Source organism: Cynocephalus volans, chromosome 8, assembly GCF_027409185.1.
Source record: "Cynocephalus volans isolate mCynVol1 chromosome 8, mCynVol1.pri, whole genome shotgun sequence".
Lineage (NCBI taxonomy): Eukaryota > Metazoa > Chordata > Mammalia > Dermoptera > Cynocephalidae > Cynocephalus > Cynocephalus volans.
The window spans coordinates 73,979,767-74,123,945 of record NC_084467.1 but is presented as its reverse complement, the minus strand read 5'-3'; the positions used below and the strand labels follow the sequence as shown (position 1 = coordinate 74,123,945).

General features: G+C 40.4%; 1 protein-coding gene and 1 pseudogene across 5 annotated transcripts; one reads left to right on the top strand and one right to left on the bottom strand.

Moving 5' to 3' along the window:
• The first annotated feature begins 80,728 nt into the window (after positions 1-80,728).
• Positions 80,729-130,156, top strand: SSX2IP (SSX family member 2 interacting protein). Of its 5 annotated transcripts, XM_063104982.1 has the most exons (16): positions 80,729-80,833; positions 89,720-89,798; positions 91,312-91,392; positions 101,336-101,467; positions 102,045-102,214; positions 103,001-103,213; positions 106,884-106,994; positions 108,419-108,554; positions 117,622-117,697; positions 117,778-117,955; positions 120,633-120,783; positions 122,145-122,281; positions 122,631-122,804; positions 125,740-125,854; positions 126,273-126,438; positions 129,597-130,156. In XM_063104982.1, the coding sequence occupies exons 4-16, from the start codon at positions 101,425-101,427 to the stop codon at positions 129,673-129,675; spliced, it is 1,749 nt and encodes a 582-aa protein (XP_062961052.1). In that variant the 5' UTR covers positions 80,729-80,833; positions 89,720-89,798; positions 91,312-91,392; positions 101,336-101,424; the 3' UTR covers positions 129,676-130,156. The 5 variants fall into 5 exon arrangements, 4 of the variants coding, with proteins under 4 accessions (XP_062961052.1, XP_062961054.1, XP_062961051.1 ...); XM_063104984.1 differs by lacking the exon at positions 89,720-89,798 and having other exon boundaries at positions 122,634-122,804; XM_063104981.1 differs by lacking the exon at positions 89,720-89,798.
• Positions 130,157-137,393: 7,237 nt separating this feature from the next.
• LOC134385038 (large ribosomal subunit protein uL6-like) lies at positions 137,394-138,014 on the bottom strand (annotated as a pseudogene).
• Positions 138,015-144,179: the final 6,165 nt, after the last annotated feature.

The window sequence follows — 144,179 nt, the reverse complement described above, 5'->3', positions numbered from 1 at the left end:
TCAGTCATTAAGTCCCCACTCCGAGCCAGGGACAGTGCCCAAAACTTCCTTATCTCATTCATTCCTCTCAGACCCAACATGGCAGGTGTTGTTCAGGTGGACTTCATGACATTGCAGTACCTGAGAGCCGAGTTGTCAGTTACACACTACTGTCGAGAACTTGTTACAAATTGAACACAAATCATTTGCATTAATGAATTTCCTTTCTGTAAAAGGGGTTTATCATTGTTCGTACTTAATAGTGTGGTCATAAGGATTACATGAGTTAACGCATATAAAATACTCGGAATAGTGCCTGACACACGGCACCTGCTCTAGTTTCCTTTCAAAATTGCAATTACCACGAAGATGATGATTGATATTGTTTTGGTTTATTTTTCCTTCCTACCAGCACACTCTTTAGCCTCAAGACTCCTAAGACAAATGCTACATCTTTTATTTCCTTTTCAAAATGAAACTAATTTTTTTCCAGTAATAAAAGCAATACATGAAAAACAGAAAATACAGACTAGCAATAAATGATATTAAACACTGTTAATATCTTGGATAGATTATTTGATTAAATTAATAGACTTTAATTTATTTTATTTTAATAGACTTTATTTTTTAGGGCAGTTTTAAGTTCACAGCAAAACCAAGAGCAAGATACAGAGATTTGCCGTTGTCCCCTGCACCCCCCCACACACAGCCTCCCTCATTATCAACATCCCCACCAGGGTGGTCCATTTGTTACAATTGATGCACGTCGCTATCACCCAAAGTCCATGGTTTACATTATTGTTCACTCTTGGTGTTGCACATTGTATGGATAGATTATTTTAGATCCTTTTTGTATACATATGCATGTGAGCATGCACGCACGCACGTGCGCGCACACACACGTTCTCCCAATACATTTTAAGGTATCAAGAATTTATCTAAGGGCCAGCCCGTGGCTCACTCGGGAGAGTGTGGTGCAGATAACACCAAGGCCATGGGTTTGGTTCCCTATATAGGGATGGCCAGTTAGCTCACTTGGGAGATCATGGTGCTGACAACGGCAAGTCAAGGGTTAAGATCCCTTTACTGGTCATCTTCTTGAAAAAAAAAAAAAAAGAATTTATCTAAACCAATAAGTAATCATTCATTTAACCATTCGTTCACTGATCCAACAGAAATGATGGAGAATTTATGATGTGCCCTGCACTGCCAGGGCTGAACAAGGGGCTGAGCAAGGCTGTGCTGCTTTCTCAGGGCTCTCAGGCATCTTCACAGGTTGAAATGAGTGACTTGGAGAAGCACATAAGGATTTCTGCAAGAGAAACAAACCCAGCTGGCTGCTGACAGAACAGATCCGCAGGCTCCTTCATTTGACACTCTTTTCCCCAGGAGCTGTAAGGACATTCTGACCCTCCTCCTATCCCTTGGCCCACACCCCACCCCAACCCTTCCATCTAACACACACAGTGGCCAAGGTGGTGGGGACATCCATTACTCCAAGAAGCTTTTTGAATTGTGTGAAAACAAAGATCTTAATTTTTATAGGGAAACATGATTGTTTCAGGAAAAAGCTCATTTGCTGATTAAATATGAGAAAAGCAACAGGAGCAATTAGTTGGCAATTAGTCAGACAATCCATCTGGTGGCCAAGACCAGTCCTTGTACCCACCATGTTCAGGGAACAATGGGGCACTCTGAGCCACCACAGGACTGTGCCAGCGAGCTCTGCCCAGAATACTGGGGAAGGAGCAGTGGGTGTGTATTATTTATGTTCCCATTCAAAACAAACCCATCAAAAGAACAAAGCCTCCTTTCTTCTGGCAACGAGGCAGCTCTGACATACGGTGCTCCCTGTTCTTTCTGCTGAGGAGTGGGCGTCCAGGTTGCGTGAAGGTGCTGCCTGCAGCCATCTGCTGAGTGCCAGTTCTCTTCCCTCTGAGCTGAATTCTAGTTGTGAAACAGGGCCGCAGAAGGCGGGAAGGAGAGGGTGGCTGGGACACAAGACACGATTTTGTGACAGAGGAAACGTGCCTGCGAGAAGTGGGAGATGGTGTGTGTGATTTAAAAAAAAAAAAGAGGGTGAAGAGTGGAGGTGTAAAGAGAAGGGGAATGAGGAAACAGGGAGCATGGATATACAGAAGTCAAGTTATTGGTAGGCTCCTGGCCACAATTTACCTCTAAATACTATTTTGATATTTCTAGCCTCCCTCACAGATGCTTATGAAAACAGTCACAGTGAAACGACATGCAATGGGTGAAAACTGTGCCTTCAGGAGTGATTTGGGTCAGAAAATGAATGTTTAGTAAAATGTGACATGACCATAATCCATATTTGCTCGGGGGTTTCGAAATGAAAGACATGCAGAGTCCATGCAGAGCTTGTGGCATTAGCTCGGCCCTTTTTGTGCAATAAAATTTGCTCTTTGCCCCTGTAATCTGACATATAGTGGAGTAGGAGGCAGTGGGGGAAGGTGTGCAGCTCTGAGCTGGTGTGTGTGTGTGTGTGTGTGTGTGTGTGCACGCACGCATGCAAGTCCTTGAAGCAATTTATAAAAACACTACAATCGGTGATTCTTAATGTCACATACTGCATGCTGTTGTCCCCAGAGGCACTTGCCCATGTCTAGGCACACTGGTGCTAGGAAAGTCACAAACATACATAGGTGCACATTTTTAAAACCAACTTGAATACATATTTGCCCTTGGAGATCATAAAATCTTCTGCAGACTGTTCTTCTCTTGGCTCGAACTACAAGCAATGGAATGTATTACCTTAGGCTAAGATTAACTGGGCTATGCCAGGGTTTTCTCCCACTTTGTTTCTCCTTCTCAGGGAGACCAGGAATCACACTGACATTACTGAAACCATCACCTCACACCTGTGATAGTCACGAGACCCACCATTTTCTTCTTGCCCCCATCTTACTAGAGACCAAAGCCTTCCAGGGATTGCTAATTCCTCAACAAAGGCAGGACAGGTGGAGATGGCATTTCTCAAAGCTAAGATTTTTTTCTCCAGACTTGGAGGAAAAAAATAGGGAAAAATTTAGAAAAATTTGAACACTTTTGTCTTCCCAAGGGTATTTCTCTTTTAGGGTAGAAACAGCATGATGGCCCCTGGCCCTTACCTCCACCACCTTCACTGGGGGGAGCCCTAAGAATGGTCAAGAGATGGTTGGGCCTTGTTTGTGGGGTCCCCTGAGAAATGTTGTCCCATGTGGCATTGATGAGAGAGGAGACCTGAATGACTTTGGAATATGCCCTATTCCTGCTGTTTGCCTGGTAAAGCTCATTGTGCTGTCTTCTTCCCAGCCAATGAATAAAATCTGAAAGTAGAAAATTTAATCTGAAAGAATGGGAAGAGAAGGAGGAAATTCAGTATTTGTATATCCCAGCAAGCATTGCCTAACACTAGACCAAGGCTTACTTCTGGAGACCATCAGTGTCTCCTTGAGGGATGCTCTGCTCCAGCCACAGTGTAGCAGTTTTGATATAAAGTCACTTTGATTAAGACCTCATCAGAAATGAGATGTGCTTCAGATCCTGGAAGCTCAGAGTTGGGAAACAACAACTGCTTAGAGCAGGGGTCAGCAAACTTTCTCTGTAAAGGACCAGATAGTTGATGTTTTAGACCTTGTGGGTCAAGGCAAAATTGATTAACTGTTTTCAGTGAACAGCTAATGGACCCTTTTTACATTTTACAATTTGCATTTAAAATGTAAAGATCATTCTAAGCTCTCAGGCTGTACAAACTTGTGGCAGGTTGGATTTGACCTGCAAGTGGTCATTTGAAGTTTCTCTGCAGCCTGCCCATAGGTGGCTGTCCATGCATTGCTTAAATAAATACCTCTAAGCCGTAGGAAAATCCCCACCTCTCAAAGTCACCAAATCCAATTTAAGGGCAGCTAAAATTACTTAGAAAACACTCCTTTGTATTGAGCTAGAATTTTCCTACTGCATCTCGTCACTGAAAAATCACTTTAAGAACTGATTTAAATCATTTTAAAAACTGATTTAAATTTTTGGAATTTTTTTTGATAGACATCATTCTCTATTATCTATTCCCCTGCCCGGTAGCCATGTTGTAAACTTTTCTTAGTGTGAGAGAGTCATTACAAAAATAAATCATTGCATTGTGCTGTAATGCAAAGAAACCCTCAGGAGCTACTGGAGTTCATAAAGCTATTTGCCTTACTAAATATCCCCACACTACAATTTTTTTATTTTTTTAATTTATAAAGAACAGAGGTTTACTTGGCTTATGATTCTAGGACAGCTGTATCCAGTGCGGTTCTCAGGCTGCTTCTACTCATGGCGGAAAGCGGCAGGCAGCCAGCGGGTACGCGTAGATCACATGGCAAGAGGAAGAAAGAAAGAGAGAGAGGGGAGGTGCCAGAGTCTTAAAAGACAACCAGTCTTGCAGGAAATAATAGAGTGAGAACTCACTCAGTACTCCCCCCACCTAGGGAGAGCGTTAATCCATTCATGAGGGATCTGCCCCTGTGACTCAAACAGCTCCCAGCACTGCCACATTGGGGATCAGATTTCCACATGAATTGAGAGGACAATACATCCAAACTCCATCATTCTGCCCCTGGCCTCCCAAAACTCATGTCACTCTCACATACAAAATACAATCATTACATCCCAACAGTCCCAAAGAGAGCTTTTTTCAGTTTTTCTACCTGATCCCTTATTATAGGGATGTCACCGATGTCCCTTCTCACTGTTGCATGTGTGCCTACTGCAGCAGTTCATCTCCTTCTTCTAATTAAATGCTTGTAATCTTCCCTGGTCTTAAAACTAGCTCCCCCCAAGAGCCCTGGGACCTTTGGTATTTGACTTGAGTAGTTTCATCAAGGAAGTATTAAAACCACTTGAAGTCTCTCTCTCTCTCTCTCTCTCTCTCTCTCTCTCTCTCTCTTCTCTGTAGGCTTTTGAGTAAATGTGGAAGTTAGCCAAAAGTCATTATTACCATGTGTGTAGTTTACTGATTATAAATTCCTTGAGGGCAGTGACTTTCTCAACATTGTAGCCTTAGATCCTAGTCCAGTGCTTCAGGTACAGTAAGAGTTCAATAAATATTTCTGAAAGACTGAAAGAATGAGAGGTTTGAAGATAGTGCTATATTGATTTGCTTTAGCATATTTCAATTTTTAGTGGAAGTTTTTTGTTTGTTTTATAAACAATAAGATTAGGGACTATTAAATAATATAGTTTAGAAACCAAAAGACACCAACCCTTAGGGTTATAAATTGATAGAGAGATAGACAACTTCCAGGGAGCATCTTATTTCCACAGACCCAGCATTAACTCTCATCAAACACGGACCTATGGGATTTATGTACATTGAAGAGGTTGCATTGGGCCAGCTGCTAGATTGAGTTTGGTGTTTGTGGATTGCCTGTGTGGAAGCATTCTCTGTTTGTAGTTCCAGAAGCCAGGAGGTAACAGTGAGCTTTAACTAATTACACCTCACATTACCCCCAGGAGGTAGGTAATGATTGTAGACGTACTTGACTGAAGTAACTCAGAATGTCTTAATAATCACTTAATAGAATCTTATCATGAGAAGCAAATTGCATTAAATGGGCAAATGAAGTTGACTGTGAGAAGCACAGTTAGGAAATAAAATGCTATGGGGGGTTTTATATGAGAAAAATCTAATTAACACCCTTTTAAAAGAGTTGGCCCCATGACCTTTTCATATCCCTCACAGGGCCTGTCATGGGGTTATGCCCTGAATAAATACTTTCTCTATTTATGCTAAGGAAATTATAGGTTAAATGAAAGATGTGAAAGGAGACATGGGAGAGAGAGGGGAGGTGGGCCTAGAAGCCATCCAACATTACAATTCCATTTAGAAGCAAATAACAAAATGATTTCATTGTAAAGCTACTGTGACAAGCTTTACAGTGACACACTTCTATATATTATATTCCTAAGCAAAATGGCTGTCGTTATGTAATAAACACAAAATGCCAGCCAGATAGTGTGTGTGCATCATCAACATGTCATCCATTTATCCAAATCTAGGAAACCCTAGTGTTGAAAGAGCCAAGTCTGGATGTCAAGCAGCACAATAACAACAAGCCAGGTGAAGGGAGATTGCAGGTGGGTGTAAGGTCCAGAGACACGTGCTAGGAAAGACAGTTGGAATTTTGTGTCACACCTAAAAACAAGGAAACATCATGGAGGATGCTGGGGCCTCTCCTGATACTACTGATAGTGGGTGCGTGGGTCGGGTAAAGGAAGAAGTGGACTTTGCTCAGATAAAATGATTCTGGGGAGCATGTGATCCGTGTCAGAGGCGTGCTTTTAAAGAAAACCGGAGGGTGGCAGAAAGGCATGGACAGAACCCAGACGGCACATTGGCAATACACAGACGCAGCAGGTAGGAACAGGGCATGGAGTGTAGAGAGGTGAGCATGAGGTGCCAGAGGGACAGGGAGTCGGATTCCGGGACAGGGCAAAGCAGAACAGACCGGGAGGTGTGTGCCCGAGACTCAAGCTGGACTCAAGTCAAAATAAAAATAAAAATTTTACTCCAGAAATAGCACAATGACATAATTGTATGGTAAAGTTGAATTGTACACCTAAATTGTATGTGCGTATATGTACGCATATGTATATGTACATACATATTTATATATGTGTATGTGTACATATTTACATATGCGCACCACCCCCCCATATATATAACACTACACACCAGACTGCCCCAAGAGGACCCTATGGAGAGGTGAGTATGATGAGGGAACTTGGACATTTTTCATATATAGTTCCATGTTATATGCTTCTTTTTCTTTTGTAACAGACGTGCATTCGGATGAAACAACTACCACATATTTATATTTATTACTTTTACAAACGAAATGGGAGAGGGGTGGAGCGGAAACGCGTCCCCCTGACTAAGGGGGCATCAGGGCTTTGGTCTTTGCAGGGAGAAACCGCCTCCATTTTTATCGGAAGAACGAGACGGACCCTGAAGCTGTTTGATGCCGTTGAGGAGGGTTCTGGGATATCTTGGCCGCAGCTGTCGCCGTCAGGATCCCTCTGCACCCCGCGCGCCCGCGCCTCCTTCCGGGACACTCCCGTCTGCTCCCACGTGCTGCGCGGCGCTGTTGTCCTGCGGGCGCAGCAGCGTCACCAAGTCGCCCTTCCCCGCGTCCCGAGGCCGAGGCGGGCGCTGGCCGTTACCAACTACTAATGGCACGTTCTGCCGCCGCTGTTCATTTCAAATCGGCGACGGACAGAACTCGGGGATGCATTTGAGCGTCATTTTAATTGAGCGCGGAACGTTCTGTTTTTCTGTAGCCCTGTTTTCCTGTCTTCTCGGGGTGACTAATGAGCAGAAACAAGCAGGTGCGATGGGCGATCGGGGTCCCTTTTCTCACACGGAGGACCAGGAGCAGCAGAGGGCGACGCGCTGATGGGCGGCGGGAATGACGAGACAGGGCAGGCTTTCCCAGCATTACCCAAAGACTTGCGTTGCTCGATGCAGCTTCCAGGCCAGCGCCGATTCCGCCCACGGAGGCGCAGCAGGAACAAGCTAATGGGTTCTCAGAGCCTTCTAGGGGGGCTCGGATGTGAGTCACCCACTCTTCCAGAATGCTTTCTTTCCGTCTCTCAGCGGCCCAGATGCCTGCTGACTCCCTGGGGAATTTTAATAACATGTCATTTAACAAATTAGCAGGTGAAGTAAATTAAATACAGTAAATCAAAGCAAAGCTCGAAAAACAAAAGTAGAAACAAACAGACCTTTTCAAAGCATGGAGATTTGAAAATGTAAGGTTTCCAAACGGTTAGCAAAAAAGGGAAAAGTTACCATAGCAACTCCTAAGTCGGCCTAGCTAGTCACCAAATGCTTTCAAATGCCCTGCTCTGTGGTGCGAGATGTTTGAGGGCAGTTTTTGGATTTATTAGATTAAGGAAATGAATAAACAAACAAGCCTAGTGGGTTAAGATCCACCCTGCAATGCCAGCAACGGCCCTCTGACGCCTGCGATTTCTGCTTTGGGTGATGGTGACTGACCACTTGGTGTCGCTGTTGTTCCGCCGCTGGGTTCTGCAGCGGCCTTTCGCTCTCTGGTGAAAGATGTCCTCCTTTTCAAGCAGGTGCTCTTTCAGTGAGCCCGCCTAACATTCATCTATTCAGAAAATATTTATAGTGTCTACCGTGTGCCAGAAACCAGGCGAGTCTCTGGGGATAGGCTGGTGAAAAGGCAGTTTGTGGAGCTCATAGTCTAGCAAGAGAGACAAGTAAACAAAGGAGATAACTACATGTTGTGATTAGGTCTATGAAGGAAAAGATTGGGCTCCCTCGTGTGATGGATACTAATGGTGGGTGACTTCCCTGCGGTCAGGGAAGACGTTTCTTTCATTTTTAAAAAAAATTTTTATTTCATTTATTGAATCAAAATTGATTATACATATTTTGGGGGTTCACCATTGTCCAGTCTCTCCCCATCCCCCTCTGCCTCCCCCTCCCCCCTCTAATCACCCTAGATTTCTTCTCTCCTTCTAAAAGAGTAATGGTTACTGTGTTGATTTGTTGCCTAGATGATCTGTCCAGTGCTGAGAGGTGTGATCAGTTCCCCCAATATTATCACAGAGCAGATGCTTCTTCTGTCACTCTGCAATGGGCTTTGTGGCAGGGAAGGCATTTCTCATGAGTTATCACGCTGAGACCTGAAGGACGAGGAGGAGCAGGCTCCCCGAAGGGACGGAGGAAGAGTGTACAAACGGAGGGACAGAAAAGGCCCCGGGGGCTGGGGTGTGGTGAAGCATGAGCAGGTGGGAACAGGTCATGCAGAAGCCTTTAGCCCCGGTCAGACGTCAATTCAGATTTTATTCTTAGGACAAAGGGAAGCCGGTGAAGAGTTTAATCAGTAGAGTGAGGTTATTCAATTTAAACAGTTCGCTTTTCACACTGTATTGTAATTTTCACCCTATCATCTGTAGCTTTAGATATATGTAAACACTGAAAAAGAATATATAGTTTCATAACAATTTTATTTTTTTACACAGGTATGTTTTTCATAATACAAACCATAAGTTATAGAGCTTAACAAAATCTTTGTTGGTGGGGCAGAATTTAAGAAATTTGAGAGAAAGCAGACAAAGTGCACGTAAGAGAGGGCTGGACTATGATGTGGGTCAAGAGACTGGGCAGCTGCCCCTCCTCATAGAACTTTTCATACTGTGTTGTCATTTCTCTCTAACTTGCCTTCTGCCCTATAGACTCTTGGATCCAGAGGCAGGGACTGCTTTACCCATTTTAGTAACCACAGTGATCAGCATAGGAACACAGTAGATTCTCAGTAAGTGTTGGATGGAAGGAAGGATGGAGGGAGGAATGGATGGAAGGATGGATGGATGGGCAGGCAAAAGGTAAGAGGTGTGGAAATGCCAACACTAGATAAGGGAGTCTTCTACAGAATTTTAGTGACACTTTCTCAGAGAGAAATCATTTTCAACTTCCAGGTAGAAGACAAGGCATTTCTCTAGCCTCCTTGTGTATGTAGCAAATATTGACTGAGCACCTACTAGGTGCAAGGCATGGATACAAGAATGAGTAAGACATAATTACAGTCCTTATGCTACTTACAGTCAATAAAATAAGTCCTTCAATTCTGGAGAGGGAGCCTGAGAAACGGCTACCACATCCAAAATAAAAAATAGTAACAAGAAAATAAGCCCAAAGCACAACTAATCCATACTTTAGAAAGTGTTATGTACACAAAGTGAGGTGTGGATTAAGTGCTTGTAGGGGTTGAAAAAGAGGAAGAGGACTTTTAGCTATAAGTGTCAGGGAAAGTCTTGGGCAGGTGACATTTGAGTTTCATCTCAAAGGATGGGAGGTTTCCTCCTGAGATGACAGCTCTGTGAACCTCCACTCAGGGCTAGGAGTGGTGATTTGTTCCTGAGCACACCGTGCTAAAGGAAAAAGAATCCAAAGCCCTCTCCTATCCCTGTTCCCCAGTTAGTGAGCCCAGGTGTTGCTGCCCTGATGTGTCCAGACAGCCCAGCTTCCCAGACCACGGGCTGCAGGTCCCTGTCGATGTCTATGTTGTAGATGTGGATCTGACAACAGCATTCCCAAACTTTCCAAGCAGTCTTTGTGGCTTCTTGTTAGAGTCTTCAGGGTCACTCTTCATTTTTCTACTGCAGTATTTTCCCAGCTGCAGACTACAGTCCATTAGTGGGTCAGGTAATCAATATGGTGGATGTGACCAGCACTTTTGCAAATGGAATAGAATAGAATGGAAACTATTAATGTGCCCTGCATCACAAGGGAAAGCTTTTTAAAGTTAAGTGTAATGTGTGAAGAGTGGTAGCCCTGCTAGGTGATCTGACAGGCTCCAGGGGACAAAATTCCTTGCCAAAATATTGGTCCTTTACTCCATGGCAATTCACCAAACTTTCATTGAATTGAGGAAGGAGCTACCAATTTAAATTTAGATCTTCTCTGAGGCCCATGAATAGGTAAGTTCGTGCCATAATTTAGTGGAATACATTTTTGTGCTAAAAATAAACATTTTTGAAAACTTGTCTCTTTTGAAGTGAGACTAAAATATTCTCAATTCTTCACCTTTTGCACGTCTTCCTGTGGTTGGCCAAAGAAGCTCTATGTCAACATTCTGAGGCAGGAAAATACAAATCAAAGTATCACAAAATGTGTGTGCTGGGGAGTCACCCAGAGCCTCACAAAGTTGGGGAGCCTTTTAAAGCACCTCCAGGTCATTTTGTTAGAATTGTTTGCAAATATGTGACTTCTGCCACTATCAGATTTTAGTCAGATTCAATAAACCACTATTTTCCACTTCATTAATGTCTCATAGAAGCCTCAGCATTATTGGTGGAATTTAGAGCATGACTCAAATTCTCACCTCCAAATGTAGGCTGTGAAACCATGGAAGCACAATTAAATTTGGATAGAACTAAGCAATGTTCAGCTTGCCATTAGTTGATCACTTCTTCTATTCAATTTGTATTTACAAGCGGCCAGTAAGTGCAAAGAACTCTGGTAGGTGCTGGGGATCCAGTAATAGACAAGCCCTCAGTAAGCTCAAGACACACTGAGCATTCAGCAAATCACTGTGATGTTTTCTTTTTTGGGGTGGAATTATGGAGAACAATACATTTGGGAAAAAAAAGTGAGTTTGACCCTTCCTAAACAGAGGAAGACGTTTCCCACCTCCCCCCACCCCGGGCCTGTGTACTTAATCATGATATAGAGTTTACTTATATATGTATTTATTAATATATGTACTGATGGTACATATTTCTGGGGAATAGAATTATATTTCAATACATATATACAATGCGTGATGATCAAATCTGGGTAATTAGCACATTCATCGTCGCAAAAATTATTTTTTTTAAATTAAAAAAAATCATTGCTTTAAGTTGAGATCATTTGAGCTCCTCTCCTAGCTATTTGAGAATATACAATAAATTATTGTTAGTTATAGATGCCTAGCAATACTCTGCACCACTAGAACCTATTTGTCCTATCTAGCTGTGATTTTGTATTCCTTAACCAATCTCTCCCTCTCCTCACACGCCCCTCCCCTTCCCAGCCTCTAGTAACCACAGTTCTACCCTCTACTTCTATAAGCTCAATTATTTTTTTTTTTTAGCCTCCACATATGAGTGGGAATGTGCAGTATTTATCTTTCTGTGCCTGACTTATTTCACTTAACATATGGTCTAGAGGAAGACATTTTAATGACTGTATCACAACACCAGTAGCACAGGTGATATGTGGCTGTTGTAAAGTGGTTGCTCCTCCTTTACGTAAGGTCCACAGCAATCTCAAGAATTAATAAGCAAAAGTACATTATATGCTGTCTGCAACACATTAGAAGAATTTGGAATTGCAGGTGAGACTCGGGCAAGTGCGTGCAGAAATGGCTTCAAGTCCACTTTCTCACTAAAGTTCTTACATTGTTCCCACAAATTGCAGGCAACTTGAAGCCAGTAAGACTCTAACGGGAAAGATGCAGGATTCATCTTTACTCTGTCAGTGTTGGCTGTCAGGCTGCAGCAGCTAACAAGCTGGTGAAGTATATTCAGTCACTTCTTCACACTTTCGGATTTCCTAGAAATTATACTGATTCCAGATATACCATCAGTAATTTTCCGATGCTGTGGCTTCTGTTTAACAGCCTTTCCTGGAGAAGGGAAGGGTGTGACCTCAAGTAGCTGTAGGTAGAGCGACCCACCAGGACCGAGTTGAAACCACTCATGGTGGGTCATATCCAGGACTAGATGGCTGGGAAAGTCCACAGAAGCCAGGCCATGTCAGCACATCTTGAAGACTGTGACTCCACCACCAGCCAAGGCCACTTCTGTTCCAAGGCTTCTCAGTCTTTCCGTAGGAGATTCAAAGAACAGCTTAGTTCAAACCTTTGAGTCTTAGCAAACTCCAGCACCACCGAGCTTGGTCATAGAAGACCCCTGGCCCAACTGCTACCTGCTCACCACACCCAGAGTTCTCAGGAGCAGAGTTGACCTAGAGATGACCCCCACTTCTGTCATTGCCTCGAGTCTCCGTGTGGATTAGTCCACATGCATATCCATAGGGGGTTAGAAGCCTGCTGATCTCAGCAGATAAGGTGACCTGACTCACCCATTCTGTACCTTCTCGCCTCCAACCAAAAGGCTGGGAAAAGTGAGTGTGCAAGGGGAGGAAGACTGAGTTCTCCTGCCTCACATAAGGAAATGTTTGCTTGTCCTTGAATAATAGGATTGCCTGTGTAAATATTCCAAAAATGAAACCATGGATTACTGAGGAGAGCTGACCTGCCTGACAGCAGCCTTGTCCATGACTGTGACCAAATATGTCAGTAAAGTCTAAACATTTTTCTTATAAAACTTAAGCATCCAAATAAAAACTGGATGAACAAAAACTGGGGTGAGTCTAAAACAACTGGGTGTTTGCAGTGTGTGGTGGGAATCATGTGTGGATTTTCATTCTAACTTTGAAATTCAGCCTTTAAAATCTACCATTGAAATGTAAGATGTTAATACGTTATTGCAGAATGCCGTGACTATGAGAAAGGGTGGGGCCACGTTGGCAATGAGATTTCAAGCATTGGTGACCAGAGGAATTCACAAAGGCCTGCTTCACTTTTTCCATGGAGGGAGAGGAGGGGTGTTTCTGTACAAGCGCCATGAACATACGCTCATTCTTTTTCCTCTCCCCTTCACGTTGGCAGCATTATACAGACAAAGAGGTCCTTGCAAAGAACTGCAGCACTTGTTTTAGGGGCCCAAGCCAAGAGCCCCTTCCCAGTGTCCTGGGCTCTTTAGGACAGTGTCCTGGCCTCTCAGCAATGAGTCTGGCCAGGCACCTACAGATGGCAGCTACTGATCATGTCAGTGCTCCCTCAGGCAGGCTGCAGAGGTTCCAGGGGAGGGGGTGTTACCCCCCACTTACCTCAGGCTTGCTAGATGCAAGTGGGTGGTAAACTAGCAGAGTCTTAAACTAGCAGAGTCCTAGGTTCTGCCCAAAGGGACTGCCGCTGCCCCCCATCACCTGGGGTGGGGGAGTCCAAGGTCAGGGTTATTGGGTGCCTGTGCTCAATTCTTATTCCAACTGAGATTTGGAAACCATTGCCTGGTGCAAACCACAGAATCATTCGGAGAGCTTTGAAAAATACCAGTCCTAGGTACTAACAGACCAATTGATAAAAATTCAGTTGGTGACATCAGAATGTAATAGCTCTCCAGGTGATTCTAATTTGCAACCAGGACTGAGAAGCAAGAATCTCATAAAAATAAACAATAACAGTTCTGCAGGGACCTTAGGGAATAAGTCTACATGACACCTTGCAGTCCCTGTTCCGGTTCCTCTCCTGTGTTCTGAGGCAGGCATGGGACAGGGACCTGGGCTCCTTTCAGCATTAAGTGGGACCAAACCAGGGTTGCAAGACAAAACCATAGGGTTCCTTCTGGGAGCATCTGATTTCTTATCTTGGGTCTGAGTGGGCTCTCCCAGCTACGGAGGGCCTTCTCACATGTTATGAAGAAAACATGGCAAGGCTCCCAACTTCTTCACATGGCTGTAGAGTGAAGGACCAGTGAGAATCAAGTTTCTGAAAAGATGTATAAACTCAACTTTAATAATGACATTTGGATACAGAATTTACTTTTAATTGAGGTAATTTCTTTCTTCTGTGTTTCCTGCCTGGGGTAAAATATAGAAATAAATGCTTTTCATAAAAGGAAAATAAAAATAATCTGATTTCAAAAGAAAGTAAGTATAAGTGGTAAACATAAACTGTCAACCTCAAAGAGATTCATCTTCAGAATCGTTACCTTTGACATTTAGAACCCTGAAATTCTAATAACAAGAATGAATAGAATCCAACATTGATTGGGTTACATGAGGTGCTTTTTAAAATTTATTTATTTATTTATTTATTTATTTCAGGATAATTAGTATATTCAACATCACACAATATAGTCATTTTTTGTTGCCCTTTACCAATTTCTCACTTCTATAATACTATTCCTTCATTATCTTCTTAGTTATTACCCAGAAAATACGTTCTGAGCATTGCCTACATGCCAGGCTCTGTGCCAGGATGAGAGCACAGAATGAGCAAGACAAGACCCTGGTCCTGAGCAGAGTAGGGACTGTGGACACGCTCACCAGTAAGTACAAGGCAGGTGATGCTAGCACACATCTTGAGTAAATCTTAGGAGCTACTGGAACTGAAGGAGCATACATGAATGCCTGTCTGAACCAGCTTGTTCGAGCTGGATTTTGAAGGGTGGATAGGACAGGGCACGCCAGGCAGAGAAAGTGGTACATGCAGGAAGTGTGGCTGAGCAGGTCACCATCGGAAAGCTGTGTGCATTCATTTTTTAGGCTGCTGCAGAAAATTGCCATAGAATTAGCACCATAAAACAACAGAAATTTATCTTACAGTTCTGGAGGTCAGAAGTCCAAAGTAAACTAAGATTCTTTTCTGGAAGCTATAGGGGACAATGTTTCTTTAGCTTTTTCAGGTTTTAGAGATTACTGCATTCCTTGGCTCACGGCCCCCTTCCTCCATCTTCAAAACCAGCCATGACAGGTCAAGTCCTCTTACGTTGTGTCTCTCTGATCCTTCTCTTCTTGTGGTATCTCTGACTACAACTGGAAAAAATTCTCTGCTTTTAATAACTGACATGATTAAATTAAGCCCGTCTGAATAATCCAGGATAATCTCCCCTTCTCAAGGTCCATAACCTCAATCACATCTGCAAAGTCTCTTTTGCCATGTAAGGTAACATATCCATAGGTTCTGGGGATTAAGGCATGGACCTCTTGGGGGCCCATTTCTCTGCCTACACACTGCATGGATCTGCTGAGTGACTTCTACATGCCAGCATGATTAGAAAGTGTGAGTTGTAGCTGAATCATGAAAGCCCCTTATGGGTCAGGTTAAGAAGTATTCAGTTTATCCTGTGGGTGACCAGAAGCCACTGAAGGTTTTGAGCCCAGAGATTCCATTTCAGAAATGTCTTTGCCTATTGTGGTTCATCATAAGAATCAATGTGGGGTGCTTGTTACCAAGACTGACACACAGACTTGGTTTAATTTAGCAGGTCCGGGGTGAGTGCACAGGGACTTGTTCAGTCACTCAGTTTGCTGAGAGTACAGCAGGACCGGAAGTAGGGAGACCAGGGAGAAGGCAAAATAAAGGCATAAACTAAGGCAGCAAACAGCCCTAGAGTTGGAGAGAAGCAGGCGGATTTTAGTGACACTTCACAGGAAAATTTGGCAGAATAACTGGAGATCTATGGATGTAGCTCTGTGTGGTAGAAAATGCATATGCTTTAGAATATCCTGGCCCCAAGTGTCACCTACAAGCAGGTGAACCTTGAGGAAATAATGTTTCTGAACCTCGGGCTCTTTGACTGTAAAGCTGGGATAATTTTACAAATTTTGCAAGATTTGTAAGGATTAGCCATAATACATGGAAGATGCCTAGAATATAATAGGCACTCAAAAATGTTCGCCACCATTATGGTGATGGTGATGTTACATGGATGTAAAGAATGATGGGGGAGACAGGATGAACAGGAGCATAGTGAAGATGACTCCTAAAATGTTGGGCTCGTACACCCAGATGGGAAGAAGGGCCATTCACCCAGATACGAGATACAGGAGGAAGAGACCAGGCTGTGCAAAAGGCTGAATTTCAATCGTGAACAAGTTGAGCTGGAGGTGAGGTGGGACTTGTGGATGGAGTGTCCAGAAAGCAGTAAAATGTACAGATTTGAAGTCAGGAAAAAAAAAAAAATCTGGGTAAGAGCTATAGCAGCTTTTCCATGAATCTGAAAACTTTTAAAAGATGTCTTTGAACATGAACCGCAAAACTGTAGGAATCAAAAGAACTACTAATTCATCAAAGTCTTTTTACTGCTTAAATCACATTGTGTATTGTAATAATGCACAAGTAATTACAATGTTTCTGGTTAAGTAATGACACCCTGACAATGGAAAGGCCTGCTTAGAGAACCACAATGTCCTAAACATGCATTTTGTGCCCTCACAGAGCTCGCTGGTTTATGATTCTCTCAGTTTCCCAGGAGCGGGGTCCTGAGGAGGTTAACATCGGCTGTCTTTCCTATGAGATCATGGGCAGAAGCCTGAGTGAGGGCAGGTCTCTCCTTCCTGCTCTGTCCCTTCATTCATTTTCTTGATTTGTTAACCCAAGACTGGACCCCTCCCCACGAAAGCATTCTGTGCATCTTTAGTTTGCCTTTTACGGGGGTCTGCTGATGTGATTCTCCTTGTGCTGGAGCTCTGAAGGGTCAGTTTTTCTGTCTGTGAGCTAGGCTTAAAAGGGGGTCCATGTAGTGATTCTCAGGAGCACCTGCTGACCTTAGGATGCAGCACTGGCACCTCCAGGTCTGCTGGGCTCCCACACATGCTGACTCATAGGACTTGTCTATCACATGCAGGCCCACCCTTTTTTGCTCGAATCTTTCATAGTCCATGGCTTAAAACCTGGATCACCTAACAGATGGCCTGATTTACTCCCCCTCTTAATCCCCCTGGACCTCCACCAGAAGAGTCCAGGATTGGAAGTTGGGATTCTTAGGGAATAAATCCCTGCCCTCCCACCTTCTAGCTGGGGGACCTGGAACAAGATTCTTAACCTCTCTGTACAGTGCATTGTGCTCATTTGGTGTTTTCATTTTATTATTTGAGATACATAATCCCTTGTTCAAAGGAAATCTAAAGTGAAGCACAGAATCTGAAACAGCCAATGAGATGAGGTGCTGTAGGGAAGTGGGGATGGTAGTCCCGGGGCCCCTTCACCTGCCCCAGCTCAGTGAGCCCCTGAGGTGACCCTGGGCATCCTCACGGAGTGTGCTGTGAACAGGCCCTTAGTGCTTTCATGGGCTCCACTTCCAAATTCTGTTTATTACGTCACTCCATGCCTTTCAGCAGCTTTCCATGGCCCAAAGATAGCATCTAAATCCATTAATCTCTCATTTAAGGCTCCCCACAGTCTGACTCAAGCTGACCTTTCTGACTTTCAGTTCTGTTATAGCCCCCACAGCAACCCTCTGGCCTCATGACTGTCCCTAAATCATACTTAGAGTTTCCTGTCTTTGCACTCAACTCTTCTCCCTGATTTATGCCCTGTATTAGTTTTCTACTGCTGCTGTAACAAATTACCAACTTAGTGACTTAAAAACACAAATTTATTATCTTACAGTTCTGGAGCTCTTAAGTCCAACATAGACCTCGCGGGGCTAAAATTTAAGTGTCAGCAGGGCTGCTTTCCCTTCTGGAAGTTCCATGGGAGAATCTGTTTCCCTGCCTTTTCCAGTTTCTAGAGTCACCTTCCTTCCTCCACCTGCAAAGCCAGCAGTGTTACATTTCTCTGTGCAGTCTTCTGCAGTCACATCTCCCTCAGATTCTCCTTCTCTGCCGCCCTCTTCCACCTTTAAGAGTCCTCTTGATTATATTGGGTCCACCCAGGTAATCCCGGATAATCTCCCCACCTCAAGATGCTTAACTTAATCACACCTGTGGGGTCATCTGGCATAATCACAGGTTCCAAGGTTTAAGACAACCTTGGGGGCCATGATTCTGCCTACCACACACTCCAATACCCATTCATACAAGTCGTGTGTACGAGCAGAAGAGTGTGCTGGAGGGTGGGGCAGATTGTGGGAGGAGAGATGCTTCATTGCAGCCATGCCAGCTACTTCGGATCGACTCTGACATCATGTTCTTGCCATCCCACCACCGAGGGTGGTCCCCTGGCCATTTCACCCTACCTCGTGTGCTGGCTGCGTGCTGCCCCTCCTCTCCCTCCTCCTGCCTTTGCCTGTTGATTGCTATAACTAACAGATACAGTGTGAAAATCTACTATTTACAAAAATAGGTATACACATTTTCCCCTCATAATGTAGTCCTCTTTTTCTAACTTAGAAGGAACTCTGCCTTCTCCTTACATTCTGGTGTATTTAAGGGGGGGACTGTGTTTCTTGCTGTCAGGTGAGAATTGGTGTTAAGGGAGCCGAGTAATGCAATAGATAAAAACCCTCCACAGGGGATGTTGGAACGGGACATTGGTATAATGGCAGAAGTGTTTAAAAGCCACAAGTTAGTATTAACACCTATACAAAACAAGCATTCAAACCGTGAACCAACAGGATCTATGGTGGACTGTTATTCTTTCTGCTTCTGAGTTAGAGAGATGCTTATTCTCAATAGTGAGTCTCTCACAGACATGAGCTACGAAAAGCAGCAATCTGCAACCTTCAGAGAAGAACAGAGCAGACCACTGAAAGTTAATTCTCACTCTTCTAATTACATTTTGTTTCATATCATTGGCAAATAGAACCATTAGGAAATGGTTACTTACAGTAACCACTTAGAGTTGTTTTTTTATTGAGACAATTAATTACACATATTTGTAGGATACAGATTTGAATATCAATTAATACTTGTGTACAATATGTGGTGATCAAATCAGGATAATTAGTGTACTCATGTTTACAATACATAATCAATCTTTATGACCCTTAACCAATTTCTCGCTAACCCCTCTTCCCCTGACTTCCCACCTCTAATAACCACATTTTCGCTGTCTTTTGTTTGAAAGTTCAACATATTATCATTTTTTTTTTTTCTGAGTACATTGTAGGATCTCAACGTATTATTTTGATTGCTGTTTCTTTCTTTCTTTTCTTCTCTCTTCCTTCCTTCCTTCCAAGCTCCCACTTATAAGAGAGGATATGTGGTATTTCTCTTTTTGTGCCTGACTTATTTCACTTAACATGATTTTCTCTAAATTCATCCATGTTGGTACAAATGGCAGAATTTCATTCTTTTTTTTTATGGGTCAGTAGTATTCCATTCAGTATATATACCACATTTTCCCTATCCAATTGTCTGTCGATGGATATTTAGGTTGGTTCCAACTCTTGGCTACTATAAATAGAGCTGTGATAAACATGGGAGTGCAGGTATCCCTTTGACACCCCACACTCACTTTTTAAGAAAAAATTGAAGCTTTTCTTTCTATAATAAGACCCACCAGGAGAGGCTGTGGGAATGTGAGAGAGTGATGCACCTCTTCTAGAAAGATGTGTAGTGGTCCAGAGGTCCCTGCTCATAGCGGACAGGAAAGCAGTAACTTTGTGTATGAGAATGACAAAAGCTTTCCCTTCTGAGAGAGTGCAGCTAACTCACTATTTGTGCTGACAGAGAGAGGGTAAAGTGTGGGTAAATCTCCCAATTTTGTAAGGTAAATTGGTCTCATTCTGCATCAGACCGAATATTCATGTCCCCCCAAATTCCTATGTTGAAACCTAACCCCCACTGTGATGATATTAGGAGACAGAGCATTTAGGAGGTGATGCTGGGCACATTATCTCCTTCTGCCAATCCTATTGTCGCAGGGCCATAGGTTCCTGCAGCTCCCCTCTGTCTGGCTCCTTGGGAATCCCAATAATAGGAGAACTTTCTGTCTTCATCTTCTCTCCAGCGCCAAGAGTGCCCAGTGCAAAGGCTCCAGCGGGGGAATCTAGTAGTCTCAGTTCTGGTCTCAGCCTCTGACTTTCATGCCATAAACTATAAGTCAGAATCTGAATTTCCCCTGGCTCCAGACTCGGTCAGTGACTTCAAAATCTACCTCCTCTCCATAATGCCTCAGCTCCAAGGAGGAGCTGACTATCTAGGCGAGAATGTTCCAGCACCAGTAGATTTGTGAATGTATAGACCGATTTATCCACTGAGACTTCCTGCTGCTCCCCTAGGGGAACCTTGATGATTCCCTATGATAACTGTGTGTGTCTGAGAGATTCATCTGTGCTGTTGTGTGAACACGTGGATTGTTCGTTTTCATTCCTGTTTACTGTTTCATAGAGTGAATATACCACAATTCATCCATTCTTCAGATGACGGTACATTTGGGTTGTTTCAACTTAGGGCTTTTACAAATAATGCTCCTGTAAGGATTTTTGTACCTGCCATTTGACTTATCACATCAAATACCGTGGCATGTCTGGGAGTGGAATTGCTGGCTCACAGAGCATATGTATATTAAGCCTTGGGTACATACATACTCTCAGAGATTTTTTAAGAGATTTTACCGATTTTACACTCTCATGAACAGTATGTGAACGTGCCTGTTCCCTCCACCAACATCCAGAATTGGCAGACTTAAATTTTTGTTCATCTGGTGAGTGTATGGTTTTTACTATGGTTTTAAGGTTCACATTCCTAATGAAATGAACTCTTTTCACATGCTCGCTGGCCATTAGAATTTCCTCTTGAATGTTGATAGGGGTCAAATGTGTCCTCCAAAAATTCCATGTACTGGAAACATGATCCCCATTGTAACAGTGTTAACAGGGTGGAAAATTCGATTATGGTATTTGAAAGGTGGGACCTTTGAGAGGTGATTGGATCATGAAGACTATGCCCTCATGAATGGATTGCTGGTTTAGTGGGTTGTCGTGGTCATGATTCTGATGGCTTTATAAGGAGAGTGAGTGAGCAGGTCAGCTCTCTTGTTCTTGCCATTCTTGCCCTACGATGCTCTGCTAGCCACAGGACTCTGTACTGAGACCCCACCAAGAAGAACGCCCTCACCAGATGTGCCCCCTGGACCATGGGCTTTCCAGCCTCCAAAACTGTAAGAAATAATTTCATTTCTTTACAAATTACGCAGTTTCGTGTATTCTGTTATAAGGGACAGAAAATGGACTACTACACAAGTTTTTACCCATTTTTCTAATTCATTTGAATGAATTTGTGTATTTTAGATATTAATCCTTTGTTGGTTTTATGTATTGCAAATATTTTCTCTTATTCTGTGGCTTGTTTTCTCACTCTTTATGGTGCCTTTTAGTGAATAGAATTCCTTCACTTCAGTATAGTCTATTTTAGTTCTCCTCAAACTATCTTCAGTAGACACTTTTTTGTTTCTTGTTTTTTAATTTTAAATTGGTCACAGACTGTGTGAAATACAATAAAACAAATTAATATAAAAAATTAAATATAAAATTCATTTCTTCCTCTTATATGTAAATACTTTGATAAAGACATAAATAATATAGTAATAATAAAACATTAAGATATTTATATATAAGGAATAAATATTTTTTTTTTTTTTTGTCTTTTTCGTGACCGGCACTCAGCCAGTGAGTGCACCAGCCAGTCCTATATAGGATCCGAACCCGCGGTGGGAGCGTCGCTGCGCTCCCAGCGCCATACTCTCCCGAGTGCGCCACAGGCTCAGCCCTAAGGAATAAATATTTAAAGAATTAGAAGAAACAGAAATAAGAGATGTAAATGTTCTAGAACCAAGTGAGTGGCTTCAAGCTCCTTCATAATTCCCTTTGTTATACCCTTTGTACACACTCTTATCCCAAGACCTATGAGCACACTCTTCCCTGGCTTGGCTGCCACAGGGGTGTGGCCAGATCATTGTCAGTCAGGAGTAAAGCCAGTGTATTGAGGCTCTCCAGCCTCTCGTCCTGGGCTGGCTTTTCTGCTGAGCTCGCCACATCAACAGCTCAGTCATCGGTGGGGCTGGACCTCCCGGTGAACCATCACTCAAACCTCCTCACCAAAGACTTTATTTAGGCTAAAAGATGATGTCGAACCTTGAATTCCATGAGAGTTCTCAGCGGATTTTGGCTGGGTGTCAATTCCAGTCTTAAGCAGGATAGTGTGACAAGTGATTGTAAACATACAGCCTCCTGAGAGGAAGGGAGAGAGGAGCAAGAAGGTTTTACTGCCTCAGAGGCTCTCGTCTTTACACATTCCTCCTCTTCCTTGATGGGCTCCTGGTGAGAGAGTGTATTTCTCAGGCAGTGTAAAGAGGAAATGGGAGTGTAGAGGCAATTATTGTCAAAATTAAGACAGTTTTGTCTACTTTCTCCACTCCCTAAACACGAGTTAAGCACTGGCCTGGAGAATAATGTCTGCAGTCATTTCCCATAACCATGACAAATAACTACTATAAGGTCAACATTATTTAGGTTGTAAAGTAAAACTTGAGTGAACATGAGAAGCAATTTCTTCATGGCTCAGGCAAAGAAGCTAAGACCCAAGAGGTTTAAATGATGTCATTCAATCAATAGCAATTTTTAACAACTTTTTATTGTGAAATAAAACAAAAATACAGAAGACCACATAAAACAAATATATAGCTAGTGAGGTATTATCAGCCAAACACCCTTGCAATTACCACCCACATCAAGGAAGAGAACTTTGCCAGTCACTCCAGAAATCCCTCCAATGTGCTCTGACTTAACAATAACTCCTTCCTCTACCATTGTAGTTGCTATCATTACAACAGCTCAAATTACTCCATTTTTCTTTTTTTTTTTTTTTTACTTGTGGGACCCTCCTTAAGTTGGCTCCAAGTTTTTCTGACATGATCCTATAGTCTTAGCAGCTTCCTTACTGTCTGGAGTGATACAATGTTCCAAGCCCATTTTGTACATTTCCTGCCCCAAACCTGAAACCAGCCAGTTCTCTGAAAGCAAGAAGCCCTAGTTTCTTTTTAGTGGGAATTAGTATTTCAAGACCACAATCTGGCCACTAGGCATGTTCATGGGTACCTGGATTGGTGATCGTACGTAGAACACTTCAGTGGATAGATGCACACACACACACACACATTAGTTTCTTAAAGATAAAAAAACTTCATGTAGTTATACTGACATTTAAATGCCAAGACTACAAATTTTGAGAATCCTTTTTTTTATACTAAGAATTCTGGTTCTCAAGGACACAGAAAATGATAGAATTAGAATATCCCATAATTACTCATTTGCTTTATCCCACGTTATATGTCACAGAATAAAAATACTAACACTATCACCAGCAATTATGGTTACTAAAAACAGTGAAACACTTTTTACATACATTCTCCCTGTTCTTCTTCCTTTATGTACAGCTGTTCTACATCTGTACTGTCAGAGCATACAGCCATGACAAAGGATGCTCTCTCCCTCTCAGCTGTCCTATAGTCTAAATTCTACAGGTAACTATGTCTTCAGTGCTCAACACCAGTCCACATGTCCTCTCACATGTTCTTTAGTTAATTCCTCAGGAAGGACTCAGGGGAACAATATTCCCTGGGTTCTTACATGTTCGTAACAGCTTGTGCCTTTTATACTTGAAAGTCATTTTGCTGGATGTGAAATGCTTGGCTTACATTTCCTTTCTTTGAGTATCTTACCCAATTTTCTTACAGCATGAAGCATTGCTATCAAACGGTCTAAAATAATCTAATTTTCATTCCCTTGTAAGGCACGTACTCTTTTCACCTAACTGTCCAAAGGATTTTTTTTTTCTTTTCCCTTAAAATTCAGTAATCTTGCTAGAACATGCCATGGTGGTCATCTTGGGTTGATATTTTGTGTAAATGGTGTGCTGAAAGACTCCCGCAGTGGGTAGTCAGTCAGTTCAGGGAGACCCTCCCAAGGAACAGCGAGACCACGGCTTCGGATGCAAAAACAAGAGGTTTATTGAACACACAGGTACCCGGGCGACTCAGTCTTTCGAAAGACTGGCGCGCCGAGTAGAGCTCCTGGGTCCTTTTTATAGCAAAAAGCGCGGGTACAGAAGCGAGAAGCAAGGTAATTGGTTAGTTTAAATCAAGCCAGGGGTGAACTTCGGTCAAGTGGGAGTCCTTGAAACAGCTGAGGGGCACTCTTGAAACTTTAACTGACTTGTCTATTTCTGGGAACTATCCGCCCTTTGCCTCGGGCCGGGGCCCAGGTGCATAACCACAGATATCCTGTTTGACTCTGTTCCCCTTGTTTCTTAACTTGACTTTTTGGCTGTATTTTCCCTATACCCTTGTAAAAAGCACTTCTTTCATTCCCCCATTTCTCTTGTGGATCGCTCTAATCTTAGAGCGGAATTAAAAGTTATCTTCGCCATTTAAGGTTTGGTATTTTTGCCTAAGGACCAGAATCTTAACTGCACTTACCCTATCATTGATGAATTGGACTAGTCTATTGATGACGTAGGGCCCAAGGGTGAACAACAGAAGGAGGAGTAATAGGGGCCCGGCGATGGTTGACAGTAGGGTGGTCAACCAAGGGGAGTTATTTGATCTGGTTATAAGCATTTTCATAGTTTGAGTCAGGAGGCCTGACTCTTTTAGAGGCCGGTGCATCAATTTCTGGAATATCCCAAGCCTCGAGACCCGCCGCCAGGGCACATATATCAGGGGTAAGGGAGGGCCACCAAGTCCAAAGGGGGTGGACTTCTGTCTTGAACCAGACAACCTTTCCAGTTTGGGACAGTACCTGCCAGGTGAGGGTGTTGGGCTGGTTAGGGTTATTACTTGGTAGGCTTGCTCCGCCGCCGCCGAATGCGCAACTTAAGAGGATTATCAGTCCTCTCCAGCTCCCAGGATTCATCTGGTACGGAGGGTGGCGCAGGCTTGAGGTGAGAAGCATGTACCCAGGCTGCAATGCCATCAACTTTTACTGCGGTCGGGGTGGTCAGCAATACCAGATACGGGCCTTTCCACCGAGGCTCAAGGTTGCTGGGTCGATGGCGTCTGACCAGCACTTGGTCTCCGACCTGGAACGGATGAGGGATGGCCACGGCACCTGGCTCGTATACCTCCTTGATCTGGTCCCAGATCTGGGTTTTTACAACTTCTAAAGCCTTTAAGTGAGTAAATAAGACAGGAAGAAAGTTATCATCGGGACCCAGTGTTCCTCCCAACTCAAGTATGGGGGGGGGTCCCCCGTGGAGGATTTCATAAGGGGTCAGACCAAGCTGGCCAGGGGTATTCCTGGCTCTGAACAGCGCTAAGGGAAGGAGGGCCACCCAGTCTTTTCCACCGGTCTCTAAGGCCAATTTAGTTAAGGTCTCTTTGATGGTTCTATTCATTCTCTCTACTTGACCTGAGCTCTGGGGCCTATACGCACAATGTAATTTCCAATTTATTCCCAGTTGTGTGGCCAGTCCCTGGCTTACCTGAGCAACAAAGGCTGGGCCATTATCTGACCCGATCACCTTAGGGATCCCGAAACGGGGCAGGATTTCTTCTAGTATCTTTTTACATACAGTCAGGGCCTTTTCAGTTTTGGTAGGGAAAGCTTCTACCCATCCAGAGAAAGTATCTACAAATACTAGCAGATACCTGTTCCCATACCGGCCAGGCTTTACCTCTGTAAAGTCTACTTCCCAGTATACGCCGGGTCGATCTCCCCGTTGTCTTTTTCCGGTCTCTCGGTAGGTGGTAGTCGCATTAGTCATGGCACAAGCCGGACACCGATTGGCGACTTCTTGAACGGTGGACCGGAGATTCGGGATGGAGAGGCTGGTGCGGCTCGTTAGTTGAAGGAGCTTTTCTGGTCCTAAGTGTGTTAGCTGATGTAACCGCTAAATGAATTCTTTTCCCTGGTCAGGAGTGAGCTCTCTTGGCTTGGTCCTAGCTTGAGCAGGCTCGATTGGCTCTTGAAGCTTTATAGTTTCTGCTAGCACCCTGACCGACAGGGCGGCTTGTTTTGCAGCCTCGTCGGCCCTCCGGTTCCCGGCCGCCACAGGGTTATTTCCTCTCTGGTGGCCCGGGCAGTGGATAATGGCGACCTGCTGTCCGTGTAGATGTTGATGTTTTTTCCTTCGGCTAGGCGTAATGCCTGCGTCAAGGCGATTAGCTCGGCCTTCTGGGCTGATGTCCCTTCTGGCAGGCTGCTTGCCCATACCGTCCGTTTGCCATCTACGATGGCGGCCCCTGCTCTCCGCTTACCTTCCACAATGAAGCTGCTACCGTCTGTATACCAGGCAGGCACTCCGGGCAATGGCTGGTCCTTCAGGTCCCGTCGAGTCCCAGCTTCTTCAGCAAGGATTTCTGAGCATTGGTGTACTGGGGTGGATTCTGACTCGACTGGTAGTAGGGTAGCTGGGTTCAGGACAGCAGGGGGCGCGAAAGATATCCTTTCGTTTAGCAGCAAACTCTGGTAATGAGTCATTCTGGCATTGGTCATCCACCGATTGGGGGGCTGCCGCACAATACTTTCGAGGCTGTGGGAAGCAATCACAGTCACATTTTGCCCCAAGGTTAACTTATCAGCGTCTTTGAGGAGGAGTGCCACTGCAGCAACCGCTTTTAGGCAGGTTGGCCACCCACTGGCCACTGGATCCAGTTTTTTTGATAGATAAGCTACTGGCCGTCGCCATGGTCCTAGGGTCTGAGTAAGCACTCCTCGGGCTACACCGGCTCTTTCATCTACGTATAGAGTAAATGGTTTGGTGAGGTCTGGGAGAGCCAAGGCGGGGGCAGACAGCAAGGCTTTTTTTATGTGGTCAAAAGCCTTTTGATGCTCCTCAGTCCAGGTAAAAGGAATGTTTTCCCTTGTCAGGGGGTACAAGGGTGCAGCCAGGGAAGCAAACCCAGGAATCCAGAGCCTGCAGAATCCGGCAGTACCCAGAAATTCGCGGACCTGCCTGGGGGTTGTGGGAGTAGGGATCTTCATAACTGTAGCTTTCCGGGCCGGGGTCAGCCATCTTTTTCCCTCCTTGAGCAGGTACCCCAAATAGGTGACCTCTTTCTGGCATAACTGGGCCTTTTTAGCTGATACCCGGTACCCCAACTTACTCAGTTCCTGCAAGAGCTTTTGTGTCCCTCTTTTGCAGCCTTCATATGTGGGAGCTGCCACTAGGAGGTCGTCCACATATTGGAGTAATATGACCTGGGGGTTGAGAGCCCTAAAAGGAGTTAAATCCCGGTGGAGGGCCTCGTCGAAGAGAGTGGGTGAGTTCTTGAACCCCTGTGGCAGCCGTGTCCAGGTCAGCTGACCAGCGTTACCTTTTTCTGGGTCTCTCCACTCGAACGCGAACAGTGGCTGGCTGTTGGGGTGTAGTTTGAGGCAAAAAAAAGGCATCCTTGAGATCCAAGACTGAGTACCAAGTGTGACTAGGCGGAAGGGAACTCAGGAGGCTGTATGGGTTTGGGACTGAGGGATGAATGTCTTGCACCCTTTTGTTAATTTCTCTCAAGTCTTGGACTGGCCGATAGTCATTGGTCCCTGGCTTTTTTACTGGTAGCAGAGGGGTGTTCCAGGGCGACTGGCAGGGCACTAAGACCCCTAGGTCTAAGAACCTTTGGATGTGGGGTCTGATGCCTTCCCGGGCTTCTTTAGTCATTGGATACTGTCGGACGGCCACCGGTGAGGCACCCGATTTCAGCTCTACTACTACTGGTGGGACGTTATTGGCCAGTCCCATACCTGTCTTTTCTGCCCATACGGTGGGAAAAAGTTGGAGCCAGGATGGGTCGATGGAGGGAGAGGCCGGCTTTTCATACAGCCGGTATTCTTCTTCTAGGTTTAGGACCAAGCACATGGTAGAGTGATCTCCCCATGTTACTTGTGGGCCCTCTGTAGAAAACTGGATTTGGGCCTTTAGTTTGGTCAGAATGTCCCGGCCCAACAGAGGAGCAGGGCACTCAGGTATGACCAAAAAGGAATGGGTCACTTGTTTATGTCCAACCTTTAAAAGTCTTTGTGTGGTCCAGGGGTAGACTTTGCTGCCGGTTGCTCCTACTACGACTGTCCGCCTGGACCCTACCTTCCCCATGGGTTGGGTCAACACCGAATGTTCAGCCCCGGTATCGACCAGAAACTCGATGGGGGTCCCCTCCACAGTCAGTGTTACCCTAGGTTCGGGGAGGGGGTCCGAACCCCGACTCCCCTAGTCATCTAGGGATAGAACCTTGGCTTCTCTGATGTTCTTTTTCCGGGGACATTCTCTTGCCCAGTGACCCTTCTCTTTACAGTACGCGCATTGGTCTTTGTCTAGAGGGGGTCTTCCATCCCTAGGTGTTTTCTTTGCCCGGTTGCTCAGGTTCCCTGTCTGCCTATCTCTAGACCCTCTTTCACCTACCACTGCGGCCAAAATCCTAGTCAAGTTTTTTTTTCTTGGCGCCTATCGCGCCGTCTCTCTCTCTCTTCTGTCTCTCTTTTTTCTCTTTCTTGTTTTTCCTCTTCTGTCTCTCTCTTGTGGTACACCTTTTCTGCCTCTCTCACTAAATCTTGTAAGGAATAATCTTGGAGCCCCTCTAGCCTCTGCAACTTTTTCTTGATATCTGGGGCTGCCTGTCCGATGAAGGCCATTGCAACTGCCGCCTGCTGTCCCTCAGAAGAGGGGTCAAACGGAGTGTATCTCCTATATGCCTCCATCAGGCGTTCCAAGAAAACCGAGGGGGGTTCTACCGGTCCCTGCAAGACCTCTCTTACCTTAGCCAAATTGGTGGGGCGCCGGGCTGCCCCTTTGAGACCTGCCACTAGAGTCCGGCGGTAGACCAGAAGACGCTCCCTACCTTCGGCCGTGTTGTAATCCCATTGAGGTCGATTGAGGGGGAAGGCCTCATTAATGAGGTTCTCGAGTTGTGTAGGGGCCCCGTTGTCCCCGAGAACGTTCTTGCGGGCCTCCAGAAGAATCCTTTCTCGCTCTTCAGTGGTGAAGAGGATCTGGAGTAGCTGTTGGCAATCGTCCCAAGTGGGCTGGTGAGAGAACATAAGGGACTCAAGAAGTCCCGTGAGTCCTGCTGGTTTTTCAGAAAAAGACGGGTGGTTAGACTTCCAATTGTAAAGATCTGCTGAGGAAAAAGGCCAATACTGTAGAGGGACCAAGCCATTAGGCTCAGCTGGGGGCCCTATGGCTCGGAGGGGCAAAGCTACGGTGGAGTCAGGACCGGAGCCGTCTCTCGGACTGCGAGGTTGGCGGCTCCTAGTCCCCGCAGCCGGTCCCTCAGGGCTAGGATCACCGGGCGCTCGGCCTGGTGCCGATCTGTTTCCCTGAGGGGCCAGAGGGGGCAGCGGAGCCGCCGGGTAAGGTGGGGTTTCAGAGAGAGAAAATAGGTCATCTGGTGTCGGGAGGACGGGGGGTTGGGGAGGGGCGGAAGGCTTCCTTGTAGGTGGCCTTTGAGTATTTTCTGATCCCGAAACAACAGCGACTTTGCTGGAGGGTGGCACCCAGGGAGGGGGATTCTGGGCGAGGTCTTGCCATACCACGACACAGGCAACCTGGTCCGGGTGTCCTCCGGTCTCCTGAAAAACAATCTTTTTAACTGCAAAAATGACAGTAAGATCAAAGGTTCCCTCTGGCGGCCAACCTACGCCGAATGTGGGCCACTCAGACGAACAGAAAGTCTGCCATTTTCCTTTTTTGATCTCCATGGACAGATTGTGAGCCCTGGCTTTGACATCTTTCCAATGATCTAGAGTAAGGGAGAGGGGCGTAAGGGCACTTTGCCCCATCTCGAAAATTTCCAATAGGGGAACGACGACGCAAAGACCTATCACAACTAAGACAAAAAGAAACCAGAAACGGCGACGAGACCGAGTGCCGTAGAAATAGAAGAAAGAGTCCGATGGCAGAGCGCGCCTCCCGAGACGCGGTGAGACCAAAACACAATAATCCTCTGCCAAGGGGTCCACCAGGCGTCCCTGGTCCTCCCCTGATCCTGGGACGTCTCCCAGGATTGCCGGGTGGCGAGCCCCCGAACACGTCTGTTCGCTACCCGCACTTCGCTCCCAGAGCGACTAACCCGGAACAAACTGAAACCAAAATGCGCGCGCTCAGAAAAGACAGTCGAAATCACTGAGTCAGACACAGAGACGAGACACAGAAACGAGACACAGAACGACTGCTGGCCAGCTTACCTCCCGTTGGTGGGTCGGTGGTCCCTGGGTGGGGGTCTCCGATCCCGGACGAGCCCCCAAATGAAAGACTCCCGCAGTGGGTAGTCAGTCAGTTCAGGGAGACCCTCCCAAGGAACAGCGAGACCACGGCTTCGGATGCAAAAACAAGAGGTTTATTGAACACACAGGTACCCGGGCGACTCAGTCTTTCGAAAGACTGGCGCGCCGAGTAGAGCTCCTGGGTCCTTTTTATAGCAAAAAGCGCGGGTACAGAAGCGAGAAGCAAGGTAATTGGTTAGTTTAAATCAAGCCAGGGGTGAACTTCGGTCAAGTGGGAGTCCTTGAAACAGCTGAGGGGCACTCTTGAAACTTTAACTGACTTGTCTATTTCTGGGAACTATCCGCCCTTTGCCTCGGGCCGGGGCCCAGGTGCATAACCACAGATATCCTGTTTGACTCTGTTCCCCTTGTTTCTTAACTTGACTTTTTGGCTGTATTTTCCCTATACCCTTGTAAAAAGCACTTCTTTCAGTGCTTTTTCATTACATACTTTCAAATCATTTTTTATTTCAGGATTTTTTTTCTTGAATTATAGTTTTTACTATTTGTTCTCTTCTCTTGCATTTGCTTCAGTGGCTCCTGTTATCTGTACAGTTTGTTTTGTTTTGGGCCTATCTTCGCTATTTGTACTTTCTCTCCTTCATATCTTTTTGATTTTTTACCATTTTTCTCTTTTTCATCTACTTCTTTTAAGAAATTATTTACTGTGTTTATTTGCTCTTGTGTTCTTCCTAGTTTAGACTTTGTATCTAAAATATTTTTTCCTTTTTTCCTCATATTGAGTTTTTGATTTCTGTCATCACATTCTGTGTTTTATTAATTCTAATTTATATTGTTCTTTCATGTCTTGTGTTTTCTTAATGTTTTTAGCTGATAGTTTGGGTTTATTTTAAAGAGATTGTCTTTCTTGTCTGCTTTATTGACTGCAGGGTATAATTTTGTTACTGTCTTTGTAGTTTTAATAGCTTTGGGATTTGATCTCGATTCCTTTCTGTTGCTCATTTTTATTTGAAATAAGTTAAAGATAGTTTTGCTAGCATCACAGAGCTCCCTCTTCTGTCTGTGTGTTTGTTTTGTCATATAGAGTTTAGGAAACATGATGGCTTGCTTTCTGAGCTCTGCCTCTGTTCCTCTCTGCCACTGTTATCTGTATCTCTTTCCTTTAACTGTATTGTCCCTATCTTGCTGCACTTTGATTCCACTCCCAAAAGTTTCTACTCGGTATGGAGAAACTTTCACTCTTTTTATTCCTTTTACTCCTAGTAACCTCAGAAACTGTTGAAGAGTTTTGAGCAAAGAAGTGACACCATCTAACTTTTGTTTTAAAAGGCTCATTCTGGCTGCTTTGTTGGACAAAGACTACAGGAGAGAAGATGGAGGGACACAGGGAGACCAGTAAGGTAACAATTGCAATACTAGTAGTGACCAATTTTACAGGAGAAAACTGAGACCCAGGTGCTTAAATAACTTTCTCTAGTCACACAGCTGTAAGCGGTGGAGATGAAATCCAAATCCAGGCATTTGATTTCAGAATCTGTAATGAACATCTGCCATGTGAGGTTATTCAATGTGCTCTAAACACTGTCTCCATATTTTGATAGTTTTCCACATTATGAGTCCCAAAGAAACATTTCCCAGACTCTGTCACAGCTAGAATGCAGAGGTACATACTTGGGTTTCACCAATCAGATGCACCCAGATTTAGCAACTAATACAAGAAGCCCAGTTAAATTTTTTATTGTATATATATTTTTTATTGAGATGTAATTCTCATACTATAAAATTCTCCCTTATAAAGTGTACAGTGTAGTGGTTTTGAGTATATTCACGAAGTTGTGTGATACTGGCCCATCACCAGTATCTAATTCCAGAATGTTTTTATCACCCCAAAAGAAATCCCATCCCCACTAGCAATCACTCCTCATTCTCCTTTTCCTCCAACCGCTGGCAACACTAATCTGTTCTCTGTCTCCATCAGTATTCCTGTTCTGGACATTTCATATAAATGCAATCATATAATATGTGATTTTTCATTTCTGGCTTCTTTCGCTTTGCATAATATTTTCAAGGTTAATTCATGTTATGGTATTCCTTTTTCCTGTGCTTTACTCCTTTTTATGGCTGATAATATTCCATTGTATGATGTGATCATTAATTTTTATGCATCAACTTAATTGATTTTCAGGGATGCGCAGATATTTGGTTAAACATTATTTCTGAGTATGTCTATATGAGGATGTTTCCAGATGAGATTAGCATTTGTATAGAATTCTTATTCATTTATTTATGTATTTATTTATTTGAAGCATTTGTGGGATAAAAAGTTGACTATCAACAGTTGTATACAATATGTGATGGTCAAATCAGGATAGTTAGCTTATTCATCATTACAACACATAATCATTCTTTGTGTCCTTTAACGAATTTCTCACTGTAGAGCTAGGGCTAGGGTCTGGAAGTCACATAGCCCTTGAGCCCATTCACAAACCCTTCACATGCTGGTCTATGAGCTAGGTAACCACCAAAAAGGTCTTTGGAGCCTTGGTTGAAGTAGGAATAGTCTTTATTCAAAACACACAACACTATGAGCTAGGCAGTATAAAGAGATACTCAAAAACTCAACTGCTACTGGCAAAGTCCAAAGAAAAACTGAAAACTGAGCAGCTGCCAGCAGAGTAAACATGTTCTATTTTTAGATGCTGAGCTCTGCTGGCCAGCTGGCTTCAGAAATTGCAGAACACACAAAAGCAATTAACTGGAAAGATACATGGGTGCACATGCACAGTAACTCCACCTACACAACTTGTTTATAAGAAATGTGCTGCTTGACCGGCAGCCAGACCTGAGCCCAGGCAGCCTGACTAAATTATTCTATTTTCCCCACACTCATTAATTTCTCATTAATCCTCCTTCATCTCCCCTCCCCCTTTCCACTTCTAATAACCACAGTTCTGTTCTCTCCTTCTAAAAGTTCAATGTATTATGATTGTTGTTTCTCTCTCTCTTTCCTTATTGTTTATTTGTTTATCTATTAATTCAACTCCCACTTATGAGTGAGGACATGTGTTATTTCTCTTTCTGTGCCTGGGTTGTTTCACTTAAGTAATTTTCTCCAGGCTCATCCATGTTGCTGTAAATGGCAGAATTTTGTTCTTTTTTATGGCTGAGTAGTATTCCTATATTAGTCAGTTTCTGTTGCTTATAACAAAATACCCAAAACTGGGTGATTTATAAAGAAAAATGAAATTTACTGCTTACAGTTTCTGAGGCTGGGAAGTCCAAAGCCCATCTACTGGTGGGAACAGTGACCCAGGGATCTCACACTGCAAAACAGTGGAAGGAGAGATAGCAGAGAAAGCAAGACAGCAACCTCCTCATTCACTCTCTTTTTAACCTCAGCACCATGCCCCTGACCACAAGTATCAATCCATTCACTACTGCATGGTCCTACAATCCAATCACCTCTTCAAGGCTCCACCTTTCAGTTACCATAATAGGACTGCCCACCCTCTTAACAGTCACAGTGGGAGCTAAGTTTCTAATACATTAAATTCGGGGGACACAATTCGAGCTTCAGTGAGTTTGGGGGACATAATTCAATCCACCACAATTCCATTGTGTTTATATACCACATTTTCTTTATCCAGTCATCCATCGATAGACATTTAGGGTGGTTCAGTGGCCTGGCTATTGTAAATAAAGCTGCAATAAACATGGGAGTGCAGGTGTCCCTTTGACATGATGATTTCTGTTCCTTTGGGTATATACTCAATAGTAGGATTGCTGGATCGTATGGTAGTTCTATCTGTAGTTCTTTAAGTCATCGCCTGTTGGGTATGATATTTTAGTTTTAGTTTCGAGTAGACTCTATAGTCTCAGTAGTTTCAGGTGGACTCAGTTGTTCCAGGTAGACTCAGCATTCTGGGGGGGCACTGATGGGTGTGGCTGTGGCTGAGGGCAGCTGGGGCCTTGAAGCAAGGGGCTCGGTGGCTGTGGCTGGGTGGCACTGGGCTCCAGTAGAGGAAGTCACCAGGGGTGGGACTCCAGAGGCCGTTGCCTGGTGGTGCAGGGTTCCTGTCATGTAACCTCGTGGGACCGAAATTAGCATTTGAATCGTTGGACTCAGTAAAGCAGATTGCCCTCCCCAATGTGAGTGGGCATTATCCAATCCATTGAGGGCCTGAATAGAACAAAAAGGCAAAGGAAGGAGGAATTTGCTCTCCTCTTTTGCCTTATTGCTTGAGCTCGGACATCTCATCTTCTCCTGCCCTCAGACTGGAATTTACGTAATTGGCTCCCCTGGCTGTCAGGTGTCTTGCCATGGACTGAATTATGCCGTATACTTTCCTGAGTCTCCAGCTTGCAGATAGCAGACCGTGGGATTTTTTTAGCTTCCGTAATTGTGTGAGCCAATTCCTCATAATAAATTTCCTGTTATATCGTATTGGTTCTGTTTCTGTAGAGAGCCTGGACTAATACATATAAACCACATTTTGTTTATCTATTCATCCATTGATGGACATTTGGGTTGTTTCTACTTTTTGGCTATTATGAATTATATACTACTATGAACAAGTTTTTGTGTGAACACATGTTTTTGATTCTGTTGGGTAAGTTACATTTTAATTTCAGATAAGCAATAAATAATATTTTAATGTAAGTATGTCTAAAATATTGCATGGGATAAACATATTTTAAAACTATTTGTTGTTTATTTAAAACTTAAATTTAACTGGAAATTCTGTACCTTATCTGGCAACCCTACCTAGGTGAGACTTGGATAAGGAAGTAAGAATGTGAGGCAGTGTCAGTGGTGAATTCTATCAAACATTTAAGGAATAAATAATATTAATTCTCCACAATCTCTTACAGATAATAGAAGAGGAGGGAACATATATCAAGTCATTTTATAAGGCCAGCATCATCCAAACAAAGATATGCCAAGCAAAGAAAACTATGAACTCATTTCCCTAGTAAGCACAGATGCAAAAATCCTCAACAAAAACATTAGCAAATTGAATCCAGAAATATATTAAAAGGATAACAGATGATAACAGGAGCCTGGATTCCTCGGACTCAGCCCTGCTTTCAAAACCAGAGCAGCCCTAGAAGTACCCCCTGAAATTCAAGAGAATACAGGATGCATGATTCAAAAACCTCTACTCTAGAATCCCAATTTTTCCCTTTGATTAAGCTAGAGAGAGTGATATACTGAGATTGGATCATTTTGTTTCCTTGCAGAATATTCTTCTGTGGAATTAGTCTACTCTAAGATACCCCATCATTAACAGTGGTGTGAAAATCATAAGTGTGCATATTTGAGAAGGATAGTATGAAAGGTATTATCCATGACATTTCATACCTGTAGGAGATTCAAAATCATGGAAAATTATTCTTTTCTGGAACATTTCTTTTCCCTTTTACTTTATCTTATAGAATATTCTGAATCCTGTAACTGATTGGGTTTCTCACTTTCCTTTGATCACTGGAAATACCAGAGCCAAATTTGTTGCCCATCTATAGCAAATATATACAAATATGTGGGTTACATTTTGTGTGTTAATCTTACCTCTGATTTTATTATCCTTCTACCCTTAAGAGTGCTCCATTTAAAAAAAATTTTTTTTTTTTAAAGACGACTGGTAAGGGGATCTTAACCCTAGACTTGGTGTTGTCAGCATAACGCTCTCCCAAATGAGCTAACCAGCCATCCCTATATAGGGATCCGAACCCGTGGCCTTGGTGTTATCAGCACCACACTCTCCCAAATAAGCCATGGGCTGGCCCTAAAATTTTTTTCATATCAAATAAATTTTTGTAGAATTTCCCAAATCCTTTGTAGAATGAGGTAGGATTTGGTAGATGATTGAAAACATGATTATGTTTCTTTTGGTAGATGAACGACCATATATAATGATGATAACCCCCAAGAGACTTGGGAGCTCAGATGCAGGAAACCTTAGCTATTTTAAATGATTATTCTGAAAGGGGAAAAAAGGATGTGTGAGATTATTGAATTCCACAATTAGAATATCAGGCCTATCGCACAGAATTAAGTCCTGGAGCTTCCCACTATATTTCAAAGTGAATATCCCTATTCTTTGTTAATAACAACTTAAAACTCTGGTCCCTCTAGAATTTAGGGACCATTTGGGCAAGGTGTGAGGGGAATGGAAATTTCAATAAATACAGTTTTTACTGGTACTTTCAGATATCTTTGTTAACTTTCCTTAAAGCTAGCAGTAATACAATTATTAGTAAGAGGTAGCTATGAGTTTTAGATACTGTTTCCATTCTTAAAGAGAAAAAATGAGTAACTCCAGGGATTTGGCAAGGCCACAAACGTACATTCCATTTAGCTCCGAGTCAGTCCGCTCCAAAAAATAAACCCTGTGATAGTTAATTTTATGTGTCAACTTGGAGGGTGTTTTGGAATGAGATTAACCTTTAAATCAGTGAATTTTGAGTAAGCAGATTGTCCTCCATAACGTAGGTGGGCCTCATCCAATCAGTTGAAGACCCGAATGGAACAAAAATACCAACAACCTGGAGGAAGAGGGAATTCTTTAGGCTGCTGGCCTTAGGACTGGAACTACAGCACTGGCTCCTCTAGGTTTCCATGTGCTGGCCCTCAGTGCAGATTGTGGACTTGCCAGCCTTTATAACTGCATGAGCCAATTCCTTATAATAAATCTCCTTCTCTATATATCCACATCCTATTTGTTCTGCTTCTCTGGAAAACCCTGACTAATACAAAATCATAAACAAAAACAAACCAGTATGATCCACTTTAGATATATTAAGCTATCAATTCTACTTTATGTCAACAAAACTTTGAGATAAAAGAAATATGGATAAGTTTTTCATTTTGATAGAGAATAAAAATAACAAATCTGTCCAAAATACTTGCAAGTTTCAAAGGAGAGTAGATTTGACATGCTTTAGATTCATCTCACAGAAATATTGCTTGAAATACCATTGTGAGGGTAACACACATTTTATATACAGGGTTCATTAGTTGAGCTTGTGCTTGATTGTAATTGAAACCTCTAAGTGGTTTAAACAAAATAAATGTTTATTTTTCTCACAGATATAAAGTCTGGAGGTAGGGAGTCTGGGGCCGGTACAAAGGATCCCTGAGGCCACCAGGGACTCAGGCTGAGTGCCCTGGCACCCTCAGCATGTGGCTCCATGCTCATGGCCACCCCCTCATCAATGATGGTGGTTCCACCTCTTCTATAGCATCCACGTACCAGAGAAGGAGTAGGGCAAAAACTACCTAAACCTACTCCCTTTAAAGAGCTTTCCAGAAGCCCTGCCCAGCAATTCTGCTTACAACTCTAGACGAAGGCTAAAACCATGTATCTTCGTCACTCTTAGCTACAAGGAAAATGTAGCTGGGGACATTGTCATCTTGAACAACATAATCTTCATAGTAATAAATGAGAAGCCTTAGACTAAAAGCTGAAATCATTGAAACAATGGAAATGATGTCATGCTAGAGGGAAGAGGCATTTTGAGGGCTAGTTTGAGGGGACAGTGACTAGACCTGAGGCAGGGGTGTAGGAAGTGTCTAGGAGAGGTGTCACTGTATGTTAAAATCCCACTTAAAGTTCTAGGAAAGATCCCCAAATGCTGGCATTCGTCTTGGCTGTGCTCCTTGAATGTGAAGCTGCTATGGTACTGAACCACCTCAACCTCGGGTTTACAAGGCTCACAGAGTAAAGAAATGAAGGAATGAAAGGAAGGAGTGAGGGATGATGTGTCTGGTCCTCTCTCACATCCTAGTGTGAGTCATCCTTGAAATAAGGAGAAAAATGGAGATTGATAGATTTTTTTCCTGACGAGAGAGAATAATCTTCTACCAGGTTACTGAGGCTGGAGAAACTTTGGGAGAGATTTGAGCCAGTTGCTGCAAGCTTGAATTTCCAGTAAAGGGTATGCCTGGGGAAAGAGACGTATCAAACTGTGTAGTCAGACTTTGAAAGGAAAGCTGGAACGATTGAACGGCTGAAGTGAAAAAAGTACAGCAGAACATTTCAAAATATATTTTTTAAAGTTCTGTTTAAAAAATTCCCTGCCAGGAACTTATTAATATCTCCTTCAACCTCCTTTCCCCCATGTATTAGTCAGGGTTCTCCAGAGAAACAGAACCAATAGGAGGTATGTATACACGTGTATATATATATATATGTATGTATGTATACACGTGTATATATATATATATATATATATATATATATGTATGTACAAAGAGAGAGAGAGAGAGATTTTAAGAAATTGGCTCCCACAATTATGGGAATTGCCAAGTCTGAAATCTGTGGGGAAGGCCAGGGAAGAGTTGATGTTAAAATCTTGAGTCTGAAGGCCATCTGGAAGCAGAATTCCTTCTTCCTCAGAGGACCTCTGTCTTTTCTCTTAAAGCCCTCAACTGATTGAATGAGGCCCCCCCACATTATGGAGGTTAATTTGCTTCACTCAAAGTCTACTGATTTATAAGTTAATTACATTTAAAAAATACTTTCACAGCAACATCTAGACTGGTATTTGACCAAACAACTGTCACCATAGACTAGTCAAGCTGACAAATAAAATTAATCATCACATTCTATCCCTCCCAAAGCTCAATCTAGAGACAATGGAAACAATAAATAACAGTCTTTTGGGTGAAGAGTTGGCAACCTCACAAAAGCAGAGAGCCATGTGGACACTAATGGTGGAAAGGCGAGGGAAGAGTGGATAATCGAGTCTGGATTGGGGGAAGTAGTTGTGATCAAATCCTGACTCGTCAGAAGGATCATGGTGTGAAGAAGAGGAACGTATTCAGCTCCTAAAATGAGGAGTTGGGAAATGGTGGTGTGGAAGGGGAGCTTAATACTACTATTGAGCAATCAAGAGGTAGACTGAAGTTAACATTATGTGAGTTTATAATCACCTAGCATCCTTTGACCCACTGTTTGTAGACTTTCCACATTGTGGTTTCCTCTTCCTCAAATTACTCTTCCAGTGTTCCTTGCAGCTAGTACAGGCGTGTGACCCTGACTTGGTCCTATTCATGCAGACCTCTTATTTAGAAGTAAGGAAAATGCAGTATAAGTACAGTGAAGAATAGATCTATTGGTGAGGGTGGGGTTGGAAGCATCCTAATTTTATTTTTTTATTTTTCTTTTTTTACTTTCTCTTGAAACATCCTACTTTTAAAGGGCAGTCATGGCAGAAGTCCTGGCACCAGAAGATTATTATCTAATAGTAATCCCATCACTATTAATATGATCTATGTTGTCTTCCCTGGAGTAGCCCCTGTATTGTGGTTTGAGCCTTGTGGTTGTAGCCTCTGATACTGACCCTCTGAGCTACCTAATATCCTTCACTATTCTTTGTCAAATAATAGTTCTGCTTAAACTAACTAGAATGCATTCTGTTTGTTGCTAAGAATCCTGTCTTATTTAAGATAACTATACACATATCATATATGTATCTACAAATACTCATGTAGTCATCTTTATAGATAGTTAGGCAATAAACCCCCTTGAGGTTACAAGCATGATTTACTTTTCTGAAAATATGTTTCTCTTAGTTTTCAAGTTTTCTTTCTTCTGGAAAGAAAAACAACTTCTTGTTCTTAAGATAGTTGGTTTCTAAAAATATCAAGAAGACTAGAATAATGTTTGGATAAGAAGGTGAAGCACAGGACTTTACAGGTTGAATTGAGAAGTCTTTTCTCCTTAGCTAGGTGAATTCTGTTGCTTTGCCTCACACAGATTTGTCACCTCTGTTCCCGTGGGTGATGGAGCCACAAAAAAGATTACTCAAAGCCCATTTCTTCCAAGCAGTGAGAGACCCTGAAGGAGTTAATTTCCCAGAAATTAAGCACTGGGGTTCTCACCCACATTTATTCTCTAGACCAGGAAGTTACAGGAAAGGAGCATAGGTGGGGTTATGGCCAATTATAGTTTAACAATAGAGGCTGATAACATTCAGTGAAACAAGCAAAGTGACATTCCATAATGCAATTTGCAAAAGGTTAAGTCCATCCACCAACAAAAGCTTGATCTTAGCAAACATTCTCTCTCCCTACAGAGCTTTCCTGGTTTTTTACTTATCAGTCAAGTAACTTGTCTGTCCTTGAGCCAGCAACTTTGCTGTGTTACAAAGACTTTATCCTGAGGAAAGCTTCCTGTCTTTTGCAAGGTTAACATTTTTATATGTAATTACAAAAGGTTAGGCTAAACCTGAGACTACAGGGTTTTGGGGGCCTTGTGAAATACATTTGCTTTATAGTATACTCCACAGAATTCTATGATATTTCATAACATCTCTCAGTAACTTTCTTTAGCACAGCTACTAAAGAATCTTGGAATTCTTCAGCAACTGAATTCCATTGGCTATAAATTTTTCTTCTAATGCAGTAAAGGTCAAAAGTAAGATTTTATAATACAGCAACATCAAGAAGGGACAGGGCTGGGACAGGGGTTTAGGCCTCCTGACCCCTGGCCTGACATCTTGGCAATGACCCATCCATCAGGTTTTGGTCAGGGAGGCAGGGTCTGCTCCAGACATCCTTGGCTAGACCTTTTGAGACAGTGGGATGGGGTGGGAGGATGAAACTGAGATGCTTAAAACTGCCCCCTACAGCCAGAGATTATTCATTGAGAAAATGTCATTTTGGCCTAGGCACTCATGGGCCCCAGTCTTGCATTTGCAGGGCACATTAAGGAAGGTTAAAGGAGGTCATTTGTAGCTTTGCCACCCTCCTTACCCACAGGGCCCAGCCAAACCCATGTTTGCAAGGGCAGCCTGGACAACTTGAACAAGCGTGCCTGCTTCCCTGAACTATTCCAGCATTAAAATTGCGCTTGGGTGAACACTTAGTCCCACTGCTGATATGCCCACAGAGGGGAAAGAATTTCCACTCCACCACCCAGAAGAAAAGAATACGATCAACTTCCTTCTGTCCCTTTACCACCTCCTCCCCAGGGAAAGAGGAGGACTTATCTAATCAGTGAATTTGGTGGCGGAACTGAGCATGCCAGACTCTATCTCTTCTCTTTTCTTCTGAGCTGCCAACCCCCAGGGGTTGTGTCTGTCACTTCTCCTATATGTGATAAGTTACGGGGCTTGTCCTTGTTGCAGAGACCTATGGTTGTATATCTGTGCCAGTGACTTGGTGGATAAATCTTTTAGAAAAGGAGAGATTTGGGCAAACCTGTTTTACCACTAATCTAAAGCCGTTTTTGTGTCTCCTGTATCTTATTTCTTAATTCATTTGAACTTTGGCAGGACCTAATGCAATGACAAGTGTGGGGAAGGGCGTGAAGGTATAATACAGACAGCAATGGGTCAAGTGGGCTGACTTAGTATCCCTTAACCCATGCTGTTCAAACTAATGAAAAAGAGGCCAGGTGACACATTGTGGCATGCCAGAATTGGGGGAAGGTAAGGGTATCTGATTCCTTCCATATGGATAATGAGAAAGGAGACTAGTGTTAACCTTCAGATGGCCAGAATTTCTAAATTCCAGCCACAGCACTTGACTTCCTGTATGTCACCAAGCCTAAAGCAGTATTAGAAACTACCAACAAAGTACATTGAGAAGATCTGGGAACTGCAGGTAATGATGACAAAACCAGGTAGGGGCATACTCATCATCAGGTGTGATATAAATGTGGATTTTGGTGCTCCATCAGTTTACAAAGATTTGGGAAGATGGGGAAAGATGTCCCTAGTGCATACGAGGGAAAACCAGGCTGCTGGACCTTTTCTGAGCCCCTTTTCTTTCAATAGAAAGAAGGCATAAAATCTAATCCCTTTCCAGTTAAGCCTGGAAACAATAAAGGAGGAATTTTTAATTATTAATTTAAACTCTGTAAGATCAGTTTCATTAGAAGTGTATATTTACTCATCAAAAATGAGAAAAGGATGAAGCTGGAAGCAGATTTGCTGCTCTTTCATGGAAAGAATAGCCAACTGACCAAAATGGAAGCAAGCCATCAATCTGGGCATTGGAGTAAGTGGAAAAATGGAAAACAAGGCCGGCCCGTGGCTCACTCGGTAGAGTGCGGTGCTGATAACACCAAGGCCGCGGGTTCGGATCCTATATAGGGATGGCCGGTTTGCTCACTGGCTGAGCGTGGTGCTGACAACACCAAGCCAAGGGTTGATATCCCCTTACCGGTCATCTTTTTAAAAAAAAAAAAAAAAATGGAAAACAAAATAATCAATTGCAATTTAGTCTTTGGATTTAGGCTATGATTAGACTACCTTTCTAATACATTCTGTGCAGAATTACTTACCCCAGTCTGACTTGCAGATGGAACCCCAGGACTGTGGCAGAGTGCCTAATTTGGGGGAATGAGGAAGACCCTGAGTCAGCAGACCCTTTCTCCTCTATCAGAACATTGGACCTTCACTGGCACAGCCTGAGTCGTGGTTCCCAATTACTTACACACACCATAGTGAGGTTTTTCATGGCTCTTAGTTGAAGAAACTGTTTCTTCCTTCACTTATTCTATTTCCTATGTAGGTTTGCAGAGACATAGCTTTTGGCACAAAAATGCGGTTTCAATTCACGAAAAAAAAAAAAAAAAAAAAAAAAGAGCGGTCTGGAAAAGAGGGATAATCCTTATACTGTGACTGCAGTTTAAGTGTTTGAGAAAGGATATTTTTGTTTTTCTTTTATATATTGCATTTTCCAAGTCGCCAGTCACTAGAAGGAAGTTCATCTGAATACCCACTTTATTTGAAATCCATATGAAGTTTAAATAGCTTTGACCCCTTAATATTCAATAAATAATAAAATTATGCCATAGGAAAAGAAGAAAAGAAAAGAAAACCCAGCAACTTGTATGGGGGAACTTTTCTTTTTAGCCAATGACCTGATTTGACTGGCTGCAAGCCCCATAATTATCACTAATTAATAGAAATTTAGCAAAGAAAGTTTCAACTTTTCATTTTGGTGGAAAAAAAATGCATGATGTGTAAGGAAAAAGTATAACATTAATTAGTTTCTCTACTTTCAGTGAACTAAAAATTCTGGGAATGTGTGAGACTGTGAAGTGAGGTGAACACATGGTATTTTGGTCCCTGAGCATTTAGATTACAATTAGTGCTTTTTCCTCTTGGTCTTTCACTTGGATTAAGAACTACAAGTTCAAAAAGATGTTTGTTTTGAGGAGGGAGTTTCCAATGGGTGCAGAGTGTAATCCAGGCTGATTGAGTGCTGGTTTAGGAAGTGCCTTGGTAGAGGCAATGTTTTCAGCTGTGGCAGCAGAATTCCTTTATCTTTGTTGCTCACCAGATTTGCGTGAGAACGATACTTTTAAAATTCATCAGACCAGTAATAACGCGGTGGCATTTAACCTGATACTCACAGTGCACAATGCTCTCATCACCGTGCTCTGTTCGCACAGTTACACATTAATAAAAGCCTTTTCATTCTAGTCTCTGCCTGTTCAGCTGAAAGCCACTATTAATGTTTTTTCTTGGTCATACTTTTCCTAACTACACATTTCTTAGCTCATAATAACTAATGTTTCTGGCTAGGGCATTTAATGGTCTAACGGTATTTCAAAATCGTATTTATAGATGGTCAAGTTGGAATGGGAAACAAAGCGCGGTAGATACTGAAGAAGAGCCAATGTGCTGCACTCTTGATTGTGACTGTGAGAGTTCACTACATATTTACTAAATGCATGAATGGAAAAATGAATGAAACCACTAGCATGGCACGATTTCCAAGTGTACAGCAGGATGAGGTGACCCAGAACTAAGAGCACAAAATTTTCTTGTACTAGCTTCTATTTTGTCTTTCAAAAAAAGGCTTTCCTGGAAACTTGAACATTTCACCTAAAACTTGAAGCACAGCAATTTGTGAATGCTATCAGGCCATTTCTCTTGGTCTGAGCTTGCTAGTTCTATTAGAATAGATTTTATGTTTCTTTTTTTTTTTTTTTTTAATATATTGAAGAGGGAATCTCTTTTGTACCTATAAATGTACAGAACCTATAAAGCGGAGAGTTCATTTGTTCTTTCAGAGGCTGAGTCAAGGGAAGACATTCAATATGATCTTCATTCTGGACGTTCTGAAACACAGCCAAGCTGTCTTAACTGATTATGGGAATTTGAATACAGTCAAGCAATTCAGCTGCGGACATTTTTCCATTCATGCATTGTTAGAATAGAAAGAAAAATAATTGAAATATTTACAGACGTATTTCCCCATCATTTCCTTTCCCCATTTACTCAGCTACTCTTTCTCTAATCATTTTTTCAGAGAAGAGACATGATAGGAGAAAGCAGAGAAAAAGGCACTGTTTTCCTGGTGTTTGAGTTTCAAAAGAGCACAGAAAAATACATGAGGGAAAACAGCTAAGTAAGAACAAGGGATTCCCAGGCTGGAAGAGAAGGCTGTGTTGAGGGGAATCACAGATATCTGACTAATAGTTGTTGGTGGATCTTGAAGAAAGGAGGCCCTGCCCCAGCTCCCTGGACTCAGCTTGCACTGGGGAGCAGAGGAGGGTGATGAAGGGGCAAAATCCCACCTAAGTTTGTGAGATTTAAAAGAGAAGATCAGTGTCTTGTCTCCCAGATGGACCCTCAGCGAGTAAGAAAATCCCAGAGAAGAAATGACCTTGGAGAGTCTCATGGATGTACCACTGTGGTGGGAGCAGGAGTACAATTCCCAAAGCCTGAGGTTGGCCTAGAAGTGGATGAAAGACCCATCCCACTCAAAGATAGGGAAAGGAGAGAACACAGAGGTGAATGGGTCATGTGGCATGATGGATGTCTCAGCAGACGTAAGTATGACAAAAGGCCTTGAGGATCAATAGACTTCCCCCCATACCTCCAACTCCATCACTTGGATCTATAGAAACCTCTGCAATTTAGATACAATTACACGTAAAAGTGTGGAAGAATCCTAGAATTGACTGAGGGTTGGTTGTTTTGTTTTGTTTTTTTTTTTTCTACCACCTTAGGAGAAAGTGGAATTGAAAAAGAGATTATGTTCAGTTGTAGAAAAACAAAGCTGTTTCTTACACACTTGCATTTGTAGGCTGAGATTCAGACCCACTACATTTAAGAAAATAATAACAATGGTTAATATTTCTTGAATGCTCATCATATAGTGTACTCAGCATCTTCTTATGAGTTTTATGTGTATTACTCATTTAGAAAAGAGTTTCTCTGTTTAGAAATTTGATTTGATCTTTACAGTGTTCTTATATTTATTATTTCTAACAAAAACAATTTCTGTTTTATTATTCAAAGCCTGCTCATTTAAAAAAAAAAAAAAACAACTTTCAATTATGTGTAATTTCAACCATATATGAAAGTAGAAATGATAGTATAAAGAATCCTCACGTACCCATCTCTGAACCCTAACAATTATCAAGCATGGGCAATCATGTTTCATATTATGAACCAAATCCCGGATATCATTCACTTTATCTATACATATTCACTATGGATCTCTAAAAAATAAGGGTTAATTTTTTAAAATTAATTAATTAATTATTATTATTTTACATTCTAAGATGTTGCAGAGTAGGGGGAAGTGGAGGGGGATGGGAGAGAGAGGGACTGGCACTGGCCCACAGGTGGCTCCTTGGCTGGCCTGGTTGTGGATGGCCCTCAGCTCCCTGCATCCCACACCCCACTCAGGAGCCCAGGGGCTTAATTTTATCATATATACTGTGTTCAAATTTTCAAATTGCCTCATGGACTTTTCCCCAGCATTATTGAGGTATAGCTGACAAATAAAACTTATGTATATTTAAGGTGTACAGTGTAATGAATTGATATGTGTATATATTGTAAAATGATTACCACAATCCAGTTAGTTAATGCACCCATCAGCTCACATAGTTGACATTTGTTATTAGTAAGAATGCTTAAGATCTTGTCTCTTGGCAAATTTCAAGTGTACAATACAATGTTATTAGCTACAGTTACCCTGCTGCACTATGGTACCCCCCAGACCTTTTTCATCTCATAACTGAAAGTTGGTACCCTTTGACCAACATCTCCCCATTTGCCCCACCTCCAGCCCCTGGCAACCACTATTCTATTCTCTACTCCCATGAGTTTGACTTTTTTAGATTCCACATATTAGAGAGACCATACAGTATTGCCTTTTTGTGTCTGGCTTATTTCACTTAGCATAATATCCTCCAGGTTGATCCATGCTGTCACAAATGGTAGGATTTCCTTCTATTTTATGGCTGAATAATATTCGTGTGTGTGTGTGTGTGTGTGTACCACATTTTCTTTATTAATTTATCTGTAGATAGATACTTAGGTTGATTCCATATCTTGGCCATGGAGAATAATGCAATGAATATGGGAGTGCAGACATTTCTTTGACATACTGATTTCATATTCTTTGGATACATATCCAGTAGTGGGATTGCTGGGTCATATGGTAGTTTTCTTTTTAATTTTTTTAAGGAATTTCATTACTGTTTTTCGTAATTGCTCTACCCTTACATTCACACCAGCGTACAAGGGATCCCTTTTCTCCAAACCCTTCCCAACACTTGTTATCTTTTGTCTTTTGAGTAACAGCCATCCTAACAGGTATGAGCTGATATCTCATTGTGGTGATGATGTGCATTTCCCTGATGATTAGTGATGTTGAGCACCTTTTCGTGTACCAGTTGGCCATTAGTATGTCTTTTTTAGAAAAATGTTTATTCGGGTCCTTTGCCCATTTTTCAATCAGGTTATTTGTTATCTGCTATTGAGTTGTATGAGTTTCTTATATATTTGGATATTAACCCATTATCAGATACAGGGTTTGCAGATACTCATGTTTTCTCCCATTCTGTAGGTGCCTTTTAATTTTGTTGATTATTTTCTTTGCTGTACAGAAGCTTTTTAGCTTGATGTAGTCACACTTGTTTATTTTTGTTTTTGTTGCCTATGCTTTGGGTGTCATATCTGAAAAATCATTGCCAAGACCAACATCAAGGAGTTTTTTTCCCGGTGTTTTCTTCTAGGAGTTTTATAGTTTCAGGTCTCTCATTTTAAAGTCTTTAATCCATTTTGAGTTGTCTCACGATTTTTTTTTTTAAACTTGTTTATTTGGGTCAAAATCCAAACAAGGTTCTCACTTTGCCCTTGATTGATATGTCTCTTATGTCTCTTTTATTCTATAGGTTTCTCTTTCCCCATTTAATTTTTTTTCCTTTGCATTTTATTTAATGAAAAATTCAGGTCATCTGTCCTGCAGACTTTTTTACATTCTGGGTTTTGCTGATTTTCAGCCTATCCTTTAGCACATTACCCTGGCAACTGTTGATTCCTTGTAGTTATTGATTTTTGTGTGTGTGTGTGTGGCTGGCTGATATGAGGATCTGAACCCTTGACCTTGGTGTTATCAACCCCACACTCTAACCCAGTGAGCTAATTGGCCAGTCCTTGCTAATCTTTAGTCTCATTTTTTGTCTGTTTTCTCCATCCTTTTGGCTATACATATACCTACAATATAACAGAGCCCTGCCTAAAAAACTATGGTTTGGTGGTAGGAGGAAGTCATCTTCATTTTCAGTGATTCTAAAGCTCTCACCTACAAAATCTAAATCTCATATGTTCTCTTGAATGAGCATTCATCCTTCCATACCACACACTGTAGTCTAACCAGACATTTCTTCACAGATGACTCACCACTTGTCTCAAAAAATCTTTATTTAAACAAAGATAAACATTAACACACACAAAGCATGAATTTGTCTTGGCTTTTGTGTTCTACTCCTGTGTTTCTAATTTCTTTTTGTTTACCAGACAATGCCTGGGGCCCTGGGATCCACGATATGCTGATCTGTTCCCCATTCACTGTGGAATTGAGGTCACCCCTCTGGGAATAGACTTTCATCTGATTAGACATATTGAACGGCTGATTTATTTCCATTCAAGCCTCTGCAGAGAAGACAGACCAGTGGACCCTCCCCAGGGAGAAGGTGGGTCTAATACTAGACAGCATTTGATATACTCACAGCTGAAAACTCTTGGAAACAAAGAGTGGGAGAGGGAGGGTGTCATTTTGTAGTCAGAGCAGGTAGTTACAGTTTAATAATCAGATAAGCCATCCACAAGCTGGCATTATTGTAGCTCATGTGTGCGAACACTGAAAGGTACTATTATTATTTTAGCTTTGGCCTTTTGGACGGTGGTAGCATTGGCTTATATCCACTTATTTGGCTTCAAAACTTCATCATCTCTAATGCTTTATAAAGCCTCTCCAAATTCTATTATGTAAGGCTAGTTAGCTAAATACATCCTTTAGCTAACCTTGCTATAAATAATTCCCAGTTGCATATAGCATCAAATTTGTTATATCTTTTTGAAGAGGACACTTATTTTTATTGCATCTGAGTTCCAGTTTGTAACAAATGATTTTGCAAGCAGAAAAAATGCTTGGAGAAATGAAAATGCAGAACCGTATTACTGGAGAAAGCATATTTTGTGTTTGAATGTCAACTTTTGAAGGGAAATGCTGATGTACTCAGCAGTAGGAACTGGTGAACATTGCTGGATCCATTCTGTAGGCAGAGACATCAGAAGGCTGTCATCCAGACAAAACCCCTTGAGAAAAGATAAGATTTGCTACACAGCTGCAAATAAGCATGTCTCATGCGTTTGATTTGAAGGGAAAGGAAAAGAGGCTACTTGGGAGAGGGGCATAATACCACCTCACTTTATAGCCTTGGCAGTTTGCAAAATGCTCTGTCTTACATTTTTTCATTTTAACTTCATGACAACCATGTGGAGTGTGACATTATGCCCATTTTTAAGAGAAATAAATGAGGTAGAGCGAGGTTAATGATTTGCTCCAAATCACATATCCAATAAGTGATAGGATTTGAAACTAGGTCTTTGCATGCCATCTGTATATCCACCCCCACCTGTCCCCTGCCACACGTACACACAAGGCCTTTGCCTATGTGCTTCACAGTGTGAGCTTCCCTGTGCCCTTCCCACTGAGATCTGAGCTGCCTTTTCTGGTTACTGCAAGGACAGAAGTGGCTCTTTCTCCTTCTTTTTGATGCACTGCTGGATAGCTGTCTGCTCACTTTTTCTCACTGGGCTCCATTTTCATGATCCTTAATATTTCTTCTACTTCTTAAACCTTTGGATTTTTTTTTTTTTTTAGAACTTTAAAACGTAATGAAAATAATAGCTACCATTTCTTGAACATTACTTGGAATTAAGGACTACACTGAATCTTCTACATGCATTATTGCTAACTCAATACAGCCCTGCAACATTAACTTATTTTGTGATAAGCCTTCTGGGCCACAGAGAAGCCAAGCAGCTCTCCCAAAGCCTAGGCCCCCGTCATCTTTCTCCTGAACCACAGCAATCTCCTTGCTCCCACTCTGGCATCACTACTTCCTTTATCCACACAACATTCAGAATAATCTTGTTAAAAATTTGTATCAGATCATCCACTCCACTGACTAGAGCTCGTACTCCCCACCATTTCCTTCTCTACCCTCTGGGGTAGTAAAAATAGTGCCCCTAAATGCCCCTGGAACCTGCAAAATTGTTACCTTACTTGGCAAGAGGGACTGTACAGACTTGATTAAGTTAAGAATGTTGATTAAGTTAAGGTGGAAAAATTATCCTGGATTATCTGGGTGGGCCCAGTGTAGTCACAAGGGTCCTTATAAGGGAAAGAAAAAGGCAGGGAGTTGGGGCAGAGTGTCACAGAGATCTGAACATGCTACACTGCTGGCTTTGGAGACAGAGGAAGGGGCCAAACCCGAGGAATGCAAGTGGCCTATAGAAGCTAGAAAAGGTAAGGAAACTGATTCTCCCTAGAGCCTTTGGAGGGAGCATAGCCCTAATGACACCTTGAGGTCAGCCCAGTGAAACCCAGTTAGGACTTCTGACCTCTAGAACTGTAAGATAATAAATGTGTATTGTTTCAAGCCACCAAGTTTTTTATAATTTGTTACAGCAGCAATGGTAAACTAATACATACTCCCTCACTCATCTTCTCCATGCCTCAAACACACCAAGTTTGTTTCAGCCCCAGAGCCTTTGCACTTGCTGTCCCCTCTGCCTGGAGTGCTCTGCCTGAGACTTTACAAGGACCACCCTACCCGAGGTCTCTCACCTGCCCATCACTCTGTCACACACCTTATTTTATTTTTTTCAGATTATCATCACCATCTGAAGTTCCCTTGTTAGCTGATTTGTTTGCTTCCCTTTTGTCTTACCCAATGGGAAGTATAAGCTCCAGGAGACAAGGATTTTATCATTTTTGTTGCTGTCTCCCCAATGTCTAGGGCACTACCTGTCACACAGTGACAGAATCCATCTCAGTGAAGGCAGACAGTAAGTGATTTTGGAGGAAGGTAGGAATAGAAGTAGCAAAACACATGTACAAACTCAGGTCAGTCTACTCCTAAACATTTGTAAGATGGGTCTACTGCTAAGCCACTTTCCTGCACTCTGTAGACAGTTTCTTCTGGAAGCTTGCTAGATTTGAAAATGAGGGAAAAGTGAAATACACACAGAGAAGTAATCTTACCCTGCCTTTCTCCTCACTATTGGCATTTTGTCAGTTGCCATGGTAGACTTCCAAGAACGGAAGAAAATGAATTCATTTCAAAGGTCTTTGTTGACTACAACATTCTGTGACCTTTATAATATGTAGGACTTCTTTAGTATATATACAATAAATTCAATATTTATATTCTATTTTTGTAATGGGAAAATTTGAATATTCATTTAGCTCATTTCCAAGAGGCCTGATACAAACAAGAATAAAATTCAAGTGATTCCTTACACATGGGTATCTTTTTTTCCCCTCATGTATTAGCAGTAACACTAATACCATGTGTGTTCTGGGATTTGTCCAGAAAACATGGACAAATGTTAGTGCTTTATAGACTTCAATGAATCATCTTAGAGTATCTCAGAGAGCTAGAAAATGCCAACAGGGAGTGGTGTTGGTTCGTTCTGAGGACCTAGGCACGAGCCTACAAAGGCATTCCCCAATCCCAAAGCTACAGTGACTGGTCTAGTGAGGGAGTTGAACCAGGCAAACCAGGCGTATATCACTCTCACTGCTAGCTTTGCAGGGGAAGGAGCACCGTCTCTTTCTCAGTGCTTTCTTCCCTAACCCCACAACTGCATCTCATCCAGGTATATGTCTGTTTATTAACCAATTTCCAGGCCAGAAGGATGCAGTACTCTGATTGGTCAGGACTGGGTCTCCTGCCCACCTCCAATTTTAGGGTCAGAATCAAGGGTACTTACCTGCTTCAAGGAGAGAGGTGGGGGGGCTCTTTCCTAAGGGCATCAGGATATTGTTACCAGTAGGAGGAATAGATGCTGGGCAGGCAAAAGCAACATATGTTCTCTGCCTTCCCCAATTACTAAAGGTGGAGTTTCTGGCACCAAGATTCTTGGATAAGGGAGATATTTTTGAAGTGTTATTGCTTTTTTTCCTCTCTCTCAATTTTTGGATCCTTAGATAACACTGTGTTACCACCAGCCTACTTCACTGCATTTAAGAGCCATCTGGTCTGGGTTTGACTATTCTATCCGTGTTGCTTGCAGTTCTAGCTTAAATCCCTTGGCTTGTAAAGTCAGGTAGCAGCATTTAAATATGCTGAATTCAGAAAATGTTAGGATTATAAATAGCTCGTTTTATTTTAGAAATGCGAAGAGCAGTTCTGAAAACTATAGCCTCTCAAAACCTCCAGCATGGTTTGTGGGGTCTCTGGTTTTATTTTGTTTGTTTGTTTTGTTTTTGTTTTTGTATAGCTGGGGAAAAAGGAGACTTTTTATTATCAACAATTACTCTTACACTAAATAAATGATATGGCAAAATTTTCTATACAGATAAAAACTTCAAATATTTTTTTTTTCTTAAGGACATGTTAGAGTATTTTTGAATGTGTTTGATTTCCTATACTAGGTTTGCAAGAAAGTGTGAAGGCGAATTTAAAGGTTTGTTTTTTATGAAAATGAAGAATGAAGGATATTCATATTGCTCTGATTTGGGTTTGTGTCTCACGTGTTGCCAATTTGGAACATAAAAATTAGACTCCTTTTATCTTTTCCTAAGTTTCACTTTATAGGGCCTTAATATTATTGCTTAATAATATTGCTTAATATTATTTTATGAACTTCATAGATGATTGGGCAAGGTATTTAAATTTATTTTGCTAGCTCCACTTTGGTTATGGAATAGGTTGTAATCTAAATATAGCACAGTCATGTCTCCTAGGGTTTGTCTGCCACCCACTTTTCCAGGTTCTTATTCCATCTCAGGAACTTTAGTAGGTGCATCTGTTGTTTTCATTTATCCTGCGTCCCTTTTGCTTTGGTCACAGCATCAGTCCCTCAGCTGCCCTCCTTTGCTCCATGTGGTTCGGGTGGGACTGCCAACCGCAGGAACGCTGCCTCTGGCAGAGGAGTTTAGTAGCTGATCCAAACGAGAATAGTTGTTGATCACATTCTTTAGGACACAGTGATTGAAACAAGGAGTGGTCACATCACCCAAGCTGAAAAATCAGAATGTCTTCCCAGAATTTTCTGGAATAGATATTTTCATCTCTCTTTGGTGACAAGCAGTAAAATGTAACCTAAGAGCTAGCTGCATCCATGTTTCCTGCCTCATGGAGAAATCATGTCTGCGGCAGAACGGAATGAGGCCAAATGTACTGAAGGAGGCGCAGGTGAGAGATGGAGAAAGAGAGTGTGGAAAATCATTTCTGCAGGGTCCCTGTCTTTACCAACAGTTTGATCCAAAAATGTATTACAAAATTCCTGGGCCCGAGGAAGGTATAGTCATTTATTGCCAAAGATTTAGAATACTGGGTAGAGATGAGCTACCTTTGTATTTGTTTATTGTCCAATCAGTTTACATGAAGAGTCTTTGCACTGTCCAAAAACCTTCTCTTCTGCTCAGGTCCAGGAATTAGCTCTTCATCTTCTCTGCAGTCACATGCACTGCTCCTCACATCATGTCTCCCGCCATGAGAGAAACGCAGCAGTCCTCCTATTACACTGCCATGGCTCCTTAGAACCTCATTTGTATTGAAAGAATATAGATCTTCTGGGCCCTGCAAGTTCTCTGATACCATTTACTTAATGCTGGTTGCATCATTACTCATGAAGCTGCATCATCCACAGTGCCACTTGTGAATACTGGCTTCCAATGACTCTTTCAAAGTTGGTGACTGTGCTTCATTGATGATGACCACAAAAGCAAGCCTTATCCAGAGGACACAGGAATATATGAGTGGTCATTGTTTTCTGCTCATGTTAAATTTACCATCTCTAATTTTAGAACATAAACATAGAATAGCACATCTTCCAGCTACATCTTCTCTTGAGTTCTTTAGGCCATAATCACTCCATTTGTAGAGTGTGACCTATGTCTATGTTGGCCACATCCCCTACCTTCCTCATACTTCCAACAACAGGTGGACAAGCAGTGCACCTGTCAGGGAGAAGACAAGAGTAGTCCCATTTTCACAAGGAATGTATTTCCCTAGTCTAGCATGGTTTAATACTTAGAAGAAAATAACATCACCTGTCAATTAGGGACAAAAGAGGACATTGATCAGAAGGGCTCAATGGCTTTGGAGAGCATCCATCTCAAAAGCCCTCAGAGGAGAGGCATGGCCACCCCTGGAGAACTGCCTGACCATGGTATAGAGTCTGCATAGAGGGCAGGGTGCTAGTGGTGGGGGCAGAGAAAGTAAAGGATGTCTGCTACCACCACCCCATCCTCAAGTGCTATAGACTGAAAGCAACACTGCAGTTGAAACTTGGATGGGCAACAGGTGACACAGGGGCCCTTATGTGCAGCTCACATCCAAGGGTCAGCACTGGGTTGTAAGTAGCCCAAAGACTTGAACTCACCCTAGTCTGAAGTGACTAAGAATCATCTTAAATGTCAGCCCCATTCTGGCAGCCCAGTCTCACAATCCCACAAAACAGTTAACACGCTAGCCCACGGAAATGATTTGCTCACCAGGATGCCTCAGAACGTGAAGATGACCCTAGAAGTGTGAGTCTTGGAGCTCTTTGGGGTATCTGGTCTACTCCACACATACAGTAGCAGGTTTGAGAGCACCCCAAAGTCAGGAAACAAGAAGGGGGCCCATTTGGGTCCTGATTCAACTTCTGGTAACTCTACTAACCGTCACAGAGAGGACTTAGCACATTTCGATGAAGATGCTTCCAGCAACTGTGATGCATGTGGTATCTGGTCCTGGCCTAAGTACCCGCCCCAGTGCAACTGCCAGCCCAGAGGAAGACTTGAAAATTTCAAGGAAGGTACGCCAAGTGACAGGCTCCCTGTGGCTGAGGGACCAGAACAGGGGCCTCACCTGCCGGAGTGTAGGGGCAGCTCTGCAGAGGGTCCTAATGACATTGAAATCCTAGAGTCAATCATGTCTAAGGTCATATCTGAAAGGAATAAAATTCAGCACCAGTTAAAGGATGAGACACAAACGCAAGGCAGCTCGCCGGAGGTTTTTTTTTTCAGCGGGCACATCTGCTTTTATAGGGTTAGAAGAGAACTGATAGGTTTGCTGAGGACACGGGGCGTTCGGGGATTGGATGGATTGCGTTGCTAAGGGGCCAGGAGCAGGGAGCCTGTGCTGATTGGTGTGCGATTCGCGCCGGCGGGAAGGAGAAGGCGGAAGAGAAGGGTAGCCAGCGCCATGATGGGGCGCAGCCGAAAGGGTTCTCACACGACCTAATATTCCTCCCTTTTTGTTTTGTTAGGAAAAGGGTGACGTTTCTCTTTCTGGTTACTTCCTGCTGGTAGGGGGCGTCGTTTGGGAAGGGGTTGGAGTGTTAGGGAGGAATATGGTCAGGAGACCCCATAATATGGTAGAATATAAAAGAACCTCCTGGGGGGTGAAATGGATGAAAGTTCCCTGCAGCCATAAGTCGATTCTGTTGAGTCCACTCCTGATGTGTAAAAGCCGGGTGTGGTAGCCAGGCGTCGGAAGAAAGGGCATCTAGGAAGGCAATCCATTGCGTCCTGTATGTTTCATCAGCATGTGGTGAGGAGTTTCCGAGAAGAGGCAGAGGGTTCATCAGTTGCTAGGAGTTGGTAGTTTCTAAGTAAAAGCTGGTTAAAAGTCTGGTTAGAAATTTTGCCCACTTGCGTTTGTAAAAACTTGAGTATACAAGGTAAAAAAAGGCATACCAGAAGGATTACAGAGAGGGGGCCAAGGATGGGCCAAACCCAGGTTAGGAGAGGGTTGGACATTAGAGAGGAGAATGGGCTGGAGTCGGGTGCGGCACGCAGGCTGGTAGCTAATTCAGTGAGTTTAATGATGTTATTTTCTACCACACCCGATTCGTTAATATAATAACAACATTCTTCTCTTAGGAAGAGGCAGGTGCCACCTTTTTCCACTGTGAGCAGATCAAGGGCTCTCCTGTTCTGGAGGGTCACTTGGGCCAAAGAAGTTATTTGTTTTTGTAGGGAGGTTAGAGATTCTGCCGTGGATGTGAGGCCCTTTCTAACCTGGATTTAATATCTTCGACAGCCCACAGAGAGTGGCCCAGGGCTCCTCCCGAGAGGCCGGCACTGGCGACGGAGATGGTTAAAGACATACCAACCAAGACAGGGAGGAAAGCCGCTCTTTTCTGTCGGTCTGGGGGATTATGAAGGTGAAACATTTCTGAGCTGGTGTATAGGGTGAGCTGGGGAACAACAGTTACGAGAAGGCAAGGAGAAGTTATGTTGGGGAGGAAAGTGGTGATAAGGGTTCCATTGCACCAAAAAAAAAGGTTCCAGGCGATGCATGAGTGGTATTTGTGAGGTTAAGACTGTACTGGCAAAAGCGGTCATTGAAAGATTTGGAAATAGTGGGGCCACAAAGGCATGTTCTAGGGAGGCGGGTGCGGTTGCTGTCCTCAGGCTCCCACAAAGGAACATTGGGTAGGGGTGAAGAGGGCAGTGGGGCCTGGGAAGGGTTTGGACGAAGGAGTGAGTCGGTGTTGTTGACTGGGATAGCGGCAAGCAGGGGGCGAGCCAAGGAGGCACACAAAAAGCAATTTCCGGGGGAAATGGATGGAACAGTCTGGTTTAAAAAGGACAGGGTATCGGAGATGATCTGTATCCAAGTATATATAGGGGAGCCCGGGGCATGAAGGGAAGGGGCATTTTCTAAAGAGGATATGATGTTCTGTTCATGATGTTGTATGTCTGTAGAGACAAGAGATATAGGGTCGTGAAGAGGAACATACTCATGGGATATTTCAAAATTTCCGCAGGGGTGTGAAGCATAGCCATTACAGTGAACAGAAGCAAGGGCCCTGGTAGCCCATCGGCTCTCCCATGGGTCCTGGATGGTTAAAGAACACTGTCGTTTGTCGTCACACTGAAAAAGTCTCCTACCAGTAGGCTGTCCCATATACCCTAACCCCAGTGGATCTTACATGACCAATACGCCATAGGACAGCCGCCATAGGTGTCAGGCCACCAGCGGCAGTAATCGCAGGTCTGATCAAAGAGGAAGCAAAGGTAAGGGCGGTTGGCTTGTTTAACTAACTTGGAATTGGAAAGAGTGATAGTGACAGCCTCGGAGCAACCTTTGATGGAGCAGTCCGCAGTAGCGGCCGAATGGGTGACTTTGGTGTTTGTTGTGTGTGTGTATGACTCTCTCACCTTAAATCTCCATACGTAAGATGGAGAAGAGGATAACTTTGAGGAAGTATAAAGAGAAAGAGGAGGAGGATGTTAAAAGTGTTAAGAATACTAAAAGGGAGCATCCTTGTGGAGGAGAGGAAGAGCAGGAATGCGGGAAAATCGCAATTTCAGGGGATTAGATGGGTCCGGAGTACAAGAATAAGAGGGAGAAGGAGTAGATGGAGGGGAGCCTCGAGATTCTTCTGAGATATCCTGGACGCTAGTGGGGACGAGGTTCCGGGTGTCTGGTTTTAATCTAGAAATGTGAATCCAGGGAGTAAAATGGTTACCAGGTAAAGAGAGTTTGGCGGCTATAGGGATGCAAAGAATAACTGGGTAGGGGCCCTCCCACTTGGGCGTGAGAGGTCCTTTTTCTTCCGGGGAGTTGTAATATATTAGTTGTCCAGGGTGGAGAGGCAAGAAGTTTTGAGAGGAAGCAGGGTCAGGAAGAAGCCAATCTTGAAATTTCCAAAGTTCAGAGCAGAGATGGAAGAGAGGTAAATTGAGGTCTGGCGGTATTGGACCCTGTGAGGGAGTGAGCCCTGGAGGTAAGAGGGGACGCCCATACATTATTTCAAAAGGAGACATCAGAGAGGGTTTTTTTGGAAGAGCCCTTATCCTGAGTAAGGCCAACGGGAGTAGCTGAACCCAGTCCAGGTGTAGTTCTAAGGATAATTTTGTTAAAATATTTTTAAGAGTTCTGTTGGATCTCTCTACCTTTCCGGAAGCCTGGGGATGATAGGGACAGTGTAAGTGCCACTGAAAAGAGAGAGCTTGGGAAACTTTCTGGGTAATCTGAGAGATAAACTCAGGACCATTGTCTGACTGTAATGAAGTGGGCATCCCAAACCTAGGGATAATCTGAGAGAGAAGGATGGACGCCACTGTAATAGCCCTTTTATTAGATGTGGGGAACGCCTCTACCCATCCAGAGAAGGTATCTACGAACACTAGGAGATATCTGGTGCGTCGTACAGGCGGCATGTTAGTGACATCCACCTGCCAATCAGCTGCAGGTGTGTGACCTCTGGCCTGGAGGGAGGGGAAAGGTTTAGGTTTTAAAGGAGTGTTGGGGTTAGAGCGATGGCAGACTTTACAAGTAAGGGAAATTTCCTGTAGGAGGGCTTTATCTAAAGGGGTGAGCATAAAGAAAGTTTGTAAAAAGATTGTTAAAGTTTGGGGGCTAGTGTGGAAGAGAGCATGTAGAAGCTGGAACAGGGCCGTATTATCCGCGGGGGTATGTCAGTGAGGGTGGCTAAGAGGTGAGCAGGTTTATGTTCGGGATTCATGGCCGCTGTGCGTGCAGCCATGTTGGCCCTGGAATTGCCCTGTGTGTTAGGGGAGTTGTCTTTCTGATGAGACTTGCAGTGAACTACCCCTAGCTGGACGGGCAGACAAGAGGTGTCTATAAGTTTGGTGATAAGGGATGAATTAGTGATTGAGTTTCTTTTGTGGTGAGTAGGCCCCGTTTCCTCCACACAGCAGCATGGGACAACAAGATGTGGAAAACATATTTGGAGTCAGTGTAAAGCGTGAGGGATTTACCTTGGGCTAAAATACAGGCTCTTGTAACTGCTATAAGCTCAGTCTGTTGGTTGGTAGTGCCTGGGGGTAGGGGTTTGGCTTCTATGATTTCAGTGAGAGAGGTTACGGCGCATCCTGCGTAATGGGCAGAGTCCTGTCTGAAAGAACTACCGTCCATAAACGAAATGTAATTGGGATAAGAGAGAGGTCCTTCTGAAATAGAGGAGTGACAGGGCAGGAAGTTTTCTAGGGCCTCCAGGCAATCATGGGAAGGGGTGCCTATACCTGAAGGACAAGGTGTGGGAAGTAAAGTGGCAGGATTTAAGGGGGGGCCCGGAAGAAAGGTGATGTCAGGGTTTTCAAGGAAGGAGGTGAGAAGGGACAAAACCCTGGACGGAGGGAGGGATTGAAGTCCCTTGTATGTCAGGAGATCCTTTAAGTGGTGGGGGGAAAGGATAGTTAATGGTGCCGAGAAAGTTAATTTGTATGCCTCCTTTTGTAAGAGCTGTCCGGTGGCTAGGGCCCTTATGCAGGGTGCCCATCCACGGACGGTGGGATCTAACTGCTTAGAAAGGTATGCTACGGGAGCAAAGGTAGGTCCATAATTTTGTCCCAACCCCCGAGTGCCTGTCTGCCCTTCTCATGGATGTACAAGAAGAAAGGTTTAGAGAGATCAGGGAGATGAAGTGCCGGCGCCTGTCCAAGGGTCTGTCGCAATTTTAAAAAGGGATGGCGGGGGGAGGAGAGTAGGAGTTCATCAGGGGGACCCTTAGTTAGGTTATACAGAGGTCTGGCCAGGAAGGAATAATTTGGGACCCAGGCTCTGAAGTATCCAGCTAATCCCCAAAATGACAATATTTCAGCCTTTGTTTGGGGAATGGGAAGGTCCATGAGAAGTTGTTTTCTGTTAAGCGTAATTGACTTTTTCCCTGGGGAAAGGAGAAAGCCGAGGTAGGTTACCGTTGACTGGGAAATTTGGGCTTTATGTTGGGAGACCCAATATCCTTTATTAGCTAAGTGATTTAACAGGTGAGCGGTATCTGTTTGAGATTGCTCCCACGAGGGGCTGCACAAGAGAAGGTTATCTACATACTGAAGAAGCATGGAATCGGGTGGTTGGCATAAGAATCAGTGAGATCCTGGGCTAAAACCTGGCCAAAGATGTGAGGACTGTCCCAAAATCCCTGTGGGAGAACAGTCCGGGTAAATTGTCGGGAGTGTCGGGTGTGAGGATCAGTCCAAGTGAAAGCAAAAATATCTTGAGAGCGTGGCGCTAGAGGTATAGAGAAGAAAGCATCCTTTAAATCCAAAGCCGAAAAATGGGTTGTGGTTGCTGGGATGTTAGAAAGGAGGGTATAGACATTGGGCACTAAGGAATGGATAAGGATGACTGAGGAGCTAATGGGGCGCAAATCCTGCACCACGCGATAGGTCCCGTTAGGTTTTTTTACAGCTAGTATAGGGGTGTTGAAAGGTGAGTGAGTGAGCCGGAGATGGCCCTTTCTTTGTAAATCCTGAATGATGGGGCAAAGGCCAAAGGTGGTCAGGGGATACTGGGCCTGGCATATAAATTTAGTGGGGTCCTTAAGCCTAATGTGTATTGGAGAACACTTTGCAGTGGAGGGGCTTGACGTGTCCCAGACAACTGTGTTGACAGGCTCAGTTAATGTTGGAAAAGGAGGCCATGAGTCCGAGTCATCGTCCAGGAGTGCTATTAAAAACTGTGTGGTAGGCGAGGCATGGGCGGTGATGCTGATTGTAACCCTGAGAAGGGAGAGAATATCTCTTCCCAGTAGAGGGGTGGGACATTGGGGCATGACAAGGAAGGAGTGTGAGAAGGGTGTGGAAACATCTTGCATGGTGCATGTTAATAAGGGGGGGTTTACGAGGGAAAATCTGTTTACCTCCTACTCCGACAATAGGAGAGGTGGAAGGTGTAGTTGGGCCCCAGAACTCCCTCAGGACTGAAAAAGTGGCTCCAGTGTCTAAGAGGAAGGAAATGGGGCGCCCATCCACCACAAGCCACACCCTGGGTTCCTGTGTCGTGATGGTCATGGTCGGGAACAGAGACCCAGGGCCCCGTCAATCTTCTCCTGCTAGTCCGAACAGGTCAGGCTTAGATTGTGGGGTGATTGGCCCCTCTCCCCTTCGGGTGGCAGGGCAATCAGATCCCCAATGGTCCCTTCTGTGGCATTTGGGACAGGGAGTGGTTGGAGACCGAGGAGAGGGGCAGGCTTTTGCCCAATGTCCCTCTTTTCCACATTTAAAGCAGGTTCCAGGGGGTGGCTTATGGGTTTGTGGGCACCTGGGTTGCGGCTGTCCTTGGATTATTTGTGCAAGCATCTGAAAATTTGCCTGATCAGCTCTCTGCTTGCGGCGTTCCTTTTCCTCCTCTCTATTATGAAAAACCTTAAAAGCCACCATAAGAATTTCAGTCTGAGGAGTAGCGGGCCCCTGCTTTAGCTTTTTTAACTTAGCCCTAATGTCGGGATAGCTCTGGGCTAGGAAATAGGTCATTAAAACATGACAACCATCTGGGGTTTCTGGGTCTAGATTGTTATATTGTTGAAGGGCCTTGGTTAACCTGTCTAAAAATTCAGAAGGGGTTTCTTCCTTTTTTTGTATTACTTCCTGCACCTTTTCGAAATTTACAACTTTTTGAGCAGCCTGTTTGAGGCCAGCTACAAGGCAGGAAGCAAAAACATCACGGGAATTTATGCCAATAGGGGTGTTATAATCCCATTGGGGATCCTGTTCTGGAACTGCATTGGGGCCTGTAGGGTGGTTAGGATTAGTCCTGTGTGTTTCGTCTGCATGGGCTCCGGCCAGTTCCCATACATGCCTTCACTCCTCAGGAAGGAGAGTGTTAGCTATCAACATGTATATGTCATGGTGTGTGAGACTGTAAGCCTGCAGGATCCACTGAAACTCCTTAACATAGGTGGTGGGGTCAGTGGTAAAGGAGCCCAGTTTCTTCTCTAATTGTGTGAGATCAGAGATGGAAAAAGGTACATGAACTCTGATTACCCCTTCTGGGCCAGCCACCTCTCGAAGCGGTGCAATAGTGGGAGGGACCAGAGGGAGCCCCTATGATCTAGTCCATGGAGAACTAAAAGGTTTTGCAGGAGGAGGGGAAACGGGGGGGCAGCTGTGGAATTGGAGTGGAAGGGGAAGCTGAAATGGAAGATGGTGGAGAGGAAACTGAGGCGGAGAGGGAAGTGGGAGCAGAGTGAGGTGTGCAGTATGTGGGTGGTTTGTCCGCAGGATCGAAAGTAAGAGGTTCAAGAAGGGGTGGAGACTTACAGGCCAGGGGGACTTGGGAGGGAAAGCATGAAAAATAAAGATGGGGATTTTGTCTGAGGAGGCGAAAGGCCTCCACATAAGGGATCTCCTTCCACTTTTTGAGGCGCTGGCAGTAGTTAAAAAGGTCACAAAGGAGGTCTGGGTCTAGGGATTCCTCAAAAGGCCAATGGTTTTGGTTGTCCAGGGGGTACTGGGGCCAATCTTGAGTGCAAAATCTGATCAAGAGCTTTGGCTTAATATCTGGTGTAAGGGAGAGTACAGTAAGGTTTCTGAGTAAGCATTTGAGGGGCAAGGTTTCCAGAAGGGATGAGGAGGCTCCCATTGTGAAGTGGACAGAGATAAGGAAATCAAGAGGAAGAGAAAAAGAGAAAACGAGGAAATGAATCCCTGGGCCGGAAATGGGTCAGCAAAATCCAGGAGGCATCCTCCGAGGAGTTTGTGAGCCATGGAGGTTCTATAGGAACTGGATTAGGAGGAGAGTGAGGCTCGTCACCCACACTTCAAGCTCCCAGGAGGCACAGTGCTGGAGGCCACGAGGAACCTAGTACTAGGATTTTTGGAACCCGTTTTAGCGTCCAGAGAGAGAGAGAGAGAAGCAGAAAGGAACCTCCACCCTGAACCCTCACGCTCAAAGCCTCCTGGAGAGAAGGGAGTGGATAGCCGGAGGGTCCGCCATGACCATAAAGGTCTTAATGGGGTGTAACTTTACATCTCTTAAGGGCATCAGAGCCTTGTTGGTTGATAACTGCTCCGCTGTAGCCCAGAAGAGGGTGGCAGGCCTATAAGGGAGACTTACCCAAGGGTGGAAGCAGTGGTGAATGCAAAGAGCCAGCGCCCGAAAAGGTGGATGAGGGTGAGCTGCCTTGGTTGAGACGGAGACGGTCCCACAGTGGACAATCCCACCTCCCGGGTTTTGGCACCAAATGAAAGGAATAAAATTCAGCACCAGTTAAAGGATGAGACACAAACGCAAGGCAGCTCGCCGGAGAAGGTTTTTTGTTTCAGCGGGCACATCTGCTTTTATAGGGTTAGAAGAGAGCTGATAGGTTTGCTGAGGACACGGGGCATTCGGGGATTGGATGGATTGCGTTGCTAAGGGGCCAGGAGCAGGGAGCCTGTGCTGATTGGCATGTGATTCGCGCCAGCGGGAAGGTATTGTGGCACCGGCGGGAAGGAGAAGGTGGAAGAGAAGGGTAGCCAGCGCCATGATGGGGCACAGCCGAAAGGGTTCTCATACGACTTAATAATATCTACTGCTATTATTTTTACAATCCAATAAGATCCAGTTTTTGCTTAAGTTGGTTTAAGTTGAACTCCTGACACAACAGAAAGAGTTCTGACTAATACGAGCGCAGCTGTGGCCCCAGCCTTTGTTCATGCCCCTCTCGCTGCCTCAAGTTCCTTTTCCCTCCACCTCCAACTCCCAAGCCTTGTTGACTTTCAAGCCCCAGCAGGAAGGGTAAGTATACTTATATATAAGTATAAGGGTAAGTAGAAGGATCATAGAGAAAAAATAAACTGTAATATAAGAGTTTATATTATAAAAATAAAATGTAAGGATTTAGTTTGTTATTTGTAAATTTAATGGACCTGGGCTACAACCTTGAAAATTGCTATAGATGAGCAATTTAATAACATGTCTTTAATTAATCCAGCATTTATTACTTGCCTTGCTGTATATTCTTTAAGTAAAAGCCTAAGGAAGTTTATATAGAGGTTACTAGATATCCCATATTCCATGCAGATCGCTGCCATAAGAATTGGCATTCTTGTGAAATTTATTCTTTACAAGAGCTATTCTAAACCCTCATCATCCTCTTCATTCTTTTTTCTTTTTTTTATTTATTTTTTTTTTAAGGGGATCTTAACCCTTGACTTGGTGTTGTCTGCACCATGCTCAGCCAGTGAGCTAACTGGCCATCCCTATATAGGATCTGAACCCATGGCCTTGGTGTTATCAGCACCGCACTCTCTCGAGTGAGCCACAGGCCGGCCCTCTTCTTTTGTTAAATTTATTTATTATTATTATTATTTTTTACATTCTAAAATATTGTTGCAGAGCACTTGTGGGGAGGGAGAGAGGGGAAAAGAGAGGGAGATAGGGTGGAAGGGAAGGCATGGTCGAGGCACATGGCATCCCTCTCATTCTGGCAGGGGAGCGCAGAGGGCTTCCAGCAGCAGCTCAGTGGCTGTTGCTGGGCTTTATGTGGACATCGATGGGGGGCATGACTGACACCCTTGGAGCTCCCCAACTTTGGCACAGGAGCCCAGGATGCTTCCAGCAGTGGCTTGGTGGTCATTGCTGGACTGGATACAGATGTCAGGGGGTGTGACCGAGGCCCTCAACTACTCACCACCCCAGCTTGGGGCCTGGGGCACTTCCTGCAGTGGCTGGATCGTTGTCACTGGGCTAGATGCTGATGTCAGAGGGGCATTCAAAGGCCCTCAGTAGCCCCCACTGCCCTGGCTTGGGAGTCTGGGGGGCTTCCTGTCCTTCTAGGTTTTATAGGTGTTCTTTAGTGGTGTTAGACCTTTACTGGTTAATACTAGAACTTTGTCTCTGATCTGTGGGGTTTTTGTGTTTTCTTTCAGTTCTGTGTTGGATTATCAGCTTCCCCCACTACTTAAACTCTGCACTGGAACTAATTTGTTGTCTTTTGGTTGCTTCTAAAATGGAGGAACTTCCTGTGGGAACCAATACTTGAACTCTGTGGTTGAGCTAAATTGCTGCTTTGCTGCTGATTCTCTGGGGAGGGCTTTTTGTGCCCCTCAGGGTTTAATTATCAACCTTGTAAATACTTCCAGGTCTTGTGAGGCCTGGAACACCTGGGTTGTGTGGAAACCCTGGTCTGGGCCTGAGTCTTTTCAGCAAACTGCATCCCCTACAGCTCTATATTCCTGACCAGTTTCCACTGAGTGGTCCTGTGCCAATTGGAGAGCAGATCAGCTGTCCATGCTGTGCCCCAATGTTCCTCTGGTGGGCCCATCTCCCCCACTGCCTGCACTCCTAACACTTCCCATGGGGCAGGCCATGGGAGCTCATGGCCTTTGCAATAACTCACCAGCCTCTGAATATTTCCTTTTTTCAGTTGTCTGTGGCCCGTTGCTCCTATGTGGGTCCATGGGAACCCCGTTAGTGGTCTTGCTGTTCTGGGGGTCAACAAGGCCCTCTTCTCTGCTGCTGCCTCTAAGCAACTTCACACAAAGGGCATAGCTGCAGCTTTTACCAGCTCTTGCTCCATGTGGTCACCAGGTCCAGCGTTGAAATGGTCAGGGCTTAAAACAGTAGGAGTGATCCTTTCTTGCTCTCATCGTGGCTTCTCCTGCCTTCATGAACTCTGTAGGTCTCTCCTCCTCTTCCCCTGAGCTCTAGTGGCCCCAGCTTGGTAGTCATTGCTTTTTAATGGTTGATTGTGGGAGAGGGTTACACTGGGTACCATCTATTCTGCCATCTTGATTGGAAATCTCAAGACCCTATTTCTTTTTAAGCCCCTGAACTCAGAAATGGAGGCCAGGGCCTCAGGCTGAGTGCGGAGCCCACAGTTTGGGCAATCCACTCCCCCCCACCCCCAGCCTGAGCTGGGCAATGACAGGCCTGGCTGCCCAGCCTGGCCAGACTGGCCAAACAGGTGCTGCCCCCAAGCTGGGCTCCATGTTGGCTGTAGGGTTGGTGGGGGGTGGCCACATGGGCGGATGCCACCAGAGAAGAAAGGCCACGCTGTTGGAGTCCCAGGGACACCCCCCCTGCCCTATCACTATCTTCAGACTCTCTGTCTTTCCTTACCCTCACCCATCCTCCATCCCACCAGAAAAATAACTCCAGAGGTTGTGCCTAAAAAGAGTTTAAGTGATGTATTAATTCCCTAGGGCTGCTATAAGACTGGGTGGCTTAAAACAACAGAAATGCATTCTCTCACTGATCTGGAGGCCAGAAGTCTGAAATCAAGGTGTCAGCAGGGCCCTGCTCCCTCTGAAGGCTTTGGAGAAGAATTCTTCAGTGCCTCTTCCCAGCTTCTGGTGGTTGCCAGCAATCCTTGGTGTTCCTCGGTGTAGTGGGTTGAATTATGTCCTTCCAAAACTCCCTGAAGCTTGAATTGTGTCCCCCAAGTTTCATGTATTAGAAACAGCCCCCACAGTGACTGTTAAGAGGGTGGGAAATCCTATTATTAATTGATACAGTAATTTGAAGGGTGGAGCCTTGAAGAAGTGATTGGATTATAAGACCTTGCCGTAGTAAATGGATTAAAAATGGTGGGCAAGGGCATGGTTCTGAGAGCTTTAAGAAGAGGATTCTGTCTGCTCTCTCTGCTTCCACAATCTCGCAATGTGAGACCCCTGGGACACTGTTGCCACAACCAGATGGACTTTGGACTTCCCAGCCTCAGAAACTGTAAGCGATAAATTTTGTTTTCTTTATAAAATACCCAGTTCCATGTATTTTGTTATAAGCAACAAAAATGAACTAATACACTCGGCTTGTGGCTGCATCACTCCAATCTTTCCCTCCACATTCAGATGGCTTCTTTCCTCTGTGTGTCTCTTCTGTGTCTTCACTTGGCCTTCTTATAAGGACACCAGTCACTGAAATTCGGATTCACCCTACTCCACGATACTGCAGCTGAACTAATTACATTTGCAAAGACTCTATTTCCAAACAAGGTCACATTCTGAGGTTCCAGGTAGACATAAATTTTGGGGGGATACTATTCAACCCAGGACAAGTGGGCTTAATGGAAATCCAGACAGGAGCCCAAAACAAATTTAATATTGTCAAAATGTGGGTTTGGGATACTGAATTTATTCTTTCTGGTCTTTTAGGTGCCACACATTGAAAACCAAACCTAAAGAACAACAGAAAAGAGAAAGGATGGATAAGTAGCCAGAGGGAAACTGTTCAAAGCAAGCACGACCTTTGTAAAGTCCCACAGGAGCCCTGCACTTAGGAAATACCCTGTCTTATGTACCCAAGAGTACTTATACACACACCTAAGAAGCAAAGGGCTGAGAGTATTCGGGAGCAGGGGGCCACCTAACTCAGCCTGGGAGGGAAGGGGTATGGCAAACACTGCAAGTTTCTCATTTTCAACCATCCCCCCTCTTAAATAGAACTCCAATTTTGTTCACATATTAGAAGCTCTTGTGTTACATAGGCCTCTCTTTAGCCACAGGAATGAAGACTAGTTGGTCAGAGCTCAGAGCAGGAAACAAATGATTACAGTTATTTTAAACAGGAAAGAATTTAATTTAGGAAGTTCGGTCCTTAGGAATCATTGGAAGGGCTGGAGGAATGAGCTCTAAGCTGTGTCTCCAAGAGTACCTCCCAGAAGACTGCAGAGCTGGTCAACCAGAAGGGCTACTAACCTCTGATCACAATTAAGAAAGTAGAGAATCAAGAAGCTTCCACTGGAACTGTTGATGTCACTAGGGTATAAGCTCCATGAGGGAAACAATTTGGTGTGTTTGTTTACCTGTGTTGTTAGCATCTAGGACAGTATCTGGCACATTAGTAAAGGTTCAATAATATTTGTTGAATGAATGAAAAATACACTGTCGTAGCTGCAATCCAAGGATCAGGAAACTGGGATCAGGAGTTCCTGCCACCACCACACAACTGGCTGGACAGTGGGATGTGGATTCTGGTCTCTGCAGCCACCATAACTTCTTCTTGGCAACTGAAAACTGGTGCTTTGGACATTGGAAAGCTTCATACAGTCAATGTGACCACTGCGACTACCTCACAAAATCCACCAACCAAGACTCAACACTGTGATCCTCAAACCATGTTTGCTCGTAGAAAATAGTGAAAGCAGCAAGAAGAATGACGTGTGCTTCATTTTTTTCCTTTAAAATCTCACCTTAGAGTATGTAATTGATGGATCTCAATATTCATCCAGGATTTATCTGCAAGAGAGGTTTGAGAGGTGTTTTCTTTAGCTCTCTAGCCTCTGCATTAAAGGCCCTCACCAGAATAAGGTAGGAATAGAAGATGGAAGCCATTTGACAGTATCAAGTTCAAAAGAAGAATGCCTGGGGACTAAGTCCTGAAGTACTCTGTATTTGTTTTCTATTCCTGCAGTAATAAATTACCACAAACTTAGAAGCTTAAAACAACATACTTTATTACCTCGCACCTTGCATGGAACAGGAGTCTAGGCATGTCTTAGCTGGGTCACCAGGCTGCTGTCTGGGTGAATTCTCATCAGAGGCTCACCCAGGGAAAGATCTGCTTCTAAGCTTTCTCAGCTTGTTGGCAGAATTTATTTCTGTGAAACGTATGGTAGCTTGCTTCTTTCAGTTTAGTGGGAAAGTGAGTCTCTGATCTCAGGGAGGGCCTCAGGACCTCTTCTAGGGGTTTTCATCAGATTAAATCAGGCTCCACTCAGGAGAATCTCCCTTTTGTCAACTAAAAGTCCACTGATTTGGAACCTTAGCTGTATTTGCAAAGTGCCTTCACTGTTGCCATATTTTATTGGCTAGAAATAAGACACAAGCTCCACCCATACTCAAGGGGGGTGGATTATACAAGGTTTGACTCATTAAGGATCACCTTAGAGTGTGTCTATCATATACTCCAAGATTTAGAAGTGAAAATAAGAAGATGAGCAAGGGAGACTGAGAGGAATGGCCAGTGAGGAAAGAGGTAAAACAGGAGATTTCTGGAGTATGGAAACTGAGTGAGGAAATTCTTTCAACTGTGTCATACTCTGTCCGGAGGCTGATTAAGGTGAAAAGATGAGGACCAACAAATGACCATTGGATTTGGCAACATGACCTTGACAAAAGAGGATTCCTGTGTTGGAACATAAACCTGATTAGTGAAGAAGTGTAGTCACTGAGCATAGATCATTTTTTAAGGAGTCTTTCTGTAAAGAGAAACAGAAGAATGAGGTGGTAGTTGGAGGAGATATGGAGTCAAAGGAGGATTTTTTTTTTTTTTTAATGTTTGTTTGCTGATGGGAATGATTCAATGGGGAGGAAAAAAATTGAACATGTGATACGGGAAGGCAATGGATAATTGTGGGAGTGGGAGAAAGGGGTGGACGCCAGTGCACAAGTGAAGGAGATAGCAGGAGGTGAGTATCTCATCCATCACGACAGAAGGAAAAGCAGAGTACACAGGAAGAGATGTAGGAAGCAGGTAGTTCTGATGGTGAGAGTCTTTTCTGTTGTTTATAGTTTTCTGAGAGAAATAGGAAGCATGGGTGATGGGGTTTTGAGGAGGAGTGAAATAGTCTGGGAGAGTCAAAGAATAAATTGACTAGTTACATGCAGAAGGATCGCCAAGCAGCACTGATGGCCAACTTAATGTTTGAGGTCAGCATAGCCATGCTTTCTTTGAGACACATTTGGATTCTCAAGGGCAGGAGCAGAGAAGGTAGAGAGAGGACTATTAGCAGAGTCAGGATTCTTTTCAGAATAATATTAGATAGTATTAGAGGGCCAAGCGAGGTAAGAGCATAGTTAAAGGAATAAATATAATGAAGGCCCATGGAATCTGAGCTAGTTAAGAAGAGAGCAGGGGCCCGAGAGATGGAGATAAACAGGGAAAATGCAGTAGAGTCAAATGGACAAAGTGCTCCGTGGAGAAGAATTTTTTGAGCTGGGGTATGAAAGGGTGTAAGCTGAAAATGTAGGAGTAAGATTCTTGAAGCCAAGATAACTGAAAGGATGCGGTGGTGTAAATGACAAGGTGTGATGATAACCACGAAGGATGGTGACCAAAGTGAAGTGGTATTAGACCAGATCACTGGAAACAAAAAGGGTGAGGAATGGAGAGGTCATGGGATTGGAATGGACGGTCCATGTCGATATTGAAATCGCCAGGAACAATGACAAGATAATGGAGGAAGAAAGACAATAAATCTAGTGTTGAAATCTCCAAGAAATGTGTAGCAGTGACCAGGAGGACAGCAGAGGACCACAGCAAGGAGGTCTGGAGGGAGGTGCAGTCTAATGGAATGAGCTTTAAAGCAACCCATAGGGGAGCACAAGGGAGGGACAGTGGTTTGGAAGTGACAGTGAGGAGGAAGAAGGACACCTACGTAACCTTCTGGTCAGTGGGAAGTGATATGTGAGAGGAAACTGGGCACTATTGAGGGCTGTAGGGAGTTCAGTGGTCTCAGGGGAAATCCAGGTTTCAGTCAGAGATAGAAGGTGAAGGGACTGTTCAGAGAGGCGTGTGGTTTGAGGGGATTTTCTGATGACAGAGGTGATAAGGACTTGAATGATGAAATCTGACCTGGGATACTCAGGCATCTTGAGGTCACTGAGATAAACATTTAAGAGAAGACAGGGTGCCCAGGTGGCCTCTTAAAGGGAGGAGATAATTAATTCTGATTTTTCTTGGAACTTGACTCAAGCAATTTTTAGGTAAGGTGAGATAAGTAATAAAATTCACTGGAATCCAATTGATCCAATTATGCTGCCTATCCTTCCTTAACAGTTCACGTCGGCCCTGCTTCTGATCCGCACTGATTCTGTCTTGACTTAGGTCTTCATTAGTGCTTCCATGGCTTTTTATCATTGCTTCCTAACTGGTCTCTCTCACTGATCTTGCCTCTCTCCCATCCATCCTCCACATTTCTGCCAGTATTCCTCATAAATCATTAATTCAACCAGGTGCCTCCTCTGCCCCAAATCCACTTATGGTGTTCCTAATACTTCATGATAAGATCCAAACTCCCTTAGCACGGAAAGGCCCCACTAGGAGGTGAGCCCTGTCCTGCCCTGCAGCCTCAACACAGCCTAGAAGCTCCTTGACAGAAGGAGCTTTTTCTCATTTACTTTTGAATCTCCAGCGCCTTGCCCAGTACTGGTACATAGGAGGTGCTCAGAAAAGTTTGTTGAATTCATGAATCAACAGAACTTCTGTGCAGAAGGGAACAAAACATTTGTAAGTATTCCCATTTATATCACAGATGAAGAAAATAAGGCCCAGGGAATATATTTATCAAGGATTTCACAACTAATTAGCAGCAGCGTAAAATGAAAACCCAAACTTTCAGAGTCCAATTTTGGTTTTTTGGGTTTTTTAAAATTGCTTTATTTTTGGCAGCTGGCTGGTACGGGGATCTGAACCCTTGACCTTGATATTATAACACCATGCTCTAACCAACTGAGCTAGCCCCCACAGCCCAATTTTGGTATGAGAGTAAGTTAGAAGACATTAAGATAGCAGGCACGATTTGGATTATATTTGCTTATTTTGACCTGAGGATTACCAGAAATTTCTGATTCTAGTAAATTGCCAGTTTAATCTCCAAAGAACATTTTAACATATTGAGTCATGGATCCTAAATTTGGGTTTGGAAAACATATATCCTAAGTAGATTACAGGACACAGAACTCACAGGGAAATCTGTGGCACTTTTCTTTATCTTAAAAGCTGTGTTTCTTATCGTTTTCCTGAAACATACACAGTGTGGTAGACATTGCTACACATGTGTCTTTAGGAATGAAAGGAAAGCCTAGAAAAAAGTGCTTGCACCAACTCAAAGCTAAGTTCTCATTTGTGACCCTTTGCTGAATGCCCAGGGCTTTCCAAGCAGTGACCAGTGGCATTTTATTTTACATATGAACTGTGTTTTTCTATGTAAAATATTTGTGTTAATGATTATCTGGACCAGACTTTACGCACCCTGGGAGATCTGTGGTCTTTAAGATCACTGGCCTTCAAACATTTTCGCCTACATATCCTCCTGAAAAAATGGGAAACCTTATATCTGTCCCACATTTTTATTCTGCCACCTATAATTTTTCATCACAAGTTTGCAAAGTGTAATTTTCAGCATATTGCGATTCATGATATTTTAAAATAAAGCTGTTAGCTCACTGTTTTGAATTTATCCCAAAGAACCTAAATCCCACAGTGATTTCTTACCCAACATTATTCATTTTAAATATACATGAACCAGCTCTTCTTTAACAGAAAATCTGCATTGTTCCTTGTTCTTCTTGAGCTCATATTTTCACTCCATCTCCCCCGTGGAATGTTATCATATTGCATATTTTTATGCTTGAAAAATCTTTATTGATCATTATATCAGCCTTTACAACAGACATTGTAACTACATATTGATATAATTTTACTTTTCTGTGACTCTAGGTTCTAGCTGTTAAAAACGTCTCTGGGTGGAGTTATCACAATAATTATTAGCAGTACACAATTGATCGAACAGTAGCTATATTAAAAATTGATAAATATTTTTAAACATAAAAAAGTTATTAAAAATGCATGTTAATTATGTGGAAGGGGCTTTTTCTTTTTCAGTGTATTGGTGGATGATTATTTATATCAGGCTGGTGGGTTAGCTCAGGTGGTTAGGGCATGGTGCTGATAACACCAACGTCAAGGGTTCGGATCTCCATAACAGCCAGCTGCGTGTGTGTGTGTGTGTGTGTGTGTGTGTGTGTGTGTGTGTGTGTGTGTGTGTGTGTGTGTGTGTGTGTGTGTGTGTGTGTGTGTGTATAATATATGTATACATATAATATATGTATATATATAATTGCCTGTATAGATAGTTTATAGCTAGAAGGAGACAGAGTTCCACCCCAGTTCTATTCATGTGTTTGACACTGTTTTTATAGATTTAGACGCTGAGGTACTATGTTCACAGAAATGAGCAGATGGGAATGGGAGAAATTTGTGGTAGCAGTGTTACTCAATTACTTGAACTCCTTTCAATTATATGCCAAATATCATGTAATGAGCTATGATTTAAATTATTACTAATGCTCTATCAGGTGACAGTTTTGTTCCCCAGTTATCATAGTCATTTCCTTTCTTGACACTGACACGGGCTCCTAATTTTCTGTGATTTGTGCCCCTGGGGACAATGCATCACACTAAGATGTGGGATCTGAGAGAAGAATGACTTTTTGTCAAGTGGGAAGATGGCAATTGTGAAAGGGGGTGGAAAAAAGACCACAAGCATACTCTCAGACAGATCCGTTTAGGAAAGTGCAGAAACAAAAGTTGAGGATATGTAGCTGATTCCCTTAAAACCATCCACGCTCTGCATCATTCAAAGAGTCTTCATGTGCCTTGGGGATGGGGGAAGTGGTGGTGGGGGTCTTACCCCAGTTTGAAGATTTCCATTCATTAATCAGCAATAATTTGAATAAAAATGACTAGAGAGCAACAGAGATTAAGGCAGTCCTAAACATATTGGTTAAGGATGTGGTGATTAAGAGTTCCGTAAATCCTAGCTCTGAAATTTACTAAGTGTACAAACTCATATAATCTTGGGCAAATCATTTAACCTCTCCCTGTTTAATTCCTCGTCTGGAGATAAAGGAAATAACGATTATCTACCTCACAGGGCAGTTGTGTGAGGATTAAGTGAGTTAATATGTAAAGCACTTAGAACAGTGTTTGACAAGTAGTCATCACTTAATAAATCATTAACATTAATACAAGGAAATGATTATATATGCCATAAAAATTAGGATATAGTAATCTCTAAATAAGTTAAAGTTCGATATATACTTTGCTATTACCTAAGCTAACTGGTTTATTTGCAAACTAAAAGAAAAAGTGTAAGTTTGCACAGCAAGTATTTGGCAGAGCCAAGATTCTTCCCAGAGTTTTCACTCTTAACTGTGCTATGCTGCCTGACTCTTGGAAAAACAAATGAAACAAAAATAAATGAAATAGGTGTATGAGTTATAACATTATTCTTCTAGATCAAAATGGCATATTTTAGGCAAAATTTATAATATGCTTATTTCCAGGGTGACAAGAAGTGTTCGATGTGTTATTTCCTCACCTTCTGTGATCACAGAGATTTCCAGTATTTCCATTTAGGATACTTTCTCCAAGCCCCCACCCACACACACGCTTATTACTAAATATATCATCCAACTTTTGGTGCTTAGAGATTCAGAGGTTTTGTCTTACTACTGTTACTGGGGCTTCAGGCAGATCATATTTAACAGTTTTATGTTTGTTAAATGAAAATTAGAGTTTTTTTGTATTATTGTATTTCTCCATTATTTCTCATTGTCTCCACCCCCACTTCATTCTCAATTTGGGTTTTATGTTTATAGCATACACAATAAGTTGAAAAACACAACAAAGAGCTTGAAAACGCTTATCTGAATAACATCAACTTCAGGAACAGCTGCTAAGATAAAATAAATCCAAGTGAGCCCAGCAACCAGAGCACGATTGCTTTTCTTCTTAAAGGGACAGGCAGACATACATGATTTAATCTTAAACTGTCACTTTAAATCAGTACTATATTTTAAATGACATCAAAGTTTTTCAAACATGAAATGTTATGTGGGTGTTTATAGATGATTCTATTTCACTATACTTCAATTTGAGCAATTATTTGATGATATCATTGACAGAGATTTAGAAAGCTGGAAATAAAGTTCATAAGGAACCAAGCCTCCAGATTTCTTCTTCACAGGGACTGCAGAAAAAGAAACTTTACCTAGTGAAATATAAATAATAAAATCAAATGGAGATTTATAAATAGCATAAAATTGAATTGCCAATTGCAGAATAAATAGATAACTTTGATTGCAAAATCTTAGCCTTCTGTAGTGTGACTCATAGAAAACTTCATTAAAATTGTTGCACTAAAGTCTGGGTTTTAATGATGATAAGTAAAACTCTTTTAAGGAAATCCAGCACAATAAAAAATAGTCGTATAGAATGAATAAATGATAAAGAGGTTATTTGTTCTACAAAGGCATCATTCATTATACAAAATGATTTATCATAATTTCCTTTTAAACATCTAGCTTCACTAGTACATTTAGAATATGATTTGATTTATAAATACATTATATACACATAACTTTTCCTGGAAAATATCTATTATATAAAGCAAGTACTAGCAAGAGAACAGTGCTGTGGCCTGGAAATTTCAGAACAGCAATAAATCATTTTGTGAAAAGTTGTATTTATCGATGTGCTTTAATTTTTCTGGCCTAATTAAATTAGTAAAGAGAAAACACGATTCAGAAAAATGCTCATACCTTAGATATATATTTATAGTACAAAGCATAAGCAGTCCCACATTTTTTCTGCTTATTTACTTATTCCATTTAATCAGTGCTTTGTAAGTAACTTGTATACTTCACTTCTTGCTGACTTTTTTTGTTCTCTTGACTGTTTTCACTTGTGATATTTGAGCATATTTGCACCAGTAAAATGAAATATCACACCCTCAGGTCATTCCATGGGAGTCCTTTTAGATAGAATGCTTTTGGCTGCAAGTAACAGACAGCCTAACTAATCATGGCTTAGAACACAAAGCATTTATTGTTTACTAAACAGAATGCCCAGAGGAAGGTGGTACCAGGTTGGTTTAAGAGTTCGGTGATGTCAGCATGGAGTCAGGTAGCTGAGCCAAGATTTCAGCCCAGGCAGTCTGACTCAAATGCCTACGGTACACTCTACTGCTTCCCTAAAATACTTATACTGTCATTATTCTATCTTCCTAGGAGATTGAGTTCCCGTTGTGGGTGAGATATCTCATATTCCTCAGCGCTTGGCACACAGTAATCATTCAGTAAATGTTCATTAAACCATTGAGTTCAGTTTCAGATAGGAGGAGGGAAACTAGGACTATGTGAAATAAAAGGGTGCTTAGGTACAGAATTAAATCAGTTTGAACTGTTCAAATTAATGCCAGATCTTTGCACCCTCTAGTTTTTAAACAGATATAAGTATAACTGGAAAACATTTTTGGTCATTTATAGTCCCCCACTTCCTTGGAGGGTCCTTTGTTGGCTGAACAAGGCCCTGGGTTTAAATTTGCAAGTTTCAGTGAGCAGACTGAGCTAAACTGCTCTGTCTGAGAAAGGTTTAGAGGTGATTGGAATCAGCAAGGTTAGGGGTGTGTGTGTATTATGATAGGAAAGAGGGGATTGAGCAAAAACAAAGTGGCTGGAGAAGAGATCTGAGAGGAAATATGTTGGTGATAATTTTTTAAAAGTGAAATTATATGCTGTGTGATGAGACCCCACAAGTTTTTAGTAAAACTGCAAGTCATATACTTGGTATGATTGCATACTGAAGATGAGCTTGTGTCAAGTACTTAACATGGTTGAAGTGTTACATTGGAATTCAGGACAGTCCTGAAGCCTCTTGCCTTGGCCTCTGTCCCATACTGTTTTGCAGTTTATTACAAAAAGCATTAAATTGATATCGCAAATAAAGGCCATGGATATGAAAGTGCCTAGCACAGTATCCAGCAAGACTTCGTTTAGCTACCCTGCCATCCTTTGGAAAGATATCCCTGGCCAGAACACAGAATTAATGAAAGCAGGGCCATTAAGCAGAGGTGACTCAGCCCATATTCTCATCTGTTACAGAATACAGGCCATAACAAGAAATGTTCTCCACTAGAGCCAGAAATGTTGCTGCTATTGAAATAACCCAGATGGTATGCATTATAGCACAAAGTCTTTATAAGTTGGCCCATTATTATCCAGATCTGAATATGCATGTTATTAGAAGTTGTGTGGCCTGAATGCTTGCTGGGGTATTTGAAACACTTGTTTGCTAGAAACACATACAAGTAGAAGAAGGGGTGAGTTATTAACTTAATACATATATTAATGTCAGAGCCTATTTATTTCAGAATTAAAATATTTTTAAATCACAATAATGCATAATAGTAAAAACTTATATACAACAAAAGTTAATAAAATGTAAAGCAAATGTTCCTTCCCTTTTATCTGCCTCCCTCCCAACCTCACTATTAACAGTTTGGTCAGCAATCTTCCACTGCAGGTATGGAGGAGCTGGGGCTCCAGAAACAAACATGACCAACAAGGTCTCTATCTTTGTGGGGCTTATCTTCTAGTGGGAGAAGACAGACCACAAGCAAGGGAACAAAAAAACAAATAGAACCAACTGGGAAGGTTGCTTTATATATGGAGGTGGGAACTGAAAGATGAAAAAGAATGTCTTGAATCTCTGTGGGAAGAGCTTTGCAAGCAGACTGAAAAGCAATCACAAAGGGCTAGTGGACCAAAAAGGGGGCCTCTATGATTGGCACTTTGTTTGCCAAAGTGAAAGTTTGGAGTGTGAATGGGGCCAGACCATGCCAGGTAGGACTGGCTAGGAAGTTAAGTTTTATACTTAAATAGAATGAGAGTCCATTGAAGATTCGTAATTGGCACGGGGTGGGGGTGATTTTCATTTCTGAAAGACTTTGGTGTTGTAGGGGTAAAAATGGAAGTCTGCAGACAGGATGGAAGAAATTCACTCACACATAAAAACAGACATAAAAATCAATAAATGTATATATTTTAAACAAAAATGGTGGCATACAGTACTTATTATCTTGTTACTGGTATACATTTTTAGAACTCCCTTTTGAAATTATGTTGTCAGTTTACTGCCTGTCTTAGAAAATCAAACACATCTCGTTTTTGACCTTTCCCTACCCACCCAAATACAGTAACTTAGTAGAAAACCACAGGCTTGACATTTTAACATTTGGCCTAGAATGACTTTCGAATTGTTTGAAAAATCAGATTTATTCTTGAAGAAAGAATTATTTTCAACAAATTTAGTGCCTACTGATGTGATACCTTTGAACAGCACCATTGGAATACATGTATTCTAGTCTGCTAAGGTGCTTACTTTGAAATGAAAAACATTCATTTGAAATTATAAATTCACTTACCAAATAATCACTGAGCACCAACCACAAAGTTCCAGGCACTGAAGCTATATTAATGAACAAAGCAGATAAATTCTCTTTTCATGCTGGGCTTACGTTCCAGTAGAGGGAATGTTTGTTTGGCCTAAACAAACATTCAAAATAAGTAATTTATGTATTATGGTTGAAGATTATATAAGAACAAGATTAGAGAGATTTGGAAAGTTGGAAGGGGGTTCTAATTTTAAATAATGTTGTTAGGTTGGGCCTCACAAAAATGGTGATATTTGAGCAGACCTGAAAGGGGAGAGGTAAGTAATATAGATGCTAAGGGGAATTCAAACAGTGGGAATAGCCAGTGCAAAGTTCCTGAGGCAGGAATGTGTCTGCCAAGGTTGATTAACAATGAGGTGGCCAGTGGTTAGTCGAGTGGTTAGTTGATAGAATTGTAGATCATGAGGTCATAGAGGTAAGGAGGTAGAGGGAAGGTCATAAGAACCCTGCAGCCCTGGTAAGAATTTTGGCTCTAACGCTGAGTAAGGAAAGCCAAACCAGAGAAATGACATGATCTGATTGATGTCTTAAAAAAATTACTCTGACCACTGTGATGTAAATAGACTACAGAGGAACAAAAGTGGAAGTTTTGACATGTTTTGGAAAATAACAACAACAGCATTTCATAGTCACATCCCCTTAATTTTGATAAAAGAGGGGAAAGTTTTTTTTTTTTTAATTTCCAGATTGTATCTTTCCTCTTCATCTTTCCTTACCATAGCAAAGTTCTATCAAGCCCAATTTCTTTTAAAATTGTTCTTAGACTATTTGAAGGCTGCAGCCAAATTATTTATCTTGTCCTATATATCAGTCAGGATTTTCTTGGTTGCAACTGAATACCTGGCCCAGAATGGCTTAAGCAATAGGCCATTTACTATCTCACATGATGAGCAGTCTGGACATATGGACAGCCAGGGTATGTTAATTTAGCCACTCAGTGATATCTGGGTTCTGGGTTGCCTCTTCTGTATTTTTCTTGCTTTTCTCTCATGGTTGCAGTATGTACCACCACAGCTCCAAACAAGTCTTGTTCACCAGAGGATGGCCAAGGCAAGAAGGAAAAGATTTCACCTAATGGGCTCTCAGGATAAAGTTCCCTACCCCCACTTCCCATTACGAACTGACCAGAATTAGATCACACAGCTCAGCCCCTCAACCAGTCACTGACAAAGAGGGACACAGTACCAAGACGGGTTTAGACCAGTGGTTTGCAAAGTACGGTTTGTGGAACTCTACGGGGGGTCCCCAATACCTTTTCAGGGACTTTGCAAGGTCCAAACTATTTTTATTATAATACTAAGATGTTATTTGTCTTTTTTCACTCTCACTCTGAGTATATTAGGGAATTTTCCAGAGGCCACCTGAAATAGCACAACAGATTGAATACAGAAGCAGATACAAAAAACCAAACACCTTCTACTAACCCAGACATTAAATATATGTACAAAATTTTAAAGTAATACCATTCTTTTTACTATTTTTTGAAATATATTTTTCATTAAAACGTGCTATTTATATTAACCCATTAATTTTTATTCTTATTTACTATTTTTGAAAAATATTTTAAAATTTCTCAGTCTCAATTTCTAGTATGGTAAATATCAGTAGAGATAACCCACTTAAACAAAAGTGCTTTGGAGCCCTGAATAATTTTATGAGTGGAAAGGGGTCCTAAGACCAAAAGATTGAGAACCACTGGTTTATTCCGACACATCTGATTCATCCCTGGGGCAGCTGGAGGCAGGACCAAAATTTCCAGAGCTCACCTCAGCCTGACCCAAACCTTCTTAAAATATCACTGTTGGTGGTAAGGTCACAACAGGCTGTGCCAGACGTTGCTTACTGAATTGATTGATCTCAATTCTTCTAGTTGATCAGAAGGAATGCTCCCATTTTGACTGTGAGGAGGTGAAATGGTCAAACTGAAGCCTTAGGTGCCATCTCAAAGAAAAACATTAAATTGCTTTTTGAGATGGGAAGAGCTGTGATATTTGGGGGGGCAGACAGTAAGAGTTCAAAACCACTTTTGGGAGCAGGGTGTTCCCCCTCCCCCATCAGTAGCCTGAGTGAGGGAGCAAGGTAATCCTTGGCAGTAATGGGTTTCTCCCTAGCCACCAGCCCTGCGCTAAAAGCGCCCTTACAATGATTGGCCCTAACTGGGCCATGTGGCTGTCATTCACCTATGCTCAACAGCATCTAGTTGGCCTTCTGATCACTTAGGGCAAAAGAGGGTTTCGTAGGGTCCTGAAGTTGTCGCCGTCGCGTGCTCTGTTCTTGCCTTGATCTTTCATCCAGGATTGGAAACATGCGTAGGGAGGTATTCTTTCCTCTCTTGTTTTTCAGCGTTAATCTTTCTTGTTCTCCTCTCACACTGTTTTGGTCTCAAAGTGCTCCCAGAAGTCTCCTTAAAATGCCAAACCTGTTTCTCTCCTCTAGAATAAATAAATCCCTTAGCTTCATTTAAAAAAAAAAAAATCAAAGTACATCTTTGTGTTTGTAATCCAACTCATGTGCCTGCGATTTCTCCATCTGATCTCTTTCCTTTCTCGGGCCTCTTTTCTTCCCTGGAGAATTTTAGGCTGACCTGGAACAGGGGAGGAGCCGGCCTGACCCTGGCCACGGCGCGGCAGGCATTCTTTTGCTTTGCACATATTTTGCTGAGTGGGTGTGGGATTTTTGCATAAACTTCTAATTCAGAGTGCCATTTCTGGCAGTCTTCCCTTTGCACGCTGTCTTCTGCCTAGGTCCGTTGCCCTCATTTCACATGTAACTTTCTCCCGATTGGGTTGTTTTGCATCCACGATTCCCGACGCTTGAACCTCCCTTCCCTTGGGCCTGACCTAATTCTGGGTGCCGGGTGTTGTTCGAAGTATTCCTACACTTTGGCAAGCGCACGTGGCCCTTCTGGGAGCTTCACTTTTGCTCCTAGGATGGGGCAGGTGTCCAGAGGGGCTCAGAAAATGTGTCCTAAGGCAGCAAGACCCCCTGCCCCCACAGAGCCCGGGCCCGAGCTCTGCGGTCGTGAGGCGGGGCGGAGAGCAGGGCCCGGCGGGGTGAGCCACAGGGCGTAACAGGTGCCGCAGCCGCAGCTGCGCGCGGGCTCCGGGGATAAGGTTTTTTTCCTGTGGGTTTCTTTGGAGGTGAGGAGGAGACTCGGAGCCCCCACCCGACCAATGCAGGCGGCGGTTGTTCATTGCCTAGCAACTGGCGGAGCCAATGGGAGACGGCTGAGCCCGCGGCGCCGGCGCGCTGGGGCGGGGTGGGAACCTCGCGAACCTGCCCAGGCCGGTAGGGGCGGAGCTGGGCCCGGCCGGGGGCGGGGAAGGCGGGATCCCGCGGCGGAGGAGGGGCCGCCGCGCCTGTGCGGGCCCTCGGGGCTGCGGGAGCCGGGCTAGGGAGCCGGGCTAGGGAGCCGAGTGGTGACTGCCCGCTGCTCCCGGGAGCTGTGACGGTGAGCAGCTTCGCCCCGTGGCGGGGATTGTGACGCGTCGGGCCGGGAGGGGAGAGCTGGATCGGCGGGGCGGGAGGCAGGCGGGCGGGGGGCGGGCTCGGAGGTGAGCGCCGGCACCTGGCTCGGCGCCCCGCTGCTCGGAGCGAGGCTCCGCGCGGCCGTTGTGGCCGTTGGAGGGTGCGAGCGAGCGTTGACTCCGGCCGCGCCTGGAGGGGTAGGTGCCAGCTCGAGGACCGCTGCAGCTGGCGGTCGCAGCGCCGCGTCCACGGGGGGCTCCGGCCCGGGGCGCCTCACACCCTGTTCAGGATGGAGCGAGGGTGGGGCCTGGCGTGGGATGACGAGTGGCGCGGGGACGTGGGGGAGGAGGGGACAGCCAATTTGGGGCTGCAGTGTTTCCTTAGCAGAGGCCGTGGGACATGCGGGTTTCGTGATTTGTTCGTGCCAGCTGCAAGAGGCAGTCGTTAAAATGAGTTATTGGGTGGCCCGTCGCTGCTGCATGAGAAGAGAACCCCGATAGTGGTCTGTCAAGTTAAAAGTCTAGGGGAAGAAATACATCATCCAAAGGGAAGGCATGTGTGAAAATATTTTGATGTCGAATTTTATAGTAAACTGCAGTAAACCGAATTTTGAGCTCCCGTACCCTTTTGAGCCTGTGTTAATCGCCTAGTTATGCAAGTCAGTTGGGCCCAAGAAACGGAATCTGCTAAATAATTTGGTCTCAGCACGTGTAATACGGGAATCTTGACATTATCACCCCATTTCAGGGTCCATTTGTGCATGTCAATCTGTCATTACTAGCAACGCTGATAAAGTTCTTGTTGAATCTGAATTGAGATTTCCCTTTTCTGGACTCTATAATGGGTTGAGGATTAGAAGAGGCATTAGAAGAAGATTAGAGAGTGTGGTTCAGAAGTGTAAAGATGGGGCTTCTTGGACCTTGAATTTGCAGGGCTCCCCTAACAATTCCTATTAGAGTCCAGGTCTAGAGTTGGCTGCCAAGGATGGATGCCGTGCACCCCTTCATGGTGCAGGAGGAATTGGCTTACTGTTTAGAAGAAAACTTGGGCAGCCTTATAATTTGATCCTGAACTGGAAAGCCTGGTATAATTTGACAAGTTGAGGAGACTGAATAAAATGTGAAAAAGAGATCTGGAGAGAAGAAGAAATGCCTTTAGACTTTAGGTCAAGGTATTTCAAAATGTAGAGAAAGTTAGGTAGATGTATGAACTTGGATCTAGTCGACAAAACTTAATCTGTCAAGTCTCCTATTCTAGAGCTATCAGCCTATGGCCTAGGAAGCTTAGACTATTCATTCAAACTGAACAAGTAAGAAAAGCTAATAACTAATTTGACCCTGTCCCGCCTGCTGTCAATGAAAGTTTATCAAACAAAATGGTTCTTTTAGGATTAGGAACCTGTAGTTAAAATGAAGGCTCTTTTAGGGACTGGCTGGGCCTCTTCAGCCAAGTCATGTTATACTCTTCCTTCCCTTCTCTTTCCCCATCTGTACAGTGAAGATAATAAAGCCCTTGGGTTAAGTAACATGGGTGAAGCAGCTTAAACTTATTCTAGGATGAAATGTGAAGATCTCATAACACATTGCGCCCTGTGACAAGACTTGTTAAAGCACATTATGTTCTAAACATGCTGAGGCAGACTAAATCATGAGAAAACTAAAATGTTACTAGGAAAGGCTTCAAGTCCAACACAAAGTCAGATTATATACCTGGGCTCTCCTAAAACCTGACATAGACTGCTCTTTGGCCAACGCTGGCTATGACAGGTTTTATGAAAGTAACATTTGAGTGCCTTCTATGTATTATGCATCTAGAGATAAAAAGATAAAAAGACACTGACAAAGAATTGTGTGATTTTAATTCATTTCACATGTTTAAATTGGAGCAATTACAAAGCTTTTTAAGTGATGTTTTTTCATCTTTTACAATAGCCGTGAACGTGCCTTTTTGGTGTGACCATTTACTTATAACACAAAGAGATACTGTGGGTCTTTGGTAATGGTGATCTTATTAGCTGGTAATGAAGGTACAAGTTATCTTGAATTCATGAATTTATGGGATGAGATAGAGAAGTGTGTCATTCATTATTGGTAATGGGAAACAACCTGGAATCATTTTTGGTGGTGGGCCAGTATTATATAGTACCAGCAGATTTACTGAATTATGCTTTAATAATTTATTCTTTCAATAAACATTTTTTTTTTTTTTTTGTCGTTTTTTTCGTGACCGGCACTCAGCCAGTGAGTGCACTGGTCAGTCCTATATAGGATCCGAACCCGCGGCGGGAGCGTTGCTGTGCTCCCAGCGCAGCACTCTACCAAGTGCGCCACGGGCTCGGCCCTTTCAATAAACATTTAATAAACACTTACTAAACTGCTACTTGCTAAACTTGAGGAGGATAAAAAGATGAGTGTTGCCTTGAGGAATTTGTATTTAGGAAATTTACAGTATAGTAAGGCAGAAAGCAAGGGAAGAGAAGGCAAATATGGAAGTCTTTAGGAAAGAAAGAGATTTTCAGCTGGGTCTTGACAGAGGAGGAGGATCTGTTGACCAGGCAGCTGGTGCATTCTGCAGCAATATACAGTTGAGGAATTACAGGTGGTTTGGTAGAGTTGCACCCAGGTGGGATTGCAGTAGTGATAGGATTGGAGTACAGTGTTATGAACTTTGGCCACTAGGTGATAGGGAGCCTTTAAAAGGTTTTATTTAGGGAAATTATATTTGATTTTTACTTCAGAAGAGTATTTCCACGAAAATCAGTATTTTGAGTGTCCTTAGGACATAATCTAAGTAATATCTGAAAAATAGTCCTACACAGCAATTAGACTTGAAAAATATTTTATTGAAGTCTCTAGAAACTTTAGAAAATCAGAAATAATTCCTACAACTAACCTTTGTTGAATATCTTCTACTTTTAATATCGGGGTAGTAGAGATTCTAAGATAAATAAGATAGCTCCATTTTCAAGCAACCTGCAATTCAGCAGGAGAAATAACACAATTATAATGCACTGTGGAATCTGTCATAATGGGCATAAAAATGTCAGGTTCTAGCAATGAAGGATACTGAGATGAGAGAAATTGTCTTTCAAATTAACAAAATAAGTTCATAAGTAGAAATAATGCTGCAACCAGTTAAAATTGAGAACAATCTTAACTAAAATGTCTACAATTTTCATATATTAACTCTTGCTTCACATGCTTCCTTCCCTCACTCATATTCTCTTAAGTCAAATTTTCGGTCTGACTACCATACTACTAGCTATGTGACCTTGTGCCTTAGTTGTTTCATTTGTAAGTAAGGGATAATAATGATAATATCTACTTCATAGAGTTGTGCTTATTAGGTAAATATGTTAGTATACAGAACAGTGCCTGGGAAAATACTTTATACTTATTGAACACTCAATATTTTTATTTCTTATAAAAATGCTGTAATTGAATAAAAACTGACTTAAGGATAGGATTTTTCTTTGAGTCATTAATGGACCTATCCATAAGCATCTAATAATGCCTTTACATTCCAAGAAGTTAAATATATTCTGCTAAGCAAAGCTTCTTGAACAAGGGATCTTTATTTCCTTATTTGCTGATCACCTTTTAAATCTGATTTCCACTTTTACCCCTCAACTTTGTCATAAAGTCTCTAATTGCCAAGTCTAACGATTTTTTTTATTCAAAACCTGTACACTCTATGGCATTTGCTGCTGTTTATCTACCACCCACTTAAAATTTTCTTCTCTCTTGGCTTTCCTGAAGCCCAGTCTCCCCTTGTGTTTATATCTCTTACATGTAAGTCTCCTTCACTCACTCATGTTGATGTTCTTCAGAGTTCTTTGTGCTGCCCTTTTTTTCTTTATGGATCCAACTAATACATAGATGCCGATGACTCCTGGATCTCCTCTGTCTTTTGATCTGAATGACCTAGAGCTTATCGTCATTTTAATGTCTCGTGAACGCATCTCTAAACCCAGTAAGTTCCGCCCTGAACTCATAATCTCCACATACTTACCCAAATAGTTTTATTAACCTTACTCCTTGTTCTGTTTATCTAAATGACATGATTACCTGTCTAGTAGCAAAACAGGTTTTTTGTTTTTGTTTTTTTTTAAAAAAAGATGACTGGTAAGGGGATCTTAACCCTTGACTTGGTGTTGTCAGCACCACGCTCTCCCAAGTGAGCTAACCGGCCATCCCTATATAGGGATCTGAACCCGTGGGCTTGGTGTTATCAGCACCACACTCTCTCAAGTGAGCCACGGGCCGGCCCTCTATACAGCTTTTTACAGGAGAGAATAAATATCTGCCTTTTTGTGTACTTGTCCGCATGTTCTTTCCAACTTTTGAAGTATTTTTTTTTATCTGTCTTTCACTATTCTCATTGTCACTGGCTTAGTCAGCCAGCCAGTCCCTGACCATTAATTGCCCAGTTTGCTATAATACCTTTCTTGAAGAATTTTTTCATATTATAAAAGTAATGCATGCTTTTTGTCATTTAAAAAGGGGGGATTAAAAACCAAAGAGTATTTTTAAAAAATTATTTGGTGTAGTTTCCTGGAATACAGTGAGCACTGAAAAAACATTTTTGTACCAGGGCTGCTGAGAATGGAACTTATTTTTGAAACATTAAGTTTGGAGGACATTGGGCTAAGAAAAAAAGAATTGTAGGACTAAATATGATTTTAAAAGCATATGCGGAGTCTAATGAGTGGCCAGTAGATACTTATGATCCAAGATGGATACCAACCATTGCATATACTTTTTATATGAGTCTTGATTTTATCAGTCTTTTGCCAGTTAGTTGTAATATGGTTATGTTTTCTTGTCTAAAAGATGGCACCTTCAACATTATTCTTTCTATTCTCTATCCAAATATTAGGAATATCCCTTAACATAGAATCTAGAATATAAAAACAAGACAGCATCTTAGAAAATCATCTGTAAGTACAAACTCTTGTCAGACATGTTATTTTGTAATGAGGAGATAGACTCAGAGGACTTATATCCATTGCTTAGGATACTTGTGGAGTGTCAAGAGGAGACCAGGATCTATGAGGCTTTGGAGTCATAAATAGCTAGTTTTTATTCTTACCTTCCAGGTTAAGTAGCTGAGTTTTTACTCCTACCTTTCAGATTTGTAACCGTGGGTAAGTTACCTAATCTCTCTCTTCCATCAATAAAATAATGTTATATCTACTCATTCTTAGGGTCATTGTAAGGGTTAAATAACATAGCTAATGAGCCACATCTGGCGTGCAATAGATGCACATCATCTTCTCTCCTACCAGTTTCACATAATTAGCTAGTTAGTTCAGGAGTTCTTAACTTCCAGTCCATGGATCCTTTGCAAATGGATGGCTTCATAGATTCTCTGAAACTGTAGTCCAAACTGACTGTTTTTGTACTTTTAAGCGGAGAGGGTCATTGGCTTGGGGGTCTGTGACCTAAAACAGTTTAACCCCTGAGTTGGCAGTAAGACCTAGGACCCAGGGCTCCACCGCCTCCACAGCCAGGCTGACTGGGTAGAATTTAGAATTGTTTGAAATATTTGAGAAACAGTACATATTTTTTTAAAAAAATTTTAAGGACTTCAGGTGCAAAGAATTAGATTAGTTTATACTCCTTGGCTAATGACATATTCTCTTAATTGGTCTATTTATTTGTTTTAACAATAGGCATCACCTTACATAAAGCTAGGACACTGACAACCTCTATAGAATGGTACTTCAAAAAGTTCCCAGAAAAACAGAGTTAAAAGATAATACAAATCTTTCCACAACTGTTTTTTTCCATTTTATTAAATTTATTTTTCTTAATTCACACATAATAATTGTATATATTTATGGGGTACATTGTGATATTTGGGTACATGTGTACAATGTGCAGTGATCAAATTGAGGTAATTAGCATATCCATCACCTCAAAAATTGGTCATTTCTTTGTGTTGAGACCAAAGTCCTCTCTACTAGCAATTTGAAATTGTACTATAAATCGTTAACTGTAGTCTCCCTACAGTGCTGTAGAACACTAGAACTTATTCTTCCTATTTAGCTGCAATTTTGTAGCCATTGACCACCCTCTCCCCATCCCTCACTCCCCCCTGCCCTTATCAGTCTCTGGTAATCACTGTTCTGTTCTCTACTTCTATGACAGCTTCTTAAAGTACCCTTGTATCGCCACGTGGGCACCTCTATCACTTTTTCCTACTTTCCTAACCTGAGGCAACTATTTACTGAATCCTATATTCATTGTTCCCTTGGTGTCTTTTAAAATACAGTTTTATTGCATGTATATGTTTTCCATACACATAAAAACTATATGTTACATGCTCTGTCTTCTGACACGTTTTTCACTTAATGCTAAAGTTCATCTATATTGTGTGTCACTGAAGTTTTCTGATTGCTGCGTAATATTCCATATTGCAAATACATCACAGTTTATTCATTCTCCTCTTGATGGGTATTTTGGATTGTTTCCAGCCATTACGTTCTTGTCTACTCTGCTGTTGTGAAGAATGCTGTTGTTTATGTACACAGCTCCTGGCGTGTATATGCAAGAGTTTCTCTTAGGTTTTACCTAGGAGTGGACTTGCTGGGTTGTAGAGTATGTGAATAGGATATATGAATGGTCAATTGACATATTGTTTGTTTTTCAAAGGTTCCTGCTACCCTCGAAGGTTTGATAAGCTTGTTTAGTCAGGCATTCCCTAGGACTATTATTTTCAACCTTCATTTAGTATTTTGGAAACTTATACATTATTCTTGGAATCCATTTTGTTTTGTAGGATCCTGAGGTAAGAATTCCTTTTTCATATTCTGTAATCTAAACTGCATAAATAGAATAATGATTTATACTGAACCACGTTCTGTAGAATCCAGCGATGATTATGCATCAGAATCGCATGGAGGTCCTCTTACAACACTAATTTTTGAGTCCCACCCCCAGAGTTTCTGAATCTGTACCACTGAAGTGGAACTCTAGAATTTGCATTTTTAACAAGTTCCCAAGTGATGTTGATGCTGCTGGCACCCGGACCACACATTGAAAACTATAAGCAATGATTAAATTTGGGCTAAATCACTGAAAAAAATGTTAGCAGATTCGTGAATTATGTTTGGTTTCTTTGTTATTTCCAATGCCTTTAGTGAATGTTACTTCTGTAATTATTTTTAAAATGAAATACCAATAAATAGTAATTTTTTAATTTGATTTGGACTTCTTAGCTGATTTTTAACCTTAAAAGGTAAGAGAGACTCTAAAATATTGCATCTTTTTTTCTTTCTATTTAATAATCCTCTTGTAAGATTATTATTGCTGCTATCCCTATGTATGCACTGGAAGAATATGAAATTTATGTAATGTCTCTAAATTATCATGTTTTTGATTCATACCCTGAATCACCTTGCTGCTTCCTTGAGCTAGCACCAATCAAGACTAGATTGAAAGTCCTTCTATGTTTCAGCATGGCTAAAGTGTTAAGACTTATCTATCGTAATATTATAGTGGTATACCTTACATTAATATATGATTGAATTTAGTTGGACATTATTGGGTTCCTATCATTGGTCAATAATGGTACCTCACATCAAGGTAGGGTGTAGAGAGTACCATGACACAGGCCTACTGACTAGGAATTTGGTTTAGGTAGTGGGAGAGAAGTTTCCTTACAGTTAGATCTGTACTGTAATAGAGTCAATGCAAAGTGTTCTGGAAACAAGAAGAGAAGGTGATGGTTGGGGAAAGCCTGGTAATTTGGGCTCTATATTCACTAGATTTTTCAAAAAGTTTTTTTTGAAATGCTACTACACTTAAAATATTAAGTATGCTTTTACGCAGTTCACATTCCAGTTATTCAATTGGAATAATTCTATCTGATTATAATTTAGTCTCAAGGTGAGGTGGTAGAGAAGAAAGTACCTATGTGTCTGTTCAGTTTGAAAAAGTAGGTCCCATATTATATACTCCCTCCTCTCCTACAATAAAGACAGTAGAGTATAATGATTAAATGTGCTGTACTAGCAGAGTTTGAATCTTGGCTTTGTCATATTCTAGCTATGTGATCTTGGGCAAGAAAACTCTTTGGACTTCAGTTTCCTCATTTGTAATAGGGGAAAGTAAATATGTATTTGGATTATTGTAAGATTGAGTAAGTTAATACATGTAAAATAATTAAAATTGTTCTAAGTAAATGGTATAGGCTTAATAAATTTTGTTACTTTGTTGTTATTAAATTTAGGTAGAATCTCCTTTGCTAAATATTGGGTTTTAAAGTCAGTGTATGCACAATCTGTTATAAAACTGTGAAGATATAATTTTGATATAAATAGCTGTATTCAATTCCATATTGGGTCCCATGAGAAATGTAAAAATCATAGATATTCAAACGGAAAATTCTTTAAAAATTATCTAGTTTGACCTCCTAACTCTACAGATGTGGAAACTGAAACCCAAAGAAATTATGACCAGTTCAAGCTTGCTCAGTAAATGATAGAAATGTTGCTGAGAACCACATCCCCTGACACTCCATCTGGTGCTCTTTCAATAGCCTGTGTAGCCTCGCTGAAGTGACAATGCCCTGAAAAAACTAAGAGTTTAATTGGAGACTAAAACATATGAAAACATTAGCAATAAAAAGACTAAAACATATGAAAATATTAGCAATAAAAAGTCAATGCATAACGAAATATCAGATGGTGTGCCTAGGCTCTTAAGTACATTCCTTATATAACTGCATGAGCTGCTCTCTTGAAGCAAAAATGTACCTTATTAGTTGCTTGGTGCATAGAAGTTTGAATAGTGTAAGAACATTTTTTTGGAGAGATTCTTAATGGTTATAAATGTTGGTCTCCCTCTTCTTTTTTCCTACCCAGGTTGGATTATTAATTGATCCGGGGGGAAGTCCACCTTTGCGAGGTCTGCCAGTACTCCATGACTTTACTCTTCATAACAGTTGAGGAAAAGTCTGGCTTCTGTGTTTATGTTCCCCACCTCCCTGATGGGCTAGACCCCCACAGACATTGCCATAGACGTTCTCTGACATAGAAGGGCATCAGTGTGAAGACTGTATTATCTTTGCTTATAAGAATGCATGAATATGTGTAATAAGTGCTAGAAGTGTACTTGATTTGTGGAGTATGCCATTTGTCTAGTTGAGATTTCCACTAAAAGGCAGGTGTGCTGCTGTCTGGGATTGAGCTGAGCGTGCTTTCACACACATTATCTCATTTAACTCTGCTTGAGTCCCTGCCTCTAAAAATTTTACAGAATAAAAATAAATAAATAAATAAATAAAATAAAAATTTTACAGAATAATATATGCTCCTAAAACATTCAAGCTACTGTATATTAAGGTGTACTGTGGAAGAAGTGAAAGCCCTGGCCTTCCACCTCTCCCTATATCCAACCATCCCATCCCCAGAAATGTCTTTGGTAACAGTTTGTAATATTTCCAGACCTTTCTCTTAAATGTATATAGATAGTTTGGTTTTAACAAAAAATGGTAATCATACTATTCTCATTAATCCATAACTTCTTTTTTCATGCTATACATGCAGATCTACTTTAGTTTTTAGTAATCCAAGAGTAGCCCTTCTTCTGGGAAGATTAATATCCATCAAGATCTAGTGTCTTGCCATTACGAATAACACTACAGCCAACACTGTCCTTGTATGTTATGCTTGCTCACTTGTATACCTAGTAATATAATTGATTAGGGGAAAGATTTAAGCATTTTCAATTTTTGTAAACTGCTAGATTGCCCTCTAAATCTACAAACTACTGACCTCTGATAAAGTTCTATTTCTCTTATCTGTGTAGTTTTCTAACCAGTTTTTGCCCAACAGGGCTGCTTGCCTTCTTGTTGAGATACTGTAGATTCATTTTTCATTACTTATGCCATTCTACAATTAGTTTTGGTGCTTGAGATGGTGCTGTTCGTCCCCATTGTCTCTGCTTACCATCACTGTAACTGCCTTTTAAAAACATGGGTTTTCTTTGTTATTATATGAAACAATTTGGAAGACACACAAAAAAGTAAAAATTATCCATAATATCTTCTGTGTGTGTATGAAAGCACGTAAAGAAAGGAAAGAAGGTCCTGCCCCTGCCTCTCTCCTTTCTGCTCCCAGGTTGGTCTTTCCTTCCAGTTTTTTCTGTTCTAATACAAACTTTTATCTTTATAGAGCAGAATTTATACCTATGCATATACACTCACATATAGTTTTGGTTTTCTTTTTTAAGATCAAATAAGATCATATTAGATACTGCTCCGCAACTTTTTGTTATTACTTAACAGAATAGCATGGAAACTTTTTCAACTTAGTAAAATAGCTAATAATAGCTGATATTTACTGTGCACTTAGCATGTCCCCAAGACCTTGTTTTAAGCCTTTTACATGCATAAGCCTATTTAATAAATTGTGGTTAAATAGTAAATTTATTTAACTACATAATAATCCTTTAGGGTGAAGACTGTTTTTACTCCCCTTTTGAAGATGAGGAAAATGAGGCCAGGAGAAGATACCTGTTCAAGATAACTTCATTTGTAAGTGGGGGAGTTGGGGTTTGAGACCAGGTCTCACTTTGGATTCTGTGCTTTTAACCATTATGCCTCCTGTTTCTCTTACTACATCAGTAATTGGTTTAAGGGTATGTAAGAATTTAAAGTACAGCCTGTAGCTCCCTGCTCCATAAGCTAATGAGAGTCGCTTTCTAATGACAAATTTTGGCTAGGCACTCCACTGAGATTGTATCCCTTGACCCAAAGGGATACACACGAAATATTTTACCATAATTTGCATCTTCACACTCTTTAATGCAGTCTGCCCAAATGGGAGATATGATTTGAAGACCTTCCTAAGCTTCTCAGTCTCTGAAGCAGCAGTATGTGATGGTTAAGAGAATGGGCTCTGCAGTCTGGGGTGGGGTGTGGGATGGGGATTGGAAAATTGGCCCTGTCACTTCCTGGCTCTGTGATGTTGAGTAAGTTACCTAACCTCTCTGCCTCAATTTCCTTATCTGTAAAGGGGAAAAATAGTATAACACATAGGGTGGTTGTGAAGATTGATTTCATAACATATGTAAAGCACTTGGAATAGCACCTGGCACATGTGTTTGTTAAATCAATATCCTATGTCCTAGTTATACTGTGCTTAGACTTTTGCCTGTCTCATTAAATACCCACAACAAACCTGAGAAGAGTAGGTATTATCACCCCATTTTATAGGTCAGGAAACCAGCTAGGACAGAAAGTCTACAATAAATGACTTAGGATATGACCCTTGTCTGTTGACTCAGGCCTCTGAGGCTTGCATTTGTTTGTGCTATACTCCCCACCTACAAATCCTCCGAATAGCCTCAGACTCAGCAAGAAGGCAGATTATTAGGGTAATGCCAATTCTTGAGGTTCAGGCACTCAGATATATATTAAAATCTAGTTTATGAAGAAAAACTTGTTTCTGTGGGAAAAATATTATTAAATTACGCCACTCAGATAAAATACTTTAGATTTTAAATTTGTAAAAAGTAAATAAAAAATTTGTAAAAAGTAGAATTTCTAAGAGGTTGAATGTAGTGTATTTCCGTATTGATAGGCACATCCAAATGGTTTTAAGGTAGCAGAGGTATTTATAATGGAATTAAAAGCTATAGTCTCTTTTGGAACAAAATTATAGTAGAAAGTAGTATTAATGTTTTAAATAATCATAAGATATTTAGTTTTTCAGGGTAATAACATCTATTTAAAGTACACTGGTAACTAAATTCTTAAGTTTTATGATTGAAATTATAAGATAGGACTAATGTTAAAAGACTTAATTTTTAACAGGGCCATCCCGTGGCTTACTTGGGAGAGGGTGGTGCTGATAACACCAAGGCCACGGGTTCGGATCCCTGTGTAGGGATAGCCCGTTGGCTTAGTTGGGAGAACGTGGTGCTGCCAACACCTAGTCAAGGGTTATGATCCCCTTAACCGGTCATCTTTAAAAAAAAAAAAAAGACTTAGTTTTAACAATTTTATTTTCTTAAACAGTTTGGTTACTCCGACTTTATGAGATTTTAGCAGACTTTAGTTAGCTATTTGTGAAAAATCCTGAGCAATCTTTAGAAGCCCAGATGGTATGATGTTACTATGTTCTTGTATAATGGAATACTATTATTTTCTGACAATTAAAGTTTGTTTTAGAATTCTGATTAGGTAGGCAGTTGGGCCTTCTCAAGTTTGAATTTCAAGTGAGCTTGAAAATTACACTTAAAATAGTGTACTGTATGAACGAAATCATGTAATCAAGATACTGTGTTTCTTCTGAGCTCTCTTTGAGTTTGTAGATGTGTAAGAGATTTGGGAGATAAAGAGAACAAGAGAAATGGAACTCGAGTAAATACTTTTCTCTAAAGAATCGACTCATCTCTTGTACCTCTTCCACTGCTGTTGTTCTTTTTCCACTTTTGCTTGCCAGAATGAACATATTAATTTATCAGCTATTTACTTGAGAATTCTTTGATTATTGTGTCTGTTAATATTAGTGTGGGAGGGAATACAAAGATGTAAAAATGTGTGGTACTTGAGAGTGTAGCTGGGAAAGATGAAACAAACTAGTAAACATATGGAGGGCTTAGTGAATAGAGCTTTGTGGGCTAGAGTGGTTGGAGAAGGCTATGTGGAGGGGATGATGGTGGTTGAGCTGTGCTTTGAAAAAGCATTAATTTGGGGATAGGTGCAAGGAGAAAGCACAGATGGAGGCACAGAGGCTGAAGTGAGTGTGCCATATGGGGGCTTAGTTCATTTTATAAACATTTACTGAGGATCTACTATATTTCAGGAACTGTTGGATACAATGATGAATATATCCCCTACCCTCTAAAAGTTCATAAACTAGTGGGGGATGCATCCAACTATAATATGGAATGATTAATTGTAATACTGGATTAAAACTGATCAGTTGCATTTATAGTGTATGGTATCATTTTTAGTTATTTCAGCAGGAGACACATAAATTTTGGAGTCAGTAAGTTTTAGAAGGGACCCAAATGTATTGTATATACATTTAAACTTTTATTTGTTATGTATTGCTGCTTAACAGATTACCCCAAAATTTAGCAGCTTAGAACAAGCATTTATTATTTCACAATTGCTATGAGTCAGGAATCTGGGCACGGCTTAGCTGGGTGCCTCTGGCTCAGGATCCCTCACTAGCTGCCGTCAAGGTGTTTGGCCAGGGCTGCTGTAATCTCAAGGTTTGACGAGGTCATATCTACTTCCAAATTCACTCATATGGCTCTCAGCACGCCTCAAGTCCTGTTGGCCACACACATCAGTTCCTTGGTACATTGGCCTCTCACAGTAGCTTGTTTCCCCAGAAAGAGGGATCTGAGAGACAGTGAGTGAAAAACGACCCCAAATAGAAGCCATATCCTTTTTATAACCTAATTTTGGAAGTGAAATCCCATCACTTATGCTGTATTCTATTTGTTAGAAGCTAGTCACTAAATCTAGCCCATCCTCAAGGAGCAGAATAATCCAAGGGTGTGTACACCAGGAGACAGGAATAACTGGGGGTCATATTAGAGGCTTCCTACCCCAAAGCTCTACAAGTTATTGATGTGTATTGAGAACCTCTGAATCTTTGGGCTAGAAGGAAGATGAACTAGTAAAGGAAATTTTCTGATAGAAAAAAACAGGTGTGGTTAACCTGAACCACAAATGTTTTTGCTAAAGGCCTGTAAACTTAGTTTCAATGTTGTAATAATATATACTTTAGGATAGAGAAGTGTTTATGAGAACAAAACTATTATTTGTGACAAAGTAGAGATAAATTTTATAGGGGTGCCTCAGTTTAGATAATAGATAAATTCCTATAGTTCCTGTAAGAATTGTGTGCTCTGGCTGGCCAGTTGCTCGGTTGGAGTGTGGTGCTGATAATACCAAGGTCAAGGGTTTGGATCCTGTACTGGCTAGCTGCCAGTATGTGCTCTGAATTATATGCTCTGAATGGAATCATTTAAAATGGATTACAGGAACTCAGTCTTTTAAAGGATCTTGATGGAAATCTTTTTGGTTTTATTCTACTTTCAATTGCTGTATGTATATTTATGTGTACAGTGTTGAAAGGTTGGAAGTGACAGAATGAAGAGAACACAAAGTTTTGAAAACTGAGATTTCTGTCCTGGATTCCTACCCAATTAGAAATGTGACGTTGGGAAGTTGTGTTGATCTCTCTTGAGTCCAGGTTTCCTATCTGTGATACAGGGGGAAAAAATGAAAATACATTGGCATGAAGAATGATAGATTTATGAAACTCAACATCATTTTCTTTCAGAAAGGGTACAATTACATTAAGTTTAAATGTCTCACTGCTTCACAGTTTTCTGTCTGGATTCTAATCTAGAAAATGTTACTAGATAATTCTTAAGCTCTGCATAATCATTTTACCCAGAAAAGTCCACAGGACCGTTGCTTACTTTACACAGGAAGTATATGGCATTGGTACTTTGGAAACTGTAACAATACAAAGGGAAGACAGAATAGTTGAAAAGTACTTACTGTCTCAAGAGTAGTAAAATAACATTTTTACTGAAATTAGTGTAATTAGTAAGATTTTCTATTATGAAGACTTATTGATTGGAATCTACATTGAGAAGTACTTTGAGGAAGTTTATCAGATGGCTGTATACATGTCAACCACCAGTAGTGCACCAAACTATGTTTCTGTGATGTTGAGAATAGGAAAAGAGAATTCTTATTTATGTATGGATTACTGTATAGAGTTTTTTCCTTGCTTTAATGTATTTTAAGATTGTTCCTCAACAGTTTTAGATGTATGAAATGACTTTTACCAGGTATTTAAATTCTTTAATGTTCAAGTTTTGTTTATAAAATTCACTTGTGAATGTGACCCATTTTGGAATTTGGGCAGCTACCCTGACTAATAGTATATAGAGAGAATTTTAGGTTACATATTATTTGAACCAAAACACAATTCACTGTTCACTTTTTTCTTCTAATGAAACTATACTAACAATGCTAATATAACTAAGTTCGTTCTTATATGACGTCTCATGGCTAATCATGTCCACTATATAAGGGTTCATTATGACTGATAAACCTGTAATATGAAACTGTGTTCCAGTCCCAGGTTTGTAATAGAGTTCTTCTTGGCTGTTTTTCAAGCTTTCAAGTTGAAATGGACTTGTTATGTTAATAGATTTATGCAGAGCAAAGATGATTCTGTTACTTTTTTTTTTCTTTTGAAATTAACATTGACTTATTTTGACATCTTAAAAAAGAGTTTACAGCCTTCAACAATGAACTTTTAGCTGTGATTGAGCTAAAATATATATATTTTGTATTATATTTTGCTTAAATTAGCCTCTTGGTTTTGTGGGAGTATATTGATTAAAAGTCTTATGTCTGTTTTCTTGGAAAAACTGGTTGGGTAACTTTTCTTTTATCACAAGTCTCTTACTGTATAATTCGTTACATCACTAAACAGAAGATGATTCATGGAAACTTTTAGATTTTATGGAAACATGTACTGTTAATAAGTTCTTTGTTTCATAGGATTTTGTCCAGCTAGGCTACAGGGGCTAGAATTCTCACAGTGCCAGTTGTCTAGCTACATGACCACGCCAGTTGTCGGGCTCTTTTACCTGCTGGTAATCCTGCACCAACTGGGCCGATTGTCAAGCTAAGGCTGGGTCTGGAGCTCCCTGACCCAAGCCCATTCACAGACTGGGTCACAAACCCTTCATACACCAGGCTGGGTCACCAGACCCCACACATGCCAGGCCAGGTCACCAGATCTCTTCACACAGGTTGATGAGCTAGGTAACTGGCCAAAAGGTCCTTGGAGCCATAGGTTGGAAAACATGGCTGCGCTGGGTGGATGCCTGAGACAGACTCCCGCCTGCCTGGTTCACTAAAACTCTCCCCCCCCACCCCCCCACTCTCTCCCTCTCTCTACAAGAATAGCAACAAAACTAAAAAGATACATTGGCGCACATGCACACTAACTCCACACACACACACACACACACACACACACACACACACACACACACACACACACACACACACACACACACACACACACACACACACACACACACACACACACACACACACACACACACACACACACACACACTTTGCTTACAAAGGATGCTGAACCACACCCAACTGGACCCGAGGTGAGGGCCCTGACCAAACTATTCCATTTTCCCAACAGATTTCAAAATGGAGTTTTGGTTTTCATTGTGCATATTTAACTGGATATTTTGCAGGGTTTGTTTTATTTTTTGGTTTTTTTTAATTAACAGGACAGAGAACAATTCACTGTCCAAAACCTGTAGACACTGGAGAGCTAAATTTACAGAGAAACTGACTTAAATTACAATTTTAAGGAATGGATGTGTAAGACAAATTTTGGTGTTTGATTTTTCTGTATGAGTAGAAAAGACTCTCAGGGCACTATTGTGTCTTATTTGCAAATATCTTAACAATTGAACAAAAAAGCTTGGGAAGGTGCCTATTTCTGTTTTCTTCCGATCTTGTTCCTCTCTCCAACCTATCAGTTACAAAGAATTAGCCTGCTTCCTAATGTATTTTTGTAAGGATGTCTGTCTCTAGATCTTCTAAGGATCTGTGTTCAACTTTTATTAAGAGCAGCAGTGCATTTTGTTACGGGTTTTAGAATCCTGTAACTTATACCAAATAGTCCTGTGTCTATATGATAACAACTAATATTATGCATGTCCTGTATGCCAGGCAATGTGCTAAATACTTTATGTGCATTAATCTTCAGGGGAAACTTATGAAGTAAGTGTTATTATGGTAATTTATCAATAAGGAAACTAAGGCTCAGAGAAGTAGTTTACCCAAAGCAGTACTGCCTTAGAATACAGTTGCCCCAGCCCTCCATATCCGCAGATTAGTTCTAGGACACGCCCACCCACCACCACCACCAAAATCCATGGATGCTTAAGACCATTAGTTGGCCCTCCTTATCCTCACATTCCATCTCCATGGATTCAACTGTCTGTGGCTTGAAAATACTGTATTTTCAATTGGAGTATGTTTTTGACTATAGATGGGTTTACTGTCCCTTGGATTCTGTTTTACTTATAGCTGCTATCTCTGAAAGCCAAAGCAAAATCCATGTCTTTCTTATTTTGGTGCAAACTCAACCATTATCCTGCTCACCTTGTTGCTGAAGGCACATATTTAAGGACAATGGGAAGTGCAAAATAGTTCAAGGTGTCCTTCCTTACCAAAGCACGTGAGTAGAAAAGTGATGAAAGATCAGTGCCAGACTGGAAAATCTTCTGTGTGTGACATGATAACATATAACACAACTTCATCTGTGTTAGTATATAATCATGCATTGCATGACTACAGGGATATGTTCTGAGAAATGCATCGTTAGGTGATTTCATCGCTGTGAACACCATAGGGTGTACTTATACAAACCTAGACGGTAAAGTCTACCAACACCTAGGCTGTATGGTAGAGCCACCATCATTATGTAGTCCCTTGTTAACTGAAACATCATTATGTATATGTCACATGACCACATTGAGTATGCTGCTGTATCACTTAGGAATCATCCTTGATTTTACTTTTGCCCACATTTCAATATTTGTGTGAGTCCTGAAGGTTCTGTCTCCACAACACATCCCTAATTCATTCACCTGTTTCTGCTTCCATTGTTAGAACTGTAATGTAACATTGGTTTTCTTGCCTGTTCTGTTGCAGTGACCTCTTGATTTCTTCCAGCCTTTACTGTTGTCCACATGTAATCTATTCATAGAGTAGCCAGAGTGATCTTTCTTAACATGTAAAGGAGGTCATTTTACTTTGCTGTCTAAAAAGAGCCCTTCAATAGCTTTTCATTCCGGTTTAGGGAAAATCCAACCTTCTACCCTCCAGCCTTGCTTACTGTGCTTCAAACACATTGACATTCTGTTTCTTTGCCCCCATAGATTTGTCACCCCTCTTCCCCTGGGTGACAGAGCTGCAAAGGATTACTCAAAGCCCATCTCTTCTGAGCAGTGAGAAGCCCCGAAGTGGTTAATTTACCCAAACCCACAAGAGAGAGGCATTTCTTTCATTTGGGACATTAACCACGAATTGGGGTTCTCTTCCTGCATTTATTCTCCAGCCCAGGAAGTTATAGTAAGAGACATAGGTGGGGTTATAGTTTAACAACATAGGCTGGTAACTTTCAGTGAAACAAGCTAGATGACATTCCATAAGGCAGGAAGAGACATAGGTGGGCTTAAAGTTTTAAAAAGTTTAACAATAGAAGCTGGTAACATTCAGTAAAAACAAGTCAGATGACATTGTATTAGGCAATTAAGTGGTCCACCAACAAAAGCTTGATCTTAGCAAACATTCCCTTCTTACAGCAATTTCCCAGTATCTTTACATATCAATCAGTAACTTGTCTGTCTTTGAACCAGCAGCCTTGCTGTGTTACAACTCTTTATCTTACAACAGAGACTCAATAGCCTGGGGAAAATTTCCTGTTTTTTGTAAGGTCAATATTTGAAACTGCAAGGCTTTGGAAAACCAGGCCCTGTGAAGTACATATGCTCTATGCATCCTCTACAACCTTCTTTATGTTTTTTATACTTAGTAAGTTCATTTCTATCTTAGGTCTCTGTACCTGCTATTTCCTCTACCTGTGCTGCTCTGGTCATTGATTTTCTTGTGGCTGACTCCCTACCATTTAGGTCTCAGTTCACATATTGCCATCTGGATGTAGCCTTCCCTGGCTTATCTATATATCCTTCCCTGACTTGTCTAATATTTTTAAACACTCATATTATTGTGTTTTATTTTCTTTATAATTTTTATCACTCTGAGTGTTATTTTAATTTACTGCTTGCTTATTTAGTATCTATTTCTACCCCCATCAGAATGTGAACTTCTTGAGAACAAGGCCTCACCTGTGCCTAGAAAAATGTGCCTGGCAAGTAGTAGGAGCTCAGCTATATTTATTGAATAAATGAAAAATTTACTCTAACTTTAACATTATATTGTGAATATTTTCCCATAATATTAAATATTCAGAACAGGAGTTGTGAACTCATGATCCATTGTACAGATCTGCCCTAAAGACACATTTTATTTGGCTTATTACATAGTGGTGTTGTTTGAGGTGTAACTTAGTCAAGTGCACAGATCTTAAGTGTACAACTAGATGAATTGTACTTATGTGTCCACCCCTGTAACCACCTCTCAGATCAAGATGTAGAACATTTCTCCTCCAGCCACTCCCCGTTCCCACAGGATAACTTGCATAGTGTTAACATTTTAAAATTTTTAAATTAGCTTCTAACGTTTAAAAATTGGGAGAGTTCATATAAAAATCCAGAATTCCAACTTCTCTTCAAACATTCGAAGATCGGTCAGCACAGGACCTACTTTCTCTTTGACCGCAATTTACTGTAGCTGAGAAACAGCTGTCCAAAGTTTTGGCATGTGTTCTACAGTTTGCCTGCAGTCTTCACCCCTCCTCCTTCTATTCCTGACCTTGAAACCAATTGCCAGTTGCCATTTATAATTTCATTTGAATTGTTCTTCTTATGATGAGGTCATATTTATCACTTGCATTATCTTTATAAAACGGAAATGTGAATGGTAGATGGAAAAGGTTACATGTCTTATACTTAGTCTACTTCATTCATTTGTATTTCTGGCCTTTTAAGTATTTGTTAGCTGCCCTAATTCTGCACAGTTGTGTTTAAAGTCTGCACAGTATTTTGTTGTATAAATGTATCATTTATTTACCCAGTCTTCTACTATGGAACATATTAGTACTTTCTGGGTTTTTGCTATTGTAAAAAACAACTTATAAGTGAATCTTTGTACACATCATTTTTTTATTAGGATAAAGTTTTAGAAGTGGGGTTTCTGTTTCAAAATATACTTTAATTTTTAAGACTTCAGATGCTATATTGCCAGATTGCTTGGTTGTAGTATAAATTGATGTAATCTTCTGGAGAGCAGAGTATGGGAGTGTTCACTTCCCTACATCTAAGCCAACATGAGGAATTGTAACTTAAAAGAAAAGTTTTGCTAATATAGTTAGTACAAACAAATAATGGGAATTCTGGCTAAGAAGAATTTTTCATCTTATCTGCATAAATAAGAATTGTACTTTATTTTAAAGGATATATAGGAATATTACTTAATACAACACATTTATATCTTGAGCCAAATCATGTATCATGTATCTTGTATATGAAGTAATGCAAATACCTCAGTAGAACTTGGGAAGCCTTTAACCTTGATCCTTACATATACCCATATTATTTATAATTATTATTATTAATCTCTCTACCATATTCTGTGTCTGTGCTTGGGAATAAATATTGCATAATCCTTCTGTTTTGAAGCATGTACAACTAATTTCTTAACACATTCGTTTTATATTTGCTTTCATATTTTAAATTAGATGCTGTTTTTATATAATTTGCTTTTTAAGGAGATGCCTACATAGAAAAGTGCCAGCAGCTGGACTAAATGTTTCACTGCTGAACTAGTTCCTCAGGTATCCTGGCTCTGGAGATTGCTATGGGAGACTGGTTGACTGTTACAGATCCGAATCTGTCTTCAGGTAACCAAACCTAAAATAATTGCAAACTAATGCAGTAATTGTAAAGGTTAATTTTTCAACAAAACTTTAAAATAATTACCACAAATATTGATGTGACTAGAGAGAGACATAAATAGTTGTAAAATAAAGGAGAGCTAAGAATGTGCCATAATTAGTGGGGTTAAATGGTTTGGATGGGTAATAGGTTACTTGGTCATTATTATTTTTGAGGGAAATGAAGTTGAAATATGTTCAGTGGCTACTTCAACCTGTTTCTCTGATTTTTTCCTTTAATCACATAAACTATATGTGGCATAGACAAGTGGGTTTTGTTCTTGTCTTTGTATAAACCTAAAGTGCTGTAAGTTAAGGTAGTATATTGCCACTTAACATGCCTCCTAGGAGCAGTACTTTATAGTTGTATCTTTTGGAGAAAAGTGTATAGTTTTCATATAAAAATGAAATCTTTGTCCCAATTTAAAAATTACTTTATATGTATATATATAAATATAATTTAAAATCTTCAGTAATGGGTTGGTTAGCTTTACATGTATTTTTATAAATTATTTATGTAAACCCTTTTATTGATTTTTTTCAGAAAGCAAAAATATCTCTCAATATACCTCAGAAACAAAGATGTCTCCATCAAGTTTATACTCACAGCAAGTGCTATGTTCTTCAATACCTTTATCAAAAAATGTGCACAGCTTTTTCAGTGCCTTCTGCACAGAAGAGAATATTGAACAAAGTATTTCATACCTTGATCAGGTAACATGTTTTTTGAAAGAAGCAATAGCATAAATCATGTTATATAATGAAACATATCAAAGTTAGGAGAAAAACATTTGTCAAGCATAAGTATATTGTTATGTAGTGGCCTGAGACTTAGATTTGCAGAGACCCTTGGTGATCATCTACTCTCGATAGTTAACTTGTTTGTTTAGAGCAGCTTGGGCCTCCCTATCACCCCAGGGAATCCTACTGAGAGTCCTGCCCTCCTTTTATTGATACAGAAATGTAAGTGCTATGCTCCGGGGCACAGGTGATTGTAGAACAGAGGCTAAAAGAGCCTAGTTCTCTTTAATTCTTTGTCCTTTGGGATATTTACTATTTTCTTATCCTGAGATATCAGCATAGTCTTCAATTTTTCTTAGAAAAGATTTCTTCTTTATTTCTTTACTAAGTTGTTAGGTAACCAACTTTTTAAAAAATTGACTTATTTACTTTTAAAATTTTTAATTGATAAAAATTATAAATGTCATGTACAAGATCTTTTGAAATATGTATACACTGTGCAATGGCTCAATTGAGCTAATTAACACTTGTGTTACCTCATTTTTTGTGTGTGGTAAGAACATTTAAAATTTACTCTTTTAGCAATTTTCAAGAATGTAATACATTGTTATTAGCTGTAGTCCACAATATATTTGTTGCACAATAGATCTCTTGTACAGTAGATCTCTTGAACTTATTTCTCCCATCTGACTGAAACTTTATATCCTTTGACCAACATCTCCCCACATAACCAACTTTTAAAACATTTTCTCCTACCAGGAACTCACTACCTTCGGTTTTCCTTCATTATATGAAGAATCCAAAGGTAAAGAGACAAAGAGAGAATTAAATATAGTTGCTGTTTTAAACTGTATGAATGAGCTACTTGTACTTCAGCGGAAGAACCTTCTAGCTCAGGAAAATGTGGAAACACAGAATCTGAAACTGGGAAGTGATATGGATCATCTACAGAACTGCTATGCAAAACTTAAGGTAGAAATTGTGTATCAATCTGTATTTCAATGCCATTTTATATAATTCAGTGCTATAAATTTTCATTGGCTTTATCAGACATATTTTAGGGTTAATTTTTTATTTTTTATTTTTGGTGGCTGGCCGGTACAGGGATGTTGGTGTTATAAGGCTGCGCTCTAATCAACTGAGCTAAGTGGCCAGCCCTAGGGTTAATTTTTAAAAGCTCTAGGTTTTGGTTTTTTTTTTAAACTGGTAAGGGAAAGTGAACTTAAAGTAATTTGTGCAAGTCAGTCATACTGCTTTCTAATATCTATATTGAAGGCATTAATTTTATGAACTGTTTAGTGACTTGCCAAATCTATAGAAAGTTAGATTAGGAAATATTTATGTCTGAGGAAAATAAAATAAGGATTACCCCACACCATCTAATCTTTCTTAATAAAGTAGATACTTAATTTAAAATAGTCTTATTGCGAGAGGCTCCATCAGTTAATTCCAAGAAAAATATTCTTGAAGCATCTATGCTGAAGGAGCTAAAGCTCAATAATGAAGTCAGGCCAGATAACTTCTAACTCTCAGAAGTCCCTGGGGCTCTAGAAAAGACCATAGAAAAATGTTTTGGAAGTTTGTTTGTTTCTCTGAAAAAAAGGAAATATTTTTCACAGGGCCATTAAAATGTAGAACATTTGTTGTTGATTTCTGGTTTTCTTCCTTTCCTTTACTTTCTTTTGTGTTTTCCTTTTTTAAAATATTTGTGGAGAAGGAACGAGGTGTTCAAAAATCATGGTGTAGTAGGGACTTATATTATGGTTGTATATTATTAAGGATGTCATATAATCAATCTAAGCCAAATTTTTTTCTAAATATACTAGTCTGTATGTATACTCTCAGAAAATGAACTTTTTGTTTTTCATCTGTTGGTCCGTGCTTCTTTACTTTTCCTTATTTTTCTTCCTGTATATCCTCTCCCCACCCATCCCCTCCAAGAATATGTAACAACAATGAAAAACAAACACAATAACCTGCTCAGAATCTTGAATCTCTGAGCTCTGTGAGAGAATAGTAGGATCTCTCTGTATAATATTTGAGTATCTTCTAGTAGGGAGTATGCTATAAATGAGTGGCATAGAGTTGGTCTGTATGTGAACACTGGAAACATTTGGGGCTTGATTTAGAGAAGCATCTTAGCTCCTCAGTAACACCTGCCCCTACCAGCCTGTCACTGTCTAATGCTATCTTATGTTGTCTTCAGCTCATATACAATGATAACAGTATGTTTTCTCTTTAATAATGTTTTTAGGTTTTTGTACATCCTATAATACCTATGGGATAGAGATTAGCCAATTATGTGTCTTGGCTAAGTGGAGAACTGTGGTGGGCTGGAGGAGATAGTTGTTACCTCCCAGGCTTATAAAAAGGCTATGAGTTGTATATACTACTTTAATCCAGATCAGAAAGACCTATGGAAAGCCTTATGAATTAGGCTGATCCACAGTTGTAAAGCTAGAACATGGTGTTTTTATATCTGGGCACTCTTTGCCACAGGTCTAGTGAATAATTATAATGATGTTGGTAACTTGGGGCTACTGAGCCTTTCCTTTAAGGAGTAGTTATTTATTAGGACTACCCAGAGCACATTGTTTTTTCCAGGATGTCTTCTGAAACAGTATTTGACCTGGGGCAGAATCTGTTATTTTGTGCCAACTGTGGAGAGAAATGTGTATTCAGTATGAAAAGTCACCGATCTATCCTCTAAACATTTCTAGATCTACCAAATGATTCATTTAATTTGTTGAACAAAATTTATTGAGTATTTATGTGCCTAGGAACTGGGTCTCAAAGATGAGTGAAACCCCAGTCCTGCTTACAAGGAGATTTCAGTCTAGTGGAAGGAGACACATTGAACTGTAATTCCTTGCATCATTAATTATTCTTAATGTAGGAGGTAAGAGAAGGCTCCACTGAGAGGAAACACTTGGTCTAAGATTTGAAGAATGAGTAGAAGTTTGCAAATGTTTGGAAAAGACATTTTAGACAGAGCGTATAACTTGTATAAAAGCATGAAGACATGAGAGAGTATTGCCCTTTCAGGGAACCACAGATGGCTCTGTAGGGGCTAAAGCATATGGTATATGATGAAGAGTGATAAGAGGTCAGGCCGGAGCCCAGGCTCCAGGTGATAGGAAAGGCATTGTACAGAAACAGGGAGGAGCTGTAAACAGAAGGAAGACATTGTGTAAATATTTGCATTTGGGATAGAGGTAGGGGGCTGAGAAAGCCTGGTGACAAGGATACCTGTTAGCAGGCCTACACCAGGATTTGGACTTGAACTGGGTTGTGCCAGTGGGGATAGTAGGTAAGAGTAAGATTTGAAGAAAACTTAAGAGGTAGAATGGGTAGGATTTTATGAAAAATTGAATTTGGGGAATAAAGTCATGAATTTAAGATACCATCCAGGTCTCTGTCTTGAGTTACTGAGGATGTTGGTGTGATTCACTGAGGTAAAGGAAGGAAGGGTATGTGCAGATATGCAGAAATGATGCTGAGTTCAGGTAAAGTGTTGATAATCACTGAGTGAATCTGATTTGGCAAATATGGGAATATCAACGAGCCCACTACCTTAATACCAAACGGCCTGACGTGAAAGGAAGTTTTATACACTCCAAAGAAGAGGGTGCCAAAATTTCTGACTACTTTAGAGTTATGTGAGTTATCCTCCTAAATTTTCTGTATCTTCTCGATATCCATTGTTATAGTGATTGTGCAAGTTGTTATTTATGGTCAGTTATGACATAACTTGAATGGCTTTTGTATTTTATGAAGATACGAGTATTTAAAAAATGTTCTAGATGAGTGGCCTCATGCAGAGTTTGGCACAGTTCCTCAGGGAGTGTGTGGAATGGATTGAAAATGAGCATCTTATCCCATATCGATTCTGGTGATGCTTCCATCCCTCTCTGGAAAATACTGCCTGCAGGGGAGAAGCGGTGTCGTGCTATATATAGTCCCACCCTTTTTGACCTGAAGTGTTGCCACTTTGCTTGGCTGCCCATCTTCTTCAGACTTAGCTCTGAATCACTTTTGGCTCTTTCTCAAAGCTAAATCAAATGCACTCTCAAAGAGTGGTGATGTTCCTATACCTGAGGAGGTCTTCAAGTGTGTGCTGTAGAAATGTTAAAAAGTATTTAAATTTTTTTTCATATGTTCGGTGGCAACATCACATCACTGGAATAAGTGAAGGGCTTTTCAGAGAACCACTTTGAAACTCTTTTGTATATACGTAAAAAATTTGGTATTTTGGTATTTAAATTAAATAAAAATTGATATTTAAATTTAAATAGGGCTGGCCAGTTAGCTCAGTTGGTTAGAGTGCAGTGTTGTAATACCAAGGTCAAGTGTTTGGATCCCCTTACTGGCCAGCTGCCAAAAAAAAAAAAAATGGCATACCAGCCAGCTGCCCAAAAAGTAAAATAAATAAGTAAATTTCAATAAATTTTGTGATTTTATGGTATAAAGCTTTATAATAATTGCTTTAAATAAACTTTTTATGTGCTACTAAACTTTAATTTTATTAACAAACACCAGTATGTATAACTTCTTGTTACTGACCCTTTAAGAATTGTTCTGAATCTTATGTTATTCTGAATCCTATGTTAATTTTAATCAAAACTGCATATGGATGTTTTAGGAACAGCTAGAAACTTCCAGGAGGGAAATGATTGGGCTTCAGGAAAGAGACAGGCAGTTACAGTGCAAGAACAGAAATTTACATCAGCTACTGAAAAATGAGAAAGATGAGGTAAGTTGTGAGTTATTGCTGATGTGAATTTTTGCTTTTTTGTCATCTGCGGCGACCACAAGAGCCACTTCACTGTAAAACAGAAAGAACAATTTATTCATCCTGCATCAAACTGGTATGGTGGACCTCTGTGTACAGTATTGTATCATATTTAACTGAGAGACAGGAATGCTCCCCCTCACAGCCTTCCAGCCCCTGCCCCCAGTGGATCCATTTACCAGTTCATAGCTGGTAACAACCAGTGTCCTGTACTGTTCTTCCTGAGCTCATGTTCACTGTCACTTTTTCTCAGAGGTGAGGGTGCTTTAAACGCAGATCTTTTATTCTCTACTATACCTGTATTTAATGCTTAACATCCTCCTCCTCGCACTGTCTTAAATATTGACGTTGTTCAGTCACACGCTTACTTGATTAAATGGGCACAGGAGCGATTCACATTAAAAATCTCATTTCTAGTAAACACTTAACCAAAAAAACTCATATCTGGGGCAAAAGATTTCATAATTTTAATTTTTGCTTTAGTGGTTATTTAGTATTTTGACCTATAGAGTTAATGCATTTGAAAATATTTTTTAATTTATGTAAGAAGAAACCATTATGTTTTTATTGCTCCGCAGTATAGTCTCTGATTAGTAAGTGGGTAATTAAGTATCAACTGCAGGGTTGCTTATACATATTTCCTTTTATTTCACAGAAAATTTTGACTTGATCTGTTGATTACACTTAAATGGTTTGAATATAGGTCATCTTTGATAGTGATTAAGTTAATCATGTTAATCACTAACAGGGATTGAGAATGGCTATGTAGAGTAGAACATACTTCCTATCAAGAGCTGCCTGAGATTCCATAGTAGATATAAACTTTGAATAGCAGTGCCTGGCACAATAGGTGCTCAGCAAGTGTTTGAACTGGATTCTATCTGCTGCTTGGACTTATTCTTACTTGAGAACTGTTTTTGATCAGAGAAAAATAAGCCTGTTTACCTACTGTCATGTGCCACTTGATAATTCACCTTGTCATCACAGATTGATAAAATAATTGCAAGTCAGTAGTATAAGGAAGCCTAAAAACAATCACGTAAATTCTGTTTCAGACGAAGATTTAATCATTTTAATACTTCCGTAAGAGTTTCTGGTTTCTAAATTATCAGAGTTCGTATGTAAAGTAAAAGGTATACAAGATAATTTAGAAAGTTAGCACCTTTGGAAATTTTAGAATTAAAAAAAAACTTTATGTGATTCATTTAATGGTATTTTTAAAAGTTATTTCCACTGGTTATGGAGAAAGAAGAAGCATTCTAGAATTATAAAACTATTCTTCAGGGAAATGAATACTAGGACTTCTTTTTGTTTTTGAACTAGTAAATTTTAACTAGGTTTAGCAATCCTAAGGGGACTCATTTGATAGAAAATGCTCTTTTCAGGTACAAAAATTACAAAATATCATTGCAAGTCGAGCTACTCAATATAATCATGATATGAAGAGAAAAGAACGTGAATACAATAAACTAAAGGAACGTCTGCATCAACTTGTTATGAACAAGAAGGATAAAAAAATAGGTAAGCAGTTGGTTAAGATACAGTAAAGGGCATAAGTAAGCTATTATGCTAAGAAATAAATGTAAAGGGACTGATTACAATAACTCATGTTCTTTTCATGCTTTATACAATTGATTTCTAGATGATGTATATCATATAAGCTTGAAATTGAGACAACTGGATAGTGAAAAGTCATTTTGCTTTGCTTCATTAGTTGCATAATTTTTTAACATGGCAGGTGTAAGATTAATCCATAGAGAAAAACTAAGCCAGAGGACACTCTAATCTTCCATAGCAAAGAACTGATGATCCTAAAATCAGAACTACCTGAGTATCAAAAGAAGTATGATTTTAGAGTTAACTTCATAAAATTATTCATCAGACCAAATCACTCATATCAATTTGAGTTCTTTTAAATAAGTTTAGCTGTGTGTTTTTGAAACAGGTAGTCAAAAGAATGGACTGTGAAAGTTATGCCCATGTATGTGTCTAAGGTATACTTTTTTCTAGTATTAGTCTTTTGAAAACTTTAATTTACAACTGCTTCATCAAGTATGTTTATAATTTCAAGTAAATAGTATAGATTAAAAAGTAAAACTACACATATACAAAAGTAGAGCTGCATACAATTTTGGCTGGCCTGGTATAATTAAGGAAACAGGAAGTCTGTGCCTAATTTATTGAAGAGTGGTTTCCAAGTGGATTATAGGCTGTCCTCTAACCTATATTATACAGTGATACCCCTAAACTGTGTTTCCTAAACTGAACTTGGGCTTGGCATACAACAGCTGATGAGCAGATGTTTCAGGCTGTCACATGGGTCTACCTGCTCTTAGCAAGTGGTTCAGTGTTGACTGCACCACTGTCATCCTGTACAGCAGAGCCGTTGCAGGTATTCGAATATTTTATTTTAAAGATTATTGAAAAATAGAAAATGGAGGTGCAATAATAAGCAATTAAGACAAGGTTGGAAATCAAGTATTCTGAGTTAATAAATCTTATTCATTTGGACACTCATTAGTTTTTAAGGTTGGTTAGCCTCATGTTCATTCATGAAGGAAAGAACAAAATTAAAGAGCAGGATGAAATGCTGAAAGTATAAAATGTAACATTTAGCTAGAGAAATTTATTAAATATTTAACTTGGAGACAAAGCCCTTCTATTATAGTTGGTCCCAATTTATGATGGTTCAACTTACAATTTTTTGATTTGACGATGGTGCAAAACTATTGTGTTTTTCACTTTCGGTACAGTATTCAGTAAATTACATGAGGTATTCAACACTTTATTATAAAATAGGCATGTGTTAGGTGATTCTGCCCAAGTGTAGGCTAATGTAAGTGTTCTGAGCGTGTTTATGGTAGATGAGTCTAAGCTATGATGTTTGGTAGGTTATGTGTATTAAATACATTCTTGGCTTACAATATTTTCTTTTCTTTTTATTTATTTATTTATTTATTTATTTATTTATTTATTTATTTATTTATTTATTTATTTTAATTTTATTTTGTCGATATACATTGTATCTGATTAATGCTCCCCATCACCAAAACCTCCCTCCCTTCTCCCTCCCCCTCTCCCCCCCAACCATGTCCTTTCTGTTTGTTTGTTGTATCAACTTCAAATAATTGTGGTTGTTATATCTTCTTCCCCCCCCCCCCCCCCCCCCCCGGTTTGTGTGTGTATGTGTGTATGTGTGTGTGAATTTATATATTAATTTTTAGCTCCCTCCAATAAGTGAGAACATGTGGTATTTCTCTTTCTGTGCCTGACTTGTTTCACTTAATATAATTCTCTCAAGGTCCATCCATGTTGTTGCAAATGGCAGTATTTCATTCGTTTTTATAGCTGAGTAGTATTCCATTGTGTAGATGTACCACATTTTCCGTATCCACTCATCTGATGATGGGCATTTGGGCTGGTTCCAACTCTTGGCTATTGTAAAGAGTGCTGCGATGAACATTGGGGAACAGGTATACCTTCGACTTGATGATTTCCATTCCTCTGGGTATATTCCCAACAGTGGGATGGCTGGGTCGTATGGTAGATCTATGTGCAATTGTTTAAGGAACCTCCATACCATTTTCCATAGAGGCTGCACCATTTTGCAATCCCACCAACAATGTATGAGAGTTCCTTTTTCTCCGCAGCCTCGCCAGCATTTATCGTTCATAGTCTTTTGGATTTTAGCCATCCTAACTGGGGTTAGATGGTATCTCAATGTGGTTTTGATTTGCATTTCCCGGATGCTGAGTGATGTTGAGCATTTTTTCATATGTCTGTTGGCCATTTGTATATCTTCCTTAGAGAAATGCCTACTTAGCTCTTTTGCCCATTTTTTAATTGGGTTGCTTGTTTTCTTCTTGTAAAGTTGTTTGAGTTCCTTATATATTCTGGATATTAATCCTTTGTCAGATGTATATTTTGCAAATATTTTCTCCCACTCTGTTGGTTGTCTTTTAACTCTTTTAATTGTTTCTTTTGCTGTGCAGAAGCTTTTTAGTTTGATATAATCCCATTTGTTTATTTTTCCTTTGGTTGCCCGTGCTTTTGGGATCGTATTCATGAAGTCTGTGCCCAGTCCTATTTCCTGAAGTGTTTCCCCTATATTTTCTTTAAGAAGTTTTATTGTCTCAGGGTGTATATTTAAATCCTTAATCCATTTTGAGTTGATTTTAGTATACGGTGAGAGGTATGGATCTAGTTTCATTCTCCTGCATATCGATATCCAGTTATCCCAGCACCACTTGCTGAAGAGGCAGTCCCTTCCCCAGTGAATAGGCTTGGTGCCTTTGTCAAAGATCAGATGGCAGTAAGTGTGTGGGTTGATTTCTGGATTCTCTATTCTATTCCATTGGTCAGTGTGTCTGTTTTTATGCCAGTACCATACTGTTTTGGTTATTATAGCTTTGTAGTATAGCTTAAAGTCAGGTAGTGTTATGCCTCCAGCTTTATTTTTTTTGCTGAGCATTGCTTTGGCTATTCGTGGTCTTTTATTGTTCCATATAAATGTCTGAATAGTTTTTTCCATTTCTGAGAAAAATGTCTTTGGAATTTTGATGGGGATTGCATTGAATTTGTATATCACTTTGGGTAGTATGGACATTTTCACTATGTTGATTCTTCCAATCCAAGAGCATGGAATATCTTTCCATCTTCTTGTATCCTCTCTAATTTCTCTCAGCAGTGGTTTGTAGTTCTCATTATAGAGATTTTTCACCTCCTTGGTTAACTCAATTCCTAAGTATTTTATTTTTTTGGTGGCTATTGTAAATGGGCAGGCTTTCTTGATTTCTCCTTCTGCATGTTCACTATTGGAGAAAAGAAATGCTACTGATTTTTGTGTGTGTTTTTTTTGTATCCTGCTACTGTGCTGAATTCATTTATCAATTCCAAGAGTTTTTTTGTAGAGGTTTTAGGCTGTTCGATATATAGGATCATGTCATCTGCAAACAGGGACAGTTTGACTTCATCTTTTCCAATCTGGATGCCCTTTATTTCCTTCTCTTCTCTGATTGCTCTGGCTAGTACTTCCAACACTATGTTGAATAAGAGTGGTGAGAGTGGGCATCCTTGTCTAGTGCCTGTTCTTAAAGGAAAAGCTTTCAGCTTTTCCCCATTCAGGATGATATTGGCAGTGGGTTTGTCATATATGGCTTTAATTATGTTGAGATACTTTCCCTCTATACCTAACTTATAGAGGGTCTTTGTCATGAATGAGTGCTGAACTTTATCAAATGCTTTTTCAGCATCTATAGAGATGATCATATGGTCCTTGTGTTTGAGTTTATTAATATGGTGTATCACATTTATTGATTTGCGTATGTTGAACCAACCTTGCATCCCTGGGATGAATCCCACTTGATCGTGATGAATAATTTTACGTATGTGTTGCTGTATTCTGTTTGCTAGTATTTTAGTGAGGATTTTTGCATCTGTATTCATCAAGGATATCGGCCTGTAGTTTTCTTTTTTGGTTATATCTTTACCTGGTTTTGGTATCAGGATGATGTTTGCTTCATAGAATGAGTTTGGGAGATTTGCGTCCGTTTCAATCTTTTGGAATAGTTTGTAAAGAATCGGTGTCAATTCCTCTTTGAATGTTTGGTAAAATTCTGCTGTGAATCCATCTGGTCCTGGGCTTTTCTTTGTTGGGAGCCTTCTGATAACAGCTTCAATCTCCTTTATTGTTATTGGTCTGTTCAAATTTTCTACGTCTTCACGGTTCAGTTTTGGGAGCTTGTGTGTGTCCAGAAATTTATCCATTTCCTCCAGATTTTCAAATTTGTTGGCGTATAGTTGTTTATAGTAGTCTCGAATGATTCCTTGTATTTCAGATGAATCAGTTGTAATATCGCCTTTTTCATTTCTAATTTTTGTTATTTGAGTCTTCTCTCTTCTTTTTTTTGTTAGCCATGCTAATGGTTTGTCAATTTTATTTATCTTTTCAAAAAACCAACTTTTTGATTCGTTGATCTTTTGAATTGTTTTTTGGTTTTCAATTTCATTCAGTTCTGCTCTGATCTTAATGATTTCTTTCCGTCTGCTAACTTTAGGATTGGATTGTTCTTGTTTTTCTAGTTCTTTAAGGTGAAGTGTTAGGTTGTTCACTTGCCATCTTTCCATTCTTCTGAAGTGAGCATTTAATGCAATAAATTTTCCCCTCAATACTGCTTTTGCAGTATCCCACAGGTTTTGGTATGATGTATCATTGTTTTCATTAGTTTCAATAAACTTTTTGATTTCCTGCTTGATTTCTTCTTGGACCCATATGTCATTAAGTAGAATGCTGTTTAATTTCCATGTGTTTGTATAGTTTCCAGAGTTTCGTTTGTTATTAATTTCTAGTTTTAATCCATTGTGGTCTGAGAAGATACATGGGATAATTCCAATTTTTTTGAATTTATTGAGACTTGATTTGTGACCTAATATGTGATCTATCCTGGAGAATGATCCATGTGCTGATGAGAAGAATGAATATTCTGAGGTTGTTGGGTGGAATGTTCTGTAGATATCTGCCAATTCCAATTGGTCTAGAGTCTTGTTTAGATCTTGTGTTTCTCTACTGATTCTTTGCCTAGATGATCTGTCTAATATTGACAGTGGAGTGTTCAGGTCCCCTGCTATTATGGTATTAGTGTCTATTTCCTTCTTTAGGTCTAATAGAGTTTGTTTTATAAATCTGGCTGCTCCAACATTGGGTGCGTACATATTTATGATTGTTATGTCTTCTTGATGGATCAGTCCTTTTATCATTAAGTAGTGTCCCTCATTGTCTCTTTTTATGGTTTTTAGTTTAAAGTCTATTTTGTCAGATATAAGAATAGCCACTCCAGCTCGTTTTTCTTTTCTGTTTGCATGGTAAATCTTTTTCCATCCTTTCACTCTTAGTCTGTGTGAATCTTTATGGGTGAGGTGGGTCTCTTGTAGGCAGCATATAGTTGGGTCCTGCTTTTTGATCCAGTCAGCCAGTCTGTGTCTTTTAATTGGGGAATTTAAGCCTTTAACATTAAGAGTTGTTATTGAAAGGTGTTGATTTATTCCTAGCATTTTATTGGTTGTTTGGTTGTCTTAGGTGTCTTTTGTTCCTTGCTTTCTGATTTACTGTTTGGTTTCTTTGTTTGTTGGTTCCTTAGGTTGTAGATAGTGTTTTTGTTAGCTTGTTTTCTCTTCACGAATGCCATTTTTATTGTACTAGCGGGTTTAGATTTTTCTTGGGTTTTTATGGCAGTGGTAGTTATTTTTCAGGAACCAAACCCAGTACTCCCTTGAGGATTTCTTGTAAGGGTGGTCGTGTGGTAGTGAACTCCCGCAGTTTTTGTTTGTCTGAGAAATATACTATTTGCCCCTCATTTCGGAAGGATAGCCTTGCAGGGTAGAGTATTCTTGGCTGGCAATCTTTGTCTTTTAGTATTTTGAAAATATCATCCCATTCCTTTCTAGCTTTTAGGGTTTGTGATGAAAAGTCTGATGTTAACCTGATTGGGGCTCCCTTATAGGTGATTTGACGCTTCTCTCTTGCAGCTTTTAAGATTCTCTCTTTGTCTCTGAGTTTTGCCAATTTGACTATGACATGTCTTGGAGAAGGCCTTTTTGGGTTGAATACGTTTGGAGATCGTTGAGCTTCCTGGATCTGAAGATCTGTGATTTTTCCTATACCTGGGAAGTTTTCTGCCACTATTTTGTTGAGTATGTTTTCAATGGAATCTCCATTTTCCTCCCCTTCTGGAATACCCATGACTCGGATATTTGAGCGCTTGAGGTTGTCTGATATCTCTCTCAGATTTTCTTCCATGTCCTTGATTCTTTTTTCTTTCTTTTTGTCTGCTTGTGTTATTTCAAACAGCCCATCTTCAAGTTCAGAGGTTCTCTCTTCAACTTCGACAAGCCTGCTGGTTAAACTCTCCGTTGTGTTTTTTATTTCGCTGAATAACTTCTTCAGTTCAGCAAGTTCTGCTACATTTTTTTTCAGGACATTGATTTCCTTGTATATTTCCTCTTTCAGATCCTGTATACTTTTCCTCATTTCATCATGATGTCTAGCTGAGTTTTCTTGTATCTCATTCAGTTTCCTTAGAATTATCACTCGAAATTCCTTGTCAGTTATTTCAAGGTCTTCTTGTTCTATAGGATCTAGAGTATGAGATTTATTAACTTTTGGTGGTGTACTTTCTTGATTTTTTGTATTTCTGGTGTCTTTTTTTTGGTGTTTATTCATTGTGGCAGGGGGTTTCACAGTCCACTGGTTTAAGACTAATGACTAACTAGGATGTTGCTGTGGTTGCCAATTTGGTATGGCTCCCGCCGTGACTGCTCAGTTGGCCTCTAGTGTCTTGTGTGTGTGGTTGCCTCGGGTCTTGGGCTTCTCCGGGGATCCACCTTTCTGGTCAGCTTGTACTTTGCTGGGCTGGTGGATCACGTATCACAGGGTGTGTGATCTCTGTTGAGCTTTCACTTTCTGTACAGTACTTCTCCCCGTTCCGTGTGCTCTGGCCCAGGCTGTTAGATCGTGCAGTGGCGACCCCACAGGGTGTGTGGTTTCTGTCGAGTCTCCGCCTCCCTGGCCGCACGTCTCCCCCCTCTGTGCACACTGTGCTGGGCTGGGGCGTGTCTTCTGCACCCCTCCTCTATCAGCTGGGCCTTCAAGACCCTGCTCAGCACCGCCTCGCCCAGGAAGTCTACCAGGTTTCTGCTAGGCACAGACGACCGGTCTCTCTGGGTGCCTTTGTAGCACTGTGTAGATCTTTCTCGGGTCTTGTTCACCTTTGTATCCCCCCGGTATAAACCGAGTCTAGTGCCCGCCTGCAGCCTGCTCTCCGGCAGGTTCAAGCGGACCTGGGAACTCTCCTACCACACTATTCCCAACCAGAAATTCGTTAGGCTTTTTTCCAAACTGGTGGTCGCAGAGATGGTATCTGCCTCCCAGTAACAGGAAGTTTACCGGGGCCGGAGTCCAGGGTGTGGTGGAGTGACAGTCGGCCCGCCTGTACTTCCTAGCCCTCCCAACACTGGTCGGGACGCCCCACACCCCCAGCCCTGCCAGAGAACCGCGGAGGGAGTGGGAGAGGAGGTCGGCCCGCAGGGTCCGGAAAGCCCCGCGCCAGGCCAAGCAAATGGGCTCAGTGATGGCCGAGCAGGGCAGAGCTGCCCGCACCTGGGAAAATGGAGGCAGCACCGTGGCAATGAGTGGCCTGGTGGTGCAGGCGGGAGCCGCGTGGGCATCCACCCCCCGAACAGAGCTCTGCCAGGGATCACTCACAGTGCTGTGCCAGGTCGGGCGCTCGCTCTGTCTCTGGTTTGTTGCCTTCCGTGTTCTCGGCGCTGCCGCCTCGGGCTGTTCAGTCGCGGCGCCGCTCGGGCGCTCCCAGGAATCTTCTTTAATGCCAGCCTGAAACCTCGAATCCTGAATAGGGCAGCTGGCCGCCTTCAGCGCGGCCCCAGCCTCCGGGATCCTGGCTGCATCCACAGCAGCCCTGGCGCCGTGTTCCCTGTTTCAAGACTCACTTTTGCAGCTAAGAATCAGTTCTTTTCCTGCTCCACACTTCAAAGCTGTTGCCTGTAAATGAGGCAGCCTCTCCTGCCGGGGGCAAAGTGGCGTTGAGCCCCTACGACCGGCCAGCAGCAGCAGTCCTCCCTTAAGAGATGGCCAGAGGAAGGTCCACAAGTTTCCCGGCTGCCTGAGGCCCAGTGGCCACCTTTTCCACCTCAGCTACTCCGCGCCAGCCGCCGCAGCCGCCGCCATCTTGAAACTCCCGGCTTACAATATTTTCAAACTTGCGATGGAGTTATTGGGACTTAACCCCATTTTAAGTTGAGGAGAATCTGTATAGGGGTTTTGCTGTTTCCTGTTCCAAACCCAATTGAAAGTGACATTATTATAGTGATTTCATTAGCTCTAAAGTTACAATTACTTACTCTCATCTTATTTCATTCTTAAACCAGATGCTTCCATTCCCACCTGTGGCAGAAGGGACGTTACTAGTGTCAGCAGCCTTGACTCCTTTGATAATGATAATGATGATGATAGGGCTTGGAAACTTCTTCTGTAAGGGTGCAGATAGTAAATATTTTTGGCTGTGTGAAGTCTATAGTCTTTTGTTGCACCTACTTATCTCTGCCATTTTAGGAAAAACCTTGCCATACACAATATGTAAACAAATGGATTTGGCTGTCTTCCAGTAAACCTTTGTTTACAATATCAGGCAACTGGCCTGAAGGCAGTAGTTTGCCAACCCAAGATAACAAAATTAATAGCGATAATAAAATAACATTTATTAAGGACTTACTGTGTGCCAGATACTGTGTTCATCTCTCTGTGTTAAGTGCATTCAACCTTCACAACAACTCTTTGGTAGATATTCCCATTGTATTGCTGATGAAACAGATTTAGCAGTTAAAGTAACTTGCTGGGATCTCTGTGTTTACAAGTGGTGGAACTAGAACTTTAAATTAGGGCTGTTTGAGACCAAATCCTAACCTATATAACAGGTTGACTTATGTCCCTAATGTGTATAGAGTACATTAGAATTTTAAACACTTAATACATATGGTAAGAATTGGTTTTGTTTTTGTGTGTTCATGTTTGTAGCTATGGATGTTTTAAATTATGTGGGGAGAGCTGATGGAAAAAGAGGCTCCTGGAGGACTGGTAAAACTGAAGCCAGGTAAAGTCCAATTTAAATTGATAAATTTAATCAGACTTTTCTTTTTATACTGCATTTCATACTGACAGTTTCTTTCTTAGGAATGAAGATGAAATGTATAAAATTCTCTTGAATGATTATGAATATCGCCAGAAACAAATCCTGATAGAAAATGCTGAACTTAAGAAGGTTCTTCAGCAGATGAAAAAGGAGATGATTTCTCTTCTTTCTCCCCAAAAGAAGAAACCTAGAGAAAGAGTGGATGATAGTACAGGAACTGTAAGTGGCTCTTTCCTGTCTAATACAGTCTTTGATTGCTAATTAGAACAATTAAAATACTAGATAGGTGTTCTCAAGGGGGAAACTATTAGTATTTTGAACCTAGATGCTCACTGCTGTGCTACCCCAGCCACTGTGATGACCAAAGAAGTGTCCCGATGTGTTTCCAGACACACCCTGAGAAATGATGGAGATGATTTTTCTGGGGACTTAATTCATGGCAGCCACTATGATAAACACTTTATAAGCATCGTCTTATTTTATTCTTATAATTTAGATACTGTAATTACCCCATTGTATAGGTGAGGAAACAGGCACAATGAATCCAGAGCTCATGCTCATAACTAGTGTGCTGAACGTCCTTTCAGTGGTTTTTGGTATAGTGTACTCTACTTTTCAGAGAGTGAAACTTGCAACTTTGGGAATAATCATTCAGTTCATAAATTAATTGAATGTTTATTAATTCCATTACCTGGAAAGAAAAAGCTAAAAAAATGTTAAGTGTTGATTTAATAGTGTGGTATGATGTGTAAAACAGACCAGTTATCATAGCAATCAAGGAAGGCATCACAGAGAAAGTGACATTTGAGCTGGTTCTTAAAAACTACGTAGATATTTTTGAGGTAGAAAACACGGGGTAAGGATTTGATGCAGGCAGAATAATAAATGCAGAGGTCTGAAAAAAGTCACATAATGTTGAAAAGTTCTTTTAACTTAATTGACTTACATAAGTTTAAATTCTGGGTTTCAGCAAGTTCACATTAGTGATTAAAATCTGAAAATAAAAATGTCAATGGAAAATACTACTTACCAGCAAGTCAACAGAATTTGGGGTTTTTTTGTTTGTTTTGTTTTGTTTCTTTGGTGGCTGGCCAGTACAGAACTTGTTTTTTAAACCCATCTTTGAGGATTATTTATTTGGTGGTATCACAACTCATAAACTCATCCTACTGTCTACTTTTTTTTTTTCCTTCTTTAAATATTTGTTTTTAATATTACTTTAATATTTTATTAAATTCCCAATTGGGTGCCAGCTTCACCTCTTATATTTAGTTAACTTTTCTTTTACAGTCTTTCACGTTTAGTCAGTTCTTAACATTCACTAATACCTCTCCAGGGTTAGCATAGTTTCTGTTATTGCTGTGGTTTCTTCAGTTTTGGGCCCAACCTTTACTAGCCTCTCATTACCAGCTTTCCATAAGCAAAAGTAAGTAGTAAACAAGGAACTCTTTCTCAGATAATTAAACCCTCCTCTCCCCCCATTACTGAGCCAGTTGGTAGTATCCTGTATGAATTGTCATAATTCAAAGGTTTAAGTTTGGAGAAATAATAATCTTTAGATGTATTTCTTATTTTTAAATGATCCATTTTTCTAGCTCCTTTTTCTCTTAAAATTTAAGTAATTCCATCATTCCTTTCTTTTAAGGAGAAATTTTGGAGCACTATAGCAAGAGGAATAAATTATAACCTAGGAATGCCTAGGCAGCATCCAGGTTTCATTTATTTGTTATTTTGCTTGCTTACTTAGTTGTAGCCAAAATATGTATCTAAAATTCAGTTTAAATGAATTTTTCATTTTCATTTTGTGGCTATAGAGTTTTATTCAATCTGGAAAATGTGCAGTAATTATTATTTTTTTTAACAACAGATTTGAGATATTCTGATAGGCTTTAAAATGTATAGAAGAGAAGATGTGGCTCCTTGAAAGAGTTACTGGCAAGTAGCTCCTGAGAATTGATTGGCAAGAACCAGAATCTCAATGAGCCACACCCTAGGCCTTTCCCTCAACTGCTCAACTTGGAGATCTTGACCTTTGCTAGCTCCTTGCAGACCTCAGACTATTGAAACAGTTCTTCAGACTTCAGTTATTCCTTCATTCCTGCTGCATCGACAAGTGGGAGCAGTCTAATCAGCCCTCCTTTCTTTTCATTTTCTATCTTTTCTTCTTTTTCACACAGCAAGACTTTTATTCAAATTAGTAAAGTTTATCTATCTACCCCACCTTCCTGAATGTTAACGACAAAATAGGACTAGTTTATCCAGATGCAGATTACTATGCCATGTATTATTTCTCCATGTTCTGCTTTGATTCTACATGATCATATATCAATAAAGTTTGCTACATTTTCCTATGATTTCATGCCTTGGTAGAATATAAGGAAAAATATCTCCAATTGTATAAAAAATTATATGAGGAAAATAAGATTAACAATTGCTTTTACTTTGGAGATTATTTCATGGGTTTATTGTTTAAGTAGCCTAGGATTAAGGGACAAGTTGATCTAACTTCAAATCTCAGTTCCACCTCTTGCCTGTGAGACACTTACTTAACTTTTCTAAGCCTCAATATCCCACATTGTAACATGATTTGAGGATTAAATAACATGTGAAAACATCTAACATTAGGTAGTGAATAGCTTCTCCTCAAACAGCTCCATGACTCTTGTTACTAACTAATACTCAAATTCAAACCCAAATTGGGGAGTTTCTATCTAAAACATTAATTGCTTCTTCTTAAGATATTTATGTTAAGTACTGAGTCATATATGCATAAGATACAGCACAGCCATGATTTTGATAAAGTTCTCTCTGTTAATCAATCTGATGACTGCTGCCTGAGTGTCTAAAGCCATTTTAAGATACTGTTGTTTCTCTTTTCATCTCTAACCACTCGTAGGTTATTTCTGATGTTGAAGAAGATGCCGGGGAACTGAGCAGAGAGAGTATATGGGATCTTTCCTGTGAAACTGCAAGAGAGCAGCTTACAAACAGCATCAGAAAACAGTGGAGAATTTTGAAAAGTCATGTAGAAAAACTTGATAACCAAGGTAAAGTGCTGCTTCAGTACATGTAAAGTGAGTTGTGACATTTATAGTAAGCTCTTAATTTTCAGTCACCACTTGGAAAGCTACATTGTGGGCTCAGACTTTTGAAGTTTTTGAGCTCTGGTGGATTGCAAAGCAAGATTTTACATACTTCTAGATGTGAGGTTTTTGAACCTCACTGAGAAAAATACACTTTGCTCTCAAACTTTCTTTGAAAAGAGGACATCATGTATCCATCTGCTCTGAGGACAGTATACAACTGAGTCTCTTTTACTAAATCTTGAATATCAAGAAATATTCATTGTAATTTAATATAAATATGAACCTTTATGTTTACTCCTTGATACTTGCAGATTACTAGGTTTCTAATTACTTCATTTAGAAATTATTTTCAAAATAATAGATGTCAATGCGAAATATCAATTAAGAAGTATATAAAGTAGAATATCCAGGTCTCTATGCCTATATGTAACACTTAAGTTTGATGCATATCTTTCTAGACTCTTCTCCATGTATTTGCAAAATATTTATTTTAAAATATATCAAAAACAAAAATTTAGCATTGTATATATTTTTCTTCAGTATGCTTTTTGTTTTAGACACTCTCTTTTATTATAAATAGATCTCTTAATATTTTACATTTTTTAAAGTTTGCATGCTTTCAAATCAGGAAAATTAAATTTTCTGCTCAGTAAATTAAGTCTATTTAAAGAAAATTTATTCAAAATTGTCAAAATCACAAACTCGGTGTCAATTGTCTTCAGTAGTAAAGAGCAATCAGCAAAATTATTATAGTACGCACATTAATTTACATGAGCTTTTGTTCATTTCAGTCTTTGTCTATTAGTAAATAGCAAGTATTTTGGACTTCATGTTTGTTGAATTTAATATGAGATCACTAGATTTGTAGCAGTGCATTGATCTTTGAAGTAGTGTCAACAAGAACATAATTTATGAATTTGTTAATTATTTTCCTCTTCGGTGAATATAGCCAACATTGTGTATTTTTAATTAGGACATATTCATAGATAAATATAGAATACAAATTAAATGTTGGCAATAGAACTCTGTTTGTAAGGATATCATTTAGTCCTAAAATAGTATGAATTTATAAGTGTCATGAACCCCTTATAGTTGCTTTACTTTTAAAATTTTTTTCATAGCATTATTTTAAATATAAACTTAATTATATTACAGCTTATGAAATTTTGAAAGGCCAAGGGAAATAACTGCCTTTTAGAAAACCTACGAGATGCCAGAAAAGGGAAATTTCTGAGAGCCTTGATTTTTAAATGTGTGTCCAAAAGCACCATAAATTAAATGGTGGCTGCAAAGCCTATACCAACTTACTGGTTTTTTGTTAGTATCAAAGGTACACTTAGAAGGTTTTAATGATGAAGATGTAATCTCAAGACAAGACCATGAACAAGAAACTGAAAAACTCGAGTTAGAAATTCAGCAATGTAAAGAAATGATTAAAACTCAGCAACAACTTTTACAGGTAAAAGTAAATTACCTTTTAAAGATGTTCTCCCTGTGATAGGTCAGAATATTACTGAATCTTACTAGATTTTTATTCCTTTGTTTTATAAGATCTGTAGTACTTGGCATTTTTTCGTATCTAAACTAAGTTCTTTGCTAACAGATACATTACATACCGTTCTTTAAATAGTCCATGCTTTGCCATTTGGGGGTAGTAGCATTTAGGAAATGAGAATCCTCTTTTGACTTTCTGATTCTTTATCATTTCTGTCCTTGCCCTAAAGTTTGACCTGCCTTCCCTTGCTTTCATGTCAACTTGGAGTGTTGTGGGGACCCTCTGGAATTTACTATGTTTTAAAATTTAATAGCAGCAGCTTGCTACTGCATGTGATGATGATACTACTTCACTATTACGAGACTGTTATTTGTTGGAAGAAAAGGAACGCCTCAAAGAAGAATGGTCTCTATTTAAAGAACAAAAAAAGAATTTTGAGAGAGAAAGGAGAAGCTTTACAGAAGCTGCTATTCGCCTAGGATTGGAGGTATTTTAAACAATTGTAGAGTTTTTGAAAATTGAGGGAGAGGAGTCCTCAGTAGAATGCTTTTAAGTTCTTTTTTTAATTGTTTCTGGATATCCAATTTTTTCTGAAGTATTTTACTGGTCATCTCATAAATAACTTCAAACAGAAGGGAGGCTGAGCACATGAATTAGAGAATAATATCTTTTTCCCTTTACCAGATTTGGCAATTGAAAAAATTTTTAGAAAGCTATCAGCTTTAATTATCCCTTTCAGATTGGCTTTCTACTGTTATGTGTTTAGTTTCACACAAGAAATCTCTTTTGGGCATCTGTCCTTTATCCACTATCAGTATGTGTGGTATCAGAAGATAGTGCAGCCAAGAGCATCTTTGTAATTTACAAAAAAAAAAGGAAGTACAGTAAAAAATAGTTTTCTCTGTTTCCAATCCTTCATCCATCCATGGTAATGGATTGCATTGTTATATATATACACTTCTACAGCTTGCTTTTTTTTTTTTTAACTTAATGTATTGACTACATATTTCTCTTCCAAAAATGGTATGGTATGGGGTTTAAAAAAAAAAACCAAACCTATGCAAAAAGATGCAAATGAAAAAATGTTCCCTTATCCCCAGTTTCATTACTAAGAGGTAACCATTGTTAGGTTTCTGTTGGTAATTCTTCTGTAGTATTTTAACTTTAATATATTTCAACTTTTTTTTTCTTGATGTCAGTCTATTTATATCCCTGCTGTGAAAGATAAGGAATTTAGTGTCCTTATAGTACCTGCCACCTACACTCTTCTTCATCTACATCTGATTCCTTTGTAATATTGTGTTACTTTTGTTCTTCTGGTTACCTTTTTTTTTTTTTTACTTTAAATAAATAATATATGTAATGTTTCCATTTCATGATGGCTGAACTTCAGACAATATCAACTTATCCCTGCAGTGAAAGATGAGGAAATTCTTGTAGTTACCCTTGTTTCACCTCTGCTTGACTCTGTACTTTGTAATTGTTGTTTATGACGTTATTTTTCATTAAGTGTTATCACATTTATATTCTATAATATAATCCAGGTATAAGTACTTTGTCTAAAGTTTAGACTTAAAAATTGAAAACTAGGAAAGAACATTAATGACATGATTATGTAAATATTGTTAATTCTATACCCAAATATGTTTAGACACATAGAAGAGAAAATATTCTATATTATTAAGACTTTGTCACCCAGAAGAGATGTATCACTGTTTAGTGAATTCTTTGACTTTCTTTGTAGCTTCCTTTGTGATTTCTGCAATCAGATTCAGCTGCTGCCATGTCCTTACATCTCATGTTATTCTTTTTTAGGTTCCTTTTCAGTTTGCTATGTTACCTTCTTGAGTAATTTTTTCATAAATAGTGTATGAATGATAAACATTCTGAATCCTGGAATATCCAGAAATATATTCATACTTGATTGGTTTGGCTGGATTTCCAAATTTTTCCCTCAAAACTTTAAAAGAGTTGTTCTATTTCTTCTAATGTTTTGCTTTGCTAATGAGGAGGCTGATTGTAACATAACCTATATTATTTTGTAGATAACCCTGTGTTTTGATTTTTGTTCTCTACTCTGGGAATTTTGGGGATTTTCTATTCTTAAAGCTCTGAAATTTTACCAGGCTATGTCTAGAATAGTTCCTTTCAACCTGAAGATTCTATATTTCTTCAATTTAGGGAATTTTATTTTTTCTTTCTTTGACTTTTCTGTGTTCTGGAACTTCTATTAGATATTTGTCTTACCTACAAATGTTTGGCCTTCTGAATTTATCTATAGGTTGACTTTGTGTTCTAAATTCTGGATATGATCTTACCTTTATCTCAGGAATCACCAAACTGGTCTTCAGGGTCAGTTTTATTATTTACTTTTTAGCCAATTAAGCTTTTACTTCAGAATTTATCTTTTAAATTTTCTAATGCCCTTAATTTTTGTTTTAATAGCATTATATTATTTTACAGATGTTTATTTGATAATATTTTACAATTTTTAAAAAAAGTTTCTTCCATCTCTTGGATTATTTATTATCCATGGTCAGTTGTCTCTATTAATGTTGGCCCTTTTTCCTCTTACACTATTAGTTTTCTTCAAATGTCTGGTGATAACAGTATTCTGTATTAATATTTATAAATGAAAGACTACATGTTGGTTATTTTAAGTAGTTGACATGGATTTCTTCCATAGTAATGAAAGTCAGTTTCACTAGTAGCTATGTTCCTCAGGAAACAAAAACAGTTTGTGCCAGCAATTTCTCCTATCTTATGATAGGATCACCTCTGTATCTGAACCCATATTCCTAATACTACTCCAAGAGATACTCTTGCTATCAGTTGCTTGGTGCCTTTCCCTGCCTTTGGTCCCTGGGGACAGTAGGGACAGTGAGGGGGGTGGGAAGGAAGAATGAGAGACATAAAGAGTGAGGGAGAATTTAGTTTATGATTCATCAGCTGTGTAGAAGGGGAGGTTTGATGTAATCTGCATGTGGTTTAGTGGTTGTGGCTACTAGTACTAGCAGATGGCTAGAGGATGAGAGAGATGCCTGATGAGCCATATGTCCTTTTTTTTTTTTTCAAGTGATTAATTTATAATGTAGGGTGTTTTTCTATTGTTAGTAATTTTATATTTATAATGTTCTATATTTTCAGGAGTTATGCTAATATGTTTCCTTTTTTTCATTGTCCGTTTGAATTTATTCAAAATTGGTGTGAAAATAGTGACTGTTGGTTTATTAGGTGAAACAGATGAATTTTTAAAGTTTTTTTTAATGAAACTTTTCGTAGTTCTCTAAGCTAATTCATTTGACATAAGTTTATATAGGTAGCCAGAGAGCAAGCAGATAGCTAGAGAAATCTTGTGAAATGGAAACTGTGTGGGTGCTGAAATACTGATCATTATTTTTTTGGTTTGTTTGTTATGGTAGAGAAAGGCATTTGAAGAAGAAAGAGCCAGTTGGTTAAAGCAGCAGTTTTTAAATATGACTACCTTTGACCACCAGAACTCAGAAAATATGAAACTTTTCAGTGCCTTCTCAGGAAGTGAGTATTTCATAAACTTTTTATATAAATAAAATACTACAGATTATTAATATAAAACTTTGGAGTTCACCAGTAAGAGCTCTGTAATTGGAACTAAAAATCAACTTTAATATTTTATTTACTGTAATCAAAATGGGGATGACAGGAGGAGTATGCATACCAAAAGTAATTTTGGGGATGAGTGTGTAATAGTGTCAACTTTTTGAAAATTCATTTCATCTAGAAATATTTTTAAAACTAGATCCTTCTAAATGTTTGTGGAATGTGCAATAAAGATTGCAAGATTAGCGATATTCAAATTAATTTGTTCTGTCACATTCCTCACTCAGAACAGCAAATGAATCATCCTCATGACCTTCCCAGTATTTAATACTCACCATGTGTACTGCTTTTTTTCTCTTCCTTTTTTTTTCGACAGATTCTGATCTGGACAATCTTCTGGTGCACTCGAGGCAACGGCAAAAGAAGCCTCATAGTGTGTCTAATGGGTCTCCAGTTTGCACAGCTAAACTCACGAAGTCTCTTCCTGCTTCACCTTCTACTTCAGACTTTTGCCAGACACGTTCCTGTATATCTGAACATAGGTATTTGTCTATAGGTAGTCTTTTCACATATTTCTAAAAATTACTGAAGTTGCACTTCTGAGGAAAAGTTGGCATGTCTGTAGTATGTCACAATAAAGGCTTTGGAGAGGAATTTTAATTTTATATTTATTTATTCTACAAGTTTTTATGGGGAGTCCAGCATATATAGCCATTGTGGGGGGAATACAATAGTGAACAAGGAAGATCTGCGCCCTGTTTCTTGGAGCGGAGTCATATAACGTGTCTTTTTATTTCACATTTAAAACACAACTTAAAGTATAGTTTTATTTACAGGAGTTACTTAATATTTTAAGAACTATAATTGCATTAAATAGGAGGATATTATTTTGACCTTTTTTTGTGTATGTATTTTAAAATTTCTTTTTGTATGCCCATTTTATTGGTGTTGAAGGGCAAAGAATGAGAAAAGCCTATTCATCTTGAGTGATAAAGAAGATCTATGCCCAAGGGTGATAGTGTGAAAAAAGTTTGCTCCCCACCCCTAGGAAACCCATATATTGCTATTAATTGGTACATTTTGGTATTTTCCTCTCTCGTGTTGTTAAACCATTTTCTAAGGTATAATGTCAGTTCTCTATTTTAGAGCCTATTTCAAGATTAATTTTGAAGGAAGCAGAACATTTCTAATGAGACAGAGGAATAGAATTAGGATTAATTTTGAAGTAAGCAAAGGAAGCAGATAGAACATTTCTAGTGAGATAGAGAGGAATAGAATAATAATAACGATATTAGAAAGTTGGAAGGTGTGGAGATAATAACTTTCCTCTTAATTCAAGTAGGAGACAGTGGTCTTAAAGCCAGAGCTGCAGCAAACTTGGCCTGTGATAGGGAGAGACTGGTGTGGAAGTAAGTGTTGAAGCAAGGGCCAGAATTGCTAAATGGAAGGATTTTTTTTTTAAAGGCCATGACTTTTAAAAGATGGGGGGATTAGCACTCCAACTAAGCATTTTGTGGGGGAGTGGTGCAAAAAAAAAGAGCTGGGTAAGAGCACTCCAGTCAAGCATAGAGACCTTGAGGTGGGACACACTTGGTACATTTGCAGTGGCGAGTGTACTTAGTGAGCAAGACCTAGAGGCATGAGATGAGGATGGAGAGATGTAGAAGTTCAAATATGTACGAATGTGGAGAGAATAAGGTCACAAACCCCTGTGTACCCATCACTCAGGTTTAGCAGTTATTAACTCATGATTAATATTCATATAGAAACCCACTCTGCTTGCCCCTCCGACCCAGCACATATATGGGATTTCATTTGTAAAATGTTTTAGCCTGTATTTGTAGGTCAAATATTTCTATAACAGCAATAGAAAAGCATTAGAGAGTCTTAAGCAGGAGAGTGAAAAAGAAATCTAGATTTTAAAAAGAATACACGCTATAAGTGTCCCTTATCCAAAATGCTTGGGACCAGAAGTGTTTTGGATTTTGGATGTTTTTTTCAGATTTTGGAATATTTGCATATACAAATAAGATATCTTGGGGATAGGGCTCAAGTCTAAACACTACATACATTTATGTTTCATATACACTTTATACAAATAGCCTAAAGGTAATTTTATACAATATTTTTAATAATTTTGTTCATGAAACATGACCCATCACATGAAGTCAGGTGTGGAATTTTCCGTCCATGGGGTCAAGTCAGCACTCAAAATATGTCATATTTTAGAGCATTTTGGATTTCGGATTTTCGGATTAGGGATGCTAAACCTGTACTCTGTTTTATTATGTGGAAAATAGATTATAAGAGTCAGTAATATAAGTCAGGAGATTCAGTTAGGAGGTATTACTGGAGTTGAAGTGAAAGGTGATGGTAATTTGGACCAGGGTCATTATGTGAAGATAGAAATGCTTGGATTTTTTATATATTTTAAAGTTAGAGCCAACAAATTGATGATTTGAATATGGGAAGTAAACCTTTAATTTACAGTCAAAAGATTGTAAGATGTAAGCTCTGAGTATTTTATTACACAGATATGTTACCTGTATTGTGAGTTAAGTGTTAATATATGTAAAGCATTTAAAACAGTACCTGGTTCATTGTAAACATTTTGTGAATTGCTATAAAAACTAAAATATATGTAAACAAATGTATTATAAAACTGCTTTTCTGTTTCTTGTATTCTGAGGACCACAATAAACATCATCAGTGGCATAGAAATAGAATTTTGAAATTTAAAGGAACTCTGTAAAGCTATTCATCATTACTAGCCTCTGAGAATAAAAGAAGCAGAAAAGAGTTTTGTAACTAATAGAGAAGCTCTGCAGTTTGACATGGTTTTTGAAACTTTGAATTATTTGATAAATTGGGATCTCTTGCTCCTGAAGCATCTTGGAGCTGGGTTTGTAATAAGATTACAGCAAATTAATTAGGAGTATCTATAGCTAATTTCTACAACATCCTCATTGCTCCTTCACTATAGAAAGGAATTTTACATAAAGTCTGTGCCTTGGATTCCATGCCAGGTAACTCAAGTACTAAGTTACTTATAGAAGAGACACTTCTGAGGTACAAGGATTATGAGAACTGAATTATTTTAAGTAAGTTCTTTTTTTTATTTTTATTTTTTGAAGTATTGGTAAATAAGTGTAAGTAAAAATTTTAGTTAGGTTTTTGATTTAGATTTTTAGAATTAAAAGCAACTTAATTTTTTTAGGATTGCCATGTTAACAGGTCGTGTTAGTAAACAAAAGTCACAAGAAGTGCAAATTAGAAAAGTTTTTGTGAAAAAATTACATAAGATATTCAGTTGATAAAAGTGTATTATTCATTGACTCAACTCCATAGATTTTTAAGTAGTCATTTAAGCAAATTTCTTCATTTTGAGGCTGGTTGAACCAGAACAATCTGGCTTCAGAGTCTGGTCTCTTAACCACTTTTGTAGGGATCATTAAGTGTCTGGATGGATGGATAGATGAAAGCGTGCTTGAACAAATAGGTAAAGAAAGAAACCATAGAGAGATTAGGAAATAGTGGCAGATGGGGATGTGGGAAACATTAGCTTTCAAAACCCTCATGTTTCCTATCTACTTTGAGCCTCAGTTAGGCAGCATGCTTCCAAGTAGACAACAGGTATAAGTAAACTAAATAGATGGATAGATAAAAGTGATCATAAGATCTACCTTTCTTTTCCCAACAGTTCAGTCAATGTACTGAATATAACTCCTGAAGAAACTAAACCAAATCAGGTTGGAAGAGAATGTACAAATCAGAAGTAGAGCATTTCATCAGGACCTGGATCACAGGAAGGTTGCTGTAGTGGATACTCCTTGACCTACACAAATTCTCATGTAGAAAAAGATGACTTACCTTAGACATGTGGACTGGAAGTTTTTTCATTAACATGTTCATCAAATTTCACATCTCAGTTGAAACAGGGTGCGTCATAAAGTCAGTCATCTCTAATAATTGAAGTTGGTCTGAGTTGTTTGGATTTCCCTGTCTTCCCCTCAAGGAGCTGAAATGTTAAATCTATTTAAAAGGATAGAAAAGCTTTGGATATGTATTTTTAGTAACAGAAGCATCTGGTTCTGTGAATAAAGGAATGTATAGATATTTGGATGGAAACAAAAGCACTAGAAAGAGTTTCCTCTTATAGGTATTAAAAATAGCACTTTTAGGAAACCAATTATTGTAAATGTTTAATTTTTGTCTCAAATATAGTTGGCATTGGAAGTTTAGCCTTTACTTGAATGTATACTGTAGATTTTTAACAAAACAAGTTCTATATTTATTATGTTTAGTGTGATTTGAAATTACCTCTTTCATATGTTTTAAATAAAGTGAAATTTATGTATGTTTTGTACATAGATATACATGATTATGTTAAGAGGCTTTAAGATTAAAAAATTTCGCACAACCTTAGGTATAGTGTTTCATGCCAATAAAATTACTTTAGTGGTATTCTGTTTACAAATGTATTAGGACCATTGCCACATTACATTTAAGAATATTTTTAATCCATCTGGGCAATAAATATTCAAAGCTGTTTCATGGAGCAAAGTTCTTTAGATAATCAACATTACTAACATGACATTTTTGAGATTTTTACAGCATTAGATTTTTATTTTATATACGTAGTATATTATAATTTTTAAAAGAGCTATTGATTATAGAGTAATAGTGTCAAGACAACAAAAACACCTTTGAATAAAACAAAGAATATTGGTTTAAGATATGAGAAAATATTTAAGATATGTGGATGATGATATTTTCCTTACCAGATGGGTACCAGTACAGTAATATCTGTGCCAGCTAAGGCTTTGTATCATTGTCAATAATTTTTAAAATAATTTTTCAATGAGGTATTTACCATTAATGATAAAGAAATATGACAGTGTAAAAGCATCAAATTTTATAATTCAGGTATGATACTCTAGACAAATTTGTACCATTTCATTTCAGAACAATCTTAGGCTCTTTTCTGTCTCTGTAATGTTTCTGATTGCATGTTTCTTCATGAAAATTATGTTACTATTGATAGTAATAATAGTAAATGTAGGCCTAGGCTCTTTTCCAGGATTATCATCAAAAAGCTTTAAGTGCCTAACCCTGCTTGTCTCTGTACATAGAAACCTACACAGATCCAGTCCTTGCTTGGTATTGTAGTTTAGGCCCATCTATCTTCCCCTTTTCTAGCACTTTGATCACTTACATACACTTAACTTATTGTGGCTGTTCTATTTAAATTCATCACATTACAAAAAAAAACCCACAAAGCCTATTTGTGTCATCCACTCACTATACAACTCTAGAGTTGTGTAGCAGCAGCCATTTTTCAGGGCTGATAGGAGGGTATCATTAAGAGATGTTAATGAATATACTCAGTAACCATACTATAGTCGGACAGAGCTGTCTCTTGAATACTAGTCACTCACTACCTTCAGCTTGATGCATGGTCACTTCTTTACTGTTTAAAATATTACGTATGTTACAAATTTAGAGATACTACTGTATTCCAAAGGAAGAAACGTAGCTGGGATACAATTATTCTTTTGCTGTTGAGCAATAACATGAAGAAAGGCAATGAGATTTTTAAAATAATCAATGGTACGTTTGTCAAGAATTTTTCCCTCAAGGGATTTCATGTTATACTTTGCCAGAAGAGCATCTGTTTTGCTTTTTAGTTTCCATTTTAAGGTGGATTAAATTCTTATATTGGAAAGAAAAATTCCTTGAGATGATTTACTTTAAAATCTAAGGTGTGAAAGAAAGAGTAAAATGAAAGCCAGGTTCATTGTACTTTTGATATCTGTATAGATCTGCTAGAAGTTGTATGTTTTACGTAACAGCATTACCTTTGTTTTACTGTGCATTCCAACCCCCAAATCCCCAATGACCCTAAACTTTCCAGAAGGTTGGAATGGTATTCATATTGGAAAACCCCTGACTTCACACAGAAAACTCCCAGGGTTGGTTTCCCTTCCCTTTCAAGGTATTTGCAATGTACTGGTGACAGAGCTGTGCTACAGTCTTTCAGGTAGCCATGATTAGATGATGGTACCATACTGTACTTCAGCTTGAAAATCCTGATAATCTTCAGCATTTTCTTGTTTATCAATATGTAAATCTGAAATATTTTGTACCTTAAATTTGTTTTTACATGGTATATCCATTTTGAGTTTTCAAAGTATAAAAGTGGCAAAGAAAATTTGAGATAATTTTATTTCTTATTCTTAAATGTTTGCATCTGCAATTTTTGATGATGTGAAACTTAACAGAAGAATCAATGTTAACCAGAAAATCATGACTAAGTTTAACTTAACAAACACATATTTTCTTGTAGAAGCAATGTATTAAATGATTAGATTCATGGGACAGTCTACAGCAAATTGTTTACCTCATAGTATAATTGAAATACTATTGTTACGTGGAAACAGTTCTGTATTCTCTACCTTAGCTAAAAACCAGAATTGTTCATAGACTTGTGATAACACAGTTTTTATGGGAAAACACATTCCATGGTACGTGTGAGGAGAGCACCCTGGAATCCAGTCTTCTCCTCCCCTGGTGGAGCCCCTGGAACCCAACGAGAGGCTTTGCAGTGTGTATGCCCAGAATGCTTGTGAGTTAGCAAGACCCTTCTGTGATTGCCCTGTTGTAAGAATCTTCAAAGTATATTACCTAATGTAAATTATGTTCTTATTTCTAGATTGGATGTGAAGTATGGATCATGGAAGTCTAGTAAATATACTTTTCCCTATGTTTGTCCTCCCCCCCCCACCCCCAATCTCATGATATAAAGCATTTATGAGGTATGTTCCATATGTCAGGGCTTATTACTATTTTCCAATCCCTGAGGATAGGAAGACAACTAAGCACACTCCCCACCATTGAGAGTCTGAGTGAAGACCAGCTGTATAAACCTAAATTGTGATAAACAATGCTAGATGCTATTCACACATTCAGTCTGTTCATGAAACATGGACTGATGGTTCTTCTCCAGGGCCACATAGCCATTTCATAATAACGTGGCTAGGCTTCCAAAGAGTTTTGTGTTATTTCCTATGGGAAGTGGTATGTAATTCATTTGTGTTTTTGTTTGTTTCCTATGATCAAAATGTTGACCTGCAGAGCAGTATAGGATTTTCTTTCCATATGAACATGTATTTTTATTATCTGATAGAAAAAGCGTTTGCAAAGATTTCGGCTATGCAGATGAGGATAATGAGATAGGTTCTTCTAATCCTTTTTCTAAATGCAGTTGTTTTTTCAAGTTGGATGTAAATTAGAGTGGAGTATACTATTGATTAAATTATTCAATTCATATAAAAACTTGACTGAGGATTTTTAAAATTTTAAACATTTATTTACAAATGGGTTTTGGAGGGCTCAGGAAATACTGTAATGCTAGTGATAAAGATAATGGTAAAGTTCTCAATATTCATATACTTAAGATTCAGAAATATTTGTACCTAGTATGATGCTTACCACACAGTAAGCACATAATTGTTGAGAAATATACTGATGAAACTTAAATAGCACATTTCTTCATTGGAATGAATAGACTATAAATTTGGGGTTGGGATCCTAAAACTCTTCTTTCTCAAAGAGAGTAAACTTTTTTATGATTCTTTGTATATTTCTAACCTTATCTTGTTTGATTCCTTGCACAGAATATTAGGATAGAATAGGTCACGCTGCAAGTAACAAACACTAAAACAATGTGGCTTAAACAAAAGTTTGTCTTGCTTGTGTCTTGTCCAGTGTGGATTGAGCAGTCTTCCTCTATCTTTTGCTATGCCACCTGGAACACATGGCCCCCAACATTGCCACACCAAAGGAAGAGCAGACTGATGGGTGGCTGTGGGATATTTTTAAGAACCAGACCTGAAAGAGGCCTTCCACTTACAGCCTAACTGCAGACAAGACGGGGAGGTAGAGAACATCTAGCTGTTCAGTTAGCAATGAGAGTCTCTGCTATGCAAGTTAGTCGATTCTAAATAATTCGTCCAGTCCTTTATTTATTTATTTATTTTTTTACTTTTTTTTTTTTTGGTGACCGGAAAGGGGATCGCAACCCTTGGCTTGGTGTCGCCCGCACTGCGCTCAGCCAGTGAGCGCACCGGCCATCCCTATATAGGATCCGAACCCTCAGTGGGAGCGCCACTGCACTCCCAGCGCTGCACTCTCCGGAGTGAGCCACGGGGTCAGCCCCTAGTCCTTTATTTTAAAGAAACAGTAAAACATATTACTCTATGCAAGGGATTTATTGCTGATTATTAAAGCTTCAAATTTAATTTTTAGAAGGAACATTTTAAGCCTTCTCTTTCTCTAACCTTTTTATAATACAATGTTTCAAAATGTTTAAATGGTAGTTGTGCCCATTTAGTTATTAAAATATCTTACAATGCACAGAACATCACATTTTCTTTTGGTTCTTTCAGTTACCCAGTGAGAGGATATTAACCTTCCTATTTTTAGAGAGCCGATAACAGACGTTAAGTAATGAGTCTCAGGTCACATAACTAGTAAATGATAAAATCAGAACTGATCCCTAAATTTCCAACTTATTCCACACTGCTAATATGACTGAAGTAAAATTGTTCAATTCTTAACTCATTAGCTGCCCCCTATAATCTACAGCAAAAGTAGTGATTATTTGGTCCACGTGCAAGACTCACCCTTGTTTTTCGTGACTGGTTGCCATGGCAAATCTATTCAGGGTTGGATCTCTACCTCTTTGAAATTAGGACATTAAGGATCTCATTGAAATAGTAAGTTAGCAGCATATGGTACTTGAAAGGCGTTGAGTAATCTGAAGATATGCCTAGACAGACTTTTCTCCTGCCCTGCGCACCCAGACTGCACTATTGCCCTACCTTTTGTTCAGTCTTGGCAGTTGGTGGGTATGCTGTGTCCCTCCACAGCTACAGGCACAATGACTAGAAACTGTTTTGTCCAAAGGTTCAGTAACCTTTTACACACATTTTGTCATGAAAAACAAAGTGGAATTAAATAACATGTGAATTTACTCAATTTAAGGAGAGGCTGGCTGATTAGCTCAGTTGGTTTAGAGCATAGCCTTGTAACACCAAGGTCATGGGTTCGGATCCTCATACCTGCCCGCTGCCATAAAAATTTTTCTTTAAAGGTACCAGCCAGCCACCAAAAAAAAAAAAAAAAAAAAAAAGTAGCTGCTTCTAGGGCAACTGGAGATTTTCTAGTTTCCCTGCTGCATCGGCATTTAGATATTTAATTTTCTTTTTTCTGATCTATGAGAGTTTCATTCTTGGTTCCAGTGCTGCATTAAAGCAAACCACACCGCAGCCCAGTGTACCGATTAGAAAAAAACTTTTGCATATTCCCTGGAACCCTGAGACTGACATCCTAGAACCTGCCTTCCATTCAGGCTCTTCAGATCCATTCCCTGTTATATATGGTGTCTAAATTGAGATGGTCAATTTTATCCCAGCCAGGCATGGGGCCAGGCTGCTGGGTTCCCTAGGTTCAGACTGCTAGTTTTCAACTAGTCTGTTTGTTAACCTGTAGGTATAGTTGTTACTTAACTACAATGTTGCAGTTGATTTGCCCTGCCTACCTTGAAATTTTTTCTTCTGTAATTCTCAGCCTAGAACTGACTCTTTCAGAATAAACTTTCATATTTCTAATTTTGGGTTAGTGAAGAGGTTCAATCAAATGTAATTCTCAACTAGTCACCCAGGAGTGTAATGCTTTTGAATATCAACTTAATTTTAACCACTTTTAGTCTCTTTTATCTTGAAAATCCCTTTTACCTTGAAAAGGAATTGATGTTTTTGTAAATTTTATTTTTTAAAGCAAAGAAGGATTAAATATAGTGAAAATCTCTATAAATTATTTCATCTCAGTCAAATCAAACATTTCTAAAACAAAATAGCTTTATAGATTGTATGTTAATGTCCCAAAGGAAAACAGAAATCCAACAACTAGCCACACAAAAGCATAGGCACACATGTTTTAGAAGAAACTATTTTCATCTTAAACCATGAGGATTTTTAACTGGAATTTGAAAACTCAGCTTTGATCTTTTATTTCTAGAGCACTATTGCTCATTTTTATCAGGGGTAAAGACCTAAGGAAATAACTCATAAATACTTTTAATTTAAATTCTTTGATAACCTAAGAAAAAAAAAAACTGTATAAAAACTCAAAAGCAGACTCTGGCCTCAGCAGTGACAGCCAGAAAGGGATGTAATTCCAAGACACAGTTGTCTGTGGTGTGGCTTCCTGAAATCGGGAGGTGCACATTCCTGTTGACTCAAGGATCTGTTTCTCTGTACTGGATAACATTTTGTTTTGTAGACCCCAAAGCACTGCATAACTGGGATTCACTCATAGTTCTGGTGACGATAAATTGCTATCCCAACTGAGAAGCTTCTCATAATGAAAGGAGTAGCTATTCATGATAAGACCTGTCCCACAGGTGTAAGTTGGGAAGAATGGTCACCCTGTGTGTGGTGCAATGCCTTCTCCAAGTAAACAGAACTCTGATTTGAGTTTTGATTGTTGAACCCTAATCCTCCCAAAACCATTTCCTTTAATTCATGCCTCAAGTATAGTTTCTAAAAGAAATCAAGTTGTGATCTATCCTAATATTCAGTCAGTCCCAATGTGATTTATATACGAGTATTAGGGAACAAATTGAGCGTAATGCAGTTTGTATTTCCTTATGTTTGATTCTGGGAGAAAGACTAGGTGTGCAGAAAACAGCACCCCGCTGAACCGAGTTAGCTGGGAACACACAAAACACATCTCAGATATCTCCCAGCTACGTCAGTTTGCCACATGTTTTAAAGCAGCACTCATCCCTATCTGACATTACAGCTTTCCCCTCAGATTTCAGACAACCTCCTTCTCACCGCTCCACAATGCACAAGCTGCAACCCTTCCAACTCTCGCTTCCACAAGCAAACTTCGTCTTTTTCAAGGTAAAGTGTTACATTTAACGTCATGCTTATGTATTTCTTAACCATTTAACACATTTACAACTGTGCTACCATTTTTATTAGGATCCTGATGAGATTTTTGAGTGCTGTGCCCCTCATTTAATTTTACCTATACGCCCTATGGTTTTTATTGAGCAATTTTGCATAACGTGATTTTCAGAAAGTATATGTTGTATTAAAGTAGAGCTGATGAAAAAAAGCAGCCTTTTTTGTCTCCCCACTCTGCTGGATAGCATCTCAACATTCCACGCCAGCTTTCCTCAGTCCATGCATCTGTAACGCTGTATTTGGGGGACAGAGACTTTAAAAATTTTAAATAGCTATCTAAAATACATTGAGCCATTGCTGTGCCAGGTACTGCACTAAACTTTAACGAACAATTTTTTTTTTTTTTTACTTCTCTCAACAACTATATACATGGAGCTATTGGTTTTTTGTTTGTTTGTTCCCCCCCCCCCCAAATGTATAGTTCTTTTATTCCATCATAAAAATTTACGAGCATGTCTTGGGAATCATCCTGTTACTTGTTTCTGTAGCTGGACGACTCTTAGCTCTTATTCGTCAGCCTTCTGAACTGTTCCTTTTTTCAGAGACATAGATACCATCCAAAAATTTTCTGATATCCTTTTTAACTTTTGTGGCTTGCTGAATCAAAGCCGCAGAATTTGAAACAAGTTCAATGTCACTTCCTTCAAGGATTAACTCATCTTTCTGGGCTTGAGAGAGTGAACAAGCAACACCTGGCCTCATTCGAACCCTGCAGATCTATTTTTCACCCAAGAAATTTTGGATTTCAACAAGACACCCATTCTCCTGAATAACGACGTTGATGGGGAATGAGCATACACAGACGTCATCTTGTAGCGGAAGCCCAGAGTAACACCCTTGATCGTGTTCTGTACATGACTACAGATAGTGCCAACAGTAGCCAGTTCCTTTCTATTTCCCCATCATTTGTCAACCTGGAGCCTCTTCTTTTTCTTTCCAAGGAGACTGAGCTCTACATTGATGTGATTGAAGTCCCTCCGCAGCGTCCCTCTGGGGCCCTTCACTATAACTGTGCGTCCCTTCAGAGTGATGTCGACATTTTCTGGAATGTCAACAGTCTGAGTGCTGAGAATGGTCTTCATTCTCGCAGTAGATGCAGCAAAGAGAGCTACATGGAGCTACTGTTATACTCACTTTACAGATAAGAAAACCAAAGCAAAGAAGGCTAAAGAAATTTGCCCAGCGTCACACAGCTAGTACAAGGGTACTTCAAAAAGTTTGTGGAAAATAGAATTAAAAAATAATTTGAAGCTTTCCATGAACTTTTTGAAAACCCCTCATATGTAGTGGAGCTGGCATTTGAACGCCAGGAATCATATTACAGTTATTTTATGGCACATTTTCTCTTTAATCTGATGAGCTTCTATTTTCCTTTAACATCAGCTTAAATGTTCTTACCTCTATAAAGCTTCCCCTGATTCTGTAGGCAGGCAGTCATGTCTCTGCTCTCAGAATTGAACTTCCTTTCTTCCTTAAATTCACTCAGCAAATATTTATTGAGTACCAATTAGGATCACTATGCTAGGTGCTGGGACTCTAACAGTGAAGGTGACTTAGCCATTGTCCTCAGAAACCAACAATCTACTGGGGGAAGCAAGTAAATGGACCATCCAAGGCAGCTGGATAAGTGCTGTGACAGAAAGAGGTGTTGGAGTGCTGTGAGCAGACAGCAGGGAGCAGCCTCTTGGTCTGGGGAGGAGGATCCAAGGGGAGGGGAGGATGCTTGAACTAAATATTCAAGAGTGAACATTCCAGGTAGAGAGAACACAACATTTAAGGTCAGAGGTGTGGAACTACATGACCTTAATTAAGGGAAGCTCCAAATGGCTCTGCATGGCCAGAGTGAATGCTGTGGGAGACCAGTCGGGCGGGTAGGCAGGGGGCAGGTAAAAGGGTCTTGGATACAAGGGATTTTGAACTTACCCTGAAGGCTTGGTGATACTATTGAATAATTCAAGCACAACTGTGACCCTTGTCATAGCACCATGAGCATTCCCCTATTAAAGCATTTATTACAAATGCCTTTAATTGTGTATACTTCTGTCATAGCACTTACCACAATTCTAATTTCCAGCTGGAAGCAATATGGGGAATTTCTGGAAGGAAAGCAAAATGGAGATGAGACCAGGTTGCAGTAATCCAAGTGAGAAGTGACTGAGAGGAGGGGATGGATTCACAGGTGGAATCTGATTGGATGTTGGGATTAAGTGGGACAATCCAGTCTGGCTTCTGGCTCAGGAGATGGTGGATGACGGGGTTTAAGGGAGAACAGCTCTGGGGGAAACGGTTTACTCAGCACACCTGGGTTGCCTGCCCAGTACTCCCAAGACATGTCTGTTTTCACGACTGGCTCTAGCTAACTCCTCCTGGGCATATCCTGCCTACTAATGTTACTGAGCACAGGTCCAGCTGCCTGCCCGCCTTCAAAAGGAAACCACTCAAAAGTCAAATGCTGGTGAAAATGGAAGTCAGCTTTTATTCAAGAATACCAGTGACCTGAGGACAGATGTTAGGCTCACCCATCTCTCTGATAAACCTGAATGAGAGTGTCCAGGCTAAAGCCGTCTCAGAGACTCAGACTGTAAAGCTAGGGCTTACAGACCCCTCGAGTCTGATGCACAGATTGGGTTACAAACCCTCCACACGCAGGTCTGTGACCTAGGTTAAAAAAAAAAAAAAAGGTTGTGGGAGCCGTAGATATAGAAAAATGAATGGGTTTTAATCAGATCTAGGAGCAACTGTACTACTGGCTTCTCTGAGACTTCTGAGAAGCAGTGTGGATCAGAGCTGTTAGTCTTTTATACTGAAGTCCACAACCCTGGCCACATGGGTGCCCATACACAACTTACATTAAGTATTAACAAGGAACACCTGAGGACATTTACAGCAAATGCTCAGCAAGATTCTGAACATCTGAGGGGCCCTGACATTTTCCTATTTTTCCCAACACAGATTTACTGAGGTGTTTTTTAAAAGGGGGTGGAGGGAATGGAATATGAGAAATGAAAAGCAGGAAGGAAGGAAACATGAGCTGTGGGGGCTCCGTGCACAGAGCCAGGTACAGGATCTCACCAAGGCTCTGATTACTGCTCCCATCATTGCTGTTATCTCAGTCCTGCTGAATAGTACATGTCCTTGGCAAGTTGGCAGCTTCGGGCTGGCTGGAAAACAACTTTACAGTTATGTAAATAATGTCCTCTTTCCCCATAACCAAGGTTCAAAATACCAAATAACCAGGGAAAAGAGGGAACTCAGAGAAATGCATGCCAGGAAAATAACTGCCTGTTTAAAAATTTTTGGAGCCCATGCAGTTTTAGGTCCCAACATGGCTTCAGTACTGTTCACTCCAAAACTGAGTGTTTTTGTATTCTTGAGGACTCAGGTCATGCTGTACCAGAGTGAGCAGCAGCCATGTTTACCCTAACAATGTGGTTTATGTGAGTGCCTGTTTTTGCCCGTGGGGCCAGAGTCTTAGTAGCTGAGGTCAGTCACATGGGTGGATGCTGCATACCTACCTGACTGACCCCAAATAAAAACCCTGAACACCAGAGCTTGGGTGGACATCTGTGGTAACACTTGGATGTGTTGACATACTCTGTTGTCACTCCATGGAAGCGTGCTCTTGGTTTCTCCTAGATTTTGCCCATGTGCCTGTTCCCATTACTGATTTTAATCTGTATCCTTTTGCTGTAATAAATATGGCATAACAGCTTTCCTGAGTCCTGTGAGTCCTTCTAGTGACTCATCAAGCCTTAGGGTGGTCTTGGGGACCACCTGACACAAGGATAATGAATTGTCCCGAACATTTTCGTTTTTGACTTTTTTTCTCTTTTCTTTCTTTTTTTGGCAGCTGGCCATTATGGAGATCTGAACCCATGACCTTGGTGTTATAAGGCTATGCTCTAACCAACTGAGCTAACCGGCCAGCCTTGTTCTGGACATTTTCAATTTGAGGTCTCTGAGACATCCAAGTTTATGTGTCAGGAGGCAATTGGACATGTGGGTTTGGAGCTCAGCAGAGAGGTCCTGGCCAGATAGTGAGATCTGAGAGTCAGCACATAGGTGCCTATTAAAACCATGGGCATACATGAGGCCACAATGGAGAGAGAGAATAGAAGCAGAGGGTAGAGACTTGATATTACTGGCATTTAAAGGCAGGTATAGAAGCAAAGGCTGTTTCTATGGAGTGAAGAGTGAGAGAGTTGAGAATAAATATCAAGAAGCTGTTAGAAGCCACACTTAGGAAGGAGACAATTTTCAAGGAAGTTCAAATGCTACAAAGAAGACAAATAAGGATAGAAAATACTGGCAATACTGTTGTAACTAGTGTATTAGTCCATTTTCTGTTACTTGTAGCAGAATACCTGAAACTGGATAATTTATAAAGAAATAAAATTTCTTATAGTTTTTAAGGCTAGGAAATTGCAATGGGTTAAATGTGTCCCTAAAAGTTCATGTATTGGAAACTTGACCACCACTGTAACAGTGTTAAGGTGAGGAATCCAATTATGGTATTTGAAAGGTGGAGCCTTTAAGAGGTGATTAGTTTGTTAGGACTGTGCCCTCATGAATGGATTGATCCATTCATGGAGTGATGGGTGAAGTTCTGATGGCATTAAAAGGACAGCAAGTGAGGAGGTTAGCTCTCTTACTCAGCCATTTCTCTCGCCATGTGAATCCTGAGTTGCTGTAGGACAAAGGCCCTCACCAGATGTGTTCCCTAAACCTTGGACTTCTCAGTCTCCAAACTGTAAGAAATAAACATCATTCCTTTATAAATTATCCAATTTCAGGTATTCTGTTACAAGCAACATAAACTAACACAAAAGTCCAAAGTCCAGGGTGGCACATCTGGTGAGGGCCTTCTTAATAGGGAGTCTCTACAGAGCCCAGTGGTGACCAGGGTATCTATCACATGGTGAGAATGGCAAGAGAGCTTTCATGTGCTCTTCTTATAAAGCCACCAGTCTACACCCATGATTACCCATTATACCACTAACCCATTACTGCATGAATAGATCCATTCACAAGGGCATACTCCTCACGATTCAATCACCTCTTAAAGGCTACACTTTTCAAATACCGTAATCGGATTTCCCACTCTATTAACCATGTTACAATGGGGATCGAGTTTCCAATACATGAACTTTTGAGGGACATGTTCAACCCATAGCAATTAGCAACTTTAAGGAGGATCTCTCTGCATTTCCTAAGTCAATTTAACCAATATTTATTGAACACCTACTATATGCTGAGGCCTCAATAGATCAGTATAAAATGAAGACACCAGGTAGTTGATTCTACCTAGAGAGAATATCTCCCTGGAGAGAGTACAGGGAGGGGACCTCACTCACTCAAGAGTGGGAGGGGTGGTTGTGTGTACTAAGCTCTCTTAAAGGGTGAATAGGAGTGAACTAGGAGGCACTCACAGTCAGGTGTTGGGTGGCATAAAGGGCAAAGCAGAGGGACAGTGATGAGGGACAAAGAAAGCCTGGAATCTGTTCCCTTGAGGGGAGCTTGGGCATTATCCTGAAGGCATATCCTGGAAGCATTGAAGGATATAATGAAGAGGAATAAAATGCTAAGAGAAACACTTTAAATAATAAATCACCCTGGCAGTACTATGGAGAATGACCTAAGGGAGACAGATCTGGAGACAGGAAGGGCTCTTAGGAGACAGAAGCACACACTTGGATGTGTGGGTGTGAAGTTCTTTCATTTGAATTTGCTATATGAGTTTATTTTGTTGCTTTATTTATTTATTTATTTATTTATTTTTTAAATTTTATTTTGTCGATATACATTGTAGCTGATTAATGCTCCCCATCACCAAAACCTCCCTCCCTTCTCCCTCCCCCCCTCCCCCCCAACCATGTCCTTTCTGTTTGTTTGTTGTATCAACTTCAAATAATTGTGGTTGTTATATCTTCTTCCCCCCCCCCCCCAGGTTTGTGTGTGTATGTGTGTATGTGTGTGTGTGAATTTATATATTAATTTTTAGCTCCCACCAATAAGTGAGAACATGTGGTATTTCTCTTTCTGTGCCTGACTTGTTTCACTTAATATAATTCTCTCGAGGTCCATCCATGTTGTTGCAAATGGCAGTATTTCATTCGTTTTTATAGCTGAGTAGTATTCCATTGTGTAGATGTACCACATTTTCCATATCCACTCATCTGATGATGGGCATTTGGGCTGGTTCCAACTCTTGGCTATTGTAAAGAGTGCTGCGATGAACATTGGGGAACAGGTATACCTTCGACTTGATGATTTCCATTCCTCTGGGTATATTCCCAACAGTGGGATGGCTGGGTCGTATGGTAGATCTATTTGCAATTGTTTAAGGAACCTCCATACCATTTTCCATAGAGGCTGCACCATTTTGCAGTCCCACCAACAATGTATGAGAGTTCCTTTTTCTCCGCAGCCTCGCCAGCATTTATCGTTCATAGTCTTTTGGATTTTAGCCATCCTAACTGGGGTTAGATGGTATCTCAATGTGGTTTTGATTTGCATTTCCCGGATGCTGAGTGATGTTGAGCATTTTTTCATATGTCTGTTGGCCATTTGTATATCTTCCTTAGAGAAATGCCTACTTAGCTCTTTTGCCCATTTTTTAATTGGGTTGCTTGTTTTCTTCTTGTTAAGTTGTTTGAGTTCCTTATATATTCTGGATATTAATCCTTTGTCAGATGTATATTTTGCAAATATTTTCTCCCACTCTGTTGGTTGTCTTTTAACTCTTTTAATTGTTTCTTTTGCTGTGCAGAAGCTTTTTAGTTTGATATAATCCCATTTGTTTATTTTTCCTTTGGTTGCCCGTGCTTTTGGGGTCGTATTCATGAAGTCTGTGCCCAGTCCTATTTCCTGAAGTGTTTCCCCTATGTTTTCTTTAAGAAGTTTTATTGTCTCAGGGTGTATATTTAAATCCTTAATCCATTTTGAGTTGATTTTAGTATACGGTGAGAGGTATGGATCTAGTTTCATTCTCCTGCATATCGATATCCAGTTATCCCAGCACCACTTGCTGAAGAGGCAGTCCCTTCCCCAGTGAATAGGCTTGGTGCCTTTGTCAAAGATCAGATGGCAGTAAGTGTGAGGGTTGATTTCTGGATTCTCTATTCTATTCCATTGGTCAGTGTGTCTGTTTTTATGCCAGTACCATACTGTTTTGGTTATTATAGCTTTGTAGTATAGCTTAAAGTCAGGTAGTGTTATGCCTCCAGCTTTATTTTTTTTGCTGAGCA

Coding starts and splice junctions, on each gene's coding strand:
- SSX2IP (XM_063104983.1), top strand. CDS start 101,425: ATGGGAGACTGGTTGACTGTTACAGATCCGAATCTGTCTTCAG. Junction 103,214..106,883: donor ACTGCTATGCAAAACTTAAG/GTAGAAATTGTG, acceptor TGGATGTTTTAG/GAACAGCTAGAAACTTCCAG. Junction 125,855..126,272: donor TTTCAGTGCCTTCTCAGGAA/GTGAGTATTTCA, acceptor TTTTTTCGACAG/ATTCTGATCTGGACAATCTT.